The sequence below is a fragment of the Petaurus breviceps genome, unplaced genomic scaffold, assembly GCF_028583685.1.
Source record: "Petaurus breviceps papuanus isolate PSGF00001 unplaced genomic scaffold, PetGlider_PUasm1.0 37, whole genome shotgun sequence".
NCBI lineage: Eukaryota > Metazoa > Chordata > Mammalia > Diprotodontia > Petauridae > Petaurus > Petaurus breviceps.
Genome location: NW_027186296.1, coordinates 8,799,641 through 8,928,456, shown reverse-complemented (window position 1 = coordinate 8,928,456; position 128,816 = coordinate 8,799,641). Strand labels below are relative to the sequence as shown.

Sequence of the window (128,816 nt, the reverse complement as noted above, 5' to 3'; positions counted from 1 at the left end):
GCCGTTGTCTGGAGCCCCCCCCCCGCTTTGAAAAACCCAGATGTTGATTGGGTATGGATGTAATGGTTGGACAGTTTGAAATCTGTCTACTTGATCTGTTTCTGTCTTGATAATTCTGTCTGTATATTCTGAAGTTCGGGGTGCTGACCTCTTTCCCCTGAACTAGGTAAACGATATATGTTTGACTGATTAAAGTAAGCTTGTTAACCCATTTTGAGTTGCTTTCCTTTATCAAAGTAGATCCAAGAACCTGTGTTGGCAGCAAACCCTGAGGACGCTTGGGGTGCTTGCTGCTACACAGCCTCAATCTCTCTTCCAGGGTCATCAAAGTCTACTGGCAGGGCAAAAGTTAAGATGCAGTGAATGATCTTGGCATCTTTGATGTCTGACCAAGCTCTAAGAACTCCACAGTGCCTGTTTCAGCTACCTTGGTGGTATTGGAACAAATTGTTCTCATTTGCCCATTCTGATGAGGGAAGTTTTCACAAACTTGGGGTAGACATCCCCCTAACTCACTGATGAGCTTGAGGTCTCTCAGTTACCCTCAACATGATTTAGCCCCTTTTCCCAGACCAGTGTGTGGCCGCTGGGCATGCTGCAGCTTCTTAGAGCCACAGGTGAAAGTTGAGTGAAAGGTGGACAACAAAGGTGGATGAGTAGCCTTGAAAAGGGCTTGGCACAAGCCCTCACAACAAAGGTGCTAGTCTTCCTGGAATACCCCATATATCCCAAGGAACGTCTAATATTACTGAAAGTATATAGAGAGATAAAAGGTAAGGCAAAAATGATGATCCTGCAAAGGATGCTGGCCTATCCATGCAGGTAGAAGGAGGAGATAAGAGCATCAAGGAACTCAGTGAGTGAAATACTACTATGCTATAAGAAATGATGAGCAGGTTGATTTCAGGAATAAAAGGAAAGACTTACATGAAATAATGAAGAGTGAAATGAGCAGAACCTAGAACATTGTATACAGCAACAACAATATTGTTCAAAGAGTAAATGTGAATGACTAAGCTATTCTGAGTTATGTTAATATTGAAATCAACTACAAAGGACATGTAAAGGAAGATGCTACCCACCTTCAGAAAAAAAAAACGGATATATGGAACTTTGTATTGTATAATTTTATATATATATCTGTGTCAAAAGTTGGCCTTCTATAGTGTGGGAAAGGGAGGGAGGGAAACAGCTTGTAACTCAAATGTTATAACAACAAAAAATTTTTTAAAAAGAAACTTAATAAGGAGAGGGTGTATAGGAGAGGGTGGTCAGGAGTGTCAAATGCTATAGAGAGATCAAGAGTAAAACTTAGAAAAATCAATAATAAATTAATTAATTAATAAAACCATTAGCTTCCCCATTGATAGTCAAAGGATATGAACGGGTAATTTTCAAATGAAGAAATCAAAACTATCTATAGTTATATGAAAAAAAGCTCTAAATTACTATTGATTAGAGAAATGCAAATTAAAACAATTCTGAGGTACTCCCTTACACCTATGAGGTTGGCTAATATGACAGAAAAGAAAAATGAAAAATGTTGGAGATAACATGGGAAAATTGAGACGCTAATGCATTGGTGGTGGTTGTGAACTGATCTAACCATTCTGGAGAGAAATTTTGAACTATGCCCAAAGGGCAATCAAACTGTGCGTACACGCAACAATAGTCAAGCAACACAATATCACTACTAGGTCTATATCTCAAAACGATCACAAAAAAGAGGAAAGAACCTACATGTACAAATACATTTATAACAGTTCTTTTTGTGGTGGCACAGACTTGGAAATTGAAGGGATGTCCATCAATTGGGGAACGGCTGACCAAGGTGTGGTATATGAATGAAATGGAATACTATTGTGCTATAAAAAATAATGAGCAGGATGATTTCAGAAAAACCTTGGAAAACTTAGATGAGCTGATGCAAAATGAGGTGAGCAGAACCAGGAGAACATTGGACACAGTAGCAGCAAAAATGATCAACCATGAATGACTTAGCTCTTTTCAGTAATACAATGATCCAAGACAATTCTAAAGAGCTCATGATGGAAAATATCCACATCCAGAGAACTTATGGAATCTGAATGCAGATGGAAGCATACTATTTTCATTTTCTTTATTTTTTTCAAGTTTTTTCCCCTTTTGTTCTGCTTCTTTCACAACGTGACTAATACGGTGTAGCAGCAAGCACGCTGGAGTCCCTAGGGTGGCTGCTCATGCAGGTTCTTGGATCTGCTTTGATAAAGGAAAGCAACTCAAAATGGGTTAACAAGCTTACTTTAATCAGTCAGACATATTCAGGGGAAAAGGTCAGCACCCCGAACTTCAGAATATACAGACAATTATCAAGACAGAAACAGATCAAGTACACAGCTTTCCAAACTGTGCAACCATTACATCCATACCAAACAACATCTGGGTTTCAAAGCCGGGGGGCTCTGGACAACGGCTAGCCCAGAGTTTCATCAAATCACAGAACACTTCTCAAAGTGAGCCCCAAAACAAAGCTACACATCAGGGCTTATATAGCCTTCTCCTGGCTCAGAGAATGTAACAACCTTTTGGACCCACTGGCCAATCAAAAAGTATCTACTGAAAAACAAGCCTCCCACCCCAGGCTTCAGGTGCACTTTAGCCTAGGGGCAGGGAAGATCTTCCAAATTTGCATTCCCATTACATACGGAAAGATGTTTTCATGATTGCACATATATAACCTATATGATATTGCTTACCATTTTAGGGAGGGAGGAGGGGATGCAGTGAGGGAGAAAACTTGGAACTCAAAATTTTTAAAAAATGAATTTGTTAAAAATTATCTTTACATGTAATTGGAAAAATAAAATACTATTTAAAAGACACAAACTTTAGTTAACTTGGAAAAAGTAGTTTCTGTTAAATGATGAGATCAAAAATCAGAATTTAAGTTGTTGAGAAGTGAGCACTAGGTGATATTATAACAACTATCATTTTCCCTCCAAGATAACCTCCTTCTTCTCCATTCCAGTAATGAATGACCTCTCCCTCATCTGAAATCACAGGACTTTGTACTTCTTTTTGCAGTTATGCTGTAATTCCTGTCTTATTATTCTTTATTAGACTGTAAACTCTTTGAGGTCAGAGACAATATCTTATTTATTTTGTGTCTCCATTAGCACCTACCTCAGTTTGTTGTACATGGAAGCAGCTTAATAAGTATTTGTTGAATGAAAGAATTAGTGAATGAAATAGTATTAAGGAAAGAATCATTCAACATAGACTATATTCCATTATTGTTATTTATGTTTGTTTTATCTTTTCTTACCAGACTATAAGCTCCAAGAAGGAAGAGACTATGTCAAATTTAGTTTCCTATACCATAAAACTCTAGGCATTGTGCCACAATCAATTAATCAATTACTAAGCATTTATCGAATGCTTGTTGATTGAGTATATCCCTTTTTATTAAACAGGAATGGTGGTTATGGTATATATAAAATTCATACAAGGTAGTTTTGGAGGAAAAGGACTTGCAGTTGCTAGGCTAAGAAAGGCTTCATGTAGAGGTTGTGTTTGAGCTGAGTCTTGAAGGAAACTGAGGATTCTAAAAGGTAGACATAAGGAGTGGATGCCTACCATCAATAAATATAATAATCAAAATCCTTTGCATTGAGAAGACATAATTAAAGTTTCAAACAAAGCCCTCATCTTTTCCTTAATTTTCTAGATTACATCTCTCCCCTCCCCCCCATTAACAAGCATTTACTTTCTTTCCATCCCATATTTTAACACTTGTTAAAGTTAAGAGTGAATTTTGTTTTTTAAAAAAAAATTATTATTTTTTAACATTCTTATTGTAAAATTTTGAGTTCCAAATTCTCTCTGTCTCCTTCCCAACACCACCCATTCAGAAGGTAAGAAATGTGAAATCAATTATACATATGAAATCATGCAAAACATATATTGTTTTTAAAAAAGCAAAAAGATAAATAAAATTTTAAAAATATTCTTTGTTTACTCAGACTCCATCAATTCTTTCTTTGGAGGTGGACAGCATTTTCCATCATACATCTTACATCATAAGAATTGTCCCGGATCATGTTATTGATCAGAATAGCTAAATCATTGATTGCTGATCATTGTACAATTTTGCTATTACCATGTTCTGCTTCTGCTCACTTCACTTTGTATCAGTTCACATAGGTCTTCCCAGGTTTTCCTGAAAGCATCCTGCTCATCATTTCTTATAGTACAATAGTGTTCTATCACAATTGTATACCACAATTTTTTCAGCTATTCCCCAATTGATGTCCACCCCCTTAATTTCCAGTTCTTTGCCATCACAAAAAAAAAAAAGAGCTGCTAGGATATAAACCAAACTCACATAGATCATCAGCATTTCTATATATTACCAACAAAGCCCAACAGCAAGAGAAAGAGAAATTCCATTTAAAGTTACTGTAGACATTATAAAATATTTGGGAGTCTACTTCCCAAAACAATTCCAGGAACTATATAAACGCAATTCAAAATACTTTTCACACAAATAGATCTAAATAACTGGGAAAATATCAGTTGCTCATGGGTAGGCCAAGTTAATATAACAAAAATAATAATTCTACCTAAATTAATTTACTTATTTAGTGCCATACCAATCAAACTACAAAAAAATCATTTTATAGAGCTAGAAAAAAACAATAACAAAATTCATCTGGAAGAACAAAAGGTCCAGAATATCAAGGGAATTAATGAAAAGAAATGCAAAGGAAGGTGGCCTAGCTGCACTAGATTTTAAATTGTATTATAAAGAAGCAATCATTAAAACCACTTGATACTGTCTAAGAAATAGAGTGTTGGGTCAGTGGAATGGGTTAGGTATGCAATAGTCAATGACTATAGTAATCTATTGTTTGATAAATCCAAAGACTCCAGCTTCTGGGATAAAAACTCATTATTTAACAAAAACTGCTAGGAAAATTGGAAAATAGCATGACAGAAACAAAGCATAGACCAGTATCTTACACCCTATACCAAGATAAAGTCAAAATGGGTACATGATTTAGATATAAAGGCTAATAATACTATAAGCAAACTAGGAGTGCAAGGAATAGTTTACCTGTCACATCTATGGAGAAGGGAAGAATTTATGATCAAACAAGAGAAAGAGAACATTATGAAATGCAAAATGGATGATTTTGATTACATTAAATTGAAAAGTTTTAGCACAAACAAAGGCAATGCAACCAAGATTAGAAGGGAAGAAGAAAGCTGGGAAACAGTTTTTATAGCTAGTGTCTCTGATAAAGGCCACATCTCTAAAATATATAGAGGACTGAGTCAAATTTATATGAATACAAGTCATTCCCCAAATGATAAATGGTCAAAGTATATGAACAGGAAATTTTCAGAGGAAGAAATTTAAGCTATTTATAGTCATATGAAAAAATGCTCTAAATCACTATTGCTTAGAGAAATGCAAATTAAAACCACTCTGAGGTACCACATCATACCTCTCAGGTTGGCTAACATGATAAAACAGGAAAATTATAGATGTTGGAGAAGATGTGGAAAAATTGGAACACTAATGGATTGAAGGAGTTGTGAACTGATCCAACCATTCTGGGAGGGCAATTTGGAACTATGCCAAAAGGGCTATAAAACCATACCCTTTGACTCAGCAATACCACTTCTAGGTCTGAATCCCAAAAAGATCATAAAAGTAAGAAAAGGACCCACATGTGCAAAAATATTTTTAGTAGCTCTTTTTGTGATGGCCAAGAGCTAGAAATTGAGGGGATAAGCATCATTTGGGGAATGGCTAAACAAATTGTGGCATATGAATGTAATGGAATACTATTGTACCATAAGAAATGATGAGCAGGGGTGGTGCAGTGAGTAAGAGCGCCAGCCTGGAATCGGGAGCCCGGAATCGGTTCCAGCCTCAGATACTTCCTCAGAGCCTCAGAACACCCACACAAACTGGCTGTGTAACCTTGAGCAAGTTACTTAACCCCAATTGCTTTAAAAAAAAAAAAAGAAATGATGAGCAGCTAGACTTCAGAAAAACCTGGAAAGACGTACATGAACTGATGCTGAGCGAAGTGAGCAGAACCAGGAGAACATTGTCCACAGTAATAGTTACATTGTTTGATGATCAACTATGATTGACTTAGCTCTTCTCAGCAATATAGTGATCCAAGACATTTCCAGAAGACTCATGATGGAAAATGTTGTCCACATCCAGAGAAAGAACTATGGAGTCTGAATGCAGATTGAAGCAGACTATTCACTCTTTTGTTGTTGTTTTGTTTTTTCTTTCTTGTAATTCCTCCCATTGGTCCTCATTGTTCTTTACTACATGACTAAAGTGAAAATATGTTTAATATGAATGTATATGTAGAGCCTATATCAGATTGTATGTCCATCTTGGGGAGAGAAAATTTAAACCTCAAAAGCTTATGGAAGGGGCGGCCAGGTGGCTCAGCGGGTAAGAGCACCGGCTCCAGTGTTGGGATGACCTGGATATCGAGTCCTGGGCTCAGACACTCAGCACCACACCCAGAAATAATAACTGGCCGTGTAACCTTGAGCAAGTTGCTTAACCCCGATTGCTTAAAAAAAAAAAAAAAAGCTTATGGAAGTGAATCTTGAAAACTAAAAACAAATAAATTTTTAAAAAAGAGTTGCTATAAACATTTTTGTACATGTAGTTCTGTTTCCTTTTTCTTTGATCTCTTTGGGATATAGACTACAGTAGTATTGCTAGGTCAAAGGGTAATGAATTACATGCAGAAGTATTTCTTGGAATTCACTTAAGTACTAAATATTGTTTAGATATCTAGATTATCCCTTTTCCAAAGCATTACTCCAATACTTATTATGTTGACAAAGCATTAAACTTCTCTGAGTATCCCAGAACTTTTTTTTCAAACTCTACCACCTGACCTTCCCTAATCATGTCTGAAAATGTATATCTTATTCTGCAACTGAAATCCATAACTTTCTGGCAGTTCTCTAAGGCCATGTTATAGATGGCATAATTTCATGTTGGGAGTTCCCACATTTGATGTACAGTATTCTCAAACCAATATTAGGGTAATAGAGAAGAGACAGAAATTTCCAGGAACATCCCAAGACCATTCTATAGTTTTTTACTATATATCTACACACACACATATACTTGGCACCTTACGTTCAACTAATATGAAGAGAAAAGTTATCCTTGTGCTGGTTATCTTTCTGATTTATATGAAATTAAAATTATACTTCATAAATAAAAATATGATTGAAAATAAAATTATATTTCATATTGGAACATAAACTCCTTGAAAGCATGGATAGATTTTTTTTTTAACTTGTATTGTTGAGCACAACTCCACCTTCCATTCCCCTAATTGATCTGTAAGCAGGAATTTCAGCACAACTCCACTCTTCTCTCCCCTAATTGATCAGTGGGTGGGAGTTTCAGCCTAGGGCAAAATCCCTGCTCCATTCTTCCCGGTCCCTTCCCCCCCCCCCCCCCAACAGCCCCTACCTGGGTGTTCCCCATCTCCACCCATTCTGGGTTCCCTGTACCTCAGCCTAGGAAAAACTTCTCAGAGGGAAAATTCAAATATACACTGAACAATCACTGATTATAGTTTCAGCTTAAGTAACCTGACTATTGTAATCTCTTTAAAAACCGGCATATTGTTCATGCCAATTCACTGTCTGATTTGGGTATGTGACCCCTGCAGTCCAGCGGTAATAAAATCCACTTCTAATTTTAATCTCGGGGATCTTCTGTCTTGTTCCTTTATGCCCTACAGTATCTCCAGCTCCTAGCATAGTGCCTGGCATGTAGATGTGTCACTGATAAATGGATAAAACAGTAAGTGTTAACTAGGTACTGTACTAAGCATTTTGCGAAGCATGCTAAGGTTAAGGAGTTAAAAAACCAGCAAACAGATAAGTTTCTGCTTCAAGGAGCTAACATTATAATGAGGCAAGATAATAATACATAAAGTAATGATGAAAAGCTAAAGAAAGTCTGGGGTGGAGTCCAAGGTTCCTAATGGCTACTTAAGAAATCATTGTTAAATGATTGATTAATGTTCTTTTACTCTTTAATTCCCAGCTTATTAACATTTACCAAATAGCTATTATGTCCCTGGGGCAGCTAAGTGACTAGGTGGATAGAGTGGCAAGCCTAGAATCAGGAAGGTCTGAGTTCAAATACTGAGCAAATCACTTGATATTGTTTGCCTCAGTTTCCTCATCTGTAAAATGGGCTGGAAAAGGAAATGGCAAACCACTCCAGTATCTCTGCCATGAAAACCTGATGGTGTCACAAAGAGTTGGACCCAACTGAACAACAAATTATCTGCAAAGCTGAGCTGGGTGGTTTAACTAAGAGATGAATAAAATATTTTGTTTGCCCATGTGGGCTTGCAATCTAACGGGGAGAGAAGAAAAAAAAACTGGCACATAAACACATAGCAAGGATTACCAAATTTCTCTCTCCTTTGGGGCCTGGTCCTCTACTCTGAACTTAACCCTTTATATTCTTCACCAATTTTTTTTCTCTTTCAACTTGTTGAATTCGACTTTCTGTAACACATATTTTGCACTTTCACAATATCCACAATATAAATGAAACAAGGATTATAAACATTTCTGACTTCTTGAGATGAATGCTAATGCAGCTGGGAGGTTGGAACAGTGATTACATAGCTTCTTCCATTCTGTTTCTCCAACTTCCACACAATCTATCAATCAACATTTATTAAGTGCTTATTATTTGCAGCCCAGTGCTAAGCACTGCTGAAAAAGAGGAAAAAGACAGTCCGTCCCTCAAGGAGCTTCCTCTAGTGGTTTAGGAAACAGCATTTTCTAGAATCCCTCAAATGAGTTTCTATTTTTCACTCCATTCCTGATCAGCTTTTGGTCAATTAGTAGTCATTTATATCCTCATTCCCTTGGTAGCACGAGATAGAAGTTTTCAGGGTGGAGTCAGTACATCCCACCCCTGGACACTCCCATGTTCTATCTGACCTTGTTTTCAGGCTTCAGTTTTCCTCTAGGCCTGGTAAACTATTATGGAAATTACCTCAGGTCTCTTCTAGGGAGGTCGAAGTAACAAGAGTGAAAAAGGACTAAGATTGAATCAGCTCCTCCACCCTGGAAAAGGACGATTTTTGTAATTCCTTCCTCTATTTATGCAGGGTACAGTGTGAAAGAACCTATCCAGCTCTTTACTTGTCTAAAGAAAATATGAGCCAAATTCTAGAGATGTAGGAGAAAAGAGAAGATGATTAATGTAGAGAAGGACAAATCCAAATAGGAGAAATACCTTTAACTGGGTCTATAAAAACAACTTTGGAAAATTGCTTTCTAACTTCTCTAGAGGGAAATTGTCAATTGTGAGGAATCAGTTTTGTTTACATAGCTCCATCTAATAACTAACAGGCGACTGGAAGGTTTTACACTAGCTAAGCAAATCGTGTGAAGTTATTGGGATTTGGAGTTGGAAGGGGCTCTCAAAGGTCATGTAGAAAAACCCTCTCATTTGACAATTGACTAAACTGAGACCCAAGGAAGTAAAATGTCTTGCCCAAGGTCTGTGGAAAGCAGGAATAACGTCCTACTTTGCAAGAGAGTCATTAACAGAGACTTTTCAACAATTATATCATAAAATGGCAGTGGTATACAGTGTTGTCATTTGTCTGGTATTTAGATATTTAAACTCTATAGCCTATTAGCATGGACTCCCTCAAAGCTGTAACTAGGGTAGGAAGCTGGGGCTTTGTCCCTGGTGACCAATATTTAAAACAAGAGCTCTATTTGTAGGTTCACATTATTTTTAAAATTTCAATAACTACTTACGCAACATGACTAATGTGGTAATATGTTTAATATAACTGTACATGTATAGCCTACATCAGATTGCTTGCTGTCTTGGAGAGGAGGGATGGGAGGGGAAAAAGTATTTGGAACTCAAAATCTTATAAAAGTACATATTGAAAACTATCTTTACGTGTCATTGGAAAAAATAAAATATTAAAATAAAATAGTTGTTAAAAATTTCAATAATGATTAGAGTTATGATTGGTTTCTTTTGTAAGCTTATGTATTTTACTTTATCCATTTAAAAACATTATTCTGAGAGTGTGTCCATGGGCTTCATCAGATTTTCATTAAAAAAAAGATTAAGGACTATGGGGTCCAAAAGTACCCAAACTACGACAAAAGAAACTGAGGCAGAACTTTGAGCCAATAGCATTCCATTAAAAGAACCTGGCCCCCTCTAAGTGTACCCTAGATCTTTCTCACAATTTGAGATGCCCCCTGGTCTCCAGGGGCTTATTTTTATAGAACACGGTACAAAACACACAAGAGGCCAAGTAAAATACAGAATCTCATTAGCTGATAAACCTTGCTTTTGACCCTATAAGAGGGCCGGAAATGATAGATCAGCATGGGGGTCACAGGTTGGATGAAGCAGGAGTCATTTCCACTAGGTGATAATAAGATGGGTTCCTCCTCATGTTGGGCAAGAGAGGGTGGTCCAGAGGAACAAAAATAAACCAGAGGACTTTCCATATCATGCCAAAGCATCCCACCCATGCTATTTGGCTACAGTAAGCAAACAAAACATGGGGAAGATAACCTCATTCTTGTGGTTATGCAAGTGAATTTTATAATTAGTAAATAGGTAGTGAACAGTACATTTATAGGTTTTAAAGTTTGAGGCCTACTGTAAGAAAAAATATGTATCTTATCTGGTTATCCTTATATTGTAAAATATGCATTAATATATATTATTTTATACTAATATTAGTTGATTAAACTGACTAAATGTTTATTAGTAGGTAAGTATATTATTAATAATTGCTTATAATCATTATCCATAGGGAATCACACTGATTAATACTGATTGAAATAAAATAAGGGTCCAATAAATCATTTCACTAAGAACCCCTGATATAGAGGGCAAAAAAAAATTTAAAAAGACAAACTTAAAATATTATACAATTTAAAATTTTCTTATATTTACATGTTGATAGATAAAAGATACTCTTTTACCAGCATAGATATGACTGAACTTCTAGTTAATAAGACTAATTAAAATAAGCTACCATATGGTTCTATTATTAATGTGAACCTTCTATGAGGTATAATTCCCTCTTACAAATAAATTTGTTGTCATCTCACATTATTTTGACTCTATTAATTACAAAATTGATGTAAGTAAGCTTTTCTTGCTGCTTGTCCTGACTGCCAGAATAGTTAGCTCTAGATTCCCTCCATATCTTTGATAAAAAATGCTCTTTCTTCAAAGCCCAGCTCAGGTGCTACCTTATCCCCTGAGGTTTCCCTCATTACAATGGCTGGAAGTGATCCTTCCCTATCTCTTATACATTTTATCATGTTCTAATGTATATTATAGCTATCTGTTTACATGTCTTATTCCAACTACTGTGATAGATTATCCAATCACTGAGAACAGGATTTTGTGTTGTTTTTCATTTTTGGGTTCCTAACACCTAGCACAATATCACGAACTTAATAGGCAAGAGAGCACAATGGAAAAAACAATGAACTTGGATCTGTAGGACCTGAGTTCAAATGTTGACCCAGTCATTTATTACCTGTGTGACCTTGTCAAGTTACTTAATCTCTCTGGGTCTCAATTTCCTTATATGTAAAATGAGGAGATTGGACTAGATGATCTTTTAAGATTCCTTCCAGTTTTAAGTCTTATGGTTCTATGAACACTTAACAAATGTTTGTTGAATTGAAGGCAGTACTCCTCTCTTTTACAGTATTTCCTTTAGGAATCTTTATAGTATCTAGAAGAACATAATCAATAAGTAATACTGTCAAAAAATTGCTAAAGAATTTTCTTTTTTTTTTAAAGCAGTTGGGGTTAAGTAACTTGCTCAAGGTTACATGGCCAATTGTTTTGTGTGGGTGCCCAGTATCTGAGGCTGGAACCGATCCCTGGTCTCCCGCTGGTGCCGGGCCGGCACTCTTACTCACTTCACCACCTGGCCACCCCAAGAATTTTCTATAATTCTATGAAAAATATTTTATTTTCCATAAAAGTAACAGTTTTCTTTATAAAAACATTAATGATAACCCTGATATTGAATATCAATATAACTGATTAAACACATTTTGTAAAACTTTATATTACTTTAATTTTAACATATAAAATGTCCTAACCTTTTAATCAGACACTTATCTTCAATCAGAATTCTTTGTCCATTTAGTCGCTTTCTTTTTCTCTCATATAGTTGTAGTAAATAGTGTTTTCATTCATTTACTTGATGCTATTTCATAAATGTTTTCAGATTTTTTTTATTCTTCATAGATAGCTAGATGATATATAGAGAGAGCTGGGCTGGAGTCAGGAAGACTCGAATTCAAATCAGGCCTCAGATATTAGCTGTGTGTCCCTGGGCAAGTCATTTAACCTTTGTCTGCCTCAGTTTGCTTATCTGTAAAATGGAGATAATAATAGCACCTACTTCCAGGAGTTGCTGTGAGGAACAAATGAGATAATAATTGTAAAGCCCTTAATATAGTTCCTGGCACATAGTTAAGCACTACATAAATGTTAGCTATTGTTTATTATTCATTAGAAGAAATGCCATCTGCCAGTTCCCCATACTTCAAATACTCTCCTTCCTCATTGCTGCCTCCTGGTTTCCCTGGCTTCTTTTAAGTTCCAACTAAAATGCCACCTTCTGCAAGAATCCTTTCCTGATCCTCCTTAACTCTAGTGCTTTCTGTGTGTTGATTATTTCCAATTTGTCTAGTCTATATATTGTTACCACATAACTGTTTGCATGAGCATTGATTGTCTTTTGCCTTTTTTTTTGTATCCCCAGTGCTTAGGATACTGCCTGGCACATAGTAGGATCTTAGTAAATATTCACTGACTATTACATTAATGTGAAGGTGGCAGTTTTCTATAAGCATCTTCAAAACATCAAAATATCTGCGATTTTATCAGTGGGAGTGTTTCCTCCATTAATTCAGGTTGAAAATCCTCCACACTTTAGAAGCTAGATAATTTCATGTTTTTAAGAGGTCTTCATATGGTCTTAAACAGTGGGGAAAGACTTAACTCTAGGCCTGTCAATAGACAATATATATAAGCCTTTTATTAGAGGGAAGAGTATTTTTTCTAAAGATGCCTGAAAAAACATGCCAGTGTTATTCTCCCCCCCCCTTACTAATGAATTAGGATACATAAAATAAAAATTTACATTAAAACCTGATAAACATCTCATCTTTTTCCTGGTTCCCTACATTTTCCAAACTAGCACTGAAATTTAAAATGGGATTTTATCATATTTGAAATATTTGACATACATAGTAAGAGTTGTTACCTGAGTTCTTCCCACAAAACTCCATCAATTAACAAGCACTTATTAAGTATGTGAAAAGGACTGTGCTATATATACTCTGGTATATAAATACAATAAATAAAAAGTGATCTTTGTACCCTTCAGGTTGAAGTGTTGTTTTCTGTCCATAAAATGAACAAGGTATAATGGAAAATAGGAAATACATCATTAAGTCTTACAAGTCCCCTCTCTCCCCCCACATTTGTCCTGTTGTGTGCATTTATGGCTTATGTATGTAAAGACAAAAAATCCAAAGAACATCCGGACCTTTGCCCTGAGGAAATTTATAATTTAATAGAGGAAATAAGGAGTGCTGAACACAATTCTATGCAAAACCTCTTGGGTATCACAGCAGATGAACGGGGAGCCCCCATCAGCATCCTGGCACCTTCCACCTCCAGCCTGCTTAGAATGGGCTCGAAACACCCGCCTGGTTTTCAAAAGGCATTTCAGGGAGAGGTGGAGCCCACAGAGCAGATGAGGAGGAAAGCAGGGGAGCCCCCAGGTTTTGGAAGGCCTTGGATATCCCCGTTAGATGGGAATCTGAAATTCCTCGTGGAGACAATGGGAATGCTGCGAAGGTCTTTGGGCAGAAGAAACAGGAACGTATTTGTGAATTAGGGATATTACTACTGCAGTTTTGAAACGAGCAGGCTGGTAGTGGGGAAGCCTATAGGCGGGAAGATAAAATGGGGAGCTATGGGAACCCGGTTATCATGGTGGTTATACAAGAAGGGATGAAAGCGGACGGCTGTGACTCCTGGGAGGCCCTGGGCTTCTAGACTGCCTGGCTCATGTTGGCACGTCATTCACAGAAATGCACACACACACACACACACACACACACACACACACACATACACGCGGCCCTCGAACTTTTCCCTCCTGCTCGTTCTCCCGCCACCTCAAGCTGGTGGTCTGGGCTCGGGAACGGTCAGGAGGCGCGCGCACGTGGTGCAGGAGGAGGCGGAGGGAAAAGGTCGAGAGCTTCTTCTTTGAGTCAGTTAAGGTACCTCACAACTGCCCCAGAACGCCGCGGGAATTCTGAGAACGGGGCGGGCCTTCGAACTCGCGCGCTGAGGGGGAAGGGGTCAGGAGGAGCTTCCGCGATCTCCAATCAGAGCTCACCTGTAAACTGGTGAATACCCGGATATGAAGTCCTGCGCGGATACAAAGGCAAGTCTCAGTTGCTTCTTCGTGCCCTCCAGTGACCAATGAACACCTTCTTGAGTACAAATGACAGTACCTTCAGCCAATGAAAGGCCAGTTTCTCCTTCTGGTGCGGAATCACTTCAATTCTGACTAACCCACCCATGATTTCTATAGGACAGGATTGTGAATAGCAGTAGAATGGTCTAATCAAGAGTAGGCAATGAGAGAAGAATTAGCCAATAGAAAGGTCTCTAGGAGTGGGGCGGAGGTCTCGGTTTTCGCGGTGTCGGTGGACGAGACGCGGGGGCCATTTTGTGAGGAGACGGAGACGGGGACGGAGAAGTAGTTGTAACGGTTGAAGAGGCTATCTGGAGCAGTAGTCCGTTTCTTTACCGCTGTCGGATCGGGGAGGCGGAGATTCAGAATCCAACCTTTTCTCCCTCTCCCCACCGGGTGAGTGGTGAGAGTCGACCCGGGAGAGACACTGAGACCCTTGGGGGAAAAGCAGGGCGGGGGAGGGAACCTGGGGGAAGAGGCGCAGAACGATTCCCTCCATGATAATAGCGCGGCCCAGACTGACTTCACCGGCGCGAATTGAGTCTTTGAGGGGTGGGGGTAAAGGGATTCTATTTGGCCTCAACTCCATCGTGGGTTGAACATAGTTAAGACCCCGCGAGCATGTGCTGTGTAACGGCACTCGGGAGTAGAAAACACCGTCTCTCCCCTTGTTATTTTTTTTCCCTCCCCTCCCCCTGTGGTAACGGCTGCCGGCCTCCTCCCCTGTCCACGACAGTGGCGGCTCCCGGGAGACGCCAGGAGACTGAGAAAGAAGTGGGGAGGGAGGGTGGGAGATGCTCGTAATATGGATGAACTTATTCGTGACGCTGATCTTTCTGCTTCCAGTAGCTTTAATCCTCTTTTCTTCCTAATTAAAGATTGGAAGGGGGGCGGGTTACCCTGGAGATGCTCAGTTCCATTCAGGTCCCTTCCATTCTGGAGACCTGTAGATGGGTGGGGGGTTAGTGGACGTGTGGAATGTGCCGTGTGCGTGGAGGAAGATCTAAACACATTTTGCCGGTAGTGTGCCTTCTATGCATGTAATCAAAATAGCAGTTGCTGAATACTAACTTAAAATATTTTTTTCTCTCCTCTACAACAGAAAAGGTGGCTTTGGCAGTATTGAATTTAAAATGCATTTGTGGGAAAATATTCAATCGTAATTTTAGCTGATTTACTACTTTTTATCTGCAGGTTACAAATCATAGTTAGTGAAGCTTTGCTGTGAGGTAGGTATTACTGCATTTCCCAGATGAGGAAACTGAGGCTTACAGTGTGAATTTCGAAGAAAAGTTAGGAATTTCAGTAATGAGATTTTGTTATGCAGTTAGTACAATAGAAATGAGCTAGATCTTACTGTCACTTGCAAGAGTCTCCTTTAAAGACCACTGGAAGGAAACTGGAAGATTTCAAACTGTATTTTAGGTATACAAATTGTTATTGTGACTTAAAATTCCACGCATTTGGGATTAATATGTGAAATTATAATTTTTACCTTAGCTTATTCTTTAAAATTTGCAGCTGCAAAACAATTCCTAAAAATTGACTGATTCTTGGGGATGCATATCTTAATTTTCAGTTAGAGTAAAATACAGTATAGGAAATAGATACTAGAAAATGCTTTTTAATATACATTTCACTGAAACTAGTACTGTTAACTTTTAGCCACTGTTGACAAAATAAAGTCAAGGTAAAGGAAATCTGTTTAAGTAGAGCTGGCTTAAGTAGTTTTATGCTAAATGTTCCATACTCTATACCTATAATGTTAATAGCATTTATATAGTGCCTTAACATTCGCAAAGTGCTTTACATATATTATAATCTTAACAATACTGAGGTAGGTGCTACTATTCCTATTTTACAGGTAGCAAGCAGATTAAGTGATTTGATCACATAGTTGGTGTCTGAGACAGGATTTGAACTCTGGTCATCCTGATTTCAGGACCCACATAGTAACCAATGTGCCCCCTAGCTGCTTGTTATGAACACTAATAAAAGAATCCTTTGTTGTAACCAGATTAACACAAAAAATAGTGGAGAACGGCCAGTATTCACAAACATTTGTGATTAAACTTTTTCTAAAATAGAGGATAGAGCATGGACTAAACTGTTATAAGAGGAAGTCTTTTATCCTTCCTCCTTAGGAACGTAATCATCTAGGTGTACTTGTCAGAAATGATAAGAGATGAAAATTTAAAGTGGACTCTTAATTCTGACGATATGAATACTGGAGGGTCATTTTTGAATCCTTACATCATCATGAGTGTCATTTAATGAAAAGAATTCAGGTTAAACATTGCTTTGATACTATCTGGCTGAGCATATACCTAATTTTTAAAAGCTTAGATATATAGATAGATTTTACAGTAGGGTAGGTGGAGGCAACATTTTAATGTTGTGTTGCTAAGCTAAGGGAAGAAATGAGGAAAGAGATATATGTTGTTTGCATATTGTGCTCAACCTATTCCTATTTGTTACTCTTAATTTTGCTTCCACCTTAAAGATCTTATAGTTCAAATAGTCCAGCCTCCCACATTCCTAGATGAGGGAACATAAAAACATTTAGTATTTGTTATTTTACTCCTTCCTAATAGTGTTACCTCTGTAATAGGTAAAAAAGACTTAATATGATACTTGATTATGGTTCCTCTGTGTAGCCCTTAGTCAAAGCTTTTAACAATTTACATTATATGTGACCAGATTTTAGATCTAGTATTGCATTTGGAGAATAAAAGAAAGTTTTAGGTCTTGATTTATTAAAAAGAAAAAAGTTACTGGTACATTTTTCCTTGTGAGGTATTACTATGAAGGAAAAGGTTAGGAATTTACATATTCCTTGGGGAGGCAGTATAGTACAAATAAAGAAGAGCTTTGGATTGAGAGACATTAGAAGAGAGTTACAGTCACAGTTCTGCCACTAACTAGCTGTGTGAGTTTGGAAGTTAAGATGAGCCTTGGTTTATCTAAAATGAAGTTAAAATTAGATGGTCTTTTACAGGTACAATCTATGTTCGAAGGCCCTTTATTATTTCAACAGGATTAAAAGAGGGGATAAAAGGTTTGTCAAAACTAACAGTATATGAAATGATACACACCCATAATACCCCTATATCTGTAGTAAAAATAGAGGGAAGTTTGTTTTCTCAGCTGTTCTCTAGGGTGAAGGTTAGTTGTTAGAAGCTTTTGTTTTGGGTTTTTTAAATTGTTAAATTAAAAAAAAAACACTTTGTAAATGAACAAATATCCTAAAAAAATTCTCTTGAATAACTAGGCTATTTCATTTAAATTTTTTTAGGGGTTTGTTTGAAGTACAGTATTATATGGTTATGCCTCTTGTCATTTTATGTTGGGACTGTTAGGGTGATAAGGACTTCTGCTAAAGGTATAGAAATGGCTTCAGGGCACCATGGAATCAGTCATGGAACATAAAAACCCCAAGCAAATTTGTGGCACTCTTATGAACACACCTGATAGATAAAAATAAACTTAATGAAATATGATTTCTATTTACCCTTCCTACCTCAAAAAAACCAAAACCATAAAATTAAGCCAAAGAATTTATTATTACTTTAGTAAGATGTGGGAATAAGCACGGTTATGATGTATTCTTTTTGCCTTTTGGAGGGTAGAGGGCAGGGCAATTGGGGATAAGTGACTTGCCCAAGGTCACATGGCTAGTTTTTGTGTTAAGTGCCTTGAGGCTGGATTTGAACTCAGGTCGTCCTGACTCATGGGCGGTTGCTCTATTTACTGTGCCACCTAGCCGCCCCCATTTGATGTATTTTTAAAGTGGCCATAAGGGAATACCAAGTTCTCTTGATATATTTTTCATTTTTGTAGTGCATCAGTTTAACAAAACCCAACATGGGCCAGAGTAAGCATTAGCGGTGAAAAGATTAATTGTATCTCTTTGTAATACTCCTATTGATCTTTTTTAGCTTCTGGGCAAAGGGATACTATTGCAAATGGATCTTGAAGTTGATTATTCAAGTTTTAAGCACTATGGGACCAAATCGTTTTATATTAGACCTCTCAGTGTTCTAAGCTAATTTCTGTTTGTGTTAGGTAAAATTTGATTTGAAAAAGAATCTTGTTGTAGATCATGTAAAATCTACTAAAGTTCACTGCTAAAACTGAAATACTGAGTCAGTGGTCTTTGTTATCAGGAGTCCTTGCCAATAAGCTTATATTTTAAGAAGAAAGTCAGGGTCTACTAAATCCAGTATCTCCTAGGAGGTGAGGAAACCAGTTTTACTTACTTTTACATCCAGGAAACCCTATTAGCTTTCAAAAGGAAACAGTAACCTTTAGTAAGCCTAGGATACTGACACGCGAACTAGTGGTTCAACTAACCTGTTAATTTGTCTTTGGCTTTGGTACCAAGTGCTGTTTTATGTGAAAGCACAATATTTCACTGTATTTTGTTCATACTTATTCTATGGGATTCCCCTCCCCCTCTGGTCAATAAGGTCTGTACTTTTTTTTTTTTTTAAGAAATTGATGATTCTATGGATAGTAGTTTTATATACTTTGTGGCCTAAGAAGCATCACTTGGACTAATCGTTGTGCATGCCTTAATAAATGTTTGTGTAGTGTACTATGACTTGGAGATGAGCCTTAAGTATTTTTCATAATGAAATTACTTGAAAATATAGTCTTAATGAAAATCACCCTTATTTTAGTATATAATCATTTCTCCAGTGGCCAGTTTTTTCTAACATTGCTTATAACAAACATGCATGTTTACATAGAATCTTTTTTTGAGTTTCTTCTTTGCCCCAGAGTATTCTTGATTTATTCTGGTTACTACCTTCCCATTTAAGAATAATTAATTATGAAAAACAGAAGTAATGGGGGTAATAGAGGCTCATCTCTATCCTAGCTATCCAGTGGGATATTTATATTTGCCAAAATAGGGTTGGAGTTTAATTTAAAACTTCTTTCCAACAGTCAAGTGCTTCTGTCTTGGGGGTTTTAGGGCACAGCATTTCTGAGGAACTTTGACTCAATCTGTCCCTTCTCCTTTCACAGGGCAGCAAGGCGAACCCCATCCCTACTCACTGGAGCTCAGCTTTGATTTTTAACCTCCCCTCCCTGCCCTTCCAAAACACACACACTCCCATCCAAAAGCCTGATTTTATAAAGAAATTTTAAACATAATGTTGCAACTTGGCGCGCACTGCGGCAAACTTGTAGGTGTTTTTTTTTAAAAATTGTTTTCGAAAACGAGACCTGGATTTAAGATGTAATTTTTAAAATTTCTATTTCTATTTTTTTTCTGCAGCAGTTGGGTTAGAGGAGGAGGAGCCTTTTAGCCTCTCATAAACTGACCTCTCTACTTCCTCATGTATTTTTAAGATTGAAATGATGATGTGAAAAGGGCTTTGCTTGTCTGCTACTGAGAACTTTACCCTTGCGGTTTTTGTGGAAACTGCTTTTGGAAAGAGAAAAGAAATAAAACTTTACTGACTTGACATTTTTGCACCTCCCGTTTTTCTAATCTGGGCTATTTTTATTTTTGTTTTTTTACAGTGAGATTTTTTTGATCTTCAGCTACAGTAAGTTATTCCAATTTTTTTTTTCATTTTTCCTGACTTTCCGCTGATTTCCTTTTTATTGTTGTTACTAGTTACTATTATTTATTATTATTATTATTATACTTATGATGGTGGTGATGATGATGATGATAATGGCACTGCTGATTTTTAACCGGATTAAATCGAGTTTTTCTGAATGTTCCTGAGCATTTCTCCTACCTCCTGATTGACTTGGGAGTTTTGCAACCTTGGAGAGAGAGCTGAGGCATTAGCATTTTTAAGTGGATTGATCCCATAAACCTTTTCTCTCCCAACCCCACCCTCATCCCCATCCCCTTCCCCACACTCAAAAGAATTTGACTGGCTGCTTAAGTCTGTGACCTAATTTTTCCTGATCTATAACTTAACTGTTTTAGAGCATCTCTGGACGTCTGTATTTTTAATTTTTTTTATTTTTATTTTTTATTTTTAATCTTTCATTTGTTACATTTTTAAACTGTGCTGCAATAAAATGTGTGTGGTACTGCTGATCACCTCTGGTGGTGATGGCATTTTCCCAGAAAGCCATCTTCTTCCTATGCCCCTTGAAATCCCCTCCTGCTCTTCATGTATACACTACCCCTCACAAACTACAAGCTGCGACACCATGGATGCCCAGTCTGGAGCAGCAGCAGCCAGGATCACCTGGAGCCAAAGGGGTTCTACGGAACAGATGCAAACCCATCCTGGGTGATGGTAAGAGGTGTGAGGTCCAGTTGGTTTCATTGAAAAGACTAAGAAATACTCCCAAGTTCAAGTGTCCTGATATAGATGTGGAAATAACATTAGGTTATTTATGCCTTCACTTCGGAACTCAAAAGACTTTTCCCTAGGAAAGACCACCTTCATTTCTATTTGAAGTTAACAAATCCAATAAGATTTGATTTGGACTACTGTGGGAATTTGTTAATTGGGAAAGAGCTGAGTTAAACTTTGCCTTTAGGATTTTTAAGCAGTGTCCTTAAAATCTTCAAACAGTTTTAGCATATCTAAGAGGATAAACTGTTTAGTGCTTTAGAAACATCAATTAATACAATTATAAATCATACTTAACCTGCCAAAGACCCAAGGAACTTCCAGTAGCTGACACTTGGGTATGCAGTTAAAATTAGAACAGTTTTAGAGTTGTTAAAGGCTTTAAAAGTTTGCTAGTCCTTGGTAGATGAGGAAAAACTGCATTTCTTTTAACTGTTTTAGAACTCAAATTCCTCACTAATTTAGATTCTTTACCCAAATTAGTTCAAATTATTTTGGCTACATGTTTAGGTTTATAGTGTATTATGAGATATCTGATATGGCATATATCTGATTTTCATATGTTTTGAATCTTGTGATTTATTGTGAACTCTTTATTATAATTTAATTATACAAAACACCTCAAAATTCAAACAGAAACTACACAAAGTTGAGTAGAGTTACCAAAATGATTTGTAAATGAAGGTATCTTAAGCATTTGAGTAGCTTTAGATACACTGATCAGTCCTTGAAAGTAGAGGAAAAAAATTTAACCATTATAGCTATTCAGAGGAAGGATCTGTGACTGTTATTTATTATTTTTGTGATTTTTTTATGCTCAGTTTTTAGGCCCTATTTTAGAATAATGTGGGACAGGCCCTTCTGAGATTAGACATTCATGAGTTACATATTTAGAAATGAGGATGCTGCCAATAGGTACAAGTGATTATTAGGCTGTAGTGTTTTAGACATTAAAAAATACAGAAAGATTATTTAAACAGCTTGTAGTGTTGGATATTCAATAGCAACCAGATTCTCTGTCAAATTTCAGTTTTTGTTAATTGTTAGAAGTCTATGCAACAGGAGGTCATAGCACTTAGCAAATTACCACATGGCTTTTTTTGATAGAAGTTACTTTTCTTCCCCTTCCAAAAAAACAAAACAAAGTCATAAAGCATTATTAACCTTATACCAGTGAAATCTGGTTTAAAAAAAAACAGGGCTGAAGGAGAAAAGATAAAATGATAAATCAGTAAACAGCAACCTTAAGTCTGATAAGTTTGTGATAAAGAGATTGGGGTATGAGGGAGGTTGACCATCAGGAAGACAACAAACCTCTAGTCTTAATAACTGTATATATACACCACCTCCTTCCTGTATATGGCCTTCTTGAGCTCCCTTTAAAGCATGGATCTTGGGACTAGAATTTTAATGTGTTGCCTTTGGGTAAGGTTCTGATTATCATCTGGTGTATAAAATTATAGTAAGGAACAGGTTGACTAGATGACAACAGCCAGCTCTGGGGAATTTTGGTTCATAAACTTGATAAACTCACTGGGAATGCTCAGAGGTAGTAATAGTCCATTCCTGACTTGAAAAGAAAGTAAAAGGGAATAGGTTCCTTGCCAAAATCCCCAGAAGCTGTTTTATGGCACTTTATTATAATATTTATAAATTCAGATTGTTTTAATTTTATCCATGCTAATGGAGGGTAATGGTAGGGTGTATAATCTCAGAAAGCAAAATGGTAAGAAACAATTAGCTCATTTGTATAAAGGTATATCTGATTTAAATATATTTCCATGGGTCTCTGATCTCATCCATCTGGATAAACAGATCTACCCATCCACCCATCCATGCTTTTTCACCATTGTGTGATATGCTTTAGGCTCTCCTCAGTGTCTTAGGAAGCATTTAAAGGTTTCTGGCAAGATCTCTTAACATTTTTTGTATTAGTGTAGTATTTAGACCTTCAATTTTTCACCAAGGAAAAAGTTGGAAAGGCATGAATTTCTTTATCATTTTTTTTTTTTATCTTCCCCAAAGCTACACTTCTAGATTAACATCCCCTCCAGCCTGTGGAGAATTTATACTTTACATAGTGTATAGTTGGCTGTCTTATTTACATTTTGCTTGAGCTTGGGTATAGTTTTGGTTTAAAAGTGTAACAACCACCTGGATTCAGTCTATGGAAGGGATGGTTAAGCCTGATGGTCATAGGAACAAAGAATTTTAAAAGTTTATATTAATGTAATAAAAAACAATTGAAAGCAGTTTGCCACAGAATATAAATAATTCAGTTTACTGAGAAGTCATTACTGAAAGATTTCATGTGTTTGGTAGGGGCAGGTTGGTGACTCGGTGAATAGAGCACCAGCCCTGGAGTTAGGAGGACCAGAGTTCAAATCCAGCCTCAGACACAAAAACTAGCTGTGTGACCTTGGGCAAATCAACCCCAGTTGCCCTACTTGCTTCCCTCCAGAAAGCAAAAAGAAAAAAAGTAGTAGCTTTAGGGAACCAGTCACATGATCAGCTATAGTTATGAGTCCTACCAGCTCTAGTCTTAGCGGTTGTTAGGATCAGGTAGTTGCATGCCACCTGGATCAATACTGAGTTAAATAAAGCCTTACTAAAGAAGGCTAGTCTGATTCTGATTAAATACTTTTGGAAGATTCTCTTTGCTCCTGGGGATTAAATTAATAGTTCAATCTGCTACCCCTTGGTTGAAGTCAGAATCAGTGCAATATCCTAGAAGCTTTTGGGTTAGTTGTGATTTGAGGTTAGACAATTTCTGGACTGAATATTAAGAGAATAGAGGTTATAATTTAAGGAAAGCAATTTAAATTAAGAATAAACATCACTTAGTAACAGTTGAGGACAAAATTTAATTTTCCAGAGAAAGTGCTATGTGTTATGACATTTTTTATAACCTTCGTGTCATTTTTATATAGACCTCATCCAACAGTAGAAAGTATTATATTGCAAGAAACTGCAGTAACTGGAATATCCTCCTTTTTAAGTAATAGGTAGAAAAGTATGCTTGCTAAATAGATACTTAATTTCTCTTAACTTCATATTTATGTTCTGGGGGAATTAATTGTAAATATAGAGTACCATTGCATCTTTTAAAAGTATGTATTTAAAGCCAGAAAGCAGAGGAATGAAATTCTTACTTTATTAACTTTAAGCTAGTAGTACATAGTGGTTTTTGAGAGGAATGGTTAAAGGAAAGATGGGGAACATGGTGTGTTCATTATCCTGAAAAAAAAAAAAAAAGACCCGACTTGAATATGCCTTTTTGAGGTTTGTAAAGCACCTTTCCTGCATTTTCATTCAGTCCTCAAGACTGCACTGTGAAGTAGGTGCTCTCTTGACCATTTTACATATTTAGAAATTGAACCTTGCCCTGAGTCTCAGAGCTAGTAAGAGTGTTGAATTTGTCTTCCTAATTTCAAGTCTACTACTCTAGCCACTATAACAAGCTGAAGTTTTTATTTGGCCTTTTCTGTATCTAGGTTAGATAGGTTATAATTAGAAAGTTTTAGATTTAGATTTGGAAGGGGCCTTAGAGGTCATCTAGTCTTAACCCTCCCCCACCCCTGCCCCATTTTTACTGAGGAGGAAAACTGGGGTACAGAGATTTGCCCAAGGTAATAAATATACATGGATGACTTAGTGATAGACCCCAAAATTTTTTTGTGTGTTGTTTGACTGACAAAACAAGTCTTCATGAGCTAGTGAAATCTACATTCCTGGAGATTGGAATATCATTTTATTTTAGTATACTATATTGGTTACAAGGTTTAAGGAGGATATGGTAGAATGGATGGAAATCAGGAGGCACTTCATAATTTTTCCTTATTTCTGGCTGCTGATTAGGCCAAATTATAACTGCAAATAGTTACCAAGCTTCCGTGTTTAGAACACCATATTAAAAACTGGCAGAGAAGGTCTATATATCACAGTGATGAATTTTTCAGTGTTGTAAAATCTTTATATTCTAAATTGCTAGGAGCCAACACCAAACAGTTTATGGTATTTGGTTCTAATTAAATTGTGGAGATTACTTCAGAAAGGATGGGGGGGATGCCAGGGTTTTAGTGGTAGTTGGTAGAGATAACCTTGAGGAGAGTGAATTTGCTGAAGTCATAGGATATATGATACACATGGAAGAAGGGGAAAACAAATTTGGTAGGACTAAATCCTTAACACCAGAAGAATGAATTAGAAAGGGAAAATAAACAGTAACCTACTTTAAAAGGTAGGTTTTGTATACCTTGTCCTTTCCCCTACACCTGGGGTCCTGTTACATATGGCTCCTTTAGCACAAAAAATCTAGATGACATTAAAATTCTTATTTCTATTTATATACAAATTTAGTTCTTGACCAGTACCTTAAGAAATTATCTTTTAATATGAGTTATCCCAGTAGTTTAGAATCATTTACAATTGGAAGGGACTTGAAAATATCTGTTTAGATCCAATTCCTGCCATATTTTATACTAAGGATCAAAGACGTCAGTGCCGAAGCATAATCTGATGGAAAAACAGACACCTAATGTTTTTATATTAATGAATAGGTTTTTTTCATCAAAGGAGATATAACTTTGGAGTTTCACAATACTAATCATTCAAAACCCGTCTAGTTTTCTAATACGCAATTTGGTATATTTATAGTACTCTATAGTTTTAGGAACATTAAAGGTACTTCATGTTAATTTTAAATAAAATTTTCTAATTTGGGATAAAAGAATGAAAGAAATGTGAAGTTATAGCAGTCAAATTCAGGAGACCTAGATACGCCATATACCTTAACTACAAATTCAGCCATTTTGTCTACTAGTTCCTGAAGCCTGTTGAAATTTACTTTAAAATTTAATTTTTTTATATATATTACAAATTTCTTCCTTACAAATGGTAATAATAAAGATCACATGCCCTGGATTGTCTTCTACTTTATAATTATTAAATTGTCCTTTCCTAGTTTATAAGTTTTAAGTCAGTTTTTCCTCTTATTCCTGTTTATTTGCATTGTGAAAATTACCTTCACTCTAATCCTCTCATAATAGAACAGGCTAGACAGCATGGAATTTTTAAAACTCATGTCTAAGATCTTAATGTCCTTTGTGACCACCTAACTGGTACGTCTGAGCATCTTGGGGAAACTGTACAATAAAGACCAAGTATGTCATCTTGTGATTGATTTATAGTTGAAGTAACAGAAGCTCCTAACCTTGAAGTTCCCTCTTTGCCTAAAACTATCTGTTGGTTTACTCCCAGTTCTTGGACTTTGAAGCAAGTGTCTGTTGAACACCAATAAATATAAGTAGGTCAGTAATATGGGTCTGGAAAATTTAGCCAGCTGAATCTTTACCATTACCTGCATTTTTTTTTTTTATGTCCATCACCATGACAAAAGGAGGGGAAACACATGCTTGGGGCAAATGAAGCACTTAGACTGAGCTTTTATTTAGGATTTTTTCTTTGAATCCTGTGGGATTTGTTGTGTTACCATTGTTTTTTGCCAATCCAATTGTTTCTGTGTCACTATTAGAGCCAAAATGGAATTGAAGAGTGTAAGACCATATGGTTTTAGCAATCCTAAATCAATTACAATCTGATTAGCCAACTTTATTCTTATTCTTAACTCTTTGCTGCCATCTGGTGATAAAGTTGACTGTGGAATTGCATTTTTAAAAATTCAGGTATGGTCAGTGGCTCACTCAGCACACTACCATCTTTCAGCCTTTGAAGAATGTGTTCATATTAAACTAGCTTGTGGCTTCTGAGTAATCTATGGATCTCTGGACTATTATTTCTTGATACCTACCTGCATTTTCCATTGTAGTTATTGTCATTCCATGTGCCTACCTTTGAATCTACACATGGAGTATCAAGTTATCTTGGCTTACTTAATTTGAAGGTTCATGTCAGATCATAATAGTATTTCTCTGCTACAACAAATAGAGATTTATAATCTGCAAATATTTTAAAGATTGTTTACTTAAACTTGGCAGACCATTGCAAGTGTTTCAGGGTTTCCATGAAATCCTCTGTGTTGCCTTAGGGTGCATGATGAAGCCAACTCCTTGAGTCATCTTTTAATTTAGCTACAACTTCTCTCTTTGGGTTTCATATATAGTGAAAATGTTGATAGTTTTAAGAAATTCTTGTTTCAGCTCAGTTCATTGGGCAAAGAATACATAGAATACGGCAGTTAAATTAATACTTATAGACAATTTATAGCATCACTGCCTTTATTGAAGGGGATGAGCCATGATTGAGGTCTATTTTGTATTTTTACTTTATTGTGACTCATGTTTTATCACCTAGTAACTTTTTGGTGCTGAGATCTATACTTAAGTACTCTGATTTGGATAGTTGGTTCTTGTTGCCAAGATTTTCCAGCTTGGCTTGGCCTTTAACACTTGTATTCTCCTGGCATATAGCGTCTAAGAAAACAGGTTATTTTCATAACTTTTTCACTGGATAGTATGTAGAAATTACAGCTAAACAGAAATAAATGGGTGATGCTTTATGTTTAAATGATAGAAACAAAGATATTGGAAGTCAAGATGAACTACAAAAGTTACTGTCTAAGGAAAGTGATTTGTTTTGCAAGCATTTTAATTGTAAACATTTTTTAAAAGCTATTAGAAATGTTACTGTGTATGCTTTCTTTGTTAATTTTCCTGGAATAAGACAAGAGAAATGATAGCTTGTGGAATCTAAAGTAAAGAAAGATGGTCTGGCAATCAGGGGAAGGATTTTTACTGTCTTTTCATCTGTTCTCAAAAGAATTGCCTAAGTAGTTCAGACTATAATCAATTATGTAGTTAATTTTCTTTTTGATTGGCATCATGTATAGAATGTGATTATAGGTAAACGTTCAACATCTATTGCCACAAAATAATTTCTCTTAACCCATTACAGATCTTTTGTGAATTTATCTAAATTTTATTTTGAAACTTTTCAGCTTCAGGTATTTAGTGATATCCAAAAATCCACCATCTTTATAAAGTATTACTTCTGTTTTAAAATAATTCTTTGAAGTCTGGTAAGATATTGTGTTTGCAGTTTGACCTTCACTTTTTTTTTAAAAGTTTTTTAAAAATCAGCCTTTTGTTTTTATGTATCAGTCATTACTGAATGTTTGCCCTTTGTGTGTCTCTTTCCCCCCCCCCCGCATTTGACTCTTTCTTCTTAAAGACAAAGTTAAGTGAAAACAGTTGATATCTGACAAGTCCCTGTTTGGCTTTTAAAAAAGACTTTCCTAACCTTTAACCCCTTCTATTTCACCAGTCTTATACCTTTCTTACCCCTACATACTGTCTCCAATCCATTGGCATTGGTTTTGTTCTCATACAAAACACTCCCATCACTTGCTGTAGATCTGGAAGAGACCTCAAAAACAATATATATAGGTATCTAATCCCTTCCTTATACACAAATGAGGAAACTAAGGCCAACAGAAATGACTTGCTTTGCTCCAGGTCACAAAGAAAATAAGTGACTGGTAGGATTTAAACCCAGCTCCTCGGACTCTAAAACCTTTCCATTGTACTTTTGTTCAAGTCTTATGGTAGTCAATATTCAGAATCACTGAGTTATACTGACACATTTTCTTTTTTTTTTTTAACTTTTTGGAGGACAATTGGGGTTAAGTGACTTGCCTAAGGTCACATGGCTAATTTTTGTTTTGAGTGTCTGAGGCCGGATTTGTCCTCCCCACTCCAGGGCTGGTGCTCTATTCACTGTGCCACCTAGCCGCCCCTGCCACGTTTTCTTAAATCCCTATTAAAAGACGAGTTTGTAGGTTAGAATCACTAAAAACTAGCCATTCTACCACTGAAATTTTCTGCCTCCCATCTTTACTCATCCCATTTCTGGAATTCCCTCTTTACCTATCTAAAACTCACCCTATCATTTTCTACTCATCCTAGTAATTTTGCTTCTCTAGCTGCCTTTATTCAGAACCAGTTCTTAGTACTCCACTGATCCCCTTATTCCTATCCCTTCATTTTAACCGCACCAATGTCTTATTTTAAAAGTACTATCCTCTTAACAATGCTTCTTTCTGTTATGCTTGATGTGTATATATATATAATAAATTAACTTTCATCTTAAGTATTTTCCTTTCTCTTTCCATCTTTCATTTATTTATTGAGACCTGGCTTCTTCCTGATGACATGACTTTTTTGTCCTTCTTTTCCAGTTCTGGATACTTAGCTGTAACATGTTGGGAGTTGGAATATCCCATGCTCTCCATTGCCATGTACATGCTCTCCCTCTAACACTCAGTAATTTATCTTTCTTGGAGGTTCACTCAGCATATTGAACATTCAATCAAGATTTAGGTTGCTATTGTCTATTCATCTCCAGGACACTTTGTTCTTTCTTCATAAAGTTTAGTTCCTGATTCATGATGTTCTTTCCCTTTCCAACTTCTGCCTAATTACTAGAAGACAACATAAATAATGATATTCCTTCAAATACCCTTGGCTATCAGTTTCTCAATTTATACATTTCACTTGGGCCTCATCCATTGTACTGCATTAATACACACAGAGAATGTTCTGTTAACTGTTTTCCTTCACTCTTGAAGAGGACCATAACTTCACAGTGTCATGATGTGCAAGTGAATTGAATCTAAGTGAGGGGGAACTGTGCCGAATTACCAGCCTCACCTTCTATGTAGCCATCTGGGTCTGGTGGCAAGATATAGATCAGTACTAGTGGAGACATTGTGGGAGACTGACCTTTTTAAGCTAAGGTCTTTCCAGGGTCTTAGTTTGACTGAAGCAATGTTCATTCACTGATTTAAGACTAGGTCTGAAATGAGGCAGAGAATGGCTTCTAATTACCAAGTAATTAGTCCAAAAAACATTTGGGAGGGTGGTAAGGCCCTCTAGGTTTCTGGCCAAAACCAAAACAATTGCTATTTACATCCACTGAGCCAATTAGGGCACAAACCCTGAACAATTGGGGCTTGGCCTGGAACCTATTGTTGGTCGGATATCTGAGAGCCCAAGTGATTGGGTAGGGTTGCTGCTACAGTCTCTTGTTTGTCAAGTGACCCACAGCAACCAACTGCAGTCAGTCTCCAGGCTAACTTATATGTGGCCCAAAGAAATTTAAAAGTTGTGTAGGTCCAATTTAACCCATAAACCCCAAGATATCTTGGGAGGTTTCAGTGATCAAAATTTGTATCCCTTTGGACAGAGCACCTGCAGGTAAGGGTATGATACACTTTGTGGATAGAGGAAAGGGAAAGAAAGATTTTTTTTTTTAAAGCGATCAGGGTTAAGTAACTTGCTCAAGGTTACATGGGGGCCAGTTATTTCTGGGTGTGGTGCTAAGTATCTGAGCCTGGATTTGATTCCCAGGTCATTCCAACACTGGAGCCCGGGCTCTTACTTGCTGAACCACCTGGCCACCCCTGAGAAAGAAATATCTTGTAGATATCAGCAAAGTGGTTCATACCCTTTGGTCTTCTGTCACTTATAAGGTTATTGCTTCTATTTTGATTAGCTCTGAAATCCAGTTTACCTGATTACAGTGGGTTGTGTTGTCCCTTTCAGCATCAAACCTCCAATTCCTCCCCCTCCTCAGGCCATTCCCTCTGCACTGGCTATATATTTGCTTCCCCATCTTTAGTAATTTAGTAATTTCCCACTTCAGTAAATTAGGAAATCAACTGTTCACTGTTCAACTGTACACTTATTTTCTACTCTCCAATCCATTGTCCCCTTTAACCTATTAGAAATGAAGCATCAGCCTTCTGTTATTTCCACAATCTGCTGTCTTTGCTTCTATTTGTGGTGGCTGAATGAAGTTGGAGAAAATCACAGAACCGCTGCCTAGGTCCATTACAAACTAGACCCTTACTGCAGCAAAGCAGTCTTTACATTTTCCAGATTGACTCCTTAAGACACGTGTGAAAGCTGCTTGAAACCTTTTCATCCCTTCTCAAACTTTCCATAGTTCTTCCCCCACCTCACTTAGCTGAAAACATTGTCTCATATTTTGCTGAATAATGAAAACCATTCCCTGAGAATTCTCTTCTCCCCTTCATTTTGCAAAACTTTCTTCTCCACCTGTTCCTTGAGAAGAGCTGGTTTTTGCCAAGGCAGACACTTTTCATTCCACCCTGTTTTTTATAACAAAATATTCCTACTCATTTATGTTCATTTTCTTCCTTGTTTATCTTCATTCTCTTCCCAGTTTATTGGCTGCTTCTCTACCATTCCATCCTCAAAAAACTCAATTGATCCATTCATTCCTGCTATCTATCATCTTAGATCTCAGTTTCCTTTTATGGCTAAACTTATTGAGATGGTTGTATACAATTGATACCTCCATGTCCTTTCATCATCCTCATCTTAATTCTGACTCCTAACCTTATTCAACTAAAACTGCTCTCTTCAGAGTTACCAAACTAATTGTCAAATCTAATGGCCTTTTCTCATTCCATATCCTTTTTGATCTCTTCAGCCTTAAAAAATGTTGATCAACCTCTTCTCGATAGTTTTCTCTCTAGGTTTTGTGGCATGCTTCTATCATGGTTCTTTCCCTAAATTTCTGATCATTCTTCCTTAATTTTTGCTGGATCTTTATCTAGGTCACACTCATTAACTGGGGGGTATCCCACAGGGCTATTTTGGACCCTCTTTCTTCTGTACTGTTGCACTTTGTGACCTTATCAGCTTATATAGATTCAGCTGTCTTCTCTATGGTGATTCTTAGATGTTTGCTCGTGACTTTCACTCTTCTATTTTTGCCTACTGGACATCTTAAACTGAATATCTCATAAACATCTTAAACTCAGCATACCCAAAACTGAATTAGTCCCTACCTCTTTCTACTTCTCTATTTACTGTCAAGTCTGCTTTTGTCCTCTCAGTCACCTAAGCTTCCAACCTAGGTGTCATCTTCAATTCCTCAATCCCTTTACCTCTATATCTAATAATTAGCTACATTGTGTCATTTGTTATACTTCTCACATTTGCCACCCCCTTCTGTGTTCTACACTGCTCCCACTCTAGAGCAGGTCCTCATAAATTTATCCCTACACTATTAAAGTAGCCTTCTGGTTTATCTCCTTGCCTTAAGTATTCCCTACTCCAGTACATCTATATGTGTCAAAGTGATCTTCCTCTAAGGTGCAGATCTGATCATATCACCCCCTTGTTGAGTAAATTCCAGTGACTCCCAATCCTCTTTGGCTTTTAAAGCCCCCCATGGCCTGGTTCCCTCCTGCTTTTATAATATTCTTACTCCTCATGCCTGTCCCTTGTACTCTTCAGTTCAGGACACTGGCTCTTAGCACACTGCATTGCTGGACATTTTCACTGGTTGGCTGTTCCTCTCCTCTCTTGTTTTTACCACATGCATTTCCTGACTTTGAGTCTTAGCTAAAGTCCCACCTTCATTTACAGGAAGCCTTTTCCAGTAGATAGTAATGCTAGTACCTTCCCTTTCTTGATATTCTTCAGCTTAACCTATACATATCTTGTTTGTATATAGTTAGTTTCATTTTGTCTTCCTCATTAGACTGAATTCTTGGGAGCTGGAACTGTTGTGGGGTGGGTTTTTTTGCCTTTTGTGGGGGAGGGTATTTTCAATGCTTAGTATAGTACCATGTACATTATTGTTGTTCAGTTACGTATCATTCTTTGTGACCCTGTAGACCATGTTGTCCATGTGGTTTTCTTGGCAGAGATACTGGAGTGATTTGCTATTTCTTTCTCCACTCTACCCAGGGTCACAGTGCTTGGAAGTATCTGAGGCTAGATTTGAACTCAAGTCTTCCCTTACTCCAGGCCCAGCTAGCTCTCCACTGAGCCATCTAAGTTGCCCCTACCTTGTACATAGGAGGGGCATAATAATGCTACCCATTGGAATACTCTACGTTTATTTAAAGTCTTACTCTCATGCTATTTCTGTGATGTCTTTTCCAGTTCTTGTAGTTAATAACATTTTTTATCTTTGCCAAAGTGTCACATACATGACTTAATCTCTTGAGTCTGAGTGTTGAACACAGGTCTTCTAATTCTAAATAGTGCAGCACTGACTTCACTAAAGTTTGTGTATGTTCTATCCACTTCCTAGATACTTAAGTCCCTTGAAGGCAACCCACTTTTTGAATCCAAGATTTGTTTAATAAGTAACTCTAAAATGTTGAGATTCTTCCTCTTGATTCTCTGGGAGAAGGTTCTAGAACCTTTTGGAGACAAGGATAGTAGATATCAAGCTGCAAGAGAACTCTGAAATAATTTAAGGATTTGAACTAAATTATTAGTTCAAATTAGTTCAAATCCTTTCCCCCTCCCTACCCCAGCCCCTTTTAAAGAAAAGGAAACAGATCCTCACTTAGGTACTAAGTAGTAGAGATAGGAATTAAACCCATTCATATTCTCTGCACATTCATTGATCCCCCCCATATTATACTTTTCTCCCAGGATTTATGATGAAAGATGAGACTTTACTCACATTATTCTTCTCCTTAAGGAAAATAATAACCCATGAACCTATTAGGAAGTATACTATAGATTAGGTTATTAGCTATTGCAGCACTAAATATCAGAAGGGATCACTATCATTATGCACATTAGCAGTGAGGGTTTCTAAAGAAGTCTTTAAAAACTAGTCCTTCATTCACTTTTATTCCAAAAGGGGATGGTTTAAGCTTAAAGTGATCTTAAAAACAAAAAGCATAGGAGAGTTTCAAGAAGGAACATTAGTTAATACTTACCTTGGTTTGAAGTTAGAGAAGAGAATAGACTGATTACATGGGTTTAAACCTTAGGTCTTTCTAAGCCTCAGTAGTCAGAGCAAACCTGATGCTTCCTCAGGCCCCATTCAGAATCAGAACACTAGAAATGTAGACTCTGCTTTAGATATCATTGAGTGAGTAGAAAAAGGACATGGACACTGGAAGGAACCTTGAGAGAGAGTTTTCTCCACTGTCCTCAGTTTCGTCATTGTCATAACAGCAGTTATATGGTACTTTAATGTTTGCCAAGCACTTTACAATTATTTCCTCATTTGTTCCCTGCAACAAGGGAGATAGATGGTAATAACACCCCTTGTTGAGATGAAGAAACTGAGGCAAAGGTTAAATGACTTGCACAAGGTCTAGAAAGAGTCTGTGAAGTCCTGGTTGAACCTATGTCTTCCTGACTTAAGATCCCTCTACTTATTCACTGTGCAACCTAGCTTCCTCTTCAGCTTAGATATTTGTGATGTGTGGTAGGTCACAAAAAAATTAGGCTAATGTTCTACAATGCCTAGTTGCTTCTAGATACGACTGTATGTGCTGGATGACTTTTAAGACAAAGGACTAATGTTTTGTCAGAAAAAAGTTTTTTCTTATGGTCCAAATATTCTTGTCGTGACTTTTTTCAATCAGTTTGCAACTTCTGAATCTGTTTAATCCATTTGTAGTTTAGATCTGCCTAAGTGCAGCTATTCACAAATAGCTGCTTACTTAAGGAGACTTTACTTGTGAATTTCCATCAGACCTTTGCAAATTACAACCTGTAATTATGTCTTTTCACACTGAAATTGAGCAGACTGACCTTTGAGCCCACAAATGAGTGAGTTCAAGCCTGTTACACAGAAGATCCCTTTTCTAATATTTAATAAAATTTTGACATAGCTTGTCTGCTTTTAGTAGATAATGTAACCTTACTTTATACTTTTTGCCTCCTTTAAGAATCCCATCTGCAATGTTCATTTAACCTCTCTTTGAACACTTTTTTTTTTTTTGCCTTGTTTTATTTTTTGCCTCTTGGAGGGCAATTGGGGTTAAGTAACTTGGCCAAGGTCACACGGCTAGTTTTGTGTTAAGTGTCTGAGATTGAATTTGAACTCAGGTCCTCCTGACTCTAGGGCCAGTGCTCTATTCACTGTGCCATTTAGCCACCCCAATAGGATTCTATTCTATAGTAGTCCTCTTTTTGTTTTTGTTTTTTGCTTTTTTAGAGGGCAGTTCAGGGTTAATAGTGACCTGCCCAAGATCACACAGCTAGTTTTTGTGTTAAGTGTCTGAGGCTGAATTTGAGGTCAGGTCCTCCTGACTCCAGGGCCGGTGCTTTCTACTCACTGCATCACCTGCCTGCCCTGGAAAGTTATATTTGGAAACGTGCTTTCAAAACAAAAATTATTAAAATAACTTAAAAATAACATTTGTAAAAAAAAAAAAGTTTCCTTTCCATGTTTTCACTAAGGATTCCTTTGATTCTTTTGTAAATAAACCTTTTTATAGAAATGAAAAGAGTATATGGTTCAGTAATTATTGATGTTTTCTTTATGTACAATTTTGTAATATTTCTTGACTTTTTCTGCTTGCTTGATTTCTTCCTTATTTAGATTTCTTGAATGGATCACTCAATCACTCATTGTTCTCCCAAAGTTTTTTCCTCTTTAGTTACATGCTCTGTCTGCACTTAAAATGCTGCTTCATTCATTGTGTTGAGGATGATGATATTAAGAGTTCAGATCCAGTAAACATAGATACCAATGCCATCATTGATAGAGAAGGTATTTGTTGTAAGATACTATTTTTTTTCTTAAGTGTTAACTGCTTGGCAGTATGCTAGTGCTGGGATTACAAAGAAAAAAAGTCACCTTCCACTGATTGTTGACTGATTTGATGTTGCTCATACTTCCTTCATCTTCCACTGTGAAATTTTGTAAATGAGTTTATATTTTATTATAAATATATATTATATGTAAATATATTTTAAGTGTTGCCCTTAGTTGCCATATTTTTTTTTCAGCTTTGTCAAGGGGATGAAATGTTTGTTACCTGAGGCAGTGTTTAGACCTTACTTTTTGTAGTAACTGTTTTACATAGCTTAATATTGCATCAATCCCTTTATTTCCCATCAATTCCTTTATTTCCCTTTTTGGGATGTCAGTAATTTATTTAGCTCAGTTGTAGAGGTGCTAATTAATTATTGTATATTCTAATTTTTATTTAGTTTTGAACTATTGAGTTTTTCTCTTTGCTCTTAGCAGGCCTCCACAACCTGCGACCTGCAGAAGAAAATGTAGAGGAAATCTTTACTGCCTGTGGGCTGTAGTGGTTCTCACACTTTTTGATCTCAGGATCCTTTTTATACTTTGAAAAATGATTGAGAATTCCAATGAGGTTTTGTTTATGTGGGTTTTATCTATTGGTATTTACCTTATTAGAAATTAAAAATTATAAATTTAAAAATATTCCTTTAAAATCCATTGTATTCTAATGTAAATAACTATTAAAATTTGCTTTTTTTCCAAAAACAAAGAAAATTAAGTGAGAATGACAGTGTTATATATTTTTGCAAATCTCTTTTAAATGTCTGATTTAATAGATGACAGCTATTGGATTCAGTCTGTTATGTTGTTTTGGTTGAAGCATATGAAGAAAATCTGGCCTCAGACATTTGGAAAAGGGAAGATTATTTAAAATAGTAAATTAGTAAAATTGATCTTAGTATTTTTATGAAAAGAATTTTGGTCTCAGATGATGAGGAAACTGAGACCTAGAAAGCTTAAATGACTTGACCAAAGTAAACAGTATCATTAGAGGTAAAATTTGAACCCAGGGCCACCATAACATTGCTCCTGCTTCTTTGTGATCATTTTGTTTATGCTTATCATGAATATTGACACTATGAGATGTTCAGGTCTATTTAGATGCAGTTTTAATAGTACAGTTTCTGGTTATTTTTTGGTTTTGAAAATACAGATTTTTATAATTTATGTTCCTATGCTAGATTATGTTAATTCAAATAAAATCATACATGATTTTCATAGGTTCAAAGCTTAACAGTTTTAATAATTTACATACTTAAAACGATAGTACTTGTGCTTATTTTGATTTTTTTTGTGTGTATTATCCAGTATCATTGTTCATATTAGATTTCTATCAGTCTCTATTGAGTGCATAGTATATTGATTCGTTTTTCTCTATTTTTTATCACTTTATAAACTTTTTAGCATGTGTTTTAAAAATTCTGTGTATCTTTTCATTGATGTCTGTCATATCCTTCTGAATAGCTTTTTGCTTTCACCAGGCCTAGGGGTATGCCTTAAGTGCTTCTATTAACATCTGGATACAATATGTTAATAGCTCTGCCTAGGCTGTAATTAATCATAAAAGGAGCATGGTACTGCTTGAAAGTTTAAAAGAAGAATCTGACTTTATAATTTTGTGGAAACCAGGAGTGAATTAATGATAACAAACATGTGACAGCCAAATCATGAGCATGCTTCAGTTTTATTATGTTGTAGACTTGTTTATAAGTCATAGCTGTAATTTAAAAAGTTGGATCCCACTAACGAAATTCCATACTTTAAGACAAACACACAGAAATAACTCAGATAAATCATAAAAGACCTGTGTGAAAATTGAGAAATAGTCCAAATCAAGCTTATGAATCATGTTGACAAATGCCCAGACAAGAACTGTTTTGGGTAACAGCTTTTAAAAATTTTAAAATACACTGCATTCCATTCTTTGTGTTATTAAGCCTGAAAGAAGCTGTGATTCTACTGAGTGAAAGAATTTATTAAATGTTTACTGTGTACTTAGCTCTGGGAACACAAATAACAAACTAGACAGTCCCTGCTCACAAGGAACATTGTCATGGAGGCCACACATAGAGAGGACTGGTGGCCAGGAAGTTAGGATCTACAAAGTCACAAATGGCAAGTGGGAGCAAATAGGGACGAAATGACTGGGTTGACTCAGAGAAAGTTTCCAAGGAGGACAGTTGGTTAACCAGCATTTACTAAGCACCTACTTAGCAAATGAGAGCTTTACTAACTAAGCACTGGGGGTAGGAGGAGCAGCTTGAAGTCTAATGGGGGGAGGCAGTGTACACATTCTTTACACAGACACACAGTCTCTCCCTCATACTCTCTTTCTGGATACAGGCTAACTTTGTTTTAAGATTATCCAGCATATATTTCTTTTAAGAGAGGAGTTATGTTCAGAATTCAAGAAAGTGAATTAATGTACTTTGTTGTCTTAAACTCTTGAAGTTAGGCTTCGCTTGATTTAAGAAACACCTAAGTAAGAAATAGGGTAAGAATTCCTTTAATTTAGCAATCCCAGCTATACACACACACACACAACTATACACTACACAAATGATAACCAGGAAGGAACAAAAAGTCTTTTGAGGTGTTCCAGTATATCATAAAATCTGTGCCTGTTAAATTTCATTCACTTGTCTTAAAGGAGAGCTCTGCCTGCTACTTCTAAAGGGTTAGTATTGTTTTCTCATTCTATACCCTGATTAGAAATGTTAAATTATATTGGGAGATGCACATAGATGTTACTCTGCATGACAGTAAAGGAAAAAAAAAGTGAATGAGACAAAGCAATTTTCTGGGCAATGATAAATAGCCCTATACCTATCTCATAAGTGTTTTGCACAAAAAAATAGTAAACGATGGTCCTTAGTCATCAAGAAAATGTTAAATTATATTCACTGTATTGCATTGAAGTCAGTGAGGCATGGCATTTTGAAAGATTTATATTAAAGGAGTTTAATTAGCAATGTTTTGGAACTTAAGCTTTGGTTATCTGAGAGTTACTTAGAACAACATTCCTTTGAAGATGCTGAGTAATTGAAATGTTACAGTACTGTTTGTTAATGATAGGCTGTCCTTTCTGTTGGTTTTTTTTTCAGTCCATGATACAGTCTTTGCTAAAAAACACAAATAAGAAACAGTGATTTTGTTGTTGTATGTTTGCAGTAATAACAGAGATGGCACAAATTTAAGGGGCTATCCAGTTTTCCTACTTCCAGGCAGAAGTACTAAATTATTCTGGATGCAAAGATTTATTTTAGTTAGATATTATAGATCCAAGGAATATTTTTTCCTTATGTTTATCTATGAGGCTGTTGTAATAGATTACCAAGGCCTTATTTTATAAATGATCCTACTTTTCCAACCCTTTCCATCTTTACACTTCAATCTTTTTCCTATGACTGTATTAAAATAAACTTTGAGACTTACACCTAAGAAATTATTGTGATTAAATTAGTGTTAGACCCAGAGCCAGCTCTTTTTTTTCAACTCTTGAGTGTTCCGTGGGCTTACTTTGGACAATAATATGTTCCTGAATAATGTAAATCAAAGTTCATAAATTTGCTCATGCTTCAAAATAGATCAATCTTAAAATAATTCCTCTGTAAAGTGATTAATTACTGTCTGATTTTGTAGTTTTGGTTTGATAATGTAATCTATTTAGCATTTTTCATGTTGGCTAGTATGTCTTTCAGTATTACTTCACCTATTTGTTCTTACATGTCACTTTGAAGAAGGGATAATGTCTAATCAATAGGCAGTAGTTGAGATGAGCCATTTCTGCCCTAATCTTATCCTAGTGATTTCCCCATTGCAATTCTAGGGTCTGGGGATGTAACAGGTTGCCATGATAGTTTGCATGGAGCAACCTTTGAAGATAATGCATGACACTAGTTTTGGGGTCTCCAGGAAGATAGTTCAGAGAGAATTTTGGTTCATTTGCTCCTAGGAATTGTGAAGAGAAAAAGACAAGGAGCAGAGTTTGGGTGGGAAGATTGGCTACTTAAGTGGTCAAATTCTCAATTTGGTTTCTGCTTATTTCCTTTAGGGACAATGTACCTATTCTGAAATTGTATCACCATCTTTGACTAGATTTCTTTTTAAAGTGAGTTGCTGTGTTGTTGATCCAGTTTAAGAGTCACTATAACCTGAATCTTTTTCTGTTACTGTTTTATTCTTTAAAGTATTCAGTTTTACAAGCATTTATTGAGCCTATGTGCTAGGCACTGTGCTAGTTGTTGGGGATACAAATATAAATTAAATAATCCCTAGTTTTCCAGGAGTTTTACCTTTTTTTTGACAGTGTTTCATTTAACACTGTTTCCCATTCAATTTGATCGGATTTTTGTCAAACATTTTTTTAGCCCGTGATTTTTGTTAATTAACATACTAAACACTCAGTCTAATTTTATGATATAGTTGATAGGATTTAGTGGGTCGTTTCCAGGTTACCTTTTTGGAATACTATATTTTACCATAGAAAATTGAAGATTTGTTTGGGAAGGGAAATGAGAAAACCTATTGGCCCTATGTTTGTAATCTCCTGATAAGACTTAACTCTTCTGCTTCCATTGCCTCATTCAATTTCTTTTTGTGTAGGAGAGTTGTTATGAATTCTTATTGGTAGCTTTTTAAAAGGAAACTCCTATCCTGACTCAGAATGGAATGATAGCATACTAGCAAATCTACCTGGCTAGTTAGTAAGGCTTGTACCAGTTTGATTTTTTTTTTTAATGGTAGAGTCTTAATTTTATTTCTCTTGCACATGTAAAGCCTTTAATAGAAGTCTCTTGACAATCACATTTGACTTAGTGGTTCTTCCACAGTGCATGTTAGCTGACAGTCCTCATTATGAGACAGAATGAGTCCCAGTGGCGATTGCCATGTAGTTGAGCTCCCATTTTTGTAAGTTTTAGGAAGTTCATATTACTGTGCAAGATACTGAATAAAACTAAATTAGAACGGAGAATATTTGAACAGTAAAGTTTAGAGAGGGAGGGTATAAAGATTATGAGGCTATTTTTAAAGTAGTGCTATTAGTATCCTGGTGGTATCAAATTGTTTAAAATCTGTTGGAGCAGCCGTAGCCAACAAAATTGACTGTAACACGTAGTAATTTTCTTGGGTTTTGTACAGAATCTACTTAATTAATTGGCCTTTTTTCATCACGGTTTTTTTTTAATGGAGAACAGGAGTCATGTATATTTTATTTGTCCAATTTTTTTTAAACATTATTTAGCTATTAGAAATATTGAGGATCATAGAAATCAGTACTTTCCCAGACTTTTAATGGGTTGGTCTTTTTTGGAACATATAAATTAAGAACTTGTATGTAAAACTGCTGCATAGAGCAGGATTCATTCATTTTAAGAATCTAAGATGGCTTAGTTAAATATTGGAAGGGCTTGAACATTCTTAAATGTAATGGAGTCTAAATAATTTGTCTTATTTCCTCATGCCACAGGACAGGCTCCAGTATATTTATAGACTCGAATTTCCAAAATTGTACAAAGCTAACATGAATATATAGACATTTAGTAGTGTGGGCTTAATTAATTGAATAAAGTTGACTTCTTAAAGGAATCATTAGTTTAAAGAGATTAGTATTTCCTTTTAATTTATGCAGTGTTCAGCTAGCTAGTTTATCATCATCATCATCAAATATTTATCAAGTTGTCTTATGCATGTACTAGGCGATTTATAGATAGGTTAAGAAATAGTTCAATGAAGTTTACAAAGAATTGACCTTGATGTGGATGTGCTGATTATTTATATAAGTTATCTATAGTGTGTTATACATCTGATTGTATATAAATAGGTGTTAATAAATGAACAAATGCTACCTTATGAATAGCTTCCAGGTGTATTATGAGCATTCAACCCTGGAGGGAGAGCTGGGGCTTCGTGGGGTAGAGTTGAAAGTTTCTGTATTTAGAAAAGCAGCATATACTAAGATATAACTATTTGAAACTATAGAGGATGAGTTAGGTAAGCATTAGTTGGTCAAAGGAAGCACAAAGAGAAATTGATAGTTTAAGGAATACAGACAAGTTGCTAATTTAGCTAAAGGAAATTAGGGAAACTGAGACTAGTTTGAGAACTTTAAAATAGAGAAAGAAACTTCGATGTAATGCCCAAGAGCCAAGAAAGAATTGTGAAGAGAATGGGTTTTTTTTGGCGGGCATAGTGGTAGGGAGACTGCTGATGAGATTTTAATAATTGGGATGATCGGGGCCTGTACCTGGTTTAATGAACGTTCCTGATCTGTTTATTACAATTAGAATCCTTTAAGGTAGTACTCACTGGGGTTAGGAGTAAAATATTATCAAATCCTTTGGGATGAAAAGGATTATCTTAGGTTTTTTGTTTTAAACTATTCAGCTGAATAATTATTCTCCTTCCTGATTTGATAGCTTGTGGCTGTTTGACTCTTGCCATCAAACACCATGGCCAGCAATGTCACCAACAAGACTGACCCCCGTTCCATGAACTCCCGTGTCTTCATTGGGAATCTCAACACTCTGGTTGTTAAGAAGACTGATGTTGAAGCCATCTTCTCGAAGTATGGGAAGATCGTGGGCTGCTCTGTTCATAAAGGTTTTGCCTTTGTTCAATATGTTAATGAGCGAAATGCCCGTGCTGCTGTGGCAGGAGAGGATGGCAGAATGATTGCTGGCCAGGTACTAGGTAAGTTTTGATGTATATGCAGTTTCTAATTGATCTTGGACCTTTTTCATGCCTATAACTATTTTTGCTAGTGCAAATCAATGACAGCAATTATGTGTGATAATAGTATGATATACATCATGAATTTATCTAATGCTCTGAGATCGTGGGTAGTTCAGTAAAAGGAGGAGGGAAAAGATTACTCTTGTGAAATTTAAAAAATGCATAGTAGGTCAAGTCGCAAAATAATCAAGTTTGCTCTAATTTTGTAATATGCAGACTATTACAAAGCTGTCTTTGCTCTCTTGTTTGCAGAATGAATCCCAGTGAAGGACTCTTTCTTAGAAAACTGTTGAATTTTAAATTGCTAAGGGTGATGTTGAGACCGAGTATGGGTGGTATTGTTGGACAGTGTAGGATTCAAGGTGATAGAGCTATATAGTGTAGGCTATCTTAAAAAGAGGACTGAGGCAGGACTGAGAATTGTGATCTATAGCTATAGTTTCCACCAGCATATTAGAGTTTCTATTGGAATGCCTGTCCCTCAGTTTAAGAACTTAGGTACTTAGATCAAGGAAGTTATTTAAAGTCAGTCTTATTTTTTTTGCCTTGACCTCAAGGTGGACAGCAACTAATTCAGCAATTAATATAGTTTCCATAAGCAATGCAGCATGTGTTTAAGGCTCACCCAGTCTCCATAAGGTTGTTTGACCTTCTAGATAGGCAAAACAAGCAGTTGGGATTTGAAGAGATTAGGTACTCTTGGCCAGAAATATTTCTTAATTATGTTAAATTATTAAAACATTGCATTAATTTTTATCAGATTGTTTTCCTCCACAATGAGGGAGATTACTGAGTGCCAGAGTGAGGAGTGGTAAAGTGTATAGAAAATAGCCTACTTAGCCATTTTTTGGCTTTGAGTACCTCCTGTGTGCAAAGCATGATATTGAATAGTTGAGGGAGGGAAGAGTGTCATAAAGGGAAAGAAAGATGGTCCCTGTTTTGTGTATATGTTCAGACATTCTATATACTCCTTTCATTAGTTCAGTACTAATATATATATATATATATATATATTCAACTTCTTACTAAGTGCCTACCTTTTGAAGACTGCTGTACTATTAAGAAATTTGGGGGTGGCATATGCAAGTGACTGATTCCATCAAGAAACTGTCTAGTAAGTTTTCCTTAGTGTTTTTTACCCCCTTTATGGAGTTGTCATTCAGGTTTATGGTTCTTTTCAGATATTAATCTGGCTGCAGAGCCAAAAGTGAATCGAGGAAAAGCAGGTGTGAAGCGTTCTGCAGCGGAGATGTACGGGTCAGTACCAGAACACCCTTCTCCGTCCCCTCTACTCAGGTCCGGAACTTTATTATTTATAAATGCATTGCGTCCATCCATGGACATTTTCTTCTCTATCTGTTTTCTGGAAGTGGGAGGGCTAAATGAAGTTTAATGTTTATTCTATGTACAGATTAGCTTGAATGTATTTTAGAATGTTTTTCTAAGCCTCCTTTGTTATTTTATTCCCAAGAATTATGATTCCTTCAGTCTTTTTCCTTTAGTATTTTAGTGTATGTGGTATAAATGGAAATTAGTATTAGGGTGATGCTTTAACTTTTCAGGAAATAACTCTTTAGAAATTGGGAAGGAGTATTTTTAATGTGGAAGGGGGATAAGTACTAGTCAGAGTATTTCATTATGAGTCTTTGGGCCTAATTTATTATCTGAAACACTACACTTGTGATATATAACTGAAATTAACATTTTATTAAGCTTTCCCCTATCTAGATAAGCTATGTTGTAGCCCAGGGTGCTGAGGAATTCATTTGGAGGCAAGGAATTTTTAAGGGATTGATTGTATGAGTGATTTGAGTGTGTGTTGCTATCTTTTGGCCTTATCTCTTCCAGTCTGCTGTTGTGATATTGTGGTAACAGCTCCACCCTAACAGTCTTTTTCGGGATTTGTCTTTCAGCTCTTCCTTTGACCTGGATTATGATTTTCAACGAGATTATTATGACAGGTATGGGTTTTATTCTTCTGAAATAAGAATGAATCCGATTCTTAGGTTAGTCTGCCTCTGAGATTCTAAAACAAAACATTTTAAAAAGTTATCAACTAAAATATGTTGTCAAATGAAAAGCCAAAGCAGTCAGGTTAACCAGTTGCTGGAGCTTATGGGTCCTTGCCTATCTTGTGTGGTTCTTTGTTAACTTGTAAGAGTTAATTGTGTATTTATTTTACCAGCCAAGCTAAGGTAAGGAGGCTATAACTCTAGTCATGCAGTCAGTGGTAAAAGTTATGAGTAGAATATACATTAGTGCCGTACTCCTTAATGACTTCTCTCTTCTTTCCTCAGCATTTTTTTTAAGCACTTAACTGTGTTCTTGGTAATTTGCAGTGTCCTGAAAAGAAAGCTGTAGATTAAACATTTCCTAATTATATTTTAGTGTGATTGAGCCAGAGTTTTGGCGTCTGACCTAGAGCACTGAACTGCTGATAAGTCAGGCCAGTTTGTATCAGAGGTAGTATAGGAACTGGCCCAGGGCCCAACTTATATCCATGAAGCCATACTTTCTCTTGCTTTTTCTTATTCTCAATCCTTTTTCCATTACCCTTAATTTTTCTTAAATTTTAATTGGTATATTTTGCTTTATCAACAGAATTTCTCCTAATATCCCCCTTTACCCCATCCCAGAAAACTGTTCTATGAAATATTTTTTAAAAACAGGAAAAAGAAAACTCCAGCAAAGTGATCAATATATATGCATGATTTCAAATTGCTTTCCAGAATGGTTTTACCGAATCCACCAAATTGGCTTAGTGTGACTTTGGCTTAGACCACCATTGTGCAGCATTCATTCTACAATAAATTGAAAATAGATATGTGACCTTAATATTAAAGATCATATTGTAAAAATTCACAGTTGTAGATAGGAAGAGCTGTCTTCTTACCCAGAGGATAGAGATAATTATGAAAGATAAAATAGTTAACTTTGATTACATGAAACAGAAAAGTTTCTGAAGAAATAAAATAGTATGTAGCATATGAAGGAAAGCACTTGAGTAATAAAAATGTTTTTCATATTTTAGATAAGTATTTGATATCCAAGATAAATATTCAATGAACAGAAATAAATGTGACCAGATGGCCATTTTCCATCCAGTAGTTAAGTGGTCAAAGGATAAGAACAAAAATTCTAAAATATTAACAACCATATGAAAGTATCCAAATAATAAATAATAATAAAAGAAATGCAAATCAGAGCCACCTAATCAATAGCCAACCCTATTTTTTTTTTTATTTTTTTAAGGTTTAAAATAATTTTTTTTTTTTTTTGCATTTTGGAGGGCAGTTGGGGTTAAATAATTTGCCCAAGGTCACATGGCTAGTTTTTGTGTTAAGTGTCTGAGGCTGGATTTGAACTCAGGTCCTCTGACTCCAGGGCCGGTGCTCTATTCACTGTGCCACCTAGTCACCTCAATAAGCCAACCCTATTTCTTTTTTTTTTAAAGCAATTGGGGTTAAGTAACTTGCTCAGAGTTACACGGCCAGTTATTTCTGGGTGTGGTGCTAAGTATCTGAGCCCAGATTTGATCCAGGTCATCCCAACACTGGAGCCCATGCTCTTACTCGCTGAGCCATCTGGCCACCCCTAAGCAATTGGGGTTAAGTAACTTGCTCAAGGTTACGCAGCCAGGTGTTTATGGGTGGGTGCTAAGTGTCTGAGCCCGGGATTCGATCCTCCAGGTCATCCTGACACTGGAGCCGGTGCTCTTACTCGCTGTGCTACCTGGCCGCCCCAGGCCAATCCTATTTCTAATGGAATTTAGAAAATTAATAATTATTAACCTTATCTGGGTTTTATGACTTTTTAAAAGTCAGGACAAATAATGGGCTCAGAATATACTAATTGATCTCTATGCCCTTTCCATTTCTAGCCTAGTGATTCTTTGATTTTATAAAGTCATTTTATTTATTGGGCTTTTGTAATTTATAACTTTTTCATAAACAAAATTTTAGGTTTTTATATTTGTTTAAGCTTGAATACTTTCATCTCTAGAAGAAACAGCCGAATATTATCTTTTTTTCCTCTCCCAGAATTTATTTATTTTTAGCTCTCATGAGACCTTCATTTCCACAAGATTTTGAGTTCCAAATTTTCTCCTTATCTCTCACCTACTTCCCACCACAAGATGGCATGCATACTGATTATCCCTTCCCCCAGTCTGTCCTCCCTTCTATCAATCCTATCCCCCTATTTCCCACCCCCTTCCCCCTTACTTGTAGGGCAAGGTGAATTTTTATACCCTGTATATCATACTTCCCAGTTGCATGTAAAAACAAATTTTTAATAATTTGTTTTTAGAATTTTGAGTTCCAGATTCTCTCCCTTCTTGCCTCCTCCCTCCCCCCCATTGAAAAGACAAGCAGCTCAGTATAAATTATACATGAGTAGTTATGCAAAACATTTCCATAGTAGTCATATTGTGAAAGACTAACTATATTTCCCTCCATCCTATTTTGCCCCCCATTTATTCTATTTTCTCTTTTGACCCTGTCCCTTTGCAAAAGTGTTTGCTTCTGACTGTCTGAATATTTTCTAAAACTCTTCATGCTAAACATTTTGGTTTCATGCCGACCTCAACAAATAAAAGACCCAGTTTTTCTTTTCTCCCTTAATACAAGTTCGGGAGTGGATTGCTTTTTGTTATTTTTCTCATTAATGGAGGAGGAACTGATCTTTGATCTACGTGATGATTACAGTTGTAATAAACAAGATGGGAACTAACAAGATTTGTATTCTAATGTGTGGGGTGGGGAAGTTAGAGCAGGGAACTCAGATTCAAAATTACATTCCTCCCCTTTTATTGCTTAGGTCTCCCCCCCCCACCTTTTTTTTTTAGGTCCAAGATACTAGTTTTGCACATAAAGGTGGTAAAGGGTGGTAAGCTGAACCCTTAGGGGTTCAGAAACTTTTATCACTTTGCTTTATCAGGTGATCAAGCTTTGAAAAGCCTAGAATAAACAAGCATCTCTTTATTATTTTATAGTGGAAGAATGATCCTGAGAACAATAACAAAATGTTCCCTATCCACCAAGTACATATTATCATGGAAATGCTGTCATTCAAAACTATTGAATTTTACAGGTCCTCTGACCTGGCACTTTCTTCTACTGTGTATCTTGTTGTTTGAGCTTGCTGTAATTGAGACAGAAAAGTAGATCTGACTTTTAAATGGATGTTTTGTCATTTTACTTCTACTCATATGATTTAATGAGAAGATTTTAAACCCTCTCTCCCCCACCCCATGAAGCAAACAGTTATTGGTGCAGATTTCTCCTTTCTTCTGTTAGGTGTGTCTGTTTTAAGTAGATCATACTATAAATTTGAATATTTTTTGGTGAGCCTAGATTTGAGAGAGAAATTGTTCTTAAGCAAAATTTTACCCCTCCTTTCCTTATCTTATTGTGGTAAACTGTTTATCCTTGTTCTTGTTTCCTGTTATTTTTTAATATCTATTGTTTCTGATAGTTCCACAGTATTCCATGATGTGTATATACCTCAAAAATAATGCTTCTTATTCTTTGCAACCACAAAAAGTATTACATAGTATTTCCATTAAGCTATTAATATCATCATTTCCATGAAGCTATTCCAGCAAGTTTGGTTACTTGCTCCTGTGGATAGTCATGTCAGGCTGGTTTCGGTCATACCTCTCTTAGTAGACCACACTGACATTATACTGCCAACTTCTTGCTATCCAGATGTCTCTTTTTTCTTAGCAGTTACCAAGCACATCAATTTAAAAAATGATTTAGAAGAAAAACTAAAATAATGAACATTATACTAATTGCATTTTCAGTTAATAACAGTTGACTTTTTTGGGGCTTTTAAAATTTGCACAATTTTAACATACATTCTCATTTGATCCTTAAAACAATTCTGTGCAGCAGACTCATGGTATTATGTCCATTTGACAGAGAAAGGAATTGAGGAAGAGAGAGTCAAAATGACTTGCCCATGTTTGAATTAGGTAGTGTTTGAAGAGGGATTCTGAACTTCAGGTATCACTTCTGGTCCTGAGTATAGCACTATTACTAGTATACCATGAAACCTTTGCTTTTGCTTGCTGAGGCAGTACTTTAGCTGTTGAGTGACACATTTATAGACATTAACTAGTGGTTCATCAAATTTTGTTGATTATTAGTCATGGCCAGTTTTTGTGTGGTCATTAAGTATCTGAGGCTGGAACCAATCCCCGGTCCTCCGGACTCCAGGGCCAGCGCTCTTATTCACTGCACCACCTAGCTGCCCCAGTCTTAGGTTTTTTATTCAAAAAAAGGAAAGGCAGTCTGCTGGTTCCATAGTATAGTGTAATTGACCCATTTGCAGAAGGGATGCATGGGGGCTATGTACTTGTTAGAAAGTCACGTTTGTTCTTTTTATTAAGGGATTAAAGAGTATAATCACATTTGAGTAGCAGTGAAAAACAATTTTCTCTCCCCGTTCTCCTATTATACTACAAATTTAGCTACAAAAAATTCAAGTAGTTAGTAGCTAGTGGAACATTGCCTTAAATTCCAAGTTTTAAGCTAATAGAAATGTTAACATTAGATTCCCATTTTGATTTTTCTTTCTTAGTATATTAAGTGAAGGATTTAAGGAGAAGTATGCTCCTGTTGAGATTCTTTCCCCAACCCCCCCCCCCAAAAAAAAAGCAAACTAACCCACAAACTTTTGTGAAAAGTAGTTTTATCCTTGTGAATCCCCTGAAGGGGTTTTGGGAACTTTCCCCCATACTCCTCCCAAATGTCCCTGGACCATACTTTCTGTTTTTTGGAGGGGAGAAGGAAGGGCAATTGGGGTTAAGTGACTTGCCCGAGGTCACACGACTAGTAAGTAGTAAGTGTCTGAGGTCACATTTGAATTCAGGTCCTCCTGAGTCCAAGGCTGGTGCTCTATTCACTGCGCCACCTGGCCACCCCCTGGACCACACTTTTTGAGAACTACTGGACTAAATGATCTATATAGAGAAGTATAGAACCCTTCTTTAGAAGTAACATTTGCAGTTGCCTGTGGGATGTCTCTACCTATGTGTCCTGCACATTCAACGTCTAACACAACTGCTTATCATGTGCTCTAAAATGACTCATTTTCCACATTCACTTGCTATATAGGCTGAGACATCACCATTCATCCTATTTATACCATCTTTGTATTCTTCAGCACTCTTCACTGTCTTATCAAGTCTAGTTGATAACCCTTTAACAACATTCTTTCCCCTTTGTCTTTGTTCATATTGCTATCACCCACATTTTTAGACCCTCATTAACCTGAAATGTTTCTTCCTCATCTCTACTTCATCCTTTATGCTATTGCTAAATGTTCTGTTATGAATAGATCTGGTATTATTCTTCCATTGGGGGAAAAAAATCACTTTTATCTTTCTCTGGCTATCCTTTTGCCTTGGCCAAGGCCCTCCATAAAATTGGTACTATTATCTTTCCTTTTTAGCCCTATTATAAGATCTTAGAACTGTAAGGGACCAGTTGAGTTCCTTCATTTTTCATTTTTTATATTTTAAAACAATTTAAAATTTAATAGTCACCAGATAAGAATTGCTTTATCTATGTTGTATAACAAGAGGATTATGCACAAAACTACTTAACTCTTATGTGTAGTTTTATTTTTTATTTTAAAATATATAAGAAATTCAATATGGAATTTTGAAAGCTCTCCTACTTTTCAATAATTTTTCTATTCTCTGCTTTAAATTTTTTAGTTGCTTCAATGCTTCTCCCCCTCCCCCTTTGTTATTATAATTCCTTTTTCCTCTTCTCCCCCTTACAATAGAAAAGAATTACAAAGTCCTTATAGCAAATACATAGTTAAACAAAACAAATTGGTCTCATTTTAAAGATGACAATGATTGACCCAATGTCATATCAGGTTGTAATTGTCAGCCAGAATTTGAACTCAAATCCTCTGACTCACAAATTTACACATATCCCAAGCTACTGCTGTCACTGTACTTTCCACAGATATTCAGTGCTAAATTTGACTGATCTGTGCCTAAATATGTATTTCCTTTTCTTACCTCCAAACAAAGGTTCATGCAACAGGGAATGGTTCATAATGCTGCTTTGTTATCCCCAAAGCCTTCCCTTGTCCTCTGTAACAGTAAAGATTATTCACTCTTGAATTTCACATGGTCCTTTGTTTTATAACTCACATTTAAGAGTTTTAACTATGGCTCAGGCAAGTTGTGAAAACTTAAGTTGCAGATCTGAGATTTAAATCTAGTCCTTCTGCTCATTTAGTGCTCGTCCTTTTAAAGTTTTTTAATTGTTAGTGATTTTTTTATTTTTTTTGAGGGTAATACATTGGCATTTATTATTTAAATTGAAGAACAGGTTATGAGGGGGTGGGAGGGGCCTAGGAGAAAGGGAAGAAGGGAGGAGACAGGAAGATGAAAATGCCTCTCATCTGTGTTTACTCTAGATGGGGTTGATCTGGTTTCTTTTTTTTTCTTTTTCTGTGTCTTTTGGAGGGGGGAATGCAAGGCAGTTGGGGTTAAGTGACGTGCCCAAGGTCACACAGCTAGTAAGTGTATCAAGTGTCTGACGGTGGATTTGAACTCAGGTCCTTCTTACTCCAGGGCTGGTACTCTATTCTCTGCACCACCTACATGCCCTGATCCTGATTTCTGAGCCTTGGTCCAGGGCACACAGCAAAGCACATCAGATGAAGTTCCAGGTTTACAGGTTAAGGAAACATCAGGGGTGGCCAGTTACACATCCCACCAGAGACAAGGGCTGGGATTCTCCTTGGAGCTGAAGCATAGTGATAAGTACCATCCCGCTTATTTCAGCCCTTAAAAAGCATCCTTGTAGTTAAAGTCTTTGTGCTGAGGGATTCTTTCATCACCTTTCTAACTTCTTGTACTTTGCTTCTAGTTTCTTTGAATATGCATCTAACTTATAAGCAGCCTGCTCAAGAGCAGCTACTTGTTCCTCAATTAAAGTGAGCTGAGGTACTGCGTATTTTTAAGTCCTTTAGGTTTCTGTTTATATTTGCTGCAATATCTTTCATATCTAGATACTTGAAGCTAGCTAGTATTTCTCATTTTCTAATATATCCTTCCATTACCAGAGCCTTATCTGTTTTATTAAAAAAAATTTTTCTCGAGGAAAGGCAGTTGAGCAAACCTAGCCCAACCAGTGAACCAAGTCTGACAGTATATACAATATTCTACACCCATAGTCTTTTCAAATGGTTAAACTTTATGGACAAACTTGATCATTGTAATTATATATCATTTAGTTTTGTTCTTTCCATTCAAGTATTTGAAAAAGTTTTATCTGTTGGAGGTATTAAGATTTGTTTTATTAGATCCCAGAATCAGGAACAATGAATGAAATTTACAAAGAAAGAGAATTTGGGTTTCATGTCAGGAAAAATTCATAACAGAGCTGTCTAAAAGTGAAATGGCCATAAGAATGGTGAATCACTATAAGAGGTGATGGGTTCAGTCTCTATGGATGTCTTCAAGCAGAGGCTAGATCACTACATAGCAGGTATGTCACAGTAGAGATTATTTTGGGTGTATGGGTTGGACTAGATGGCTGCTGAAGTTCCTTCTAGCCTTAAAATTCTATGATTCTGCCACGAAGGGAGCACCAGGTGTAGTTGAACCTCTGAGCATGAGAATAAGAACTTAACTCTTTATTATTTTTTCCTTAAATATCTATGATTCTTTTTTCCAAGGTTAACAATGTATTTCATGAATATTATTGCCCAATATTTTGTTTGTAGCATTAAAAAGGCTTGTAACGTACAGCTTTGAAGATTTATGTTGACCCAGGTTAGCAAATATATTGTTAAAATGACCTCCTTTTCAAAATTGATCTTCATACTATTACATATATAATAAAGAGGAAAATGTGGAATGAATTTTTTTTTTTGGCAGAGGGGAAGGCAGAGCAATTGGGATTAAGATAGAACATAGCAACTGGATATGTCTTTTTGGATGACATTGTTGAAACCAGTTTTCCCTTGCTCCTCATCCTAATTTAAATACAGTGGCAAAAGATATTGTAACTCCCCAGAAGCCAGTCATTGCCATTTTCAATCTTAAACATTTTACTTAGTAATTGCACTAAGCAGTACTTACATTAAATTATTAGACTTAGGGCCTTGTCTTCAGGGTTTACAGGCAAGGTATAGTTGAATATAGATTAAATAACGACATGAATTAAATATAATAGAAGGAAAGCAACAGACATTAAACAGATGTCATGTTTACCATATTTGTACCATCATTGTACCATAATTAGAATGGATTACTTAATCAGGTCAAAGCTTAGGGGAATATGATACTCAGGAATCTATGATCTTATCAGTTTGGGTAGCTTTTCTTGTCCATTTTCTTGCTGTAATTTCTTGGAAATGGTCTGCCAATGTTCTGAATTCCTTCTTGACATGGTAGTGAGATCAGTGGAGGTCTTGGGACCTATCATCTCTTGCTATGTGTCCATTTGATCTTTTAACATACCTTTCCATAATGACACCTTAAACTAATTCAGTGTTCCTCATTTTAAGAATAATTGATATATTCTTAGACTTGTCATAGCCTATTAGGGTTTGTGTTAACCTTTAAAAAAGTTTTTAAATTTATCATTCGGTTTTTTTTTTCTGGGGTGTGGGAGTAGGGGAGGGTGCAGGAGCTTGACTAGAACAAATATATGTATATAGCAATGCAAAAGAAATTTTCACATTAGCTGTGACCAAAAATGTATGTCCCATTTGGCATATTTAGTCCTTCACCTCTTTGTTAGGTGAGTCATGTTCTTCGTCTTTGTTTCCCTGGAGTTGTGGTTGGTCATTCCATTGATCAGAGTTTTTTTAAGTCTTCAAAACAGCCCTTTTTTGTTGATTGCTATGTTATAGCTAATATCAAAATTGGAAAAGGAGCATTCATAACAAATGAAGGAAGAAGGATGTTATTAGAGATTGATTTTACCAACTATATACCAATAAAATTGGCAGCTTGAATGAAATGGATAAATATTTATAAAGCTGTGAGGTTACCAGATTAACAGAACAAGAAATAGAGAATTTAAATAACTAATATACTCCCAAAGGGAAAATAAAAGCCCTGGTACTAGATTTAAAGATTCAAAAAGGCCATTCCATTATTACACAAAATTTATCTAAGTCAGGGAGAGTTAAGAGAGACCGTTAAGGCGAATAATTCCTAATAAAACATTTTCATTCAGAAACTTGTACTCCATATCTTACTCCCACATAAAATATCTCATAGAATGTTGGTGTTGAAAAATGGAAATTTGTTCCATAGGAAAGATTGTGGTCATTAATGGAGCTTTGCAATTTCCCTAAATAAATCTTCACTTTATTTATCTTATTCAAATTTAGGTTCATTTTGCTGTTTTCTATTTCATAAATACATAATTACAGAGAAACTTTATAAAAGTTTTTATTTATGTCAACCTGAGGAGTAGATCTTAACTTAACCTCCTAATTTTTCTTGTGTGGATGGTTGAAAGAGTCCCAAGTCGTAGAGCAATTCCTTGTAGATGCTGAGGTCTTCCAAATCTTTCTGTTTGCAGGTGACATTCTCATTTTTGATACTGGTAAATCATACTAAAACAGCATTGTAAAAATAAACTACTCTTTTAAAAGGGCTAATTCTTATCATTTACAGTAACCATCCATGATTCTGAGGACTGATAATGGAGAATGCTTATACACATCCAGATAGAGGTGAAGGACTAAAAATGCAGTATGAGACATATTTTTGGACAATGTGGACATTTGTTTTACTTCGCATATTTTTAAAAATGGTTTAGTTTTTCTTTTATTTTCAGTTCAGTTGGTTGTGTATTTATGTGTATGCATGTATACACAGTATGGATGCAGAGTAGATAGATGGTAACTTCAGTGGGGGAGGAGAAGTAGCTGGAAGGTCTGAAACAGAAGGTGAGTTTTAAGCTGACCCTGTGGTAGAAGTGAGGAGGAAGAGCATTTGAAGTGTGGAGAATAGCCAGTGTAAAGATATAGAAATGGGAGATAAGTATATAAGATAACTAGACTGAAGAAGTTGTGGAACTGATGCTTAATAGCCATTTGACCATGGAAACTTATCCACCCTAACTTGTTTCCTCAGCTATGAAGTTGGGATAATAGTTAATGAAATAGTATTTTCAGGGATGGGTAATCATATTCTAGACTGGACTTCTTATGGGCACAGCAGTTTATATATAAACTAGTTAAGGGAAGTCTTGAAGGATAAGGGGGATTTATATTCTATATTTGTATACTTAGACTATGACAGGCTTTTAGTTGTCTCTTTCACCTAATGAGTTAAAATAGAGCAGTGGTCAAGATCTCTTTCCTCATCTAAGGTAGTTGAATTTCTTCTTGGGATGACTTCAAACTTATTATATGTAGTTATATGTTGCTATATATTGTGTTATATATATTATTCCAGAGGCTATTATGACATGAGATGGGTTCGGTTTTTTGTTGTTGTTTTGAGTAAGGTTTTTTTTTTTAAATTATTAAATATCACCATATTTCTCCTTAGTATCTTTCTTGTTGGTTCCAGACAGCCATGCCATATAACAAATAGTTATATAAAAAGACAGAATAGAAGAAAAGAGGATGGGAGTTGGCATAATTGATTAATTTATAATACACAGTATTTGTGCACCTTTCACTTCTATAAAAGAAAGGGTAGGGTGGGAGTACCTTCTCCTAACTTTTTCAAGCTATGCTTGTTCACTGCATTAAATTATGATTTGTGTGTGTGCGGAAGTTCTTTTTAGTCATGCTTATTTTACTCTATATCATTTCATGCTTCTGACTTCATCACATTCATCATTTCTTATAGTACAGTACATTTTGTTGCATTCATGTACTATGACTTGTCTAGACATCTGCTTTGTTTCCAGTTCTTTGCCATCACAAGAATGCTGCTTATAAATATTTTGTTGTATATGGGGACTTTCTTACGGGGGTCCTATTTGGTTTTACAGCCCCATAATCGAATCTCTGGGTCAAAAGATTTGTATATTTTAGTTAATTTATTGATATAACTCTTAAGATATATAATTTATGAGCATCTAAGTGGCCTAGTGACTTCATTTCTAGTTCTGGAATTGTAAAAATCTGGTTAAGAAAATTATTAGGTTTGTAATCGACCCTCTGGGCAATCTGTTTAACCTCTCAACCTCAGTTTTCTCTTTCTAAAATAGAGCACATACCACATAGTTGTTTAAAGATCAAATGAGATAAAGTTCTTTGCACACTTTAAAGCCCAGATATTTTTATCTTTAGAAATTCTCTATGTGTCTGAGAATCATTTCATAAAAGTTGATAACTTTATTCATAGTAGGATTAATTAGTATGGTAGTTTACCATGTGATACATTGTTATATGCTCAAGGTGAGGTCTACCCTTTGTTATTATAACTTTTGGACAGAGGAAAACTTCCACAATTCCATCCTCCCATATCATTCTCAAATTATTTAATAAAGTTCCTAGTAGCATAAAACTTGTGTACCACTTGACACTGTCTGAACATAATCAGGTAATTTTTTTATAACAAGGGTTTTGTCCAAGATCTTGAGCTTTCATCTCTAATTTGACTAGTCAGTTGTTTAATTATATGCAAAGTCTTGTTTTAATGCTCCTGTTCCTTGAACTGAGCCATCTTAAAAATATGCCTTTGTATTGGAGATGAGGAGAAAGCATGGGTAATTTGAAAAAACTTAGTCTTAGAAGGGTCTTAGAAGGATTTGGTAGGAGTATTGTCTTGTGTGCAGTGCAGTTACTAATCTCTATTAACTAATCTAAAAATCTTTTAGGGAAAGGTAAGAGGAATTTTTAAATAGTTCAATAAATACTTGTTGAATTCCTGTTTGCATAATACATGAATCCCTATCATGAAATTTTCCATTTAATAATGGAGATGAGAGATACAGAAGTCGGCTTTTAATATAAGGTATATGTGAAAGTACTTTTTAATGTATTACAAGGTACTGAATCCTTTGGTAGTTAAGAGAAAACATATTACTTCAGCTGTGGGCATATCAAAAGCCACATGCAGGAAGTGGTAATTGAACTAGACTGTGAGGGGTGTTGTATGGTCAAGATTATGTTGAGCTTTTGAAGGGGGTGTTTTACAAGGTATACTTGAACTTTTCAATCCTTTGACTTTGAATAGTTTTGTCCTTGAAGGTGAGGAGAGCCATGAGCCTTTCAGGGAGGTTTTGGAATTTGTCCTTTGAATTTTTTTCTTTCATTCTTTGTGAGTAGATGTTGCTTTGCCCCGTATAGTTGAGAATTTGCCATCTGTGAGAGTTGGTTTTTTATTTGTTTGTTTTGCTTTGTGGAGGGGGGAAGGTAGGGCATTTGGGGTTAAGTGACTTGCCCAAAGTCACATGGCTAGTAAGTGTTAAGTGTCTGAGGCCACATTTGAACTCATGTTCTCCTGACTCCAGGGCTGGTGCCCTATTTTCACTGCGCCACCCCAAGAATCAGTTTCTTAAGCTGAAGGTGAACTGATTGTAATAAGTGAAACCAGGATAAGGTAATCACAGAATCCAGACAGAGTTAAAAGGTCCTGTGGAGATATCTAACCCATCCCCTTCATTTTACAGATGAAGAAAGAGGGACCAAAGAGAATTAGGGAGTAAGTGGCATCAGGTAGGAAGATATTAGAGGCAGGATTTAAATACCAGTTTTCAAAGCCTGTGTGTCATATTCTTATAAATCACGCTACATCCATTACATCATATGGCTACTTGATGTTTAATTAGGTAAATTGACATTACAAATCCAAGAATCATAGGTCCATTTTATAAGAACATACGTTATCAAGTCATGTCAAGAGTATAGATGATATTTTGACATCAGAGTCTAAATTTTGTGTCTTTGAGGAGAGGGTATAACTAACCAACTAGGCATTTGGCATTTTAGGAGGGAGAGTAGTTATTTGTTTTTTCAGGTTAATGTGAAGTAAAGGAAACCATCTAATTACTGAAGATCCTAGAAAGCCTTTTGATTAAAGTCAGGAAATAGATCAGCAGTCAACCATTGAGGAAACAAACTTACTTAGAGTAATAAGACTGGTTTTTTGTTTTTCCACTTGGTTGCATCTTATAAGCCATGTGAGCCTTGTCCTTTCATGACGAATCTACTAAGCAAGCTGCAGCCCTTTTTCTGGGTCTTTTATTTTATTATTATTTTTTAAAGCAATTGGCTTTAAGTAATTTGCTCGAGGTTACACGGCCAGTTATTTCTGTGTGTGGTGCTAAGTATCTGAGCCTGGATTCGATCCCAGGTCATCCCGATTCTGGGGCCGGTGCTCTTACACACTGAGCCACCTGGCTGCCCCTTTTTCTGGGTCTTTTAGTGTTTCCTGAGTATTGTTAAGTCTGATAACCTTGTCTCTTCCCAGTTGTAGGTTTTCTTATGGCTTATGTTTTTGTCAACAGGTTTCCTTCAGTGAAATATTATAGCTTTCTTTAAAATTACCATGGTGGGGGGGGGCCGTCTTTCTATTAACCCTTTATGTACCTGCAGTTATAAATCTTGAGAGATTGAATTGTTTCATTATTGGAACACGTATATTGTTAATGAAAGAATATTGGTCTTAGAAAGATTAATATATGGTAGGGAGTAATTCAGAGTGATTGAAATCACCTTTTATTATCTTAAACGCATTATGGTTTTTGTGTCCAGCTCACTAGTTGGATTGTCCATTCAACTGCATCATAAAATGGACATTGGACAATTTTTTTGTCCACTTGTGTTTTCTCATATGGTTTACTAGCCTTTTCTATTGAGTAGTCATAGATCTCCTTGAGGTGATTTGGACCACAGAGGATCCAGGAATAACATCTGTAGAACCTTACTTTATTTAGGGAGTTTATCTTCTGTTTGATCCTGAGCAAGACATCTTCATGGAACTAGTAAACACATTCTACTTACTGATTAGAGCTTTGTAGGAAAGTATGCTGTCGTGTGCATAGGAGACACCTTGTTTGAAAATTCTTAAGATTATTTTGTTTTAATGAACAAACTTAGGTTCTTACAGTTGTTATACTGTAGTCACCGTCCACTAGTAAAAGATACCAGATATTTTCTGTGAAGAAATACATTTAAAACTTTTCCCATTACTTTCTGATAATTTTATGAAGTGAGCTTTTGAGACCTGCACAAAGTCTATTTTTCTGACAATTGCTGGAATCTTTTAAATCAGTGTACAAGTTTTTATTAAACTCTTACTGTGTGCTAGACTTTATGATAAGTGGTGGGGATATTGTTTCTGACCATACATTCAATTGGAGGAATACATAAATAATAAACATAAAAATGTGTAGAGGATAGATGGAATGTTATTTTAGAGAGCAAAGCTCTGGACTCTGGGGAGAGGAATTGGAAAGGCCTCATATAGAAGGTGGTGCCTGAGCTGTGTCTTGAGGAAAATCAGAATTTCTTAAGAAGCAAGCATTCCAGGCATGGAGGACAAGCTGTTGAATGTCTAGGTATGAAGAGGGGTGACATGTCGTCCACTATATCAGGATAGTAGAATTGATTGTAGGAGAAGACTGTAAAATGACTAGGAAAGTAGAAAGGTACCTGTTGGTGAAAAACTTTAAGTGCCTACAAATTACTTGATTATGGGGGTTTTAGAGAAACACTAGGCTTTATATGAGCCGGTTATGGGGCTGTGATGATATGATTACACTTAAAGCTTTAGGAAAATCATTTTTGCATGCCATAACCCTCTTTATGTGGCAATTAGAAAACTTTTTTTTTTTTTAAAGCAATTGGGGTTAAGTAACTTGCTCAAGGTTACACGGCCAGTTATTATTTCTGGGTGTGGTGCTGAGTATCTGAGCCCGGATTTGATCCAGGTCATCCTGACACTGGAGCCAGTGCTCTTACTCGCTGAGCCACCTGGATGCCCCTAAGCAATTGGGGTTAAGTAACTTGCTCAAGGTTACACGGCCAGGTGTTTCTGGGTGGGTGCTAAGTGTCTGAGCCTGGGATTTGATCTCCAGGTCTTCTCAACACTGGAGCCAGTGCTCTTACTCGCTGTGCTACCTGGCCGCCCCTAGAAAACTTTTAATATTCCTATATGAAAAATGTTGACGAGGCCTGAGCTGGTGACTGTGTGAATGGAGAAAGGATTTTAAGAAATAGTGAAGGTAAAAGGACTAAGAGTTGGCATTTGCTTGGATATGATTGAGTTACAGAACTGTCTGATCTTTACTCTTCCTTGGAATTTTTCCTTTTTAATTTAAAAGACACTTGCAGATACCATTCTAATCTCACTTTCCTTTTAAGACCCTAAATAAAACATTCGAAGGGACTTATAGAAGACATCTTTATAACTATTACATCATTGACTTTTTCTTGAGTTCATATAGAAATGTGCCTTTTTCTTGTGGGGTCCAAAGAGAAATGGGCCTTTTGACCTCGTCACATTGACAAATTTTGCTATTTGTACCTTCAACTTAAAGATCACCTATTCTGTACTACTAGAACAGCCTGAACAACAGTTCAGGTTCTCATCACCTAATATCCCACCTGGTAGAAATTCATCTTTCATAATTGAATAGTATAGTTTTGGTCCAGTGCCATAGCCTTCTAATTGGTTTTCCTGCTTAAAGACTGCCCCAGTTCCAATCTCCATTTAGCCCTAAGATAATTTTAATGAAGCATAGTTCTGACTGTGTCACAGCTAGTCTTTTCCTGTTGAGCTTCGTTGGTTCCCTATTATCTCTAGGATCAAATACAAATTCTCTAGTCTTTGTGCCTTTGTTCTTGTACCTGGAGTGATCTTTTCTCCACCTTTCTCTGCCTTGTAGTTTCTCTGACTTCTTTCAAGACTCAGCTCAAATATCACCTTCCGCAGGAGCCTTTTCTAGACACACCCTCCCTCCTCCTCTTCCCCCTCAAGTTGTTAATGCCTCTTGTTTCAGATTTACTTCCAGCTATTCCGGGTCTTCTATATATGCCTGTTTATGTACTTTCCTATCATATTAGCTCATGATTTGGCGAGGAGGGAAGGAAATGCTTGCCCATTCTTGTGTTCCCAGTGTTTATAGTCTGTCCATGTGTGTGTGCATTCATGTGTGTAGGTTAAGAGCTAAATAAAATGACTTGTTGGCTGATTGGTATAGTTGCATTTTTGCTATTCCTTTGGGCAATTGTTGATATTTGAAAGCTTTTTTTATGTAGCTTGGAGATTTGAGTATTTGGAATGGTAACATGTAAAGTGTCCTTGTGATTTTATGAAATAGTGTGATGTCCTGGTACTTGGGGCCATCACTTAACTAGGTGAGTTCTTCAGAATAATTTGAAGTTTGTAGTATGGGGATTTGTTTTGTCAGTTCATATAAGGTGCTGATAAGTGATTTTTAGATAGCATATCATGTCATCTCTTACTAGTTATTTGATAGGTGCTAAATTATGCCTGTAATGTTGAGTTATAAAGTCTTCATAATTTCTTTGCCTGATTTGTGTTGAATAGTTAGTTGGGGCTTGTTGAGGGGTGATCTTTATGTTCCCTTCTTTATCAGCATATTGCTGGGTAAGTTCCATTTGTAATGAAGCATTGTTTGCCTTTGAAATTTTGGTATTCTTCTTTTTTTCAGTAGCAATAGACATGAAGTAAGTAATTTCATTATTTTTTCCTTGATAATTGTACTTTTTTACCTTTTATGCTTTATTATTTTAGGTATTTGCAAATTGAATACACTGCTTTTTTTTTTTAATTGCCATTCCTCTTTATTTCCTCTTCAAGAATGTCCGTCTTTTTTCATTGTTTAGCTCCAGGTTTGCACAGTATATTTTTGATTTGCACATTGAATGTCTTTGTATATGGCATATTCTGTTCCCATAATTTTAGAATGAGTCTGAAATAGTCTTTGTTAATTGAATTTCCTTTCTTTTATATTCAAAAGTCTTTTAGCCCCACTTACAGAATTTGTTACATGTTATTGGTGTCTTGGAATTTGAGATGTAGGGTGTTGTTTTTTTTTTTTTTCCAAAAGACAATCTGGATTCTTGATTCATGCTTTTGTTTTCTGTATTCAGAAGTTCTAGGTAGTTGAATTGTTTTTATAGCCTTCATTTTGTAAGTGTGCTGATACTGAGATTTTTAAATCTTGAAAATGTAGGTTCTTTTATTCCCTTTTCTCTAATTTCCTTTGATTCTTAAACCTTTTACTGTTCACATCATTCGTAACTGGGTTGCAAAATTGCCTTAGCCTCCTTCCTTTTTGGGAAATTTGTATTTCTTTGGCTTTGAATTCTGCTGATAAATAGGTTCTTCAGGGACAAGACTGCCTCTATCTGGGATTTCCCCACATGACTGGGCAAAAACTAGTCTGATGGGAGTGTGCCTTCTCTGCTGCAATAGGAGAGAAAAAATAAACTTTTGAGAGATAGGTGCTAAGTAAAAGGATTAATCTCCAATATTATTTTCTAAAGTTTATGCCTTGAAGAAGGTACTATCATTTTTGTCTTGTGTAGTCAGTCATAATTATCCTATTTCTGGTATATAATTCCTCTTTAGTTTTTTTTTTTTTTATTAAAAGTTCATTTTAAAAAACCTAGCAGAGACTAGAGAAAATATTTACTGCTGCATCTTAGGCAAACTGGAAGTTGGGGGTTTTTTTTGTTGTTGTTTGGGTGTATGTTACATGACTATACGGTCCACTTTCTTTTCTCTTTCATATTATTCAAGGCACTGCAGCTTTGAAGAGTAATAGTTCGCAATTTTGTTTTACCTTGTCTGTGGCATTTATAGGAAAAGCGAAATCAAATTGACTGAGGCTGTAACTGAATCAGTGTTGAACCCTGTGTTTGAGTTTTTACCTTTACGTTCTTTTTTTTTTTTGCCTTTTGGAGGACAGTTGGGGTTAAGTAACTTGTCCAAGGTTACGCGTAACGGCTAGTTTTTGTGTGTGGGGGTGGGTGTTGAGTGTCTGAAGCTGGAACCGAACTTGGGTCCTCCTGATTCTAGGGCCGCACTTTACTCACTGTGCCACCTAGCCGCCCCACACATTCTTTTTTAATTTTTATTTATTTATTTATTTTTTAAAGCAATAGGGGTTAAGTACCTTGCTCAAGGTTACACGGCCAGTTATTTCTGGGTGGGGTGCTGAGTATCTGAGCCCGGGATTCGATCTCCAGGTCTTCTCAACACTGGAGCCGGTGCTCTTACTCGCTGTGCTACCTGGCCGCCCCTACGCCCCACACATTCTTAATGCATATGAAATTCTTGTACATAGTTCTTCTAAATGGCACTTGTCTACTCTGCCACCTTTTCTCCTTGCTCCTATTATTCCTTATTCCCAGAGATGGATTTTATGGGGGTTTTAAGAAAGACCAAAGAATGGTTTAGCAGTAGGAAAATAATTAACATAGTTAACAATTAAAAATCAGAATATTCAAAACTGATTATTTCAAAATGTCATCATTTTATTTACTAAAAATCTGATAAGATAAAACATGAAATTATGCTAAAAACTCCCAAAACATAGCATAGAGAGGGACCTCTTTTAATATAATAAAAAGTACCTAAAACCCAAAGTAAGCATTATATGCTATGGGGATACTCTGCAGGTTTTTCTGATAAATATAGGAGTAAAGAAAGCAAGGGTGCTCTTTTTCCTAACTATTTGATATAGTTTTAGAAAGGCTAGCAATAAGATAAGAGAAAGAAATTAATGGCATAAAAGGTAAAGAATTTACCTGCATTTAAAAAGAAAAGAAAAAGTTATACAGTACATGACAGTCTACTTAGTACTCCAGTGAAATGAGTTACATTTTCTTAATTTGGTTTTTATAGTTATATAACATTCAGTTTTGTTTTAATGTTTTTCCTAGTAAATGTAACTAGTGACTAAAATGGTATATTGTTTTTCAGTTTGTTTTCAGTTCATCTACCTCTTTCCCTGTTTGTCTGAATTTAATCAGTCACTATTTCAGTGCCTATAATGGTCTAGTTAATTTATTGGGCAGAATAATCTTTCATTACATTTGTGTATCAGTTTGTTTTCAGTTCTTTTACACCAAAAATATTGTTTTGGTATGTATGAACCTTTGTTTTATTTCTTGGGGGGTAGATGCCTAGTAATGGAATCTTTTGGGTTAAAGGATATGGAAATTACACATTGATTTCTTCAGTATATAGTCTTTAGTCTAGCTCATCTTTTCTACTTCATTTGGCATTTTAAAAAAAATCTTAATTTTTATTGTCATCCTATTTTTATGTCACTTATGTTTTTGACTGTTCCTCCTCTAACTATCCGTTCTTTATAGCAAATATTAAAAGTGAAAGAGAAGAAATAGGCATCGAAAAACTTAAACCAACATATCAACTGTCTGACAGTCATGAAATATTCTACCACCATATCCCCACTCCTAAAATAAAATAGTTATATATTTTTCAGTCTAACTTGATTCATTATAATTGCCATTTTTACTTCTTCATAGAATGTCTCACTTAATCCAAATGAGATAGTTTTTTTTTTTTTTTTTAAGCAATCAGGGTTAAAGTAACTTGTTCAAGGTTACAGGGGCAGTTATTTTTGGGTGTGGTGCTGAGTATCGGAGCCCGGATTTGAACCGGGTCATCCAGACACTGGAGCCGGTGCTCTTACTCACTGAGCCACCTGGCCGCCCCTAAGCAATTGGGGTTAAGTAACTTGCTCAAGGTTACACGGCCAGTTGTTTCTGGGTGGGTGCTAAGTGCCTGAGCCCGGGATTCGATCTCCAGGTCTTCTCAACACTGGAGCCGGTGCTCTTACTCGCTGTGCTACCTGCCACCCCCAAATGAGATAGTTTCAATATTGATGATGTATTCATAGAGAGAGGGGTTTGTTTTTTGGGGGGTGTGGTCCTCTATTTTGACTTGCGAGCATCGCACACATTGCTTTTTTTGTGGAGGTTTGTTATATAGTGTTTTTCCTTAATGTTTTGCAAATGAATTTGTATTTTAAATTAGTTTTGCCCTTAGGTGGCATTTTATGTCTTTAATTGTCTAGGATGTAAGACCTTTTTTCTCTTGAGGTGATTCCTAGGCCATTAGCTTATTAGCTTCTGTTTTATGTCAATTAAATTTATCTAAGAAATAACTTGAGTCAGTATCTTTACTTTTATTCACTTACTGGTCTCAGCAGCTTTTTGGATTATATTGTGTTGTAATTATATTATAATGTTTTCCTCTCATTGGTCCTTTTGAATTTGTTGATTTTTGACCTTTGCTGTAGGCAGTCTTATTTGGTTATTTGGGCAACAGATTCTGAAGTTACTCCCACATTCATAATCAGATCTTTCCTATCAAGATTTGGTTTGCTATAGCTTACCAAAATTTTTCATCATTATAATGTCCTTTTTTCTCTATTTTCTAACTCATCCTGAGTTGCATTTGCTGTATAAGGTACTTTAGAGAAAAAGGCAAGCCAGCAAGGAGTAAAGAATATTACATATAACAAGTTTTTAACTATGCATCCTGATGCATGAATAATATCTTATGGTTAATTTTAGTAATTTTTTTTTTATTTTTGGAGGGGGAAGGTAGGGCAATTGGAGTTAAGTGACTTGCCCAAGGTCACATGGCTAGTTTTGTGTTAAGTGTCTGAGGCTGGATTTGAACTAAGGTCCTCCTGACTCCACGGCTGGTGCTCTATTCACTGTGCTACCTAGCTGCCCCTTATGGTTAATTTTGAATAGGGGAAAATAGTAGGTAAATTGATAAAATCAAATTTCTGTTTTTAATAATTCATCAGAAGTGGTAAGGGTAATATTAAGCCATTATTTTGGTATGTATTTTTTCCCCATGTCCACTTGCCCTTTCTGACGTCTAAGTTCAGCAGGCTATAAATGTTAGTAGGAAAATCTAGATAATTTAAGATGTGTATTTGCAATGAAAACTCATTTATATAATGTTTATTTACTAAGTTTTCTTCATCAACCCTTTGCATTAGATAATGCAAATAAAATTCATTTAATAAGGGGAAGGGAAATAAGTATTTAATGCCTGCTATGTGCCAAACATTTGCACTAAGTACTTTTTCTTGATTGGGAGAGGGACAACAAACCAAACAACCCCCACTCCCCTTATTACATCTTCTTAACAATCCTGTGAAGTATATGGTGCTATTTTCCCCATTTTGTAGATGAGAAAACTGAGGCAAACAAATGTTAGTGACTTGACATGGGTTACACAGCTACTATAAGTGTCTGAGGTGAGTTTTGAGTTTGGTTCTTCATGACTCTGGGTCCTGTGCTTTATCAACCAGAGGTTAAATCTATAGCAAAAGAGGTGTTTATTTAAGGCACATACTTATTTGTGGCTGTAGAGGGCTTTTATTATATGATTGAAATTTAAAAACAGGACCTTAATTAAAGAATTACTTAAGATTTAGTAATCCTGATTGATAATCAAAGATGATAGAAAATAACTTAATGGCAGTTGACATGCACTATGATTAATGTGACGATTGACTGGCCAGTCTTTTCCACTTTGGACAAATTGACTTTATAACTATTTAGTTAATATTTGAAATTACTTCTGCATAGGAAGTTATTTTTTATTTTTAGTCTTATTTTTTGTTTTATGGAGGGGGGAGGTAGGGCAATTGGGGTTAAGTGACTTGCCCAAGGTCACACAGCTAGTAAGTGTGTCATGTGTCTGATGTTGGATTTGAGCTCAGGTCTTCCTGACTCTAGCACCGGTGCTCTATTCACTGTGCCACCTAACCGCCCCATGGGAATTTATTTTAAGGAAAATGCCCAAGATTAGCTTAAATATTGGCTTATAGTGAAAAGATTTTTTTAGAAAATTCAGTTCTAACCAGTTTGGATTTGCAGCCCACACACCTTGTTTATGAATTTGGATTTGCAGCAACTAATAAGAAATGGACATTTATTTTTCACTCATTTTTGCTGGATTTGGAGAACATAAATGAACTTGGTCCCCCGAAAGCCATGGATAAGATAAAGTAGATTTACTGTTTTATATAGGTTAGGTGAGATGATTTTATATTTTAGGTATTGTATTTTCTTTTATTCCTGGTTTTTTAAAATATAAAGAAATTGTATCATACTTATTTCTTACAGGATGTACAGTTACCCAGCACGTGTACCACCTCCTCCTCCCATTGCTCGTGCAGTGGTGCCCTCCAAACGCCAGCGTGTATCAGGAAACACTTCCCGCAGAGGCAAAAGTGGCTTTAATTCCAAGAGTGGGCAACGGGGCTCTTCCTCCAAATCTGGCAAATGTATGTTATTATAATTGCAACTTAACTATTGCTTTCCTAATTTCAGTCTTATCAGGAGGTAGGGCTTTGTTAGAAGTAGACAGGAATATTAGGAAGTAGAGCATCAGTGTGCAGTAAGTGACAAGAATAGTGACTTTTGGTACTACTTTCATTTGCCCTCCTCATTCATTAATGTGTTCTACAACCTTAAAGACCCTGTCAGGGTGGATTGAATTAGATTCAATAAAACTAATCCTACCATAGTCTACTCCATAGGGAGGATAGAGTTTAATTTTTTGTAAGTTTGTATACAGGAAAAACATAAGCAAAATAGTTTATTTTTACATGCTTTGGGAGAAGTTTTATGGGTTTTGTTGTTATTCTTTTGTAGTCCAATAGGTGATAGTATTTTGGGAGCAAAGTAGAAGGGAAAGAGTCCTTAAGATAGAACAAGGAGAATGCTCTTGCCAGATATTAGAAAGCAGTACTGCCTGTAGAATTTAACTGGTTCTCACAAGTTCATTGATTCCAGCTCATGCTTTGCCTAATGTGATGGTCTGGTGTTATACAGTCCTATGGGGATGCTTTATACATAACTTGTGATTTCTTTGTTGAATCTAACCTAGTGGTTTGTTGTTTGGGGTTATAGTGAAAGGTGATGATCTTCAGACAATTAAGAAGGAGTTGACCCAGATAAAACAGAAAGTGGATTCTTTATTGGAGAACCTGGAAAAAATTGAGAAAGAACAAAGCAAACAAACAGGTAAATGGTGTTCTATCTCAGATGTTGTTGGGTACTATTATCATCACAAAAGGTAGTTGAAAGAATATGCTGGAATAGTGGGATATGAAACTTTGTGAAATTGGGAAGGGAATTTTTGTGGGAGGATTTAGACTCGTGCTGCAGTTGTATGATCATTAGCTGGGGATTGTCTACATCCTGTGGACATTACTTGCCCCCTAGACAGACTTGTCCTTCTCATCCCCAGTAGAGATGAAGAATGATAAGTCAGAAGAGGAGCAGAGCAGCAGCTCCCTGAAGAAAGATGAGACTAATGTGAAGATGGAATCTGAGGGGGGTGCAGATGACTCTGCTGAGGAGGGGGACCTACTGGATGATGATGATAATGAAGATCGGGGGGATGACCAGGTGAAAACTGTGGGGAAGGAAAGAAAGATATGGTGGAAGGGGGGGGACTAGGGACACCTGGAATGCTTTTAACTCTGTTCTTTTGTTTCTTGTAGCTGGAGTTGATCAAGGATGATGAAAAAGAAGCTGAAGAAGGAGAGGATGACAGAGACAGCGCCAATGGCGAGGACGACTCTTAAGCACACATTGGGGTTTTAGAACTCTCGTCCCATTATTTCTTTATCTAGGCGCTTGTCTTTGATGAAACTTTTCACCAAATCCTCTCCCTTAGTATCTTCCAGCACATGTTCACTGTTGTACCCAAATTTATCCTTCCCATGTTCATTAATTCTGCCCTGCGCCTAGTTCCTTTGCCACTTCCTTCAAATCTCCTAGTAGTTATATTAAGTCTCCTGTAATTTTGCTCTTTTAATTTTGATACCTCTTTATGACTTAACAATAAAAAGGATGTATGGTTTTTATCAGCTGTCTCCAAAGGAATCTCTTGTTATGCAGGGAGTAAGCACAGTTCTCTGTTCAATTCAAACATGAGACTGGCAGCTACTTCCAAAAGTGAAAAGGCAATCTCATTTAATTCAGTTCCATGTACTTGAGAACTTTGAGTGTCTTCTCTACCTAGGAATACCATGTGGGGCTACAAAAATGTAACAATGATTTTTTTTTTTTTTTGTGAATGACAGTTGTCAGAAATGCATAAAGAGGTACATTCAGAAGAGGATTTAGTGTGTGCTTATATTTTTTTTTTAAACAGACTTTGTTTTCTAAAGTTGATATTGTGGGTTATTCATGTGAAACAGCCTGATGTTTGGAATTTTTTTCTCAAAATAAAAAAATATATATATTAAACCAGGTATTTGAAGAGGAAAAAATGACCCTAACCCCTGGTTTTTCTTTTTACAAAGTTTTTCAATTTTGTAACTGTTTGCTTATTGAATATCCACGAAATTTCCATGAACTTAGCAGTTATTTTTATTAGGAGTTAGTATTTAAGGATTTAGCATTTAGGTCGTACTGTCTAATTATTAATACATGTAGGTTTTTTCTTTCTTAAATTTTGTTTCAAAAGACCACGTTTGGCCAGAATTGGGGTTCTTTGTAGAGTAAATTTAGGGAGTTCATATAATACCTCATTGGAATTTTTTGAAATGGTATCTGTGGTTAGTCAGTTATACGTTGGGAATTCACTTTGAGTGAAAATAAATTTCATATCAGTAAATAACAAAAAGATACAAAATTGAGACAGAACAATGGAATTTGAATGAAATTATTATCATATAGTAAAAGCTTACTAAGGATAATGAGTATCTACTTAATAATTTTCTTTAGGGGGAGAGTAATTCCTCCACAGAAGAAAGAAGTTGAAACTGTTATTGTTAGATGGCTAAACTAGTTAAATGGAATAAGAAGTGAAGTTAGGGGATAAAATGGTGTCAGTTGATGGGGTAGGGAGATTGAGGTTCTTGGTTAACAGTGTTCTCTTTTGCAGGTGCTCCTGTTAAATCGGGGAGGTTGATTTGCATGTACATTTCACTTTTTCATTTTTGAAAGTTAGTAATAATGGTGACAGGACCAATTTGTCAAAAAGCAAAAGGGCAAAATAGACCAAGTCCTTCAAGCATTTTTACCCTTAATTTGGAACTGAAAGGTTGCCTAATATCTGACAGTATTTATAAAAAAAACCAGACTGTAGGAAAATCACATTATACTATTGGTATTTCTTGGTTTGGCCATTTTATTTGCAATTAGAATATAGTGAGCATGAGTCTCAAATCTTTTCATCTTGTTGATTTTCTAAAACACCATAGGTCCATATTTTTCCACTAGAAAAGTGATGTGTAAATAATTTGTCAGATTGTTTTCTTACTACAAGCCCTTGGTTCTAAGTACGTTTGCCAGCTGTTATTTCCAAATAGTATTCTTATTACTTACTACAAAGTCAACCAGTTTGAAAAGGTCTCCAGGTCACTACAGGGTCATCCTTAATGGTAACTTTTGGATGTTGTTACTAAAGCCCTAGTTTTTATAAGACAGTAAATAATAATAGTTGGTTTTATATTACACAAAATGATTAGTGTTTTAGTTCATACACTGCCAGTAAATGGTTGGGTTGGTAATTTTTGGTCTCATGACTCACTATTTGACCTCTCTGTCATTGAGGTTTTGGGTAAGTCATTTTGTGCTTTTTATTTTGCTCATTGGTATTAAGACAAGGTTCAATTCAATGTCCTTAATCTAAGCTTGAAGGAACTTCTGAAATGAATATGAGTGTCCTTGGCACACAGAATGGTTTTGAGGGAAAAAAACCTATGAAAGTAGATGAATTTTTTTTGGATGACTTCTATCTCCATAAGTACCCTAGGCTTTCTTGCTATCTTTTGGTTTTGAATAAAAAGTCCACCATTTTGACCCTGCTTCAATGTATACCATGTTTCAATCTTCTCATTCAAAGAGCCCATTTCCTTAGTAAGGAAAACTATCTCATCAAAGTAATTAATGGTAATGGCTTAATCTTTGCAGAGGATATTTGATTTTTAAAAGGGAAACATCTTAACTCAATTGAACCTCGTCTTGCTGGCCTATGTCTTGGAGATATGAGTATTCCCATTACCTAAACTCTCTACTTACTTGGAGGTTGATAAGAAAATACCTTGCACATAGTAGGCACTTTGTGAATATTTATTGAATTGAAAGAAATGCTTGTCCTAGAAGGGTCTCAATACAAGTGGAAATATCTGAGCTTGGAGTTTGCCAGGCTGAACTGAGTGTCATGTAAATGTACAGTACAGGAATCTTCTGCTGTAGTATAGTCCAGAAAAAATATTGTAGAAAACGGTTTTAGGAGAACTTCATCATCTCTAAGTTTTTTGTAAAATTAATTTCTTTTTAGTTCTCAGCATTTACTTCCATAAGTTTTACATTTTCTCCACTTCCTTCTCAAGATGAGGTACTATCTGATATAGGCTCAACATAATATCTTATTAAACATTTCACATTAGACAAGTTGTGTAGAAGAATGGGAACAAATGAGAGGAACCATGAGAAAGAAAGAACAGCAAATAGCTTGCTTCAGTCTGCATTCAGACTCCATATTTCTTTCTCGATGTGGATGGCATTTTACATCATTCTTTTGGAGTTGTCTTAGGCCCTTGTGCTACTAAGAAGAGCTAAGTTTATCAAAGTCATTGTACTGTATATAATGTTCTGGTTCTGCTTACTTCACTCAGCATCAGTCCATATAAATCTTGCTGGGTTTTTCTGAAATCTGCCTGTTCATCATTTCTTCTTTTAAAAAATTTATTTTAGTTTACAACATTTGGTTCCACAGGTTTTTGAATTTTAAATTTTCTCTCCCTTGCCCCTCCCCAAGATGGCATGCAATCTGATATAGGCTCTACATATACATTCATATTAAACATTTTCACATTAGTCACGTTGTAAAGAACTATAACCAATGGAATGAACTACGAGAAAGAAGAAATAAAACATAAAACAAGAAGAGAGAGCAAATAGTATGTTTTGGTTTACATTCAGACTAATTCTTTCTTTGGGTGTGAAGAGCATTTTCAATCATGAGCCTTTTGGAGTTATTTTAGAACCTTTAGAACTAAGAAGAGCCAAGTCTATCAAAGTTAGCATAATACAATGTGACTGTGTACAATGTTCTCCTGGTTCTACTTATCTAAATGAATTAATTCCTATCCTGGTTCAGTTTATCTAAATCTTTCCAGGTTTTATTGAAATTTGCCTGCTCATCATTTCTTACAACACAATAGTATTCCACTACATTCATATACCACAACTTTTTCAGCCATTTCCCAGTTAATAGGCATCCCCTCAATTTCCAATTCTTTGCCACTACAAAAAGAGCTGCTATAAACACTTTTGTCCATGTGGGTCCTTTTCCTATTTGTATGATCTCTTAGGGATGCAGACCTAGAAGTAATATTACTGGGTCATTAAGATTTGCACATTTTTATAGCCCTTTGGCATAGTTCAAAATTGCTCTCCAAAATGGTTGGATCAGTTCATAACTCTACCAACAGTGCATTAGTATTCCAATTTTCCCACACCTCAAGCATTTATAATTTTCCTGTTTTGTCATGTTAGCCAATCTGATAGGTATGAGCATCTTACCAGCTCTAAAAACATGGTCTAAAATTTACCATGTGTGTCAGGGTTTTAAGTAAATGTTTTTTAATAAAACAACTGGTTAAAAGTTAAAATGTGCTATTTTCTTTTGTTACTGTAGGCTTTTTTTCACTTTTATTTTTGGATTGCCCTAGTTATCATCAAGTAGAAAGTAATATCTCTAGGAAGTGGGCAATAGTGTTTTGTTGGCAAGGGTTATTAGTTAATAGTCAAGGCAGTTAGATGGCTCAGTGCCAGGTCTGGAGTCAGGAATACTCTTCCTGAATTCAAATTTGACCTCAAGACACTTAAGTAGGTATGTGACCCAGGGCAGATCACTTGCCACTGTTTGCCTGTTCACATCTGTAAAATGAACTGGAGAAGGAAAAGGTAAACCACTTGAGTATTTGCCAAGAGAACTTCAAATTAGGGTCTTGAAGAGTCATACCTGATTGAAACTACTGAACAACAACAAAAGTTAAAAGTGGGGTCAGACTTTGGTAAGAGACCACAAGTTATGGTGTTGAGCAGCCAGGAATCCAGTTTAACCCAAATGACCGATGTGTGACTGGGGCAGTTTGGGGTTTTTCTGGTGCTATTTTAATTGAATCACCATGCATCAGTACAAATCTGGTTCTCAAGCACCAAAGACATTTCAGTCCTAGAATTGGAATGGTTATTTAGCGATCTTTTCCAGTCTTACTTTACAGATGAAGGCCTAGAGTATTTTCCATTCTTTCTGTGTCCCATTTGCCCAAGGTCAGTTGAGAAAGTGCAGATTTAGGGCAAGAACAAGATCTCACTTGTTTGCTTTTTTTTTACTGATGATCCCGTATTTTCCCGTACCCAAGGGTTTGTATCTGGTGAAGAATATTGCTTTATGATCATGAAAAAGTGAACTAATTTGAAGTGGAGAAAAAAGGAACTGGCTTATCTCGTGTTATCTCGTTTCAAAATTGGTCAAGATAGGAGTTAACCAAAAAGGGAAATTCCTTGGTTTGAAGAAGTAGGTAGTTTTTTTTTCTATCCATCACTTTGTGCTATCCAGCACCTAAATGCTGATTCTTTAAATTATAGAGAACAAGAGATAATTGACAATATAAGGAAGCAAAATCTTAGTGGGTATGTTGTTGGCCATGTATGTATCGTGTTTATATTATGTATTATATTATGGAGGATCCTGATCCTCAAATGATTGGAGCTTCTGTCCTGATTGTTAACCTACCTTATTGTTAACCTAATCCTACCTCAGGCATTTTGCCCTTCCACCACCAGTGGCTGTGGGAACATGTGTATTGAATTCACTCTCAGATTATAGGATCATAGAATGCTACAATAAAGCCTTAGAAGTTAAGTCTTGGCCTCTTTATAGATGAATAAGGAATCCTAGAGAGGTTAAGTAAATTGTCCATTACATAATAGCAAGTTCCACAGCTGTCATTTTTGAGCTCTTTACTCTGAATGCCTTTTTGCCTTCTATTAACTATCCTTGTGGCTTACCAGAGTAAAACACCTTACTCTGCTGACAATTATAGCTGATATCTTTGATTTGTCACAGAATTGGTGTGATAAGGGCATTTAAAATGTAGAACCATAGCAGTGGATGTGTGTATCACATTTCAGAAAAATAAGGGTGGTGACATAGCACCACCATATGTCAAGGTAATACATTAAATATGAAAGGGCCTTAGGCCATCTAGGCCAATCCCTTTTATTTTACAAAAGAGAAAATTGAAGTCCTAAGGAGTTTAAATGATTTGCTTGTGTTACTGTTTAATTATGTCTGATTCTCAGTGACCCAGTTGTGGGGGTTTTCTTGGCAAAGATAATTGGTGTGGTTTACTGTTTTCTCCAGCTTTTACAGATGAAGAAACTGAGGCAAATAGGGTTAAGTGACTTGCCCGGCATCACACAGCTGGTGTGTGAGGCTAATTTGAACTTGGGGAGATGAATTTTTCCAATTCCAAACCCAATGCTGTATCCACTGTACCACTTAGCTCTTGGTGATAGTAGGTGCTACAAATTTCATTCAGTCAATAAGCAATTATTAAATACCCACTATTTACCAGGCACTTACTAACAGCTGGGAATATAGATATGATAAAGTCTTTGACCTCTAGGAGCTGAAAATCCAATGGAGGAATACAAGAAATGTGAAATGGAGTGGGCAGGGAGGGGAAGGTAGGGGATAGTGAAGAAAAAGAAGTTCAAAATTAGTGCAATTAGTTGGGAAATGATGTCTGAGATGTTAGTCCTGCTCTCTAAAATGGAGTAACAAGGCTGATTGGATCATGCAAGATGGTATTTCCCCAAGGGTGAAAGTTACTGGGGGCATGGTGGAGAAGCCAGAGATGCAAAATGAGTGCTAAAAATATGTTTCTTATGTGTCTTGATCTGTGCTCTTCCCCACCTTCACATTTCCCACACTTCCCACTGCCAGGCTTTGCAACTTTTATTTCCCATGAAGGCCACATTTCCGTAATTCTCCAGCATCACTTCTCTCTAGAGAACTGAGGAGGTTCCAGATATCTTCCCTCCCTTTTGAGTGAAGTATACAGCCACAATCTGAAACATCACTTATCCAGGACCTAATAGCTGCAATTGTTTGGGCTCACTTTTGTGAAGAGCAGGTGCCTGGTAAGGAGGCAGAATTGTGAGCTAAAGCCACTTTTTTAATGTCAAAAATGCTCTATACAAATGTCAATTATTTGGTCGGGAAGAAGATGAAGAAGCGGCAAAGGTGATGGAGGAGTAGTTAAAGTAAGAGTGGAGTTGCTGAAGTTAAGGATGGAGAAAACCAGTAGTAGTTGGAGGATGGTGAATAGCCTGAAGACCTTGAACAGTGCATTGGAATGGGTGGCATGAGGGCAGGGCAGGGACTGGAAGCTGTAAATCTGGGCACACTGCTGAATGAAAGAAAACATTTATTAAGCTTTTAAACTCAGCAGAAGGATACAAACAGGAAGAAGTCTCTGACGTCAAGGAAACATCATGAGTTCAAGATCTGGGATTTAAACCTAGTTCCCTTTAGCCCTATCATTTTCTATTGTAGCAAGCTATTGATGCATATCCGGTAAGGATTTCATTTACCCAATAAGGATTAAAGGAGAGAAAAGCAAAAGCTATTGTGAAAGTATACTATAGGTCTGACCAGATGGATGATGTTAACACTTTCCAAATAAAAGTCACAAAACAGGCATAGCATCGAGTCTACCAGGTAAGAGTGTTGGCAAGGTACTTGTATTACCTTAACATGTGGAATATTTTACCATTCACAGTAGTCTATATTTTCTTTGTGCTGATTGGACCTCACTCTGAAGTGCTATGAGCATTTTCTGGAGTTAATTTTAGCCAACAAAGATGTGATCTGTAATGTAGGAATGATGAAAATATTGGAAGAAAGTGGTCATATCTGAGTATGACAAAGAAAGAGTAGGTTCTCCATTTTAGGAGCACGTGCAACAAATGGCTAGAGCCTGGACAGTAATTCCATAAGGATGAAGAACGAGGGGAGCCCTGAAAATTTGGAATTCTTACCATTAAGTCACAAAGGAAGAAAAAGACTTCTAAATCAAATTAACTGAACACAAAAATTTTTTATGAGCTTCCATCTTAGAGATATCAAAGATAATGTCAAGGAAGCAGATTTCTAGAATCTACCACAGCTTGATAAAAATGCTAAAGAAAACTAAAGACTAGCTGAAGATGAGAAATAAGAAAATGCAGACCCCTTAGTTATAAAGATAAAATGTTGACTGAGAGGAAGAATTGCGTGGGGATGGCTAGGTGGCGCAGTGAATAGAGCACCAGCTCTGGAGTCTGGAGGACCTGAGTTCAAACCCTGCCTCAGACACTTAAAACAAAAATTAGCTGTGTGACCTTGGGCAAGTCACTTAACCCAATTGCTCTCCAAAAAGCAAAAAAAAAAAAAAATTTGCTGAACTATTTTGTTTCCATCTTATATTTTTACTTTAAGGATGGATTTGAACTCAGATTCTCCTGACTCCAGTGCTCTATTTATTGTGCTACCTAGCCACTCTGCTTTTAAGAAAACTATTTTTAAACTGAGCAAAATAGATGAAGCCCCAGAAAGCATTTAGGACATAAAGTGTCCAGGTCCACACAAATTACATCCTGTGATCCAATAAGCTTGACATAGACCCCTGTCAGAATTCTAGAATTCATTTAAAATCAAATATGTGAAGAGTTAGTAAAAGGAAATGATCATTAAATTTCTTTTTCTAGGTCAAAATTTTATTTTGATTCCTGTCAGAGATGTGACACAGTCTGGATACTTCAGAACTTCACTTGGCCTAAAAATTATGATTAGCTCAAGTAGTCCTTTACTAGTGCATATTGAAATCATTCTACCCCTCTCTCCTGTTCAGTGTCTATGTGGGTATCCTCTGTCAATATGCCCACTCAATATTCTGGATTCTTTTACCAGGGGAAAAAAGCCTTCAGAAGGCTAAGGTAAATCTGATCTGACAAAATAAAGACTATGTCTAAGGAACTGAGCTTAACATATCTAGGTACCATGTTATAGTCAATATAGTGGATCACTTGGGAGTACCAGATTTGGAACCTTTGAAAGGACTTGGATCAAGTGGATCTTTTTTGCTTCTTATATATGTGTGGTTTTAGATAAGTTATACAGATGGGCATCCTTCAGTTTCCTGATCTGCAAAATCTGGCTGTTTGGACAAAATGGATTCTAAGGTTGTCTCTAGTTCTAAAGCTATTAATCAGTAAATATCCCTAACCTAATATGATCAGGCCATCTTTTTTTAGATCATATGTAACAGTGATGATGTCTTATGCTACTTCTCACATATAATCTAACCTTGTTAGTATGTTTCAGTCTGTTTATTTTTGCTTATTTTTGAAGGGCAGTTGGGGTTAAGTGACTTGCCCAAGGTTACATGGCTAGTTTTTGTGTTAAGTGTCTGAGGCTGGATTTGAACTCAGGTCCTCCAGACTCCAGGACCGGTGCTCTATTCACTGCGCCACCTACCTGCCCTATTTCAGTCTGTTTAGTCTGAGTTTCCATTGCTTTTTCCAGCGATCATCTATGATTGTGATTCTTCTTCCTTTTTTTTTTTTTTGATTGTGATTCTTCTGAAATTATGATCTTCCATGATTTAGTTCTCTGGCCTCATTGGGGAAGTATGAATGTAAAAAATATGGACTAACAGTTAAGTAGCATTGAGAAGTCTTTGAAAATACTAGACACTCTTAAGTATGATTCAAGTCATCCTTCTGCTTAATTCAATGCCAGCTCATAATAAGGGACCAATTTATCTTTTGCATGAACTTTGTGCAGGACATGTGAATAAGCTAGAGAAATGTAAATCGAGTGATTTATTTAACAATGATACTCAAGAGATTTGATTAATGGATCAATGACATGAAGCAAGGTAATGGAATACCTTGATTTCTCATATTTAACCCTGTGCCAATTAATGTTTTATAAAAAGTTTGTTCTTTAAAAAGATGTTTTTTAAACACTAAAAAAGAGTATTTCCATACATACAGCAGAACACAAAGAGAATGCAATATGAAACTTTAAATCTATTGAATATTACTTACTTAGATTTATTTTCCCTGTTAACCAACTTTTTTTTTCCTACTTAGAGCAGTGAGGTCATGCAGTGGATAAAGAGTGGGGCCTGAAGTCTGTTCAAATCTGGTCTCAGAAACTTATTAACTGTGTGACCTTGGGCAAGTCACTTCACTCTGTCTCAGTTTCCTTATCTGTAAAATGAGCTGGAGAAGAAAATGACAAATCACTCCAGTATCTGCCAAGAAAACCCCAAATGGGGTCACATAGAGTTGGACACAACTGAAATGACCGAACAATATTTTCCTGTTTAGTTCCCCCTGCCCCATTGGAAAATAAAACAAAAAACCCTTGTGACAAATTGAAGTAAAACAAATTCTACACTGGCCATGTCAAAATGCATGTGTCATTATGCATCTTGTGTTCACTTCTCTGTCAGGATGTGGGTGCTTTATCATCAGTCTTCTGGAATCATGATTGCATTGATCAAATCTTTCAGAGTTTTGTCTCTCTATAGAACGTTATCACTTACTCTCCTGGTTCTACTCACTTCAGTATACAACAGTTCTTACAAGTCTCAGGATTCTCTGAAACCCTTTCATTATTTCTTTTGGTTTTATGTTATATTACATTTATGTGCCATTTGCTCAGCCCCTCCTGAATTATAGACGCCTTCCTTAATGTCCAGTTCTTGGCCTTTAGAAGAAAATCTGCTTTTCTTTTTTCAACTTTGCCAATCTTTGCAATGGGTGTGAGGTTGAACTTCAGAGTTGCTTTAATGTTCATTTCTCTATTAGTCATTTGGAACATTTTTCATATTGCTATTGAGACACTGGATTTTTTTTCCTTAAACTGCTTGTTCGTATTCTTTGACTATCAGCTGAAGAACTGCTTTTATTTTTTTTAAAAATTTGGATAATTTCCTTATACATTTTTGAAATAAGATCTTTAGTAGAGAAGCTTTCTGCAAAGATTTTTTTCTCTTCATTAATTGCTTCTGTTCTGATCATAGCAGCATACAACTATACTTTTTTTGTATACTTAACTTTTTTTTCTACTAATGAAAATCCACTTTTTTCTTCTCACCTCTCCCCACCCCTATACAATAGAATAAGAGAAAAGCAAAACTGTTGGAATAAATATGCATAGTCAAGCTAGACAGGTTCTTGCTTTGACTATATATAAAAAAATATTATGTATCAATTTGTGCCCTGAGCCTATCTCCTCTCTGTTAGGAGTTGGAGTAGCATGTTTCATTATAAATCTTTCCTTCCCCTCCTGTTTTCTTGTTGAGTGAACTGAATTTTTATATCTAACAATTGCATGTTTTCTTCCTGCCTTTAACCAGTTCAGATGAAAGTGAAAATCAAGTGTGACCTGCTCACCTCGCCCCTTCTTATTTGTTTAGTCTTCTACTCGATGCATCCAAATTATATGAGATAATTTCCTCCACCATTTCCCCATATTAGAATGTAAACAGTTTATCTTTGTATCTTTTGATTGCTTGTTCATGTTTACCTTTTATAATAAATAAAAAGACTTCTGACTGAGGTGGAGACTAGATCAGAAATTCTGCTGTATTTCTGGTGACAGGACCACAAAACTGCTGCTTCTGTTCTTGTTACTTACCTAGTACACAGCCCTATGGGTATGCTGCACTGGATTTGTGGCCCAGCTTTGGGGTGTGAGCAACAAAGCCATTGATTGGCACCTCTTCCTGCTTTCCTTGCAAAAGGACAGGCCCTTCTTACCTCATCTCTTCTTTCCCGGGGCACTGAAGGCAGGACCTCATTCAGTCCCCAGCTGGAATATTCCACACAGCTTGTTCTTAGGTAGACTCTGTCCCCAGATATCTCTTTCCCTATGCTGATCAGGGCTAGAAAAATGACTCGCTGTGATTTTTTTATTTCTTGGATTTCCTGATTAGGATGTAATCTGGGGTAGATCTTTATGAAGTAATCAGGGGGGTGAGCTTGGTTGTACTACTTCCACTCTGACATTTTGATTGGTTCCCACTTTTTTTTTTAAGCAATTGGGGTTAAGTAACTTGCTCAAGGTTACATGGCCAGTTATTTTGTGTGGGTGCTAAGTATCTGAGGCCGGAACCGATCCTGGGTCTTCCGACAACGGGGTCGGCACTCTTACTGTGCCACCTGGCCTCCCCAACGTTCCCACTTTTTAAAAAAAGTATATTATAAATTCTATATTTTATTTTCAAAACTGTCTTGCTTGTCTGCTTTCTTCAAAACTTCTTTCTCTTCTATTCCACGCATTTTAAAGAACATTACAATGGCACTCTTTCGTTTCAGTTTGTATCACTTTGCAAACTCCATCTCTATTCAATCCCCCATAATTAAAAACTGAAAGAAGAAAAGGACAAATAATCACCATCAAGCAAAAGGAATCTGTACTCCATGTCCAAAAATGTATATTTCTGCATCTTGTATCTTATCACCTCTGTCAAGAGTTGGGTACCATGTTTCATCATAGGTTGCCTAGAAGCATGACTCATCATCACATTGAGTTCTTAAGTCTTTCACAGTTGCTTTTCCTTACAAATTCTTTTTGTCTTGTGTGAAGAACAGTAAGGAGGCCAGTGTCCCTGGATCATACCTCGGGAGGAGTAGGAGTAGTTTGTAGGAAGACTGGAAAGGAAGGAAAAGAGAAATCCAGGTTATGAAGAGACTTAAAAGCCCTATGGAGGATTTGGTATTTAGTTTTAGATATTTAATAAGGAACTTTATTGAGTAGGAAGACCTGAATTTTAGGAAAATCAGTTTGACAGTTAAGTGGAGGGTAGGACTGTACTGGGGAGAGACGAGACAAGGAGACCAGAAAGTGGTACAGAAATGAGTTGATGAAGGATATGTAACAGATTAAATATAGGGGGTGAAAGCTAAGGATGACACCTAGATTGTAAGTGTGGGTGATCGGGAGGATGGTAGTTCCCCCCAATAATATTTGGTAAGTTAGGAAATGGGGAGGGGTTGGGAGAAAAGATAATGAGTTCAGTATTGAACATGCTGAATCTGTAATCTTTTTTTTTTTTTTTTGCTTTTTGGAGGGGGGAAGGCTAGGCAATAGGGATTAAGTGACTTGCCCAAGGTCACACGGCTAGTAAGTGTTAAGTGTCTAAGGCCTATTTGAACTCAGGTCTTCCTGACTCCAGGGCTGGTGCTCTATTCACTGAGCCACCTAGCTGCCCCTGAATCTATAATCTTGATGTTTATAGGATATCTAGTTCTAGACACAGATGGAGAGGGTGAGACTAGAGGTCAGAAGAGATTATAGGACTGAATGAATAGACCTGAGAATCTTCTACATAGAGATGATAATTGATAAGATCATTAGGTGAAATATAAAAGGAGAAGGCAAGGACAGAGCCCTTTGGTGGGGGTCATCTACAATGAAATTCCACCCAAGGAAACTAAGAAGGAACAATCAAGACAGACAGAAGGTGAACCAGGTAAGAGTGGTGGATATTACTACAAGGGACCGAGAGAAGAGAGTATGAAGGAGAAAAGGGTGATTAGCAGAGTCAAAGGTGCAGAAAAATCAAGGACATTAGTTTGGCAATTAAAAGATCATTGGTACCTTTGGAGAGAGCATTTTCAGTTGAATGATGAAATCAGAAGCCAAATTAGAGGGTTAAGATGAAAGTGAGGGAAAAGGAACTGGAGCCACATATTATAGGCAGTCTTCTTGAAGAGTTTTGTGAATACTAAAATAGGATCACAAGCATGTAAAGGAGCTGGAAGAAGATGTTGAAGGAAAACATCTGAGTGGTCTGAGATGAGGAGGAGGGGAGAAGAGGAAACTCAGAAAATGGCCTCCATTTTTTTTTTTTTACTGGCTCTGGAGTCTGCAAGATTCATCTTGAGTTCAAAAATATGACCTCAGACATTTATTAGCTGTGTGACCCTGGGCACTACAGTATCTTTGCCAAGAAAACCCAAATGGAGTCATAGAGTCAGTTACCATTAAAACCACTGAACAACAAATGTAGGACACCTAGGTGGCAAAGTAGATGGAGCCTTGGTCCTGCAATTAGGAAGACTCATCTTCAACTAAAATCCAGCTTCAGATACTTACTAGATGTGTGACTCTCTGCAAGTCACTTAACCCTGTTTGCTTCAGTTTCCTCATCTGAAAAATGAGCTGGTTAAGGAAATGGCAAGTCACTCCTGTAGCTTTGGCAAGAAAATCTAGATGGCGTTATGTAGAATCAGACAGATTGAACAACAATAACAAGCTATAAATGATGATTTGAAGGTGTGGCAATTAAGATTCGAGAAACAATTTCTGGCTAATGTAATCAATTTTTAATAAGGCCAGCGTATTTATTAATAAAAGGATGGTCATTTGGCCATCTCTCTTAGACCAAAGACCATCATGGGGCAATGGAGGAAGAGCAGGGTGATTCCCCGGGTGGGAATCTGTCCTCATTTGTTAACAATTAATGAGAGCATGGATATTACTACAAGGGACTGAGAGTGACATGTCACCCTTGGACCAAGAGAGACTATCTCTATACCCAGACCACTCCTATCTTTGTGCAATTTAGACAAAAGGGTCTTTCTCCACCCAAACTTGATCGAATGGACTTTACCTTAGACTAGAAATTCCTTGTAAGATTGGGTGGAGGTCAATAGAGAAGGTTAACTCAACCTTGAGACTGAGGTCTTGAAAATAGAAAATGGGAGAACTCTGAATCTCCCCAAATCATTGGTTACTAATAATCATTTCTCTCAAAGAGTTTTCACATGGAAGAGGAATTAGACGAGTTTTTTTTGGTTAAACAGGGTAGAAGTAGGAATAATGTGAGGAACATGTGAATAGGAAGATTTGTCTTTCTATGTTAAAATATTGTTCTTCCTAACTCTACCCCAGTACAGTTTACCACACTAGGCTTAAACTAAGAGCATGAGATATAATCATATTCATGACTTTATTGTATTTGGTAAGGACTGTGATGAAATGTCCTTTATTATTGATGAATGTTGTTTATTATCACTATATGTTTATTGTAAACATTTTAAAGACAGTTTTGGAGAACTACTCTAAAGTGTGTGAGGGAAAATTGATAACTCAGGCACTAGTTCAATATAGGAATATGGGTGGAACTGACCATCTAACAGAAAGGAAGTATTGGAAAGGTATGTTGGTTCCAGGTATATAGACTTCTGGCTTATCTGAGTAAAGGTATAATGGGCCCTGATAGTAATGACAGCAGCAGCAGCAGCAGCTAAGTAGATGGAGGCATGTAAATTGCTGTAGTAAAAAGATAAACATTGGTGGACCAGTTTAGTTTGACAAAATGTCAACTTCTTGATTTCTCAGTTTTCTATGATTTCCTCAACTCTATGTTCTCTGATCATTTAAACCATTTGTCTTATACCTTGGATTTAGGTATTCTGTATACATCCCAGTGATTGACCTGAGATGCCTATCCTAATTCAGAGCCTGGCTTTTCTGTTCAGTTGAGGGTTATTGCTCCCTTCCCACCACCAAATACTATTGTTTATGACATTATTGTTTGAATCTAAATGTAAATGTGACCTTTGTGTAATGGAGACATTGTAATGGCAGCATTGGTTGCCATATTCCTAGTGCCCAGTAGTAGGCTCCAGAGACCATAGAGATGTGACTGCCATTGTTGCAGATGTCAGAAAAACTAGCCATGATACCTAATACATTTGAGACTCTGGAGACTATAGATTCCTAGCTTAGTTGATGCTTAGAAACAGAGACACTTAGAGTTTTCCACACTATTGATAAATAGGTGGAATATGTCCCTTCGTTTGCAGTCCAGGGTAAATTATTTGTGTATCTCTAATTCTAGGGATTCCCTATAGACTGGACCAAAGCAGCCTTTGTGGTACACTGCTTCATGGAGCAGGTTGACCATTGAGCCATTCACTCATTGCGAGATAATAACTCACTATTACTGCGAAGGGGTTCTATAGCAACTTAAGGAGACTTGATACTCTCTCTTCCCTGAAAGACAATCTTGCAGATTAGCGAATTCATCACTTTTAGCCAGGGAAAAGGACTATAATGAAACTTTTTAAATTTAGCATTCATTTTTAAAATTTTGAGTTCCAAATTCTCCCTTCCTCCAGCCTCTTCTCCACTAATTGAGAAGGCAAGAAATTAGACATGTGCAGTCATGTAAAACATATTTCTGTATTAGTCATGTTATAAAAAAAAAAGCAAGAAAAAGGAAGTGAAAAAAGATGCTTCAATCTATACTCAGAGTTCATCAGTTTTCTCTTTGGAGAGGTTAACCTTTTCTATCATGAGTCCTTTGAAATTGTCTTGGATCATTGTATTGATCAGAGTAGGTAAGTCTTTCACAGTTGATCATTGTTACAATATTGTTTTTACTGTATACAGTGTTCTCTTGGTTCTTTTCATTTCACTTCGCATCAATTCATATGTGTCTCCAGGTTTTTCTGAAACCATCCTGCTTGCCATTTCTTCTAACACAATGGTATTTCATCACAATCATAAACCACAACTTGTTCAGTCATTCTCCATTTGATGTACATCCCCTCAAGCTTTAATTCTTTGCCACTGTAAAAAGAATTGCTATAAATATTTTTGTACACAGAGATTCTTTTCATTTTTCTTTGATCTATTTGGGATGCAAGAGGGAATCTTCCATTTCTTTTCAGATGCTGTCAGGGCTTGACATAAAATATTTCTATACATCTGTATATTAACAACGATACCAAGCGGGAAGAGATAGGAAGAGAAATTCCTTTAAAAATAACTAATTTCAGTATAAAATACTTGAAGTCTGTACACATAGGAACTATATGAACAGAATTACAAAACACTACAAAGATCTAAATAATTGGAGAAATACTAATGCTCATATATAGTCTGTCAATATAAGAAAAATGATGCTACCTAAATTAATATTCATTGCCATACTAATCAAACTCCCTGAGAATTACATTATATAATTGGAAAAATTAATTTAAAAAAATTAATCTGGAAGAACAAAAGTTCAAGAATATCAAAGAGAATTAGTAGTACCAGGTTTTTATTTTTGCTTTTTGGAGGGCAGTTGGGGTTAAACAACTTGTCCAAGGTCATATGGCTAGTAAGCGTTAAGTGTCTGAGGTCAGATTTGAGCTCAGGTCCTCCTGAGTCCAGGGCCGCTGCTCTATTCACTGAGCCATGTAGCCACCCCCACCAGATCTTTAAATGACACAATTGTTATTATAAAAAAAAATAGTACTGGGTAAGAAATAGAATGGTTAATCAGTGGAATAGATTAGGTATACAACATACAGAAGCAAATGAACAAAGTAACCTAGTCTTTGATAAACTCAAAGATTCCAGCTACAATGGCAAAGACTCACTATTCAACAAAAACTATTGAGAAAACTAGAAAGAAGTCTGGGAGAAAGAAACTAGGTATAGATGAATATCTCACACCATATATTGATATGTTCAAAATGATTGTATGATTTAGATATAAGGGGTAATGTAAGCAAATCTGTGGGACATGGAAGAAATTACCTGTGAAATCTATGGATAGGGGAAGAGTTCCTGACCAAACAAAAAAATGGAAAGTTTCAAAAGAGGTAAAATGATGATTATATAAAATTAAAAAGTTTTACACAAATAAAATGCATGTGGCTAATATTAGAAGAAAAACAAGAAACTGGGCAAAATCTCTGCAGCACATTGATAATGTTCTAATTTCTAAGATATATAGGGAACTGAGTGAAATTTACAAGAATAAGCCATTTTCCAGTTAACAAATGTTGAAGGATATGAATAAGCTGTTTCAGGGAAAGGAACCTGAACTACCAAAAGCCATATGAAAATTTGCCCTAAACCACTAATAATTAGAGAAACCACCTCACAACCATCATATTGTCTGAGATGCCACAAAGGGAAAATCACAAATGTTAAAGGGACTGGAAAAATAAGTACACTAATGTACTCTTAGTCGAGCTGTGAACTATTCCAACCATAAAGATTGTCCTTCTGTACATTCTGGAAATCAATTTGGAACTATGTCCCAAAAGCCATTAAACTGTACATATACTTTGACCCAGGAATACTAGGTCTATGTCCTAAAGAGATCAAAGAAAGAGGAAAAGGAGCCATCTGTACAAAAATATTTATAGTAACTTTTAGTTGTGGCAAAGAATTTGAAACGATGGAGATTCCTATCAATTGGGGAATTTCTGAACAAGTTATGGTATATGAATGTGAATACTATTTTGCTGTAAGTAAAGATAAAAGGGGATGGTTCAGAAAAACCTGGGACCATGTGTATATGAACAGAAGCCAAATGAAGTGAACAAACCCAGGAGAATAATTTATGTGGTAACAGGAATATTGCAAATATAATCAACTTTGAAAGACTTAGTAACTGGTCAATACAATTCCAGAGAACTTATGATGAAATATTCAGATTGAAGCATATATTCCCTTTCTTTTTATTTTTGGACATGGCTAGTGTAGGAAATTTGTTTTGCATGACTATAGATATTTATAAGGATTTGGTTTTTCTTGATTTCTCAATGGGCAGGGAAGTAGAAAAAGGGAGAGAGAGCATTTGGAACTGAAAACAAAATAAAATTGGATTTAAAAAAAAGAATGTATGAGGTTAAATAAAGTTCATGTAGATATGGGAAAATATAGTAATTCTGTAAAATTATGGTAGCAGAAATAATAAATGGATACCTAATTTATTTTGAAACAGTAATCCAAGACACTGAACCCTTAAGGGGTACCAATGAGGAAATATCAAATTTACATATAATTGTCTCCCCCTTCTTCCAGTAGTATTGGAAGTTAATTGGCTAGTGCCACACCATCAGACTATTGTGCGACACTTGGGGAAGGTTTATCTTCTATCCCAAGAAATGCTGGATATTGTCCTTAGTACAGCTATATGCTACCTTTAGCAATAGACTCCAGATGGATATCATTACCAGTTTTTGTTATTCATCTCAATCCCAAATGGTACCCTCCAAGTCCTTGCCTAACACCACCAACAGTAAATGGTATTTCATTTTCTATGTTCAGAAGTTCTGGGCATTTCTTTTCTATATCTATTGTCACATTAGGGTGTTAAGTTTTTTTGCTGTGTCCTGTTCTTCTGAGAGACTTATGATCCTTAGGTTGTCTCTAAATATCCTATTTCCTTCTGATATTTTTTTTTTATTCCTTCTACATTGTCCTTTACTTCAGTATATTTGCATTCCCAATCTATTGTTCTTTGTTTCTTTGGTGAGTCTTGCCATTGCAGATATTCAGGCCATAAATTCTACGCTTGTAATTCTCATTTCTTTTTTGAACCACTCAGGAACAGACTGTTGTGGTTACATGTTTTCACATTCCCCAGGGTTCTCTGTCTTTTCCAGTATTGGATCATTTTATTTTGCTTTGCAGTATTTATTCATACATGCCTGAACTCATTTGTTAGATCTTGAGATCATATTTCCTTCTATTGTTATCATTTTCCCTGTTGATATGTCTGCTTATGTTCAAAATCTTTGAATTTTCTTCTTCAGATCTTTGGTAATTTCAATCTTTCCTTCTTTTATTTTCCCCTATTGTTCACTTTCTGATTCTATCCCCTCTGACAGTGGTTTCTTTGGGGACTGTAGCTTGAAATGTCCCAGCCTCCTCCTATTTTGGGCAATTCATGCCTCATTAGCCTATGTCTCTGCCCCAGGCAACGTTTTTCGTTTGTTTGTTTTGGCTTTTTTTTTTTTTTTTTTTTTTTTTTGGGGGAATTGGGGTTAACTTGCCCAAGGTCCCACAGCTAGTTTGGTGTATTTGTGTGTGTGTGTGTGTGTGTGTGTGTTAAGTGCCTGAGGCCATATCCAAACTCAGGTCCTCCTGACTCCGGGGCCCCTGGCAACTTTTAAGTGTTCAAAACTAGCCCTAGCTGGCAACTGAGCTCTTTCCTAGGCTTAGTGGAGTGTTCTACAACACCCCTGACAAACTTAAGTACCATTGTAGTGTCCTGTCCCACTCCCTCTGTTTTTCAGTTCTCTGGCCCAGCACCAGCAGTTCAGAGAGCTGCCACACTGAACTGGCAGTTGAGAACTTTGACAAACTGGTATTATGGGTTTTTTCACCCCAGCACTGTCAGTTCAGAGCTTTGCAGTGCTAGTGCTATTGGATTGTAAACTCCCAGCAGGCTTTTGCTTCTAAAGAACTTCTATATACCCCACTATCTGTCTGTCACTGTTTCTACAGATTGGAACCAGAGTTTCCACTGTATTGAAAAAAGGAAGGTGACTGAGGTATGGGATTGATTTTTATGGCAAACCTAGATCTATGTGTTATATTCTTGGGTCTGCCATTACTACCTTTACTGCTGGTAGCATGGGAGGTGGGAGAGGGGTAATCAGTGAGCTCACTGTCAGTGAATATGTTAATGTGTTTTTTTTTTAAACCTTATTTTGAATTCTGAATGTCCAGACCATAGAGACAGGGAAAGTTGCTTTATTTTTGGCATACAATTTCTGTTTTGGAGTTGTGGGGATCAGAGAAAAAATCCTCTACTTTGTTGCTTACTGACTCAGAATCCCACTAATGATAAATGAGATGTAAGATTCTGTTGTTCAGGCTATCCTTGACTCATATAAGTGACAAGGCTACTACAAAAACAGTACATTAGAAGAGGTCTGGGTCTTTGGAAAAAGTATGGAAGCCAGTACATTGTACATGCTTTTGATTTGGTCAAGGTCTTCCACTAATGTTATCCCACCTAGTTATAGCCTTGAGATTTGGTAAGACTGCACCTAGGGCAAGTATATTGAAGCAGTCTATGACTTGATGAGGGGTGGCTCACCTGGAAGGAGGAATTGCAGGCTCCATCCTTAACCATGGAGATATATCATTTCCAGCCAGGAGTAAATAAGTATCCTAAGTTTGGGAAAGCAGATAGAATTGAACAACTTTAACCTTAGGTGATGGCAGGGGGATGGTCATACCTATGGCCATTTCTAGGTATCATGGTGGGTAGCTGTTATAGCCAGGCTAATGCTATATAGCTGTAAAAGTAGCAAGGGATAGAGAACAAAGCTTTTCCAGTCCTAATGACAGAATCCTTGAGACAAGCTTAAGGCTTTAAAGTTTAAATACAGGTTTAATTTAAGACACTAAGTGTGTGATCATATAGGGGAAATCACTTAAACTTTCAGGGCTTCAATTTCCTTATATGTAAAATAGGGCTAATACTGGTTTTTATCTGTTTTACAATGCAGTTGTAAGGAGAAGGCTTTGTAGTATTTAAAGGGCTATAATAATGTCCAATAAAATTATTATTAAGTAAATCTATTGCCCTTTTGATCTGACTAGTTATCTATGGTTAAATTATGAGTAGCTTAAAAATTTGATTTTTTGTAATTCTATTCATTCTGTTCTGCTCCGTTTTATTGTTTCCCCCTAATATCTTCTTTTGTTCTTACCATTTTGGGGGCTTGTTTTCTGATGAAATTTTTGGTATATTCCAACTTTGCCTCAGGGTCTCAAGGTAACTAATGGGAACAATATAGGTGTGTTGTGTATACATACATACACAACATACATAAACAGACATACATATACACACACTCAAATATGCATATTCCTGGATCAGGAGATCCTCACAAGTCAGAGATCAGGGATAGATAGGTGGCAGAGGCAAAGAGACAAAAGATTTACCTTCATGAAGATAAGTGGGTCTATTGGGGGTAGAAAAGCCTCAGGTAGGGTGATCTGACATTCAGCTTCAAGGATTGAACTTCTTCCTGCCTGGGTTGTTTCTTTTTAAAGTCATTGACATTACAGAGCAGAGGAAGAAATCTTCTTACATGGGATTCTGGCCTCATATCACACACCAGTGAAAAGTGGAAAGAGCAATAGTTCTTTGATCAAAGAGCCTGGGTTCAAATTCCACCTCTGATCCTGTGACCTGGCTTCCTCTCTGCTTAAAGAATTCCTCTCCAAAAGAGGCATCTCTGATGTTTCTTCTCCACTGAGAAGAAACTCCACATTTTGTGGTAGTTGTGTATGAGCTGTAGACATATAGAGAAGAAGGAAAATTTATGGGGGAGTCATTTTCCTCTTCCTCCACTAAAGTTCTTTTTAATTTCTTTTTTTTGGGGGGTAAGGGGGAAGGCAAGGCAATTGGGGTTAAGTGACTTGCCCAAGGTCACACAGCTAATAAGTGTATCAAGTGTCTGAGACTGGATTTGAACTCAGGTCCTCCTGACTCCAGGGCCAGTGCTCTGTTCACTGCATTATCTAGCTGCCCCTTCCACTAAAGTTTTACTTTGAATTTTCAATGTAACATGGAGGTCACCCTGGGCTCTCAAAAGCTAGGTAAGTGAACAAGTGAATACAAGCTTTGACAAATCCTAGAAAGCTAGGAAAGCTTTGAGTTTGTTGCTTTTGATACTCATCTAAGGATTTGAGTTCAAATCCTGGTTCTGCTTCTTAATGTGTATGGCCTTGGACAAGTTACTTCTCCTCTATAAGCCTCAATTTTCTCATCTGTAAAATTAGGAGTAGATGGTTTCTATGGTCTTTTCCAGATCAAAATCCTGTGATCTTATAACCAATCTGACTATTTTTGGAAAAACTCATAACAAGAAGGTTAAATACCAGATAATGAACATTTTTAGCCTCAGCAACTCATGAAGACCTTCTAGCAAGATCTACATGAAATCTACATATGTGAAAGAAATGCTTACCCTGGTGCTCTATTCACCTAGCCACCTAGCCCCCCATGAAGAAAATTCTTGAGGAGACTTTATCTTAAGGGAACTCAGTGGTACAACTATGTTTATGGAATTGAGGAGAAGTGAGCAGATGTACTGAGTTAAAGGAGACTGTCATTCTCCTAGCTGGAACATCATAAATAATCATTTGTGTCTTTGTTTTAATGTTGATTACACTGTTAATAAATAATATTGTTGGTGACTCTGATGTTTATTTAAGCCTTGAAGATTAAGGGGTTTGCTATATATAGGTAGAAATGAGCAAATTCTTATGGCAAAAGAAATTCTTAAGTAAATAATATTTAGTAAATTGTGTGTGGAGAGTAAGGCTTAAGAGATAATTGTGGTTTTTTTTCTTTCTTTTTTATTTTTTAGTTTACATCATTCATTTCCACAAGATTTGAGTTATAAATCTTCTCCCCAATTTTTCCTACCCACCACCCCAAAACAGTGTTCCCACTGAATATCCCCTCCCCCAGTCTGCTCTCTCCCATATCTTCCCCCATTTCCCCTTTGACTTTTCAGTAGGGCATGGTGAATCTCTATGCCCCAGTGCCTGTATATCTCATTTCCCAGTTACATGTAAAATATTATTAATAACATGTATGTATAATTTTAAACAGTTGATTTTAGAACTTTGGATTCCAGATTCTTTCCCTTCCTCCCTTGTCACCCACCTTCACTGGGAAGATAAGCAATTCAATATAGGTTATATATGAGTAGCTACACAAAACATTTCCATAATGGATATATTGTGGAAGTCTATTTTTCCCTCTATTCTATCCCACCCCGCACTTGTTATATTCTCTACTTTGATCCTTTCTCTTTTCAAAAGTGGGTGCTTCCAACTTCCCTCACCTCCAGCCTGCCCTCCTTTCCATTATCCCCCCTCTCTTCCCCTTCCCCTCTACTCTCCTGTAGGGTGAGATACCCTATTCAATGAGAATAAGGTTGACGCATTCCCTTTTGCCTTCCTGTTCTTCCTCTCCATTGTAACCATTTTCCCTTGCCTCTTCTACATGAGATAATTTACCCCATTCTGCCTCTCCCCATCTCCTCTCATAATATTCCTCTCTCACCTCTTAATTTCACCTTTTAAGTATCATCCCTTCCTATTAAATTAGTCCTGTGCCCTCTATCTATGTATACCTGTAAACATATATACACATATTCATATATGTATTCATATGCCCATATACCTTCCTATATAGACATATATATATATGTATTTCTATTACCTTCAACTATTTTCATACTGACAAAAGTTTCATCAGTTATAATTATCGTCTTTCCATGTAGGAATGTTAATAGTTCAACTTTGATAAGTTCCTTATGATTTCTTTTCCCTGTTTACCTTCTCATGCTTCTCTTGCTTCTTGTATCTGAATGTCAAATTTTCTATTCAACTCTGGTTTTTTCATCAAGAATACTTGAGAGTCCTCTATTCCACTGAATGACCATATTTTCCCCTGAAACATGATACTAAGTTTTGCTGGGTAGGTGACTCTTGGTTTTAATCCCAGTTCCTTTGACCTCCGGAATATCATATTCTAAGCCCTTCGATCCCTCAGCGTAGAAGTTGCCAGATCCTGAGTTATCCTGATTGTGTTTCCATAATATTGAAATTATTTCTTCCTGGCTGCTTGTAATATTCTCTCCTTGATCTGGGAATTTCAGAACCTGGCTATAATATTCCCAGGAAGGGATCTTTTTCAGGAGGTGATCAGTGGATTCTTTCAAGCTCTATTTTGCCCTCTGGTTCTAAAACATCAGGGCAGTTTTCCTTGAGAATTTCTTGGAGGATAATTTCTAGGTTCTTTCTTTGATCATGGCTTTCAGTTAGTCCAATAATTTTTAAATTTTCTCTCCTGGATCTATTTTCCATGTCAGTGGTTTTTTCAATGAGATATTTCACATTGCCTTCTATTCTTTGATTTGTTTGGATCTGTTTAACAGCATCTTGATTTCTCATAAAGTCACTAGCTTCCATTTGCTCCAATCTAATTCTGAAGGAATGATTCTCCTCAGAGAGCTTTTGAGATTCTTTTTCCATCTGGCAAATTCAGCTTTTTAAGTCATTCTTCTCCTCATTGCCTTTTTGAGCCTCTTTTGCCATCTGACTTAGTCTATTTTTTAAGGTGTTATTTTCCTCAGTCTGCTGTTGACTCTCATTTCATAATTTTCTTGCATCGTTCTTATTTCTCTTCCCAATTTTTCCTCCACTTCTCTTATTTGATTTTCAAAATCCTTTTAAAGCTCCTCCATGGCCTGTAACCAGCTCATATTTTTCTTGGAAGCTTTTGGTGCAGGAGTTCTGACTTTGTTGTCTTTCTCCTGTTCCATGCTTTGATCCTTTTTGTCCTCAAAATAGGAGTGTAAAGTTGTGTTGCTCTGTTTGCTTTTCTTCCTTTGCCTGCTCATGTTACCACTCAATTACTTGACTTTTGGGCTTTTTGCTACAGTAGAACTCTGCTACCAGAAATGGGAGCTGTATCCCAAATGCTGATGTTTTTGCAGCTGCAGAAAGTATTAGTTTGGTGCCTCCTCTGAAGCCTCCACATGCTCAAGCAAGCTAGTTACACACCCCAGGACCTCTATCTTAGACAGCAATCCAGATCCAAGCAGGTTAAAGCAAAAGCGATTACCCCTCAAACTGGTCACTTGGTCCCCCTACAAATCTGCAGACCAGGAGCTGAAGCTGCCATGAGGTGGTGGCTGCATGGCCGCAGCACCTCAGCAGCTTCTTGCCCTGGTGGGCAAAGGCTGGATTGCACTCTGAATTCCCAGGTTCCAAAGTCCACACCACACTGACCTCTCACTTTGTGCTTGGCATCTATGGGTTGATAATTCTGGAAACCGCCACAGCTGCTGATAATCTGAAGTCCCTCCAGCTAGTGGCTGGTCAGGCCACCCTGGGGCTAAGACCTCAGGTTTGATCAGGGCTGGGGTAGGCTCCCAGAGTGCTGTGCTGGCTGATTGCTGCCAGCCTGCTGGGCTGTCCTCAGCGGGAAGTTAGCTTCTCTGTGTCATTTTGTGAGTTCTGTAGCTCCAAAGTTTGTCTAGAGTAATTTTTTACATGAATTGGGGGAGGTGGGAACCAGAGTTGCAAGGAAGTCCTGTTTCTACTCTACCATCTTGACTCCTGGAAGCACCCACTTTTAAAAAGGGACAGGATGAAAGTCAAGATAATTGTTTTAAGTTAGAAAGTTGTTGCAATTTTAGTAATTGATTTGGAAATATCAAAACACAAACCTTTATTATTTGGGATGAGAATTAATTAGAAAAAAAAAGGAGGTATCAGCTTGTAGAAAGAAAGGCAACCCACTAGCCTTGGAGTCAGAAGGACCTGAGTTCAAATGCAGCCTCAAACAGTTACTAGCTGTGTGACCCTGGGTAGGTCTTTAAACCCTAATTACCTCTAAAAAAAGAAAAGAAGGAAGAAACACACACACGTACACACCCCAAATCTCTTTTGGGTTATGGTTTGCCTTGTGTATAGGCCTGGTGAAGAAAAGACTTTGGGGGCACATGTTAATTGTCTTTTAAGCATTTGAAAGACTGTCATATGGAAGAGGGATCAGATTTGTGCTGTCTGGTCCCAAAAGGCAGAACTAGAAGTACTGGGGACAAGTTGCAGAGAGGCAGAGTTCAGCTTGATGAAAAAAAATTTTTTTCCAACAGTAGAAATTTTAAAAAAGGATGGAGTTGCCTGGGAATGTGGTATTTTCCTCCTCATAAGAAGGAGGTCTTCAAGTGGAAGCTAGATGAAGACTTGTTGGAGATGTTAAAAGGGGGGATTTGTTTAGATAGAAATTGGACTGAGTGACTTCTGAATTCAACAACTTAAGTGATTGAGGGCAATGTAATCCTGGCATCATCATCTTATGTTGCCAGCTGTCTGCCTCATGTTGTTATTTAGTCATTTCATACAGAATCCTCCTTTTGTGTTCTGTTGTGTATATGTCATTGTTCAGTCATTTCAGTTGTATCTGACTGTTTGTGACTCCATTTTGGGGTTTTCTTGGCTAAGATACTGAAGTGGTTTGCTGTTTCCTTCTCCAGCTCATTTTATAGATGAGGAGCTAAAGCAAACAAGGTCATATAGTTAGTAAGTGTATGAGGCCATTTTTAAATTTAGGAAGATGAGTCTTCCTGACCTCAGGCCTGGCGCTCTATTCATTGCCCCACAGAAAATCCCAAAGCCTTGCAAGCCTGGAAGCTAAAGAGAATGATATGCCACCATTGGAAAGTAAGTGGTCACTTGGCAAGTGGGGTGTGGGCTGCACAGGTACCAGAACTTAGAAAGGTGAAAAAGTGAGATGCTTTGACAAGATAAAATTGTACAGAAGTTATGAACAGAATTATAGGGTGAAAAGGCAAAGAAAACTAATCAGTAGAAACAGGGAAGATTTCTAGAAAGATGGACTGGTGGAGGAAATGTTGCCAAAGCTTTAATATCTAGGAGGGGTTGGGAAAATGTGAGGGTGGAGAAAGTGGAAAAATAGCCTTTTCTGGTTGTTGTCAGGTTCATACCTTGGGTGCTTGAGCATCTTATGCTCTATTTGTGACCGAGCAAACTAGTCTAATTAACTTAGGGGAAGGGAAAGAATTTCCCATATTTCTATTAGCTTAATTGTTATCATTATAATAGAAAGTAGTTAACTGCAAATCAGTAAGACTGTATCCCATCTATCACTAGTGAGAGTCAGTTGCTCCTCAGGGTTCTGATCTCTGAGTTTGGTTTCAGATTCACAAATCACAGAAAATGGAGAATTATCCACATTTCCTCAGCACTACACGAAATTTCCCTTTGTTCCCTGATGAAAGGGTAGGGCAAAGGAGTTCTGCATCTATGAGAATTAAAAAAAACAAACAAATCTTTCAACATGAGATCAGAAGATTTAGGGTTAGAAGGGATTTGGGAAATAATTTAATTAACCTTCCCCTCCCATTTTGCAGATGGGAAAAATGAGTCATCCTCAGAGAGGTTAAGTAACTTACTAAGGCAATAATAAGAAAGGAAATCCCATTTCAAATGAGCACAAAATGTCTAAAATATCTGGAAATCAATTTATCATGATACATAAAATACTTGTATATATACAATTACAGAATGTTCCTTAAATTAAAAATAAAAATAAAAACAACCTTAAATAGCTAGAGGAATATTCAGTGCTCATGTGCAGGCTATGCCAATGTAATAAAAGTGAAAATGCTAAGAGTCAATTTATAGTAAGAAATAATAAAGGCAATAGTTTCAGAATGTCCTGGGATGACCTTTATGAACTGAAACAAAGCAAAGTGAGCAGAACCAAGAGAACAATTTACCCAGTAACAGCAACATTATAAAGATTATCAACTGTGAAAGATTCATAAGTGATGAAAAATGTTCTCCATCTCCAGAATGAGAACTGATAGACTCAGAGTGCAGTCCTTCCTTCCTTCTTTCCTTTCTTTTTCTTGTTTTTTTTTTTTTTGGGGGGGGGTGTGTGGAACATTGCTAACGAGGACATTTATTTTGCATAATTTCATATTTGTAACAGGCTTTGGATTTTTTACCTTCTAAATGGATGAAGTAGGAGAGAGAAGCTAAAACTGCAAATAAAGTAAAATTGAACTAAAAAATACAAATATTTTTATTGTTTTCCTAATGTTGAATCATCTTTGCGTTGCTGGCATAAATCTGCCTTGGGCATGATAAATGATTTCTTGAATGAATCACTGTAGACCATTTGACAGTATTTTATTTAAAATTGGTAATCAGCAGTGATATTGGTCTGTAGTTCTGTGCTTTTCCCATCCCTGGTTTAAGCAATACAACTCAATTTTCTCATAAAAGCTATCTGATAGGGTACTTTATATTTCTTAACCTTGAGAATAATTTGCATGATATTGGTAATTGTTTTTTTTTAAAGTTTAATAGAATTATCCTATGAATCCATCAGAAACAGGAATTCTCCTTCTACCTCATCTCTTTGGCCCCTGGTTGTTCTTTTGCAGCTGGTTCTATTTCTTTTCATAAGATTGGATCATTTGAGATCATATTTTGTCTCCTCTTAGTTTTGGTATTTTATGTTTTTGAAAGAATTTCTTTATTTCTTTTATGTTCTCAGTTTTGTTAACATATAACTATGCATAGTAGGTTCTGATGACTTTTGTAACCACTTTGCTTACTATTTTGCTGATTTGATTTTCTACTTTTTAAAAATTCAAATTGGCCAAAGTTTTGTCACCTTTATTATATTAATCTTTTAGAAGAACCAGTGTTTAGTTTTCCTAATTATTGCTACGGTTTTTTACTTTCACTTTATTTTTTCTCATCTAATTTTTAATATCTCCCAAGCTTACTTTATTGTTGTTCATCTGTTTCAGTCATGTCTGACTCTTCATGACCTCATTTGGGGTTTCCTTGGCAAAGATACTGGAGTGATTTGCCAGATTTGAACTCAGGAAGATGTCTTCCTGACTCTAGACCTGGTACTCTATCCACTGTGCTACTTATTTCCCCACACCCCTTCCTATCTTACTTTAGGTTTGCTTATTTGTTTGCTTTCTTATTGTTAAAATGAATAATCAGTTCATCAATCCTCTTTTTTCTATACTGTTACTGTATCTTCATAAGAATCTAATTTTCTTCCTGAGGACTGTTTAATTGCATTCCACAAATTTTGGTATGTAATTTCAGTATTGTCATTTTCTTTCACATAATTGTTTCTATGATTTGTTCTTTGAGTCCCTTCTAATTTAGGATTACATCATTAAGTCTCCACTTGAATCAGTGTATTTTGTTTGTATTCCCTGAGCATTATGGTTTGTAGAGGATGTTTTATAATTTTGTATTTTTACATTTGTTTCAGTGTCTCTGTGCCCTAATATATTGTCAATTTTTGTAAAAGTTCCACGTGATGTGGAGAAATACATATTTCTTTTGTAGTCCTATTTAGAAGATGCCATAAGTTTTTTAGCTCCAATTTCTCCTGCAATTTGTTCAATTCTTTATGTTAGACTTGTCCAAAACTGAGACAGTGAAATCTTCTGCTACAATTGTATTACTGTTTTTATAATCTTGTAGTCCAATTAATTTTTCCTTTATGAATTTAGATTCCAAAGCATTTGGAACATATATATTTAATATTAATATTATTTTTATGACTAAAGTTCCTTTCAACATAATGTAGTTCCTTGTTTATCTTTTTGTGTCTTGTGAATTTTTTAAATTTTGTTTTATCTGATAGCATGGTTTCAACTTATACTTTTTTGGATTCACCTGATATGCAGGAAATTTTGTTCTAGCCAAATATTTTGATTATGTGTATATCTTCTTTTAAAATGTGTTTCTTGTAAGCCACAAACTTTGTAATATTTTCTTATTTAATCTATTGCTCTACATTCAAATGTAAAGTTATAAGAGCTATATTTATATTTTCCTTCGTCTCTAATATTTTTTCTGAATTAGAATTTTCCCCCTTATTCTTCTGTAAAGACAGTGCTTTTTTTCTTCTGTTATTTTAGCTTAACCTACTTTAAGGCAACCCTATTAATACTGTTTCTCTTCCTCTCACCCTCAACTCACCTCCTTTTTCTTTGTTATCCTTTTTCATAGTTTTGGAGTTTGGCTTAACTTACTAGTTCTTTTTTCTTCCTTCCTTTTATTTAGCTATCTAAAAGTCTTTTTTTCCTTTTTAGTTAAGTAGTCAAGTAAAATCTCTCTCTTCACCTTCAAGTTATTTTGCTAGTTTTAAAATTTCATTTTTCTGTGTATTTTTCTTAAAAATATTTCTTTCCTTAATTCTCTTTATGGTTTTAATTTTCTTTCTGTCTATTCTAGACTTTAATTCTTTGATTCATGGCCTTTATATAGGGTGTCCCAAAAGTCTTAGTGCAGTTTAAAGCTTTAGTAACTTCAGAAGTATAAATTCTATAAACTTTTAAGAAATATTTGAAGGGTTATTTAAAATTTAAGATATCCATATATTTCTTATGGAAACATATTCACCATAATCACCATCTTATAGTATACATCACTCTAGCCAATTTTTGTACTTTGTAAAAGAGTCATTCAGATACTGTTGCACGTACAGTGCATAATGACAGGTGCCCCTATCTCATTAAAATTCAAAATTTACTATTCAGAGTTCAGAAAACTATGATTGTAAATTTAAATAACTAAGCTTTCAAATGATGTTTTTGTAAGTTTGTACCATTTACACTTCTGAAGTTATTAAAGCTTAAAAATGGCACTGAGTCTTTTAGGACATTCAGTACTTATTGCTGCTTTAATCTGTAATGCACATGAAATTAGAGTTTCTAAGGTACCAATTTTGAATTCCCTTTTCTAAACAGTTTTTGTTATTGCTTCATAGATCTTACTTCGCCACTCCCATCCCTTTTTTTGTTTTTCCCTTTTCATTTCCCAAAGAGGGTAAGAGAATCCTCTTACCTTTGCTAGGGTAGGCCCAAATGATCTATTGTCAGGCTTATCAGAAGGAAGACACACCTAGGTTTAGAACACCTACCCCTTATCCACCCCCATCAGCCCTCATTAGTGTATTTGAGAAAATCCATTTACCCAATTTATTGGTTACTGATAGCCTAACTAAAAAAATGAACATGCTCTCAGTGTACTTTAATTTTTAAAGACTAGCTTGTGATTTACTTTGGATTTCAGTCCTGAAATTTATCAGCTAGATATAAATGTGACAGCATTTACATTTTGTAGGTCATGTGACAACATTTGACACAAGGGTAATATTTTAAATATATATGACACAACATTTAATTACTCAGAATATGGGGATCTCCTTTAACATTCATGACCAATGTACTCTCTATTTTCTTCGATATTTTTTGGGGTCTCCTTTAGCAAACTGTTGACTCATTTTTCATGATTTTCTTGCATAATTCTCATTTCTTTTCCCAATTTTTCCTCTACTTCTCTTACTTGATTTTCAAAATCTATTTTGAGCTCTGCCATGGCCTGCAACCAATTCATATTTTTCTTGGAGACTTTTGATGCAGGAGTTTTGACTTTGTTGTCTTCTGGTTGTATGATTTGTTCTTCTTTATTACCCAAGAAAGATTCTATAGTTTGATTTTTTTCCCCTCTGTTTGCCCATTTTCCCCATCATTATTTGACTTTTGAGATCTTTGCCAAAGTAGGACTCTGCTTTCAGAGTGGAGAGTGCTCTGTCCTAAGTTTCTGGGGTTTTGCACAGCTGTTGTCAGAGCTACTTCTAGGCACCTGTAAATTTTCACTTCTAAGGTGATATGGTCAAAGGAGAAGTGTTTACTCCTCCCACTGTTTATTCTCTGGTCTGTGACTGACCACAGGTACTCTTTTCTGCCTCAGAACTATGAGGAGGACTCCCTCTCCACAGCCACCACAAGCTCTACCATGCCAGAGCTCCTCTTCACCCCAGGACCACCATCCACTACTGCAACCCAGAACCCAGGGCAAAGCAAGAGAATTGTGCCTCAGTGCCAGCAAAGAGATACCTGCAATTACCCTCTGATCAGCCACTTAATTCCCTCTCCCCGCACTCCCTCCCCCCATCTGTGGGCCTGGAGCTCCAGAAGCCACTGCTGCTGCTATCACCTCTAGCTGCCTTAAGGCTAGGGCTGGACCATGCTGTTTTCTCACCCCGGTGCAGCAGTTTCTCCATTGAACTTTTACTTTAACTGCCACAGCTGCCAATGATCCATTTCCCTGAGGCCTGCTTCAGTCTAGTCTGTGCCTTCTCTTCTGTGGGACTGCGCTCTACTCTCAGCCTATAGATAGCCTATACCAGGCTGTCTTGGGTTGGAGATGGGTTTCACTCTGTCATTTTGTGGCTTCTGTAGCTCTAAAATTTGTTTAGAGTAATTTTTCTTTACAGATATTTGGAAGCAAGTTCCTGCTTTTACTCTCAGTACACTCCATTTTTTTTTTCTTTTTGGAGGGCAAGTGAGGTTAAGTGACTTGCTCAAAGTCACACGGCTAGTTTTTGGGTATGTGTGTTAAGTGTCTGAGGCCAAATTTGAACTCAGGTCCTCCTGACTCCGGGGCCGGTGATCTATTCAATGCGCCACCTAGCTGCCCCTACACTCTACTTTCAAAAGAGAAATGATATGAAGTCAGCGTCATGCTAGGTTTTGTGGTGGACAGAGTGTTGAACCTGGAGTCAGGAATACCTGAATTGGAATTCTACATTAAATATTTACTTAGCTTTGGGCTAAGTCACTTAATCTCTCTCAGCCTCAGCTGTAATATTGGGATAATAACAGCACCTACCTTGAAGGGTTGTAAGTAGAAAATGAGATAATATGAAAAATGTTAAAGTGTTAGGTAAATGCTAGCTGTTTTTTTTTTATTGTTGGTATTGTCATTGTCATCACCATCATCATCATCATCATCATCATCATCTCCAACTCTTCCTCAAAGTAGAGATAATGGACAGAGATCCCTGAAGCCTCACAGCTTCTTGCCTAAAACATTTGCATAATGATGTTGCTTCTCTTGTTAGTTGAGACAGGAATCAAGGAACATCAAGGAACGTTAAGGTATTGTAATGTGGTGCAAGCTCTGACAGGTCCTACCATATTGGAAGGAATTTGATTATGGGTTTAGTGAAGGGTTTCTCTTGTTAAAGGATCAGTCAAGTAGACAGAGAAAGAGTCAGCAACCTATAAAAACTATCCATGAAGGTGACAAGGAGTTCTTATCTGTGTTAGCAGAAGGAATATCCAATATTCCATCCAAGGAATAACTACAGATCCTTGAAAATGAACTTGCTAAGGTCCATTTGCTAAATGAATTGCTAAGGTTCCATCCAAATCTAATCTTATAACATGGTTAACCTTACTTCTATAATTTTCCAGCAAGTTTAAAGATACAAAATTCCAGGGCAATCTTTTTAAGGAAATAAGTTAATTTTCTGTTTCTTGGGTTTTTTTTTTTTTTAGTGTGTGTGATGTTTTTAAATAACTCTTTGCAGATAAGTAAGGAATGGGTTATAGTAACTATTCCAGTCTTAGAGCCAGGAGATATGATATCAAGAAATATTCTCAAGGAGAAAACCAGTAAAGAACATTGGCTTCTGAATTGATGGGTTTTGAGAAGCAGAATTGTGTAGTGGAGAAAATATTTCCCTTGGAGTCAAAAGACCTGTGTCCAAGTCCTGGTTCCTACATTTATTAACAATATTACTCTTTTAATACCTCCCTCATCAGTCAAATAGAAATAACATCTAACTCATATGTTTGTTGGAAGGAAAGTGCCTTGCAAACTTTAAAAAAAATTCATAAATGTAGTGTACTTTGTAATAGTTACAGTACCTTTGAAATAATTAAGCAACAATAAATACACCTTCCCACACACACACTCACACACATTTTATCAAGTACTTAGTCAGAGAGGAGACTGAGGGAAGGAAATGGGACAGTGTTTCTGTATTGTTAAAGACTTCAGGGTAAGCACAGAGATTATTTATTAGGGAAACAACATAATTTTATGCCTAAAAAGAATGCAGAATGCTCAAAAGTTTGGAAAAATGTTTGAACCTTCAATAATAGAACAATAACCAGACAGTGACAACCAGTGTGGCTATATTGGGTGCAAATATGCAGGGAAACCCTCTTTGCCGGTCTCTTGATACCCCCACTTATCACAGTGTAATGAATTGTAGCACCACAAGGAGACCTTGCATCTTTTTTATTTTTTGAGTTTGATATAATTTATACATGTGCTATGATGTAAAACATTTCCATATGTGTCACAATTGTAAAAGAAGAAACAGATCAAAAAGAAAAAAGTAATGAGAAAGAGTAAAAAGTAAGTGAAAAAAATATGCTTTGATTTGCATTCAGAGTCCATCAGTTCTTTATGGAGACCTTGCATCTTGACAATTATGTAGCATACAATTGGCTGTATCTATGGGCATCCATCACAAAAATTGTTCCTTTTACTGCAGCCACAAAGCTGTGTTGCAATGCAATGAGGACCATCTTAATTACACTCTTTTTGCATTCAACAGCTACTTCAGGGCCTCCTTCATATCCCTGTTCCTCAGAGAATAGATCAAGGGATTTAGTTTTGGGGTAGGTATTATGTAGATCAGAAGTGTCAAACTCATTAGGCCATGGTCCCCTAGAAAACTCCTGGGTGGAACCAGATGTAATGGGAATCTGAAGATTTCCCCTGCTCCTTGGCCCCTTGATAGGCTTAAGTGAATCTGAGAACTTTCCCTAATTTGAAAATATACTCTGTCCCCTAATAGGCTGAATGTGGTCACATGGAGCCTGTGGCAGGAGGCTTGTTTTTCAGGAATGCCCAAACTTTGTTACTTTGTGATTGGGCAGTGGGTCAAGAGGGTTGTGACATTCTCTGACCCAGGAGAAGGCTATGTATACCCTGATGTGAGGTTTTACTTTGGGGCTCACTTTAGGAAGAGTTGTGTAATTTGGCCAGATGAGACTCTGGGAAGCTGTTGAGCCCCACAGCTTTGAAAACCCAGATGTTGGTGCTTCCCTCTCTGGTAACTAACTAGGTATGGATGTAATGGTCAGACAGCTGGAAGCCCTGTCTGCTGATCTGTTTCTCTGTATTTTTTTGTCTGCTTGTAACTTCTGTTTGTATTCTCTGAAGTTCAGGGTGCTGACTTTTTCCCCTGAACTGGGTAAATGATATATGTTTGATTAAAGTAGGATTGTTAGCCCATTTTGAGTTGTTTTCCTTTAGAAAAGCAGATCTAAGAACCTGTGCTAGCAGCCATCCTGGGTATGCTAGGGTGCTTGCTGCTATACCAGATTAAAATATAATTAGAAATATAACATAGATAATGTTAATTCATGGTTTTCTAAGTCAATATACAACTTGAAGAGATCCATTTTGATTGGTGGAGATTGTAGTCAGTTCTTGTTTCACTGAATAACTGGAGGTAAGTTGAAGGTACTTGAAAGGAATTGTTCAAAAGAAGAGACTGAGAGCTGTGAGATGGGAGGCATATGTGAAAAAGACTTTATATCTTCCTTCAAATGAATTTATCCTTAAGATAGTCACAAAGATAAAGAGATAGGAAACTAGGATGGTGAGGGAACAACTCAGAAAGCTGAAGCATGCAAAGACAAAGAGCATTTTCTCACAGAGGGAAGAGTCCTCATAAGACCAGATCAGGATTAGGGTTCCATCATAGAAAAAGTGAGCAACCATATGAGTACCAAAGAAATTTAATCTGGAGATAAAACTTGCATGAATGAAGGAATTGAAGAAACTAACTAGGAGCTAATGACCAAAGAGACATGCACAGAATTGGCCATGGTGACATGATAGAGTAGTAGATTATGAACGGCAGTATGATCATTACCATTACTATGACTGGCAATGACAGCTATTAAGTAGCACTCTATTGTTGCAAAGGCAGCATAAAATAGCACCTTGACTCTATGTCCTAGGTAGGAAATCACCTATTTCTCTAGTAAGAAGTTCACTAGGGTTTGGAGATAACAACTGAAGAGTACAAGAAATCTAAGAAAGAGAGGTTCTTCAGGAGTGTGGGAGTATGCAGATTTATGTTCACATGGATCAATAAAAACATGATCATATTCCCAACCAAAGCAATGATGTTCATGACCAAAAATGTAGTTTCTGTAGCCAAGAGTCATTGATGAGGCCAAACAATTCAACTTCCATTATTATTATTTTAACAATTGGGATTAAGTAACTTGCTCAAGGTTACACAACCAGTTATTTTGTGTGGGTGTTAAGTATCTGAGGCCGGAACAGATCCCAGGTCCTCCTGACTCCGGGGCCGGTGCTCTTACTCACTGCGCCACCTAGCTGCCCCTCAACTTCCATTATTCTGCTGAAGTTTACACCATCCATTTCTTTCCAGTGCCTTGGGTGTCTGGAAACTTACTGAGTTCAGAAAGGAAAGGGAACACAGAAAAACAGGGTCAGATAACTCTATTCAAGCATACTTCAGATCGGGTTGAATCCCATCTGGAAACTTTGGCTTTGCCAGTGGAACCAATCATGAGAGGGTCTTTTTCAAACAAGGATTTATTAAGTAACTACCAGACAAAATAAAATTTAAAAAAACCCCAACAACTCAATTTCTACTGTGAAATCTTATAGCATTAAGTCCTCTATTGTGTTTAAAAAAAATAAAGTTTAATATTAACCATATCCTTGGTGCAGTGTCCTTGTTCTTCCTTGAATAGTAAATCAAATTAAGATAATGAGTGTTCCCTTCGGGTCAATAGAGGGACTTGTCTTAATGCCTTGAGAAAACAAATCCTCCCCAGGGATGTGCCCATACTGTTGTCTCTTTTAAAACATTATTTAAGAATTGTAGATGAAAACTGCACACCTTTTTTCTTTTGTTGATGTAGAATTTCTTCATCTGTTTCACAACTACTACAAAATGTGAGTTGGATAATGCTTGAGTCATAGGGTTCTCTGCTTAGAGATTTTGGTTGGCTAGAATCTCTCTTCTAAATAAATTGCTTGTTGTTGTTCAGTTATTTTAGTCATGTTCAACTCTTCGTGACTACATTTGGGGTTTTCTTGACAAAGATTCTAGAGTAGTTTGCCATTTCCTTCTCCAGCTTATTTTACAGATGAAGAACTGAGACAAAAAGGGTGAAGTAACTTGCCCAGAGTCACTCAACTAGAAAATGTCTGAGGCCAGATTCGAACTCATGAAGAGAAGGCTTCCTGACTCTAGTCCCAGCATGCTATATGCTGTGCCACCTAGCTGCCCTTACATAAATAAATATATCTCTGAAATGTTTTAGTTAGGATACAGCATGGTGATTATTTTTCCTCCCACACTGCCCATATGGTCTAGGAGAGGAAGCTAATCAATCCATCATTTTTTTTTTTAGTGTATTTTATGCTGTGTAGTGAGAAATGGATACAGAATTCTAGTCTTTGTTGCTAAGGATCTTACAGACTACTAAAGAGAGAAAGCCCATACATAACACTTTGCACAATGCCTGACACATAGTAGGTACTTAATAAGTGTCTATTGATTGATGACAAATTAATTACACAAGATACATTACCAAGTGCCACGTCACAAAGTGTCTATACAATATAGAACAAAATAGGCCAGTTCGGAGAGTCAATAGGGCAGAAAGTACAAAGGTGTAGTGTTAGTGGAATAAAAGATCTTCCTTGTCCTTTAATAGGCCTATGCAACCACATGTGTCTCCCTTTTTCCTCGGAACGGGGCCATGTTACCAGGTCTAAAGGTACACAGGTCTTTCAATCACAGATGTCTCACTGCTTTGAGCTCTGACCCAGTTCACAGCTGTGACACATCCTTAGTCACATAGAGCCCTGGTAAAGCCAATGAGGGTCTGACCACATGGATCCAATTAAGTGCTGAGGCATATAGATTTTCAAGCTTTTTGGCACTGAGTCAATCAAAGGTGCTGTGTCTTTGTTTGAAAACTATATATGTTCTGGGAGATTGGTATTTTGCTTGGGGGCTTACTCATGGGAAGAATATTTGCCTGAGGTCTTTGTGATTTGGTCAGAAGAGACTCTGGGTAGCTGTTCTTATGGGACCCTTCAGCTTTGTGAACCCAGATGTTGGTGCTTCCTGGTCTGGTGATTATGTATCTATTACTTTGTTTAGACAGTTGGAGTCCTGTCTATTGGATTCTTTCTTGGATACTCACTTCTTTCTACTTATCTGTCTTATTATTTAATTAAAGTAAGATTGCTGACCCCTTTGAAGCTGTCTTTCCTTTAGAAAAGCAGATCAAGAACCTGTGTTAGCAACCCTCCTGTTTGCTGGTGTTATTGGTCTTACACCTCCACAGCAGCTGCAAGTATCGTTACCGATACAAAGGGTGAACCCTCGAAGGATACAAAATATTCCAGAGGATCTTCCTGTTGGTTCATTGGTTGAATTGTAAAATTATCTATGTGCGCCAGGAACTGTGAGAAAGTGAAAAGTGAAGAGCCACTATCTGGACTAAAACCATGTTGTACCACTTCAAGGCTTATATCCCTAAAGAAATCAAATAAATAGGAAAAGATCCTATATATGCAAAAATACTTATAGCAACTATTTTTTTTTCCTTAAGCAATTGGGGTTAAGTAATTTGCTCAAGGTTACACGGCCAGGTGTTTCTGGGTGGGTACTAAGTGTCTGAGCCCAGATTCGATCCCAGGTCATCCTGACTCTGGGGCCAGTGCTCTTACTCACTGTGCTACCTGGCTGCCCCTATAGCAACTCTTTTTGTGGCAAAAAAAAACAAAACAGAAAAAACAACTCTGTGCCAATATGAGCTGGCCCCAGCATATCTCTGGATCTGTAACTATTGGCAGTGTAAAAAGCAGAACATAAAGAAAAAATTTTAAAAAGGTCTTTAACAGCCACAATGGGTATGAGATTAGTATGGGAAGTAAGTAGTTACATAATTGTTTAATCTTTCTGGTAACATCCTGGCCTTTTCCCTTTCTCTGCTGATTTAGGAGAATGCTGGTGGCTTGAGGTTGTGTATGCAAAAAGCAACATGGCTGGTACCTGGTAGATACTGGAAGGAGGGAAGTAGAGCAAAGGGAAGAGTCACAGAGAAGGGAGATTTGGCACTAGTGAGACCAGGATTACTCTGGAGGTTTTCCTTTCATGTTGCACAGTATACTGGGGAGTGAGAGATGGAGACCCTGAAAGATCCTTCCCTTCCTTGCCTGAATAACTGCATAGATTGGTTACTATGGAAACAAAGTCTTGCTTGTAAATGCACCTGGTATTAAATATATCCCTTGCTTTTTCTCTTCTCCAATATTGGTGTCAATATTCCATAGGAGATGAGGAAATTGAAGGAAAATCTCAAAGAAACCTAGCCTTTGTTCTTGGAGACCATTTGGAAGCCAAATCTCTGGGTCCTTATCTTGGCTCTTCACATCTTTACTTCTTTGAGGTACCCCTACTTTGCCTGGAAATAATGTGCTTTCTTTGAAACCCACTGAATGAATTTCATTCAGGTTCTGAAGCTGGACCTACCCACCACATGCTTTTACTGTAAAAGAAAAAAAATCTGGACTCAAAACTACTTATCTTTCTCTATCATCCCCTAGGTGGGGCAATAAATAGATGGAGCACTGGGCCTGGAGTAGGGAAGCTCTGAATTCCAATATGACTTCTTACACTTACAAGCTGTATGATCTTGGGCAAATCGATTAACCTCTATTTGTCTCCTTCCTCATCTGTAAAATGGGGATAATGATACCACCTACCTCACAGAGTTGTTCTGAGGATCAAAGAGATTTAATATTGTAAATTTATAATTTAATAATTGTAAAGTGCTTAGCACAGTGCATGGCACATAGTAAGAGTTATGTAAATGTTAGCTATTATTATCTTTTTATCTGTAAAATGGGAATAAAAATAGCACCTAAGCACAAAAGGATGTTATGGGGATCAAATGAGGTAATATTTGTAAAATCCTTGACAAAAACATAAAGCACTCCACTCTGAAACAGTCGTATAGAGGAGGAGTTGTAGGATTCATATAGGGAAAATGCTATCAATGACAGCTCTTCAAAGAATTCTTGGCTCTGCCAAAAGATTCCTTCCCATTCTAAGTATTTTGAGTCAAGAAACTATCATTGTAGACTTAGGAAAGTCACTTAACACATACAGACTGCAGTTATGAATCTGTCTGCCTGGATGGCTATCATTTCTGTATGTTACAATTTATAGCTGTGAATGGAACCTAGGTGGGACATAAAATGGGGGGAGGGGGATTATCAGAGAGAAACAGGTTAGGGAGGGGAAGGCACTTAGTATCTTGCACCAAGAAGATGGTTACTACAGTGCCAGCATTAGGGATCTTGGTGAGGTCAGGCGCTGCTATGTGGTGGTGGTTGTTCTTCTTCAGTGGTTTCCAGGCATGTCTGATTCTTTAGGACCCCATTCGGGGTTTTCTTGGCAGAGACACTGGAATGATTTGCCGTTTCCTTCTCTTACTATGTGGATTGTTGCCTATTCTCCTCATTATCCCCTAGGAGGAGCTATAGCAGTAGAATGGAAGGATGGGGGCATCAGGGGAGAGAGCCAGAAGCAGACTCAGGTGAGCAAAAGGAGGGCCTGGTGCACATGGAGAAAGCTCTAGCACAGACAGTCTTGAGAAGTAATAAAGATTGATTTAGTTTACATCCCTGGGTCAAATCTAACGAGACAAAATCTCAATTATCTGGAATTCAGTACTTGTATCTTGGAGTAATAGTGAGCTCTTCCAACTTTCTGCCTTTCCTCTAGGTATAGCAGCAATGATGAGTGCAGTAGCTTCCTAGGCCCTGACTGGTAATGGCCAAAACCTAGGAAGCCTTTCTTTCCTTCTTAGTTGCCTGAGATGCTCTATGAGATCATTTTAATGCCAACCAGATCTATATAGTGATTATGAGGAAGCTGCTCAGAAGCTTTGAACACAAACCAATCAGTAGCAGAGCAGCAAAGCCCAGAAGAGAGCCATGCCTTGCACAGCCCAAGATCAGAAAGCAGACCTTTCAAGGGCCTTTAAAATCCACCGAGGGGAGAAGTACCCCCAGTGTCATTCAGTGCCTTCCCCAAGGGTGGGGAGAGGGTCAGATCTACAAATTATCATGTCACTCTAGTTAATGGGAAGGAAGGAAATCCCCTAGCTACTCACCTCTCCCGAGGTCAACAGCAGTAGCAGCAACAACCTTAGTCTCATGGGTTAGGTTTGCTATCACATTTAGGGAGGGGGATGAATTGGTATAAAGTATGGGGGGGGGGGTGAGTGGGAGGGAGAACCAAGGCAGAAATGGGAATAATTAGTCTTAATTTAATTCATTGAAGTATTTATGCAAAATTAATAGCATCATCAGGAATCTCTTACCCTAAAGGTACAAGTCATGAGGGGAAGAAGTGTCCTGGATGCTTAGGGAACTCCATATGTTGCCCTCTTCTGCCATGAGCTCCATTTGCTCGTATATGGCTGAGAGGATCTTTTGGGCATTCTGGAGCCATTGCCCTTGCCGTGGGATCAACCACACAGGGCTGTTTGGAGATCAGATGAGATCGTATGTGTAAAAATGTTGGTAAAAACATATGTATATCCAGCTATCTCTTTCCCATTACAGGGGTTAGGGAAGCAGTGCTAGAGGAGGGAGGGCTTCCCCCCATCTGGAAAAACTGTGTAAAATGTTTTGGCCCTTCCTTTGTACCAGAGAAGTATGAATTTTTTCTTTTTCTTTTATGGGGTGTTTATAGTTAACCTTGTTGTAAAATTTAGGTTTATATCATAAATACTATATATGTATTTTATGCATTTCTGAGCTTTAAAACTTTTTCTCTGTCATTTGCTGGCCTTCACATGTCATCTGCTGCTTCTGCAAAATCCTCCCCGAATTCCCATTTAATTTCTTATGCCACCCTGTGATATATCAAAACCATGATGGGGAAAGTATAATGTGGAAGGGATAACTTTAATACATACTTATATAGAGATAAAATGCAACTGTTACCTAGAGCAGGGCTTCTTAAATTTTTAGTTTAAACTCTACTTTGAACTTTAAACTCATGATACCTTCATGACCACTTCTTAAACTGTGGGATGCAGTTATGGGATTACTATATGAGGTTACTGGTGGAGCATGGGAACATAGACTTTTATGTGGCCCCTTAGGTAAAGCCTATGGACTTCTCAATAAAATTTTTAAATATATAAAACAAAATACACAAGATTATAAAGGGAACCAGTTATATTGAAATACAATAGTTATCAAAACATTTTGGAAAAACCAACTTCATGAACTTCTGGTTAAGAAATCCTGATCTTGGGTCAGCTAGGTGGCACAGTGAAAAGAATGTGGACCCTGGAGTCAGGAGACCTGAGTTCAAATCCGGCCTCAGAGACTTAACACTTATTTGCTGTGTGACCTTGGGCAAGTCACTTAACCCTGATTGCCCTGCCTTACACCCTCCAAAAAGCAAAAAAAAAAAAAAAAAGGAAAGAAATCCCGATTTAGATCCTTCAGCATCCCCAGGGTTCTACCTGGCAGTGTTTCCTCATGAAAATGGCTTATAAAAGAATTCCAGAATCTCAGAATTTGACAGCTGGAAGAAACCTCTACATCTTCTCTCATATGATGAATGAACCCATACTCAAAAGGAGCCCCCTCTATAACATACCTGAAAAATGGTCATCTTGCCTCTGTTTGAAGACACTCAATGAAAAAGGATGTCTTGAAGTCTATTTTATTTTAGAACTTCTCCAGATTGTGCTCTGACCAGAGGGGAGGGAAGAAGGTTTATTGCCCCCTTATTCCTGGAAGGTATGAATTAGTGCAAAGTTGGGGGACCAGGAGGGAAAGGCCAATGAGAAAGTGGGAATAATTAGTCCCAGATAAATCCATTAAAAGTATTTTTGCAAAGTCAACAGCGTTGCTAAAAATCTCTGCCCCTGAAGGATCTGACCAAAAAGGGGAAAACACCCTGGTTTAGTGAGTTTCATGTGTTGTTCTCTTTTACCTGACTCCTTTGACTGTACATTATTCATATACAATCCTTTCCTATACATTCCATAACCCTTAGTATTATTTTACTATTATTGAAGACTCTGCCATCCCCAAATGTAGCACTAAGGGGTTGCAAGCTTTTGATGTCGGTGCTAAAGAAAGCAAAATAGCTCAATATATGGTTGTTTAATATTGTTATTCTCTAACAATTGTTATATAGTGAAAGAAATGAATCATTGAGGATCCTGCTCAAACTCTAATCAGTATTAGTTCATTATGATTTTATAAGGGGTAATGATTGTTAGTATATTTTAATATAATCATCTAGTAATACACATCTAGTTAATCACTTAATAATAGGTATAAGAAGAAGCAATATATTAATCCATACTTTGTAAAAGTCGCCTGGGAATATAGATTCTTATCGAAGGGCCCTATAATAGACCTCAAACTTTAATGTGATGTTCATTACTTGTTTACCAGCTATGGAGCTCACTTGCACTATCACAAGGATGCTGACAAAGATATCTCCATCCTGTTTTGCTCAGATTCCAAGACCAATCCAAGAATAAGAATGGGTGTGGCACGGTACAGAGAATCTCCCAATATGTTCTCAGAGTGTATGTATAGCTTGTACTGTCCCCTACTGCCTAACTTAAGGGGGATCCCATCCATCTTATGACCACATATTCATTCCTTGCTTCACCCAACTTGTGACCCTGCTGGCACATCCTTTTTGCTTATTTTAGCTTATGCATCATCTGTCAACCAATGGAATTCTGTATTTTACCATGCTTCTATAAATACAAGGTTCGGGAAGAAGGGGGCATCTCAGATCATGAGGAAGATCTGAAGTCTACTTCATTAGAGGACCCCATGGACCCTTTTATAAAGTTCCATTGGCTCAGAGCTCTGCCTCAGTCTCTTTTTATTGTAGGTTGGACAATTTTAATCCCCACAACAGCTAGGTGGTATAAGCCACATTAGAACTCAGGAAGGTTTGAGTTCAGATTTGACCTCACCCACTCATATCTATGTGATCTTGGGTAAGTCACTTAAGTCTGCCTTAGTTTATTCACTTTCAAAAATGACGATGAAATTAGCACTTACTTCCCAAGGTTGTTATGAAAATAAAATGAGATAATGTTTTTGAGGCACATGGCAAACCTTAAAGCATAATATAAATGTTAGCTATTACTACTATTTAATTAGACAATGACAAACGTACCATTAAGTATGTAATAGAAAGTCACAGGAACATTTCAACTTCTCATCTTTTTTGATTCTTTTTTTCCTTTTAAAAAATTCTATGGGGTGGCTAGGTGGTTCTGTGAATAGAGTACTGGCCCTGGAGTCAGGAGGACCTGAGTTCAAATCCGGCCACAGAGGCTTAACACAAAACTAGATGTGTGACCTTGGGCAAGTCACTTAACCCCAATTGCCCTACCTTCCCCCCTCCAAAAAACAAATAAATAAATCATATCCTAAAAAATTCTAAAACAAGAAAATAGTAAATAAAACAAGTATTTATATATACCCAGTAGAACAAAGTTATACACCCCCCATGAATTTCTTTTATGTATAACTTGCTTTCTTTTTAAAGTATGTAAAAAATTCAACATGACTTTTAAAAGATATTTTATTTTCCCCCAATTACATGTAAAAAAGTTTTTAACATTCAGGTTTGGTTTTTTTTGAGTTCCAAAGTATATCCTTTTCTCCTTTCCCTTCCTCTTCCCTGGTAGGATGGTAAGCTATCTAATATAGGTTATACTTGTGCAATCATGTAAAACATATTTCCATATAACTCATTTTGTGGAAAGAAACTTGAACCAAAAAAACATGAAAGAAGGAAAGAAAGTGAAAAATAGCATGCTTTGGTCTATATTCAGAAGCCACAAGTTCTTTCTCATCATAGACTTTTTCATAATGAGTCCTTGGAGATTGTCTTGGATCATTGTATTGCTGACAATAGCTAAGTCATTCACAGTTTTTCATCCTACAGTATTTATTTTATTTTATTTGTTTTTTGGAGGGGGGAAGGTAGGGCAATTGGTGACTTGCCCAAGGTCACACGGCTAGTTTTATGTCAATTGTCTGAGGCTGGATTTGAACTCAGATCCTCCTGATTCCAGGGCCAGTGCTCTATTCACTGTGCCACCTAGCCTCCCCATGCCACCTAGCTGCCTCTTTCCTACAATATTGCTGTTACTGTGTACAATGTTCTGATTCTGCTCACTTCACTTTGCATCAGTTCATGTAAGTCTTTCCAGATTTTTCTGAAGTCACCCTGCTCATCATTTCTTTATAATCACAACTTGTTCAGCCATTACTCAATTGATGGGGGAATCCCTCAATTTTCAATTCTTGACCACCACAAAAAAAAAAAGGCTGCTATAAATATTTTTGTACAAATAGATCCTTCTCCCTTTAAAAAAATCTCTTTGGGGTGTAGACCTAGTAGTGGTATTGCTGTGTCAAAGGGTATGTACAGTTTTATTGGCTTTTAGGCATCATTCCAAATTGCTCTCTATAATGGTTGGATCAGTTCACAACTCCATCAGTAATGCATTAATGTCCCAGTTTTCTCACATCCCCTCCAACATTTACTATTTTCCTTTTCTGTCATATTAACCACTCTAATAGGTGTGCGGTGGTACCTCAGGGTTGTTTTAATTTGTATTTCTCTAATCAATAGTGATTTAGAAAATTTTTTATATGACTACAGATAGCTTTGATTTCTTCTTCTGAAAAGTCCTGTTCATGTCCTTTGACCATTTGTCATTTGGTGAATCAACACAACTTTTAGAACTATCTGACTTCTTTGGATTTTTTCTGGTTTATTTTCTATTTGTGTCGTTTTTCTTTTTGAAGGGGGGAGGAACTTATCTTAAACTCCCTCTCACCCTAACTCAACCATTTAAAAAAGAGAGAAAAATAAAATCTTGTAACAAACATGCATAATTAAACAAATGAATTCCTATATTGGTCATATTAATACACACACATAATTTTTCATTTTGAATCAATTGCTTCATTATTGGTACTCTGCAAATTGTGGCTTTTCATTTAATTAATTATAGTGCTTAAATCTTTGAAAGTTGTTTTCCTTTACATTGTTGTTATTATATAAATTGTTCTCCTGGTTCTCATCCTTTTGTGATGGGTAAGGATTGGAGGAAAAAGAGAAGATAAACAAAATAGCTATACAATATGGTAATGGTAATAGGAGCCTACATTTCCCAGAATGTTATGGGCTGAAGGTATACAAGGCACAAGGCAAGGAGCTTTTGGGGGAAAGACAAGGTGTTAGAAGTTAATTTAAGTTTTGTTTGGATGCAATACATTCTCTTTCAAAATTTGTGGGCAATTTTCTTTTATGATTATCTAAGATTATGGTGGTCAGAATCTTGTTTCTTTATTGTTTGAGGAGTCCTGATAATTCTTTTTTTTTTTTTTTGCATTTTGGAGGGGCAATTGGGGTTAAGTGACTTGCCCAAGGTCACTTGGCTAGTAAGTGTTAAGTGTCTGAGGCCGAATTTGAACTCAGGTCCTCCTAACTTCAGGGCCAGTGCTCTCTATTCACTGCACCACCTAACTGCCCTGAGTCCTGATAATTCTTTAAAAAAATTTTTTTTTAATATTTTATTTGTTTCAATTACCAAAAATATGCTTTCATGTCATCTAGTTCCTCTTCTCCCCTTTCCCTGTTTCATGAAATGTGTTTCTGTACACAACACTGTGTGTATCTGTTTTGTTTCTTCTTTTGACCTTTTCAAAAGAGAGTAAGGTCAAAAGTGTCAATTGCTTTTCCCCACCCCCTCCTCCTTGTTTGTATAGATATTATTTGTGTGTCTTGATTATGTGAAATAATTTTCTTTAACCTTCCTTTCCTTCCTTTTCCTATACCCCTCACCCTCACTGCCTCTAGTGAATTTCTCTTTCCTTATTTTTCCATTCATGTCTTAACATAATCAAGCCATAACAGGACCAGTTTCAGGTTTTGCTAATTAAGCTCCCTTTCTCACCCCTGATGAAAGGGTTCAGAGAGAAGACATGTATCATCTCCTCATGTTTAAATGTAAGCAGTTTATTCTTCTTTCTTCTTTTCTCATTGTTCATTCATGTTTACCTTTTGATGTTACTCTTCACTTATGTATTTGAACTTCAAAGTTTCTACACAGCTCTGGGTTTTTTTTCTTTCATTAAGAATACTTAGAAGTCCTCTATTTCATTAAATATCTATTTCCCCCTGTGGCATTATATTCAGTTTTGCGGGGTAAATCTTTTGCCTTTTGAAATATTGTATTCCAAATTATCAATTCTTTTATAGTGGTGGCTGCTAAATCATTTGTGATCTGTTTATAATTCCTTGGGATTTGAATTCTTTATTTTTTGCTGCTTGTAGTATCTTTTCTTTGAACTAGAAACTCTAGATTTTTGACTATGTATCTGAGAATTTTCATTTCTGGGTTTCTTTCAGGAGGTGACCAGGAGATACTTTTTATTTCTACTTTACTCACAGGCCCTAAGAGATCAAGGGAGTTTTCTTTTTAGGATTTCTTGCAGTATGATGCTTTCTTGCTTTCTCTCTCTCTCTCTCTCTCTCTCTCTCTGGTCATAGCATTCAGATAGTTGAATGATTCTTAAATTCTTTCCCTTGAATTTTTGCAGGTCAGTTTTTTTTTCTTGTTATGAGACAACTAATATTTTTTCTATTTTTTCCATCTTTTGACTTTGTTTCAATATTTCTTGTTGCCTCATGGAGTCATTGGCTTCTATTTGGTCCATTCTAATTTTCAGGAAGTTTGTTGCTTAGGCAAGGTTTTGTACCTCTTGTGCCAATTTTTTTATTCCATAGCCTTCATTTCTTTTCTATTTTTTTTTGTAGGTGCTCTCATTTAATTTTTTTATTCATTTTTCAAATGCTTTATTAACTTCTGATTTACATCATTCATTTCCACCAGATTTTGAGTTACAAATTTTCTCCGTATTTTTCCCCTACCCACTGCCCCCAAAATAGCAGTCTCACAGGATATCCCCTCCTCCAGTCTGCTCCCTCCCATATCTTCTCCCATACCCCCTTCAACTTTTCCAGTAGGGCATGGTGGTTCTCTATGCCCCAGTGCCTGTATATCTTATTTCCCAATTACATGTAAAATAGTATTAATAATAATATATATATATTTTTTAACATTTGATTTTAAAACTTTGAATTCCAGATTCATTCCCTTCCTCCCTTGTCACCCACCCTTACTGGGAAGATAAACAATTCAGTATAGGTTGTACGTGTGTAGCTATGCAAAACATTTATTATTATTTTCCCCCTTATTTTTGATTAAGCTCAGATTTTCGGGATAGGTCATCTTGGCCTGCATCCTGAGCTCCATTGCTCTTTGGAATATATTATTCCTTTCCCTCCTACGTTTTATGGTGGGTATAGAATAGCCTTGCACCATTTAAATTTCCTTTCCTTTGTATTTTTTTGAAGGTCTTTCTCCAGATTGCTTACACAACTTGTTTCTGAATTGAATTGTTAAATTTAACCACTAAGTATCTTGGAGTTTGCAACCTTGGTTTTTTTTTTTTTCTGTAGATGATCTATGAATTTTTCCAATAGTTATTTCATCTTTTATGTTCAGAAGCTCTGGGTAGTTCGGTGATTTCCTCCATCATGTTGTCAAGGATTTTTGTCCTTCTGTGTTCTTCTCAGAGACCTATGATCCTTAGGTTGTCTCTACACATCTTGTCTTTGAGATCAGTATTGTGAGAAATGCTGGCAGTTTGGTTTCCACAGATTCTATAGGAACAGGGTGATTCAAAAAGAGATCCTGCACAGGACATACAGGAAGGCATAACTCAGAGAAGGGGCCTGAGCTAGGCTGACTTGGACTAGCTGGGGGTCAGGGGATGGTCACCAACTTTTCATTAATACGCATGCTTACGGTAGGTTGGGAAAGTAGTAACCCAGAAGAGCTGGAACCAATCCCAGCTCTGAAGAGAGGAACAAGGCGGGAAATTCGAATGGAAACAGCAATAGGCTTGTCTTTGTCTGATCCTTTGTAGTCTTTTTGGGAAGGCTACCCATTTATTCAGAACAGAATAAATATAAAATAAAGATAATGAAAAACTTCCTAGATCTCCAACAAGCATTGTTTATTCCTAGACAGAGCACAGAGCATGTTTATAACAGTATGTTTTGCTTTATAATGAGCAAATTTTCTTTTAATATTATAGATTTTGGCTTCTCTTCTTTTAGATCATCCTTCACTTCTGTATATATTCATTCCCAATCTATTGTTCTCTCTTTTGTTTCTTTGCTGAGACTTGCCATCACAGATTCCAGTTTTCCTATTCTGCCTATTATCTTGCTATGCAGGCCATAAATTCTACTCTCATAATTCTCATTTCTCTTTTGAACCACTCAAGGGCAGCGTGTTATAATTCCATGTTCTCTTTATATTCTACAGGGTCCTTTGTCTCATCAAGTGTTGGGTCATTTTAGACCATATTTCAGTGGGTTGTTAATGTCTTTCCTATTATCTGCTTATATTCAAGTTTTTTTTGTGTGTTTTCTTTATCTTTAGATCTTTGATAATTTTTTTTTGTTTTGTTTTGTTTTTGCTTTTTGGAGGGGGGAGGGCAGGGCAATTGGGGTTAAGTGACTTGCCCAAGGTCACACGGCTAGTAAGTGTGTCAAGTGTCTGAGGCTGGATTGATAATTTCAATATTCACCCCCCACACCTGTTTCCCCCTATTTATGTTCATTTTCTGATTGTCCCCTCTGATTGTAGTTTCCTTGGAATCTGGATCTTAAGAAGTCTCAGTTTCCTCCCATGCTGGGCAAATCATGGTTCAACAGCCTAGGTTTCTTCCCCAAGAAACTTTTGGGTGGTCAGAACGTGGAGCTTAGGATTCCATGATAGATGCAGTTAGGCCAGCAGGGTAGCTCTGGAAATCCACATTCCCAAGATACCAGTCCAGGGGGGGGTTTTCTACTTGAACTTAGTGAGATTAATGCTATCTAAGAAATTTTGCGAGGCTAATACCTCTGGTTGTTGTCTTGAATAAGGTGAACTGACAGCATAATAAGATGGAAAGCAAACTGGCCCCAGTGCATTCAGTGCACCTCTTACAAGCAGAGGTGTCAGCTTTTAAGCAACTGTAGTTTGAAGACTAAGGGGGAGCTAATGGAGTTGGAGAAAGGGCAAGGGAAGGCATCTCTCATAATGGGGGTGGGGACTTACTGGCAACAACCAGGAACTTGGCTATTTCAACTCCCTTTAAAAAAGGTGAGGAGGGCAGATGGCACCGGGCAACTTACAGAACTAGCTAGCTGAACAAAGTTATCATGCTCGATGCTACATTGTGCCAGAACTTGGCAATGTCATAGACCAGGTAGCTTAGGTTCAGGGAATGGTATGGATTAGTGGCCTCACTAATGCTTATTTCTCTTTCCCTATGGCTGAAATTAGCTGGGACGTTTGATTTCACCTGTTGAATATGGAGTTGAATATGTTTTTATTGTCCTTTTCCAGGGCTACCAGAATGCTCATATTGTCACATTGTGATAATTAGAGACCTAAAAGAAACCTCTGTTCATGAAGGCATTGATAGTGTACCTTTACATTGAACACATGATCCTTACCAGGACAGATGAGGCCATGGTGGCAGAGACCCTAGATCGGATAATGGACTATATAAGACATAAGGGATAGGAAACCAACCATTAGAAAATCCAATGTCCAGCCTGCTCTGCCAAATTTTGGGGACAATAGTAGCTTGGAGAAACCCAGCAGATTCTAGACACAATCCAGAGGAAGCTACTGATGCTTATTTGCCCATAATCTAAGATGGAAGCCCAGAGACTTATTGGAGTCTTCAGATTTTGGAGAACCCATATTCCTCACTTGAATAGGCACTAAGGTTGGATAGAATAAGTGACTGTTAGCCTTCCAGAGCTGCCAATCCCACGTTTCCACTCATTACATCACTTTTGAAAGGCAGTTGCTTGCCTACTACTACAACTACAGTTGCTAGTTACTACTGAACAGATAACACAGGGTCATACAATCACCCTTTGTCTAGACTTGCCTGTTATGAGTTGAGTGATGCAATATGGTCCCTCTAACAAGAATGATAGTACATAAGAGGCTTCTGTTGCTAAATGGAAATGGTACATTCAAGATTGTGCTTGCCAGGGCTCTTCAGACATGAATGCCCTTCACAAAAAGTTGGCTACTATGTCAGAAATTGAGGCCCCTAGTCCAGGCCCTGAAACCCTGCTTCCTCCACTAGCCCAGTGAGCCTCCCTCCACCTATCAGGACCTGGCTCCTGAGGAACATTGTTTTGCCTTATTTACCTATAGCTTCATCTACTATGAGAGAAGTATATGGAACTGGACTTCATCAGACATTAATCCAGTGGCAAGAGGATACCTTAGGAAATGGGAGTCCTGGTAAGTCTTCCTAGGGGGCTGAGCTTCAGGCTGCATTTATGGCATATAAATGTTACAGTTTTGAGGGCTGGGGCAGAAAAGACCTCCATCTGTACTGATTCATGAGTGGTGACCATGAGTCTGGCTAGGTGGTCTTGGACCTTGAGAGAACAAATTTGGCTCTTTCTACCGGGGACAGGAATTTTGCCTCCCACTACTTAGAATTTTTTGTAGGGAATGTCACACCCATTAGATACCTTGTATGTCAAACAACCAGGTTGGAATCATTACAAGAATAGGAGAAGTCAGGGAGTGAATCCATTGATAATATGGACATTGGGATGGTGATACCATTGGCACAAAACTCAATGATTCATCTAACTAAGGACAAAGCAACTATTCCTGTCCAACTGTTACCCTTGTGCCAGTTAGAGCCCCCAAAAGGTTGAGTGGCCCTCAGTCTGTCCCCAACTGGCAAAATGACAGTCTCCTATCTCAGGGCAAGAAGTTTGCCCTTGCTAATTAACAGCTGCATCATCATGCACCTGACTGCCCAGGGTAGGTATTCAACCTCCCAGAAGCCACATCTGTGACAAATTAATGCCACCCTAGGAAGGAGAGGGGCTCTTCTATCCAATAGCTCTGGGATCCAGTCTCCAGGAAAATTTACTGGATTTTGGACATAGTTCTAGCTGGCCCTTTTCTGATGCTCCCTTATTTTTCCTCAGGGCAGAATTGCCTTGATCTTAAGGTCTCTTGCTTTCTAATAGCACGGGAAGGTGAAACTGTTACCATATAACTATAGTGAATGTATATTTACTTGAAATGTACATATATACATTCTCTCTGAACAGCTTTGGAATTGATTGTGTGACATGGGAGACACTGGCACAGGACCACCCAACATGGAATGCTCTCCTCAAAGAAGGTGTTGTGTGCTCTGTGAGCAGAGCAGAATTGAAGTAGCTCAAAAGAAATGGGACATGGGCACATTTAGAGAATCCAGCCCAAATGTTCACATGGACTATCTGTGCCCAACCTGTGATAGAGCATTCCAAGCTTGGATTGGTCTGATCAACCACAGTTGCAGATGAGGAAACTGAGGCAAACAGGGTTAAGTGACTTGCCCAAGGTTGCACAGCTACTGAGTGTCTGAGGCCAGATTTTTGAGTTTTTGTTCTTAAAACTTTGGAATTTTCTTTCTTATCTTTTAATCATATCTGTTTTTAATATTGTTTTGTCTGAAACCATGACTACTATGCTGACTAATAGCATGATTACTATTTTATTTTTGATTTATATGAGTCATAATAGGTTTGACTCCAGCCCATCATTTTAAATTTGTGTCACTCCTTATAATTCAAGTGTACTTTTTGAAACCTTTTGAGTTTGCTTTTCTTTGCCCCCCTTTTGGACCTGAAAGGGTCTTTCTTCCCCATTAAGATCTAAAAATTTGATAATCATTAAACTTGAAATTCATTAAATGCATTTATCTTTGTTGGTTTCTTTTGTCTTCTATGTTTTCATTTCAAAGATTCTACCTAATTCTGGGCTTCTCAAGAGGAATGCTGGAAATTATCTATTCTATTAAAGGTCCATTTTCTCCTCTATAATACTGTATACACTTTTACATGATACATTATTATTGGTATGAACCTTTTTGTCTTTTGCCTTTTGGTTTATTATTGTCCAAATTTTCTTTTACCTTTATAATAATTCTAGCATAAATTTGTGGTTCTGACTGGTTCCTTGAAAGTTGTTTCCTTCTTTTTTAATTTTTTTTTCAAATGCTTTATTAACTTCTGGTTTACATCATTCATTTCCACCAGATTTTGAGTTACAAATTTTCCCCCCGTTTTTCCCCTGCCCACCGCCCCAAAATAGTGGTCCTGTAGGATATCTCCTCCTCCAATCTGCTCTCTCTCATATCTTCTCCTGTACCCCCTTTGACTTTTCCAGTAGGACATGGTGGATCTCTATTCCCCAGTGCCTGTATATCTTATTTCTCAATTACATGTAAAATAGTATTAATAATAGTATATATATATATATATATATTTTTTTTTTAAACATTTTATTTTAAAACTTTGAATTCCAGATTCATTCCCTTCCTCCCTTGTCACCCACCCTTACTGGGAAGATAAGCAATTCAGTATAGGTTGTACATGTGTAGCTATGCAAAACATTACCATAGTAGATATATTGTAAAAGACTGACTGTATTTCCCTCCCTCCTATCCCACCTCCCACTTGTTCTATTCTCTACTTTGATCCTGTCCCTTTTCAAAAGTGGGTGCTTCCAACTTCCCTCCTCCCCACCTGACCTCCCTTCCATCATCCCCCCTCCCAACTCCTTTCCCCCTACTCTCTTGTAGAGTGAGATACCCTATTTGATGTGTATGTCATTCCCTCCCTAAGCCAAATTCAATGAGAATAAGGTTTTGCCTTTTTGCTTTCCTGTTCTTCCCCTCCATTGTAACCATTTTCCCTTGCCTCTTCTATATGAGATAGTTTACCCCATTCTGACTCTTCCCATCTCCTCTTGTTATATTCCTCTCTCACCTCTTAATTTCACCTTTTAAGTTTCATCCCTTCCTATTAAATTGGTCCTGATTGGTAGATTCTTTCAACCTCTATTTTGCCATCAGGGCAGTTTTCCTTGAGAATTTCTTGGAGGATGATTTCTAGGTTCTTTCTTTGATCATGGCTTTCAGGTAGTCCAATAATTTTTAAATTATCTCTCCTGCATCTATTTTCCAGGTCAGTGGTTTTTCCCATGAGATATTTCACTTTGCCTTCTATTCTTTCATTTGTTTGGATCTGTTTAACAGCATCTTGATTTCTCATAAAGTCACTAGCTTCCATTTGTTCCAATTTAATTCTGAAGGAATGATTCTCCTCAGTGAGCTTTTGAGATTCTTTTTCCATCTGGCAAATTCAGCTTTTTAAGTCATTCTTCTCCTCATTGCCTTTTTGAGCCTCTTTTGCCATTTGAGTTAGTCTATTTTTTAAGGTGTTATTTTCCTCAGTCAGGCTATTGACTCTCATAATTTTCTTGCATCATTCTCATTTCTCTTCCCAATTTTTCTTCACTTCTCTTATTTGCTTCTTAAGCTCCTCTATGGCCTGTAACCAGCTTGTATTTTTCTTTGAAGCTTTTGGTGCAGGAGTTCTGACTTCACTGTCTTCCTCCTGTTCCATTCTTTGATCCTTTTTGTCACCAAAATAGGAGTGTAAAGTTGGGGTACTGTGTTTATTTTTCTTCCTTTGCCTGCTCATTTTGCCACTCAGTCATTTGACCCCTGGGCTTTTTGCCACAGGGGACAGGGGAACTCATCCCAAATGCTGAGGTTTTCTCAGCTGCCAAAGATATTAGTTGGGTGCCCTCTCTGAAGCCTCCACACACTCTGGCAAGCTTGTCGCACACCTCAGGACCTCCACCCTAGACCGCAATCCAGATCCAAGCAGGTTAAAACAAGAGTGATTATCCCTCAGACTCGTTGCTTGGTCCCCCTACATTCTGCAGGCCAGGAACTGAAGCTGCCATGTGGGGGCAGCTACATGGCTGCTGCTCCTCAGCAGCTTCTTGCTCTGGGGGCAAAAGCCAATGCACTCCCTAATACTGGATCCCAAAGTCCACACTGCACTGACCTCTCACTTTGTCCTTAGCATCTATGTATTGATAATTCTGGAAACTTCCATAGCTGCTGGTGATCTGAAGTCCCTCCAGCCAGCGGCTGGTCAGGCCTGCCCTGGAGCTAAAACCTCAGGCTTGCACAGGCTGGGGTCAGCTCTCAGAGCGCTGTGCTGGCCGATTCCTGATGGCATGCCAGGCTGTCCTCCATGAGAGGTTAGCTTCTCTGTGCCATTTTGTAGGTTCTGTAGCTCCAAAGTTTTTTCAGAGTCCCCTTTTACATGAATTGGGGGAGGTGGAAGCTGGAGCCCCACGGAAGTCCTGTTTCTACTTCGCCATCTTGACTCCACCCCCAAATTTTTTTCTTCTTCTTGGCTGTTAGTAGTAATTTTTTCACTCTGGGTTTTGACTATGACATTTCTAGGTGTGATCAATTTGGGGTTTCTTTCAGGTGGTGGCTTATAGATTCTGTCTATTTTCATTTTGTCCTCTGGTTTAATAGTTTTTGGGGACAGCTTTCTTTTATTATTTTTGAGATGTATACAGATTTTTATATTTGGTTATAGTTTTTAAGGAGTATAAGGATTCTTAAATTATCTCTCCTTATCCTATTTTCAGGGTCATTTGTTTTTGAGTGTGGATGTGTTTTAATTTTGCAATGTTTGGACTTTGTTTTAATGTTCTTGTTATATCATTGAACCAGTGAGTTTGATTAATGCCATTCTTCTTTTCAGTGTCCACTATGTGGTTAGGGCTTGCTACCTTCTATTATTAGCTGTTATTTTTCTTCCAAGTGTTCTAATTTATTTCTCTATATCTTATTTCAGCTCTTCCATCATTTTTTTCCTGTCAATTTTTGGTGTGCTTATGATTAATCCATTTTTTTTTTGTGGGATTCTACTGCAATTATTGTAGAGTTGTCTCTTTTTCTGGTATATTACATTGGATTCCCTTAATCCATGAAATTTATTACTTTCCTCTGTTTACTCATATCTTTAGCCTGTGTTATTGGATTTGAACTTTTTGTCAAGGACAAGTCATATGCCCTCCCACAGTCTTGGACGGGATGGCTAGGCACAGATTCTGTGTCCCACTCCATTCTCAGAGTGAGATGCTGCTGGGTAGAATGTTTGAAATGCTCACATACATGACAAGAGAAACCTAGAAAAGTAAATACATTAGTGCAACTTGAAGGGGCTAAATCATGTTAGTCTGAGGACACTTATAGCCATCATATAGTATCAACCAGCTCAAGTATAGGTGAAGAAGAGACAGTAATTCATAAAGTTAGAATTATCTGACTAGTGACCTGACTAGCTTATTTTTCTCTTAAAACTTTTTCCTTTCTTTATTTTTTCTTTTCTTTCTCCCCCACCCCAGACTAACATGATGTTGCTGGAAAATTAGTAGAAAAGATCACACAAATTGTCAGACAACACTACTGCTTCTACATGCTATATATGACCCTATAAAAGATTTTTTTTGGGGGGGGGGCATGACTTGGCCCTGGCACAAAGTCCAAGCCCAGTAACTCAAGCTAAAGACATGATTAAAGAGAAAACTTCTAATATAATAAAAATTATTATGGGTTAAATGAATCCCAATATAAAATATTATAAGAAGAAACTAGTTCCACAATACTTTCACAGTAAAGTTAGGCATGTATCATTTCTATGTAGGTATTTTAGCTATGTTTTATTTTGTTTTATTTGCTCATGTATTAAGGGTATGTACCATTGCTATGCATAGACATAATACGTCTGTATTTACTTTAAACAATGAAGCAATGTAAAGAAATTGACAATGTATATCAACTAATGTTTTATATTGTGCTATGTTTATTGCATAGTATATATTTTTTATCTTTATTTTAATTTTTTACTTGTTAAGTAACAAGTTTTTTAAAATTAGCCTGTCTCTCCAAACAAACCCAAAAAGCAAAGCTCTCTGTACATATCTACCTAGTCTGACAAACCAAAATTCCAACATAAACCATGTCCAAAAATGTATCTCTCTCTCTTTAAGTCCATCATGCAAGTGATATGTTTCATCTTCTTTTTTTGGACTTGTGATATATCATGTTTTATAGTCTTTCATAGCTGTTTTCTCTATAATATTATCACTGAATAAATTGTTCTACTTCCCTTCATTTCTGTCTGTATCAGATCATAAAGATCTCAGTTTCCTCTGAAATTTATATTTCATAATTTCTTATGGCATAATAATATTTCATTATATTCATATGCTATCATTTTTTAGCTATTTTCTAATAAGAGGAGCCCCTTTGTTTCCAATTTTTGGCTAACTTGAAAAGAGTTGCTATAAATATTTTTGTATACACAAATTATTTTCTTCTGTTTTTGATTCTTTTAGAGTATAGGTCTTGTAGTGACATTTCTGGGGAAAAAGGATGTGTACACTTTGGTAATCTGGGCATAGTTCAAAATTGCTTTTCATAATGGTTGCTATATATTATGTTAATATGATTGTCATATAAATGGTAAAATGGTTGGAGTACCTGTGATGCTGGTATAAATATTTTGGATGAATGGGAAGTTGATGTTTGTTATAATGTACATCATGTATACTTCTACATGCTTTGTGTATATCTTGAATGATTTTGTATGGACTGCAAAATGTTTGGCTGAGTGAGTGATGTAATCAGTGCTCATGCCACACACTTCTATCAAATTTTTGTTCATCTAGGATTTAGAGTAATGGGAATTTGGGAATATAAAGCAGGATAACAGAATGCTTCTAGTGATCATCATGCTTCTCTTACCACTCACTGGGAAACACTGCGACTGCCTGTAGCAGCAAGCACCCCAGCGTTCCCAGGGTAGCTGCCAGCACAGGTTCTTGGATCTTCTTTGATAAAGGAAAGCAACTCAAAATGGGTTAACAAGCTTACTTTAATCAGTCAGACATGTATCGTTTATAGTCTAGTTCAGGGGAAAAAGGTCAGCACCCCGAACTTCAAAGCACACAGACAGAATTATCAAGACAGAAACAGATCAAGTAGACAGCTTTCCAAACTGTCCAACCATTACATCCATACCAAATCAACATCTGGGTTTCCACATCTGGGTTTTTCAAAGCCGGGGGGGGCCCCCCCTCTGGACAACGGCTTCCCAGAATCCAGATCAAATCACAGAACACTTCTCAAATTGAGCCCCAAAACAAAGCTACACATCAGGGCTTATATAGCCTTCTCCTGACTCAGAGAATGTAACAACCTTATTGACTCACTGGCTAATCAAGAGGTATCTACTGAAAAACAAGCCTCCCACCCCAGGCTCCAGGTGCACTTTAGCCTAGGGGCAGGGAAGATCTTCAAATTTACATTCCCATTACACTGCCCCAAGTGCATATTCACAAAAGAGGGAAGGTTTTATGAGAGGAGGAGACATCCAGAATTATTTTTTCTCCCTTGTTTCCTTTGTGTCCTTGAGAGGAACTTCCCTTTGGCAATGCCAGAGTGTGAAATTGGTTGTTGATTATTGCTTGATTAATAGCTAAGAGTTTTAGTTAATAATTATAACTAATAGCTATGAATTACATTTGAATCAAATACTGCAGGCCTCAGCAGTAGAATTTTTAAGAAGCTTACATAACCAAAAATGTCCTGTCTTTGAGATAAGGAAAATAAGTGATGGATGAGTCAAATTGGTCAGGACATGTTTTGCCTTGAACTGGGTCTGTCTGGTGCTGAGTGGCATCTGCCACATGGCTTTCTAGAGGGTGTTGACGAATTCAGTGTTTTCCCTGTTATATAGATTTTGGGGACCCTCTATTGCAAGTCAGCAAAATGTAAGCCCACTCTTGCCTCTAATATAGATCAATCACAGTCTTAGTTTAGTTTGTGTCATTGGACCTTATGTAACCACCAAACTATATAAAAAGTCATTCTGAATATAAGGTGTGTCTTTGGTCACTGAGGGACCACTGACATCTATTATTGGCAACTGCTAACCTCACTAATAAATAGATTTTACTCAGACTTTTGTGCCTCATATTCTCTTCATTGTAGATAACTGGAGGGAAAAAGCAGATAACCACAAGGTTCTGACTTAGTCTGTCATGACATCAGATGCTGTTTGTGAGGAATCAAAATTGCCCGATGCCAGCTTGTAGAAATGATTCAGGACTGATCTCAAGGTCAAAGTCTCAACTAATCCAATATAAACAGGGAGAGAGATACTGGCTGTTGCTATGACTCTTTCCAGGCTGAAACTGATATTCTTCCCTCTAGTCCCCCTGGGTTTTTTTCCTTAAATACCTGACTATGAGGCAAAGTTCTAGATATGAAACCCTTCCCTTTGATCTTTCCTATAGCCCTTTGAGAGCCAAATGCCTTGGGACTGTGCTTTTGGCACCCCAGAAAGGAAAACTAGGGAGAGTAAGCTGAAGGACATTTGGGGAAATGATTGGGTGGAGTTCTATGAAGGAGTACTTAATAACTTTCTGTGTGTTTTTATTATGTTCAATAAACTATGCAACAGTAAATTAAAATTGAGAATGATCATCTGATAAAGGGAATTCAAGAAGGGAGTGAAGTGGGTTCAGCAATTTTCCTATAATTTTTGAATTATGACAATTTCTATCACACAAATCTCCTCATCTATCCTGGCTAACTTCTGAATCCAGCAAACCAGGGTTAAAAGCACACATACTCACACAGAGACACAGAGACATACACACTGCTTAATACCACTGACCAAAGGATATGAGTATTGATATGTGAGATTCATTTCGAACATGTGACAGAGGGGTGCAGGGGAGACCAGTTGTTTGCTAGGTGGAGTAGAGTTCCACCTGGTGGGAAAATTGTACATTCCTTTGATTGTTAATTTAGTGATGGAGGACTTTCCTGCATGCTTGAAAACAAGGCCACTAGAATAATAGTAGTACCCAAAGTGTCACATGGAGTAGCCACCAAGGATCACATGTACCCTCTACCCATGTTACATAATGATCCCGAGTATTCTTTGGCATTGGGATTGATTTTAATTGCATATTTCCAACAAGTTCAACATCACAGTAGTTCCAGGGCTGCCATTTTACAAGATACCACTTTGGCTTTCTGTTTCTTTTTTGGTCATAGATAATCAGGGAATGTGTGTCTGGGAGCCAGACGACCTAAGTTCAAATCATAATTTTAAAATATTGTCAGGGAAAAAATCAACAAAAGACAATGAAACATCATACAACTCTGGCTTTTGGAATTTTGAGAGTTTGAAATGCAGCAAGGGATAATGTAGAGACCACTAATACTGATTTCAGAAGACTTGAGTTCACATCCTTGTTTCCAGATTTGCAAACTACATCATTGCACAAAAATTACAATCTTCCTGAGTCTCAGTTTCCTCATTTTTCAAATAAAGATAATATGTCCCTTATATGGTTGATGGTATTCCAGTGCCATTCAAAAATATTACACATAGAAAAAGAAACACAAAATATCTTTTATAAAGTACCTAATAAAAAAGGAGACTGTGAAAAGGAGAGCATTTCTGTATTAACAAAGTCTGCTTCAAGTTAATCTTGGGGATATATTTATTACAAAAAATAGAGATCTTTTTTTCATCTTCTTAAAGGTTGCAAAATGTTCAAAATGTGAAAAAAATGGTTGAACCCTTTTTCATTTGAAACACTGTCAATCACTATAGCTGGATCAGGTGCAAATCCTCTTCACATAAGCCCTGTCTTTAGTGAGAGTCCCCTAATACTCCCATTTATCATAGTAGTTGGGAGTTCCAAAACTATAAGGAGACCCATAAGGAGACACCTATTGATAATGGAGCTACATCAACAAAATTTTCTAGGTTTGTCTACTACCAAGGGAAGAGCTGTGTTGTAATGCAATGAGATTGTCTTAACTATGCTTGTTTCCCTCTCCAGACCTTCCATAGGGGAAGGTAGGTAGTGTAGAGGACGTAGCATGAGAGCTGAAGTCAAGAGGACCTGAGTTCAAATCCAGCCTCAGACACTTGCCACTAGCTGTGTGACCCTAGGCAAGTCATTTAACCTCATTTGCCTCACCAAAAAAAAAAAGACCCTCCATAGAGCCTCTGTCACATCTTTGTTCCTCAGAGAATAGATCAGAGGATTCAGCATTGGGATGACTACTGTGTATAACACAGCAACCATATGATCTTGGTTCATGGAATAACTAGAAGCAGACTGAAGATACTTGAAGAGACTTGTCCCACAG

The 128,816-nt window shown here is 36.9% G+C and overlaps 2 protein-coding genes across 9 annotated transcripts in view; one reads left to right on the top strand and one right to left on the bottom strand.

The window, feature by feature from the left end:
* Nucleotides 1–14,780: 14,780 nt before the first annotated feature.
* Nucleotides 14,781–68,336, top strand: HNRNPC (heterogeneous nuclear ribonucleoprotein C). Of its 8 annotated transcripts, XM_069097766.1 has the most exons (10): nucleotides 14,783–14,981; nucleotides 19,617–19,777; nucleotides 20,118–20,143; nucleotides 41,902–42,175; nucleotides 43,399–43,513; nucleotides 44,131–44,178; nucleotides 66,329–66,489; nucleotides 67,118–67,231; nucleotides 67,458–67,618; nucleotides 67,714–68,336. In XM_069097766.1, exons 4-10 carry the CDS (start codon nucleotides 41,935–41,937, stop codon nucleotides 67,795–67,797), a joined length of 924 nt encoding a protein of 307 aa, XP_068953867.1. In that variant the 5' UTR covers nucleotides 14,783–14,981; nucleotides 19,617–19,777; nucleotides 20,118–20,143; nucleotides 41,902–41,934; the 3' UTR covers nucleotides 67,798–68,336. The 8 variants fall into 8 exon arrangements, with proteins under 8 accessions (XP_068953872.1, XP_068953873.1, XP_068953871.1 ...); XM_069097771.1 differs by lacking the exon at nucleotides 19,617–19,777 and having other exon boundaries at nucleotides 14,781–14,981; nucleotides 43,399–43,474; nucleotides 67,461–67,618; XM_069097770.1 differs by lacking the exon at nucleotides 19,617–19,777 and having other exon boundaries at nucleotides 14,782–14,981; nucleotides 43,399–43,474.
* A 51,993-nt stretch (nucleotides 68,337–120,329) lies between these two features.
* Nucleotides 120,330–128,816, bottom strand: part of OR5AU1 (olfactory receptor family 5 subfamily AU member 1) — a 9,239-nt gene continuing 752 nt past the window's right edge. Inside the window, 2 exon segments of the mRNA XM_069097617.1 lie at nucleotides 120,330–120,408; nucleotides 128,658–128,816. The exon segment at nucleotides 128,658–128,816 is cut by the window's right edge and continues 752 nt beyond it. Coding sequence (XP_068953718.1) covers nucleotides 120,330–120,408; nucleotides 128,658–128,816 — 238 coding nt within the window.

What these genes read in the sequence shown, in the direction of transcription:
- HNRNPC (XM_069097767.1), top strand. Translation starts at nt 41,935, where the DNA reads ATGGCCAGCAATGTCACCAACAAGACTGACCCCCGTTCCATGAACTCC. An exon ending in GATTGCTGGCCAGGTACTAG is followed by an intron (nt 42,176 to 43,398) that starts GTAAGTTTTGAT and finishes GGTTCTTTTCAG; the next exon opens with ATATTAATCTGGCTGCAGAG. An exon ending in TCTCCGTCCCCTCTACTCAG is followed by an intron (nt 43,514 to 44,130) that starts GTCCGGAACTTT and finishes TTTGTCTTTCAG; the next exon opens with CTCTTCCTTTGACCTGGATT.